Below are 101,552 nucleotides of genomic sequence, written 5' to 3' on the forward strand. Positions count from 1 at the left end.
AACAGGATTAAGCGCCTTGCCCAGGGTAAGTGCTTTGGTCAGATTTGAACCTGGGAAGATGAGTCTTCCTAACACACTTGATGCTCTATCTACTATACCACCACTGGATCAGGTCTGCCTCATTCTCAGAAAACTTTCACTTGACTCTGCCATTCCTTTAAACTATAATCTTCTATCATTTCCCCATTTCATTGCCAAACTCTTAAAAAGAATCATTTACACTCAACTATCTCTACTTTTTTAAAATAGTATTTTATTTTCCCCCCAGTTAAATGTTAAGAAAATTTTTAGGAATCATTTTCACAAGATTTTGACTTCTAAATTTTCCTCCCTCTCTAGCTCTCCTCCTTTCTTCCAAAGATGGCAAGTAGTGTGACATGGTTTATGCATGTGTTCTCATATAAAACATATTTCTGTGAAAGAAGAAACAGATCAAAACCAAAAAATGAGAAAGAATAAAGTAAGTGAAAAAACACTTTGATCTGCACTCAGAATCCATCAGTTCTTTATCTGGTTATGGATAGCATTTTCCTCTGTGAGTTCTTTGTACTCGTCTTTGATTATTAGATTTGCTCTGAAAAGAGCAAAGTCATTTGTAACTAATCATTACACAATGTTGCTGATACTGTATCATTTCATTTCATGATTCTGCTTATTTCACTCTTCATCAGTTAGTACAAGTCTTTCTAGATTTTTCTGAAATTTGTCTGTTTTATCATTTCTTATTGCACAACAGTATTCCATTATATTCATATACCACAATTCCCCAATTGGTAGGCATCCTTTCGAATTCCAATATTTTGTCACAGAAAAAAGACTGCTATGTGTTTTTATACAAATAGATCCTTCTCCCTTTTTTGATGATCTTTTTGAGATACAGACCTAGGAGTAGTACTGCGGTGTAAGAGGGTATGCACAGTTTTGTTCCTTTCGGGCACAGTTCCAAATTATTCTCCAAAATAGTTGGATCAGTTCACAACTAATAGTGCATGAATGTCCCAATTTTCCCACATTCTCTCCAATATTTATAACTTGCTTTCCCCCTCCCCCCCAATTGGCCAATCTGATAGGTGTCAAGTGGTACTTTAGAATTGTTTTAATTTGCATTTCTCTAATCAAAAGTGATTTAGAGTACTTCTTCTTATGCCTATAGCCTTGATTTCTTTATCTGAAAACTATCTATTTATATTCTTTGACCATTTATCAATTGGGAAATGATTTATATTCTCCTAAATTTGACTCAATTTTCTGTATGTTTGAGAAATGGGGCCTTCAAAATGTTTGTGGCAGCCCTGTTTGTAGTGGCTAGAAAGTGGAAATTGAATGGATGCCCATCAATTGGAGAATGGCTGGGTAAATTGTGGTATATGAATGTTATGGAATATTATTGTTCTGTAAGGAATGACCAACAGGATGAAGACAGAGAGGCTTGGAGAGACCTACATGGACTGATGCTAAGTGAGATGAGCAGAACCAGGAGATCATTATACACTTCGACAACGATATTGTATGAGGATGTATTCTGATGGAAGTGGATTTCTTTGACAAAGAGACCTGAGTTTCAATGGATAAATGATGGACAGAAGCAGCTACACCCAAAGAAAGAACACTGGGAAATGAATGTGAACTATCTGCATTTTTGTTTTTCTTCCCGGGTTATTTTTACTTTCTGAATCCAATTCTCCCTGTGCAACAAGAGAACTGTTCGGTTCTGCAAACATATATTGTATCTAGGATATACTGCAACATATCTAACATATATAGGACTGCTTGCCATCTAGGGAGGGGGGGTGGTGGGGGGGAGGGGGGGTGGTGGGAGGGAGGGGAAAAATCGAAACAGAAGCGAGTGCAAGGGATAATGTTGTAAAAAATTACCCTGGCATGGATTCTGTCAATATAAAGTTATTATTAAATAAAATTAAATTTAAAAAAATTAAAAATGTTGAATAGCATGGGGACAAAAAAAAAGAGAGAAATGGGGCCTTTATCAAAGACACTTGCAGTAAAGATTGTTCCCCAGCTTTTTGCTTTCCTTCTAATCTTAATTGCATTGGTCTTTTTTGTTTAAAAGCCTTTTAATTTAACATCATCGAAATGATCTATTTTGTATTTTATAATGCTATGTCTTGTTTGAATTCTTCCCCTTTCTATAGATTTGACATACAGGCTATTCCTAGCTCTTCTAATTTGCTTATTGTGTCATCCTTTATGTCTAAATCATGCACTCATTTTGATCTTATCTTGGCATACAGTGTAGTACTTTTAATGGTACTTTTTATACTTTTTAAAATAAACCTTACCTCCATTCCAATCTGTTTTTTTTATCTTACCTCACTACTGAAAAGGACCTCTCCAAGATTATTAGTGATTTTTTAACTTTTAAATCTAGTGGCTTTTCCTCTGATCTCAACCTCTTTAACACCTTTCTGTACCTTTTCGCACTTTTGGCTGTTTTCTGATAGTGCCCTTCTCTTTCCTGCTTCTTTTCCATTCTATCAAACTATTCTATTTAGGCTCTATCCTGAATCCTTGTCTCTTCTTTCTCAATTCTTTTCCTTGCTGATTTTATCTGCTCCTATAGATTCAATTTTTATTTCTATGCAGATGACTCCCAACTCTACATATAATATTTAGATTAATCTCAGAGTTGAGTCCTAAATTTACCTTTAATCATGTTTTTTTCCAGATAATTATTGTATACCCTCAGTTGAATGTATATTTCATACCTTAATTCAATGCCTTACCTATAATACCTGCTTATTAGATGTTTAAATTTAACTGAAGGACTATTTAATTTTCAGATTTTGTATGTTTAGCATCTAAAATAAGGCTTTGTATATAGTAAGTACTTAACAAATATTTAATTGAAATAACTTAAATTTTAGCTCCCCAATGTCTCCTGCTTTCAAGTCCAGCATTCCTTCTACTCTATCACACTGGGTTAGATCAACAATAGGCACCTTATACTTAATTAGATAAAGGGTAATAGAATTTTAGAGTTGGAAAGATGTGTCTTTTGAGTGTGGAGAATTGATGATTTTATCCATCCATCAAATATTTTTGGAAAAGCCATTTTCATACAAGTATGAGAAACTTTTTTGGTTATTATCATCCAGTAATGTCTGACTTTGTGATCTCATATGGGGTTTTCTTGGCAAAAATACTGGAGGGGTTTGCCATTTCCTTCTCCAGCCATCTACCTCCCCCAGATGCTGAAAAGATAAGTATGTTCACCTGACAATGAATAAGCCAGAGGAGAGACCACTTGAGACTGTAGCTGTAGGAAGGTAGATTGCCCAATAAAAAAATAAGCTTTAACCATTAAAGGATATTCCTTTTCCTGATCCTCTCTCTCTATGAACACTATCATCCTTACTTGCTAGAATCTGAAGACAAGAGGAGGTCACTCTTTAGCACATCCATAGAGTTCAGGTCCAGGAGCCAGTCAGCGAACTTAATTCAGTCATACCTGGTTAGAAGCTAGTTCCCCACAATTCCTTGGCAGTCAATTTGAAAGGCAGATGGGAATGCTAGGGTGGGGGTGAGGAAGGCACCTGCAAGGACAACTGCTACACTATCATTGCAGAGGTGGAAAGACTGAGGATGTAGAAGTTTATATATACTGTTAGAAGAAACAGCTGGTGCGTTGGCCGGATTTTTTTTTGAAGGTTTTTTTTTTTTTTTTTTTTTATTGGTCTTTTTTCATTTTTGTTGCAAGGGAAGGCTTATTGGATGGAAAGAGAAGGACATATATGGAAACTAATATGATATAAAAATAAATCAATAAAAATGAGAATAGTTCAAAAATATGCTGCCTTGGTATTTAGTGAATTTTCTTTCAGTCAGCCAATAAATATTTTAAAAGCACCCATTATGGGTTAGGCACTATGCAAAATAATGAGTATACTAAACAAAAGCAAAAGATGACCCCTACCTTCAAAGAGATCATGGTGGAGACAACATGCAAACCATTATGTACAAACAAACTGTAGTGTAATGAAAAGAACATTGCATCTGGACAGAATAGCTGGTACACTTGAACAAGTCACTTCAATTCCCTGACTATGTACAAGATAAATAGGAAATAATCAAAAAAGGGAAATTACTAGAAATAAGAGGGATTAGAAAAGATTTCTTGTTGAAAGTGAATTTTTAGCTGAGACTTGAAGGAATCCAGGAGGTAGACATGAAGAAAGAGACTATTCCAGGCATGGAAGACACTGAAAATGCACAGAGCTGAGAGATGGAATGTCTTGTTCCAGGAATAGCAAGGTGGTCAGTGTCACTGAATCAAAGTAGGTCGTGGGCTGGATGAAAGGTGTAAGAAAACTGGAAAAGTTGGGGTGGAAATAGATTATTAAGGGCTTTGAATGTCAAAAGGAAGATTTTATCTTTGATACTGGATGCGATAAAGAGCCCCTAGGGCTTATTGAGTGAGACGGAGGGATAGTGGAACCTGTACTTTAGGAAAGTCACTTTAGTGGCTGAGTGGAGGATGTACTAGAGTAGTGAGAGAATTGTGGCAGGACCACCATAGAAAGTAATTGCACTGTCACTTGAAATCTTCGTGCAGAGGTTAGATGAGCACTCCTTAGGGGATAACTGCAGGAAGTATTCTTGTATCATAAAGGAGATTATAGACTAGATGAACACCGATGTCCCTTCCAACCTATTAATAGCCTGATTTTATGAATTTTAAGAGAAAATGCCACTCAGTTGAAAAAAATCACAGAGGATTTAGAGCTGAAAGCAACTTTAAAAGTTATTTAGTTCCAGTGAGAAAGTAAGGCCCAGAGAACTGAGGCGACTTGTTCAAGTGTACCAGCTACTCTGTCCAGATGCAATGTTCTTTTCATTACACTACAGGAAAGGGAAGGCTACGAATCTATCCAAATATATGATGTAGGCTCCTGATTACCTTTCCTATAGTTAATATGCTTGAGCTATTGGAATCTTCAACATGAATCACATAAAGAATACTAAGTTAAAGTTCACTATGGCCCTGGCAGAGTATTAGCACCAGCATTTCTATGTCCTAGAGTCTCAGTCAGGAGGAACCTCAAAAGACATCATTTCCAACCAACACCCAGACCTATACCCATACAACATCCTTCTGGAAGACTTGTAGGGAGCATCAAGGGAGCATCAAGAAACCTACTACTTCCTTAAGATAGCCCATTTTGTTTTTGGACAGTTCTCTTTCCCAGGAAGTTCATAGGATCATAGATTTAGTCATGACTTATAACCAGAAATAATCTGGTTAAACCACTACATTTTACAAATAAAAAACACCTGAAACCTTGAAAAGTTTTTTATTTTTATTTTTTGACTAAAAAGTTAAGGCGCTTTTCCAATGTCATATAAATAGTGCATGGGGGAGCTAGGCTGGAAGTTCAACTTCTCTGACTGCGGATGCAGTCCCTTTTCTATTAAAATTCCCTGGGTTTAACTTTGTACTAGTTGTCATTCAATCATTTCTGTCTCTTTATGACCCCATGAACCATAACACACAAAATCCTTCTATCTTCCTCTATCTTCTGAGGTCTGTCCAAGCTCATGTTCATTGCTTCTATAACACTATCCATCCATCCATTTCATGCTCTGCCATCCCTCTTTCTTTTTGTCTTCAATCTTTCCCAATATCAGGGTCTTGATTCCAGTGAGTCCTGTCTTCTCTCTATGTAGTCAGAGTATTTAAACTTCAGCTTCAGCATTTGACTTTCCAGTGAATAGCCTAAATTCATTTCTTCTTTTTGACTGATGTTCTCTTGCTGTCCAAGCTGTCTCCAGCACCACAATTTGAAAGTCTTAAGTCTGTGGTACTCAGCTTTCCTAATAATTCAACTTTCACAGCCATACACTAATACTGGAAAAACCATCGCTTTGACTCTTTGACTCTTTGTCAGCAAGATAATGTCTACTTTTCAGTACGTTGTCCAGACTGGCCATAACTTTCCTTCCAAGGAGCAATTTCATGGCTAAAATTGTCATCTGCAGTGATTTTTTGAGCCCAAGAATATAAACTCTGACATTGCTTCCATTTCTCCTCCCTCCACTTGCCTGCCAGGAAATGATGGGGCCCAGGCCAAGATTTTAATTTTTTTAAATTAAGCTGCAAGTCAGCTTTTATACTCTCCTCTTTCACCTCCATCAAGAGCTTTTTAAATTCCTCTTCACTTTCTGCCATCATTATATTTATTTAATTGGAAAGAATTTTGTGAAGTACTTTCCTTTTTTTTTTTTGAAGTACTTTCCAGAATTTTTCTTTATTCTCAGTAGTTCAGCATTAAGCTGTGATCAATGTAGCTGGACAAAGGAAGATGTTGTTCAGTCTGTATGACCCTATTTGGGGTTTCCTTGGCAAAAAGATACTGGAGTTGTTTGCCATTTCCTTCCCCAGCTCATTTTGCAGATGAAGAAACTGAGGCAAACTGAGTTAAGTGAATTGCCCAGGGCCACATAACCAGTAAGTGTCTGAAGCTACATAGCCAGTCACATATCCAGTAAATGTCTGAATCAAGATCTTTCTGATTCCAGAACACCATCCACTGTGCCGAGTAGCTGCCCCCATGGTTAGGAAGAGTTGAGTTCAAATCCAACTTTAGGCATTTACTCTAAAATGAGCTGGAGGAGAAAATAGTACTTCCCTGTCAGGGTTGTAAAGATCAAATGAGATACTTGTAAAGCACTCAGTAAAATGTCTGGCATAGAGCATTTACTTAATAAATAAGTTCCTTTCCTTTCTTCTTTCTCTATCACAGGTATTGATACTGTTGTTCTATTTGTGGTGATCTGCTTGCTCACAGTCTTGGTATGAGATGCAAGGAAAAGTGAAAATTCACAAGTTTGCAGAATTCAGTGTTGGAAGGGATTTCATGGGCCACTTGGCTTAATAAATACTTTAAGTATCCTTTCCACAATGTTTGTAGCAAGTGATTATCCAGACTTTAAATGAACTTTGAACTACCTTCCAAGGCTCTGCACTTTACTTTGGGATAGCTGTTATATATAGATGTTATACATCATTTTGAAGGCTGAAATTATTACTAAGATAAATCAGCAAACTAGTAGTTGCTTTGATTTCAGGAGAGGTAGGGAAAAAAAGAGAGACAGAAACAAAAAAGGAGTAAGGTGGGAGGGAGAACTAAGAGGGAGAGGGAAAGAGGAGGGTATGGGACAGATAGAGAGAAAAGGGGAGGGAGGGAGAAGAGAAAGGAAAGTATTCTTCAACAGGTGTTCAAATAATTGAAATCTCACATGACTACTATACAATTTCTGGGCCAAACTTGTCTCCTATTTCTCTTCTTTCTGACCAGGGGTTCTGTAATGTACTCTAATGAAAGCCTTGCTTCTGTTTATTTACTAAAATATTCATTTTGGTGTCTTTCCTCTGGTTCCTACATCTTATCACAGGAATATATCTTTTTAGGATATAATACTGCATACTTACTCACCCCCTCCCCTTTACCTATCATGTTTCTTTTGAATAAGGTATACCCCTCTTTATAATTACCTTAATCCAGTTATAAAGTTTGGGTCCAATTGAAACTAGCAAAATTAAAGGTTGAAGGAACAAAGACAGACAATTCAATGGAAAAGTAAAATCTTTTCAGATATAAACTGAACTATTCCACACCTTAGAAGTGGTTTTGAGGCTGTGAGTAATTCAACTGCATATGAATTACTTGGTGATCTCATAAGCTCCCATAGATTTAATTATCATCTCTATGCTAATGATTCTTAAATATATCTTGCCTTAATTGTATGTTCTTCTCAGTCACCTTTTGGACATCTCCAATTGGATGTCATAAATATCTTAACTTCACCATGTCCAAAGCATGTTTGTTCAACAATGGAACCGCTGAAGTTACCCACTGTGTATCTGGAGTTTGTAAGACAGAATTGTTTTTCCCCCTGGATACGATAGTAAATTCTTTTGATTGGTATTTTGTTTTGGGTTTAGATGTTCTGAGCTACTTTTTTTGTATTATTTCTTTCATAATAATATTCATGTTTTTGGATTTGACATGTTCTGGTAGACATATAATTCTTTAGTTGTCTCTATTATATTATTTTTGAGATTAATGTGTTTGGCTCATAAGGAGATCATGTTTTCTTTTTATGTTACTGCTTTTTGTTCTTTTTCATATGTACTTTCATTCAAAATGAGCTATTATTTCTCCTTTCATATAATAGACAAAGATTCAAGTTTTTCTATTCTATCAATTATTTCTCCAATGTGGGCCAAAAATTCTGCTTTCACAATTCTTATTTTTCTTTTAAACCATTCAAGAACTGTTCTCCCTTCATATTCACTTGGGAACCCACAAGATCTTCTACCTTATGAGGTGTGGACTTATTTTCCTTTGTCTTACAATATTTATTCAGGGATGGTAGTGTCTGGACTAGCTCTCTGGAGGATCTCTGGACCAGCCGCGGTTTTGGGGAGGAGTGAAGTAGGCAGGCGAGCCACCAGGATGATCAAAGATGGAGTGTCTTATTTCCAGTCCTCTCATCCTTAAATACATCAATAAGATTACATCATTACAGCACACTAAGCATGTGTGAACTAGAGAACCATTATCTCATCAATCACACTGAGTAAGTGCTAACTATAAGCACCCTGCTGTAAGTATCCCTTGCTTCAAGTAGAACACAGGTGATCATGCCCTCCTTGACTTCTCAGGAAAAGATGAGAACACCAAAGGGAGGTGATCTTGCCCTCCCTAACTTCTCAAGAAGGGACATGGACAACAAAAAGAAATGGGGAGCCAAACTAGATATTGTCAGCAGGTTTCCTCTGGACTAAAGGGTCTTTACCTTACCCAAAATTCCCCCACTTTCTGTGGCCCTCTATATCTTGTCTGCTCTATCTTAGGTGATCTGAAGACCCTTTTCTTTTTTATATAATTATTTTTCTTATAGGTTTATCTGCATATATATTCAAAGTCTTTAATTGAGCTTTCTTCTGAGATTTCTGGTTGGGATTTTTTCCCCCTCTTCTATATCCCTTATCACTTTTCTTATTTCTTTCTCTTTGATGGTTAATTACCTGAGGGCTGGACCTCAAAGCCATTTCAGCCCTTTCCCAAGCTGAGGATATCACTAAGATATGCTTAATTTGGTGTCTGTCCCATGTGACTTCTAAGAGAACAGAATTAGCCATAGATAGATACTGGATTCTTTCCTTATGGAGTGATATAGTTATTCATGTGTCCTAATTCCCTTGTTTCTTAATTCTCTTGCTGAGTTTTTTTTGTTCATTTCCCCATGTGACCAGCCCATCTTCTATTCCTATAATTCCTGATAAGTCTTTACTCCTGTTCTTCTTAGTAGTTCCTCTTTGTTTTTATGTTGTAGCCTACTTTGATCTCACCTAAAACCAAATTTGTTTTCCATTAGAATCTCTCATTCATCTTACTTGTCAGCTGTATTTGGGGAGGCAGCACTCATTCATGATGTAGTGGATTGTTAGTCAGGAAGACCTATGTTCAAATGCCACTTTTGACACTTATTGGCTTTGTGACCGTGGATCATAAACTTCAGTTTGTTCACCTGTAAAATAGGGATGATAATATCTACTTCTTAAAGTTCTTGTGAGACTCAAATAGAATGAATATAATGTGCTTTGTAAATTTTAAAGTGTTTTGTAAATGCCAGTTGTTATTAAACTATGCTACAAATGGATATCAGATGCTATAGGGTTTGTTCCTCTTCTTCTTGGAATTGTGTCCTGTTAATTTCTGGATATATCAATTGGTCTTTTTTCTTCCTATACTTCCTACAATATCTTTTGTATGTACATAGTCAATTTTTTTCCTCTCTTCAATTTAAAGTTCTTTTGATTTGCAAGACTTCAGACAAATATATTCCATCCTTGGCCAATAGCTTGTCATTACTATATTTTTAAGTTATAGTCCAGAAATCCAAATCCATTATCCAAAGTTTTAACCTGCTAGTGACTATTCCGTTCATCACACTGGATCTCCATCTTCCTTATTTGTAATTGTCCTATCATATTACCTTTTCTGGCTCAGAAAAGCAAGTTCACCAATGTTTTGTTCACATTTTTGAGAATTTTGTCTTTTCATATAGCTGCAACTTCTTTGTATTATCTCATTGCATTCATAGTAAGGATATCAATATGGGTACATTTTGCCAGTGATATTTCAGCTTGCCTGATGCCAGTGACAAAAAATTCACACTGAGAACACAAGCATTTATACATTGTAATAGTCTCCCAACAGATAGATAGTTGAAGAGCAGGATGATTCTTAATTCTTTGATATGCACTTATATCATTTATCCATGATCTCATATGTTTACATGGTCGCTCCATTGACATAGATGATAAACCATTGATGCCTTCTCATCATGAACAAAGCTTATACGTTCCCTTCAATAAATTCACTACATGGGAGTCACTCAAACAACTGATTTTCTTCTTCCACGAGGGTATCAGTGGAGAACTCAGGGTGTTGATATGTCATCTTTTATCTTCATCTTTTTTTTTTTGTTCATATTTTTCTGATGACATCTTTTACTCAAGTTCTTTGAAATTCCTCAATGATTATATGTCATGTAGGGTTTTATAACACTTCCATATCAACATAAAATCAGCATCTCTGAAAATTCTACCTATTAGTCAAACTATATAAATATGTTGTAAGATTGTGCCACATTTTAGGATTAATATTTGGTGATATACCTCCTCTATATTTTGAAAATTTTCTTTAAAAAAACTCTAGAGTTTCCTATGCCTTCTTACCCAGCTCTCCTTTTTTTCCTTCATCACAATAATTTGCAATTGTATCCTACAATTTCTGGGAAGAAACTTTTTTTTTTTTTCCCCATCTTGAGTCAATCTTCCCTTTGGAGTTCCAAGGCTTGCAATCACACCTATCTTTTCTGATTTTTTTTTTTTTTTTTCAGATCTGTTTTCCTGAGTCTTGCTGTACATTAGGTGATTTTTGGAATCAGAGTTCATTTATCATTAATTGCAAGGTGAGATGACCAATTTCTTCTAAAGTTCTCTTTATTTAGATTTGACTAACTAGTTATTACTTGTTCTTTAGTGCTTGGCACATAGAAAATAAACATTTATTGAAATGAATTGAATTGAATCATTCAGAACTATTTGCAGAATAGTCACTTCCCTAGCTCCCTCTCTACTTTTTGAAAGATTATATTATGGACAAGGAAAGGAAAGGATTTATAAAATAACCTGTTTTTAAGAGTAAGAGTAAGTAAGAGTAAGAGAGTAAGAGTAAGAGTAAGAGACATCCTTTAGATGTCTTGGATGATTGAAATTCTCATCACTAATATATCTTGTTTCATTGCTGGTTTTATACTCTACCATCAGGAACTCATTATCCATATACTCTTGCAATGTCACTTCTATATTTCCCTTGTGGATTCAAACATAAGTGCATATTTTTATACTATATAATGACACTCTGGTGTCCCTTCTACTTGATCTATTCTTTTGAATAAGGGTGTGTCTGTGTCTTGCCATACTCTCATGAGTCTCATTCTGGCTATTCTCAATTATATCTGTGAAGGCTGTTTACCTACTTAAAGATCGCTATCACTTTTTTCTGTATATTATCCATATTCTACACATTGCTGTGGATGCAGGCTTAAAACCAGATGGGCCATTTCCATCATTCTTCCAATATACATTCTCCAAATTAACGGATCCCACCTTTTTTCTCATGTCAAACATTTTGTTCCTTTCCATATCTTCTTTGGAAATTGTATAACTTCCTTGACAGTAGGGGTGTTTTTTTGTGCTATTCCCACTTAGCACAAGATGTGGTTTACAACAGGCACTTAATAAATGATAGTTGATTGAAATGTCTGGATAGATGTCTCCCTTCCATTCTTGAATTTTTCAGTTTTAATTTCTCCAAATTATGTTAGCAAATCTCCAAGCAAAAATAATACATGTATTCTATTAGACCAAATCCTGCTCTTCATTACCATCTTCTTAGATAAATATTAATTTCCGGCATCCTTCTTTTTTCCCCTAATAACCTTCCTTCCCCTGAAAGATGCTAACTTTGTGACTAGATCCTTATTTACTACTCAGATCTTCACAGTCCATTGAGATGTTTCCTTTCGGTGTTGCCATTCATTCCATGTTACAAGTGGGTAACAGTTAATAGATTTTATAAATTTATGTGGTCCCTTGAAGCTTCTTAGGCAGAGGAATGACATGGAATCTTAAAAGAAAAACTTGGCTGTCAGCATCCCTGAAACATGTCTCAGGAACATAGCACATCTTTCATTTTGCCATGCCAGCTCCCCATATGGACCAGGCAACCTCCAGTAATTCACAGCTGGGAGCTGCTGACCATTATAATGTGCTTTTCATCCCTATGTTCAGTAAGTCCTTCATATGTCCCTATGGATCATCCTCACAGATGGGGTTAAATCTTGAAGGGCTCCTACACAAATCTCTTTTTGGCTTATGCTTACCCATAATTTCCCTTGGGTACACAAGAATTTGGCTGATATCTAAGGTCCTCAACCCTTCTTACAAGCACTCAGGGTAACGGATCACTGGATGGACTTTATTTAATCTGACAAAAAAAAAAAAAAACTCACAAAGCACTTTGACACTGTGACAAAGTCACAATAAATCTCCTTCACTCTTTAGTAAAGAACTAAACAGCTCACCAAACTTAGATGACTAGTGGAGGTGCTTCTTCCCCTCCCCACTACCACTGAAAGCATTCAGAATTGTTGGGGATTCAATCTTTACTTCTCCACACCTTCACAGACTGTAGATAATGTTGCATGAAACACCTTCCTAACTAGATTGCAAACACTGGAAGGGTGATCCTGGTCCCTCGCCAAATATCTCAGGTTCAATAAATATTTTTTGAGAGACATGATTGTCCAATATAAGATATTCTTATAACAATTTATGAGGTAGAGGAGATTTTAAAGACCAGAAGAAACTGACTGCAGAAGTCAAATGACTTGCCTAATGTCACAGAGCTAGTTAGCTGTGGAGCTAGGATTAGAACCCAGGATTCTTGATTCAGTGGGACTTCTAACTCAGCTCAGGGCTTCATTGAGGATGGTACCATGTTTCTGCCTATATACAACAAGGCAAGGTGGTGTGGAAGGGAAAACTACAAGAAGTACAAGTCCTAGACTGTTCTCTGGCTCTGCTCCTAATTAGCTGTGTGATTGGTATTCCAGTTCCACAGTGTTCTGATTTTATGATTCTTTCCACTCAATTATTCATAAATTATTTCCTATCTTTCACTGCTGTTTAGAGAGGATACTATAACCAGTATTGAAAATACTGAGATTAGTAACATAAGCTAAAATTCCAAATCCTTAAGCAATATTTGCCACAAGGATCCCATTTCAGGCTATTCTTCCCAGAAATGCTCTGAGAACCCAGGAGAGGGCAGGTCTCTTGTCTGTAGGGATGCTTAGGACATTAGTTATTCCTGCACTGTACCCATATCATTTTCTGAAACATGTCTAAGAAGCTATTTTACTGGCTCATTGGGAATTTATTATTGGATTATGACTTATAATCATCTCATTTTCTGGGTTATGACACAATTTATCCAGATGGCCCCAAACAATCTGTAGGTCATATGTGACTCTGGGCTGTGCTAGCAGACATGAAGGAAAGAAACATTGCAAGCACTCCACTTTGGCAATTAGAAAAATGATGAGGCCATGATAGGCTAGGCAGGTTTACAATGAAACAGGCCAAAAATCTGTCTACTCCAGAGTTTCAGTAATTAAAAACGATGTGAAGAGTGCAAAGATGACATCTCAATTTAAGTCGATGATCTCCAAATACTTATAGTGAACGATTTCCTAACTTACCTGGCCACCTTGGAATAATTAAACATTTTGGGGAGTGTAGCAGCTGGTCCATGAACAAAGGAAACTAATTTCCTCTCCTCCCCACTCCCAATAGCTATGTACCCCTGTTGGTCTCAGAAGCCAGAGAAGCACTGATGGTTATCTTAAAAAAAGAAAATGATTTGCCAGGAATTGCACTTCTTCAAGAGTAAATCCAGCAAAGTGGGATGGAATGAAGAGGAATTTGTTTTTTTCATCATCTTTCTCAAACAATAATTGGATCACAGATTTTTGAGCACTAAGGGTCCACAGAAATTATATAGTCCAACCCTTTTTCCAACCCAAGCAGAGTTGGGATTTGAACCCAAGGTCTCTGAATCCAGATCCAGGGGTCTTGGTCCTACATCACAGCTGCCTCTGTGCTTTCCCATTCCCTCCAGGAGCAGGGCACCTCTGGTCCTTCTCCTGTTCCCACCTATCATCTAGCCAGACTTTCCACAAGGCATGTGAGTAGGGTTAAAGGATGGATGGATAATTTCATTTGTCCAGTGAAGACTTTTTTAGAAACCTGCCATTCCAAAAAATGTAATTAAAAAATAACATTATTGAGGTAAGCTTCTCGCATCATCTTTGCTGTACATGATTTAAAGGAGACTATACCTATTCTGTTGTGTAGACTTCAACAGCTACTAATTGAGGATGATGGTGACCTGATGGTTAAAGGTGAAATTCTTTCCAAAGCCCTCAGGGCCTCCCATTTAGGGCTGTTTTAATTCTCCTAAAGAGAAATAGTGGAAAGGGCTTGTTAGAATTCTCCAACTACCAAAAACAGAGACGAAACAGCAAGAGGCAAAAAAGGAAAGAAAAAAAATCCTTTTGTTATGTTTCCAGAGTGTTGTTTTGAATATGTTTTTTCCCCCCAAGGAGTTTTCTTTATATACCATTGCCTCTCTCAACCGGTACCTTGCACCCATGACTGCTAGCACGGTTTCCCTCCTCCTTCTAGCCCACCCAAGGCATGAAATCTGCAAGAGGGCAGTGTTTCCTAGCCTTTTATATTTATACTTGTAAATGTATTCATCTTCTGTGGGGTGAGGCTAAATCCCCTTTCTCCCCAATAACTAATTTGTGAGGACTGTGGTTAAGGGGGGTGGGGGTGAAGTCTCAGAAAAGCTTTCGTCTGATGAGCTTAACTTTGAGAAGAGGGAACCAGGAGACAGGAAAAAAAGAAGCCACTGCGTACTAGGAGACCCGAATGCAGGGAGAGGAGGATGAGGGAAAGACAAAGGGGAGAAATCAAAAGGAAGAGGCCTGGAGGAGGCTCCTGTTGGCACGTGTCCTATTTTCCGTGTTACCTGCTTCCAAGCTTGTCAGGCTCCAACCTTCCTTCTGGACCGCCCACTAACCTCCCGCGGAGCAGGCGTTCTGGGCCCTTCCTTGGGGAGTGCTTGGCAGCTCTGGGTCACCTCTGATCCTGCCTCTGTAGCTTTTGATAAGATCAGAGAATCGCCGGGCAGACACAGGTGTGGACAGCTCAGCTGCTTTCTTTCCCTAACTCTTGCAGCACCAACTCTGCAGACAGACGGAGATATGGGGCCTGGGTGAGCGGTGCTGGAGGCTCAGGCTGGATGGGGGAACATGTGTTCCAGTCATTCTGAGAGCAATTTGGAACGCTGCCTAAAGGGCTATTTGATCCAGCAGTATCTCTCCTGGGCCTGAATCCCAGAGAGATCTTAAAGGAGGGAAAGGGACCCACATGTGCAAAAATGTTTGTGGCAGCCCTCTTTGTAGTGGCAAGGAACTGGAAACTGAGCAGATGCCCATCAGTTGGAGAATGGTTGGGTAAACTGTGGTATATGAATGTTATGGAATATTATTGTTCTGTAAGAAAGGACCAGCAGGATGAATAGAGAGAGACTGGGAGAGACTCACATGAACTGATGCTGAGTGAAGGGAATAGAACTGTTAGGTGTGAGAAATGAAGGTTTTTTTTTTTTTTTATTATCTACTTGACAATTTATTTGAAGCAAATTTTAGTTCTTATAGGGGCTTCCAATGATAACTTACATGTCCCTGAATGACCTTCCATCTCTTCCTGGAATTACTGTGTTTTACAAAAATAGAAACTAATTTTAATGTGAGCCAAAAATCAAACCAAACTGGGATAGTAAAAGTGTTGAGGGGTGAGAAATGAGGGTTGAGATCCCCTGACAGCAATGGGATCCCCTGGCCAGTGTCACAGGCTTTGGAAAGACTTTGCAAACCTGAATGGCGAGGAGGTTTGTAGCAAAAATGGGTTTATTACACTGAGGAAAAAAAAAAAAAAAAAACTTTCTCAGCGGGAAAAATCCTGTTAGGACTTTTTGCAAAGGTTTGGACACACAGCCTTTGATTATAATGGGTTTTTTTGGGCATGGAGCTAGGGCCCAATCTCCGGATGAATTTGAGGGACTAATTTTCAGCTCAATAGAGGGTAGTGATTATGCCCCAAGCCAAAATCTCCAATTGAATTATAGGTGGAGATTGCTGTGGGAGTTTTCCCTATAAACAGGAGAATGAGGCCCAAGATTTTTAGGGCTTCTCTGGACACAGTTTACATCAGAACCAAGAGAAGATGGTACACAGAAGCAACAAGATTATACTGTGATCAATTCTGATGGATGTTGTGGTTTTCAACAATGAGGTGATTCAGGCCAATTCCAATAGACTTGTGGGATGTAAAGAGTCACCTGCATCCAGAAAGAGAATTGCTAGGACTGAGTGTGGATTACAACATAATATTTTCACCTTTTTTTTTTTTAAATTTGTTTGCTTTTTGTTTTACTTTTTCCCCTTTTTGATCTGATTTTTTTGGTATGTGTGCAGCATGATAAATGTGGAAATATGAACAGAAGAATTGTACATGTTTAACATATATTGCATTACTTGCTGTCTAGGGGGAGGGAGTAAAATTTGGAACACAAGGTTTTACAAGAGTGCATGTTGAATGTTGAAAACTATTTTTGCATGTATTTTGAAAATAAAAGGCTATTTTAACAAAATGTAACTGAGGAAAAATGTTAAATACACAAAGTTAAAAAATAAAAGATGGAGACATTTTCCCTCATCCTTATTATAGACTGCAGAGCTAGCAACTCCTGGCTCATCTGCTTTGTACTGGGGGAACTGAGGAGAATGGGATAGCAAGTGACTAATAATGGGAATTGAAGGAACCATACTTGACTATTTTGTGAACTCAATTCTGGAACTAGCTTGGTTTCTATTATTATAGGTCTAGTCCAATATCTGACTTATGAAAAAACTTTATTCTATTATGAGGATAGAAAACCTTACTGCACTGTTTGAACCTAGTCCTTCATGGCTAGGAAACTAAGAACCTAGGTTATGCTGACCTGAAACCCAGTGAGATCCAAAGACTGATGCCAGGAGTCTTCTCATCATTGCTTGCTTATCTTAGGGAACTCATGTTGCTTATCTGAAAACTGGCCCAAAATTGATCAATCATTGTTTCTATATTTGTTTGATTGTTTACAAACCCTTGGGAGGAGTGAGATATCTCTTCTGATTTCAAGGAATTGTACCTATTCTCTCTCCTCTTTCCAATTTGGAAAATCTCTTATCTTTCCTCTAACTAGAAACCAGATTACCTAATTTGTATTGTTCCCCTTAATTAACTGACCTTATTTGGTTGTTTTAAATATGTCTGATTTCGAGCAGAACCAGATCATTATACACTTTGACAACGATATTGTATGAGGATGTATTCTGATGGAAGTGGATTTCTTTGACAAAGAGACCTAACTGAGTTTCAATTGATAAATGATGACAAAAGCAGCTACACCCAAAGAAAGAACACTGGGAAACAAATGTGAACTATCTGCATTTTTGTTTTTCTTCCCGGGAAACGAATGTGAACTATCTGCATTTTTGTTTTTCTTCCCGGGTTATTTATACCTTCTGAATCCAATTCTCCCTATGCAACAAGAGAACTGTTCGGTTCTGCAAACATATATTGTATCTAGGATATACTGCAACATATCCAACATATAAAGGACTGCTTGCCATCTAGGGGAGGGGGTGGAGGGAGGGAGGGGGAAAAAAAATCGGAACAGAAATGAGTGCAAGGGATAATGTTGTAAAAAAAAAAAAAAATTACCCTGGCATGGATTCTGTCAATATAAAGTAATTATTAAATAAAAATTTAAAATAAATAAATAAATAAATAAATTTGTCTGATTTCCCATCCCTACTCAGGGTCCAGGGCCTAAGCTGAGGTTTTGCTTTGTCAGTCAATCAGTACTCACTGCTTAATAAATTGCCCTGCTTGGAAGATCAAATCTTTGCTCCCTTAGTCGTTCATCTTTCACTCACCACAGTACCTCTGACACAACTTCCCAGCCCAAAATTGCTGGATCATGCCAGAAAAGTGCAAGTCCTTTGGCTAAGAGCCAGAGAGTATGTCTGGTCCCAAAGGAGGCCCCTTAGTCCAATCAATACAGGGTTTCCTCCAATTCCTTTGCATGAGGTGTGAGCATTGGGACCCCCTGGTCAGTCTGCAGGTTTTGTGATAGAATTCGCAAATCCCAATGAATACAGGTTTGAGGTTTGTGGCAAGAATTAGTGGCAAACTCCAGATTAGGAATTAGCAGAGACAGACTGACAGGCCTTTGGTTTTATAGGGTTTGCTCAGGACCTGAGCTGGGACTAATCTTCAGTTTAACAGAGGAGACGACCATGCCCCCAGGCCGAGATTTCCAATTGAATGAGAATACTTATCTGGCAATTTCCCCTAGGAGGGTGAGCCCCTCCCAGAGGCCAGGAGGGTTTGAGAGTCAGGGGACACAGTTTACATCACTTTGCTACAAATGTGTGTTGAATGAAGTGGCACAGGGAGCCAGAATGGAAAACTACTTCTCTGATCCCTTTTTCACCTTAGGCAAGTGAATATTTTAAGACTTTAAGATACCTGCCAACCAGAAATTGGGTAACTCAAAAAGAATTTGGAGAGCCTGTAGTACAGGACTTCAAAAGCTAAAAATGCTTTAAAAGCTTTACAAATTCATTAAAAGGGCAAAAGGTAGCTAAAATATTAGTAAAACTAGAATCAGAGAATACCCAAACAGAAAGGAAGCTTTAAAATAAACCACTTAAACCCTTTTATTTTACAAATAAGGAAATTGGTGCTCAAAGATGTAAATGACTTAATTAGCTTGTTAATAGCAGATCAGAGACTGGCGCTCAGGCATCCCAATTCCCAGGGCAGAGCTTTTCCCACACTATTGATAAGCAAGGATGAAAAAGAGCACATTTCCAAAGGAAAGAAACACTTTTATTATCCCTATTTAGGTAATGACTTGCCAGGTGTCTTGCACATATTTAGTAAATGTCTGAGGTCAAATTGGAATTCAGGTCTTTCTAAATCCAGACTCAGGCCTCTATCTATCATTTAGCTGCCAGCTTCATGCCATCCTGTCCTTACTCATCTTCACTGCCCAAGTTTCTTGCTTCAGAAGGAATCTCTCTTCCTTTCCTCCCCCATTCACACACTCATCCACTACCCAGGTAGCTAGATGATGCAGTAAAAAGAAGTCCTCTCTCATGACATCTCCTTCCTGAGACAAAGAACAACCTGTGAGAGTAGTGGCAGCTGATCTATTGGAGACCCACCTGGCCAGTTTTAGTTGGGCAATGCAGGTCACGGCTCCTTCCTTCCTCCCTTCTTTCTCTCCTTCCCTCCACTTCCTTGGTCCACATAGGGAACCATACTCTTATCTGTGGGGGCTATGCCCAGAGTAACATAAATTTTGATCAGTTGAAACCGAGAAAGATATTTTGGCATTTAATGAAGGATTAGATATCTTTCTTATAGATCATGCCTTAAACCCAAATCACAATGGCTCTCATTGACTGGCCAAAAATAGGTCCCGGCTCAAACCTCCCTTGGTCAGTGTTTGGATCCTAAATGGCTCAGAGTAATAAAAAGCAATTGCTTCTCTTTTGCTCAAAATCCCTGAGGGTCTTCCCTGCCCCAGATTGATTTTATTTTGATTAAGCAAAAGAAGACATTCTTTGCCTCATTTTTACCTAGCCTTAATTACTGAATGAGCATTACCTCAGACAAACTGAGACCCGGGAAGATCTTGGCTGAAAAAGACCCAGTTTTCCCCAGGCTGCATCCAGATCCATCTCCGGTCCTTCTGCTCTCTGGCCACAGGACCCAAATGGTTCTGGAGGGGAAAGTGAGGCAGGTGACTATGCACAATCATTGTTTACTTCAATCCAATTCATTTGCAAGTCACTGACACCTCCTTCCTGAGGTCCCGACCTCTGCCAGAGTGAAGGACAAACAACAGTAACAAGAAGATGGTCCACAGGGTAAAGGCTGGAGAGAGGCCGAGAACAAGGCTTGAGAAGAGGCTACTGGATTTGGCAATTAGAAAATTACTGGGAACGAGAGAGCAATTTTGAAGGAATGAGAGCAGAAGCTGGCCTATGGAGGTTAGAAGAGCAAGAAGAAAGTAGAGGCACCTCTTAGGTACACTTTTGAAGGTTAGCCATAAAAGGCAAAAGTGATAAAGGAGAGATGTTGTCTAGATGATGATAAAATTAGGTAGGTTTGAAAGTGTTTGAAATAGGGGGCAGCTAGATGACACAGTGGATAGAGCACCAGCCCTGAAGTCAGGAGGACCTGAGTTCAAATGTGACCTCAGACACTTAACCCTTTTTAGCTGTGTGACCCCTGGGCAAATCACTTAACCCCAAGTGCCTCAGCAAAAAAAAAAGACTGAAATACTGTGCCCAAAGGGTAGTCATTCATGTCTGTTAATCTAGAAGGTGATTTCTGGTAAAATGACCTGGAAATCTATTCTTTGTCTAAGCTATTTGACATTTTTTATCAATGGTTTTGTAAGATCTTAATGCAATAAAAAACTTAGGTACATAATTAAGCTGTTGTTGGTATAGTTTAACATTCAGAGTCTCTTTTATCAATTTCGGAATATAGGATACAGAGTAAAAGCAGTAATTATTATATTGTATATGTATGTATTATGATTAATATTCAACCATGGGCTACTGTCCAACATTCCATGGCGTATTAGCTAATCATAATACCACCATCATAAACCAAAGCATTAAAAAAATCTTCCATTTCAAAGAATAGACTTTGAGGACTTTAACTTATCAACAACAGACTTCTTAGGAATGTGCTTATAAATTTCAATGTGCTATACATACTGATGAAACCACAGATCTATTAAAATATAATAATAATCATGAAAATTAGAGATATCTTAAAATTTAGGATAAGTTCACTTCTCAAGTGGTAGTGGAGTTTCATTTACATTGCATATTAGGCAGGTCCTCAGGCTAATATTCAACGGTAATGAGCTAACTCTAAACTGGGGAGGAATATTTAAGATGTACATAGTAATTATGTGACTAGTTAGCCCAATTGGTGGCTGGGGGGGTGGTAGTATAAAAGAATGCCATACCAATTTCACTTACGCTATTAAAGTCCAAAAAAAAATTGTGAAATATGGAAAAATCTGGGAACAGTTCTGATTTATTGGAAATATGTACACCCTCAAGTGGGATAGGATGATTTATCAGGTTCTAACAGGACCTTAATAGAAAGTTAACCACAAGCTTGATGAGCCAACAGTGTGATGTGGTTGCCAAAAACATTGATGCAATTCTATGCTATGTTAATAAAAGGAAAAGAATGATCCTACTGTAGTATGCACTGGGCAGACCATTTCTTTACTATTTTAGTTCTATGGATCACACTTGAAGTAAACCATTAAAGTATTTCAATATAATTGGTTTCCTTTGTAATTGATTTATTTATTTAATTTATTTGTAATTTAAAACATTCTCACACATATTTAATCTATATCAGATTGCTTGCTGTCTTGGAGAAGAGAGGAGGAGAAAAATCTGGAACACAAGGTTTTGCAAAGTATGTTGTACAAAGTATTTGAATGTTGAAAAGTATCTTTGCATGTATTTGGACTTAAGAGACAGCAATGTAGATATCATTGGTATATAGTTCTGTTCTTTCTGCCTAAGCGGGTGTGTTTGAATGTGAGGAAAGCACAGGAAATTGTTAACTATAATAGTTGGGGCACATAATGGGCATGTATGTAGCATTTCTGTGTCCCCAGATAAATGGCAAACATGTTTGTCATGGATGGACAAATTAGTCCATTAGAAAAATCTTTTATAGGCTCTATTGACTGTCAGTCAGAACAGCAAGCCCTATTGATCATAAAGATAAAAGGAGAAAGATGTAAGTAATCATGCCTCAGTGCCAGAATGGAGAACAAGTTATACAGTTTAATTTTATTAAAAATTTCAAATCATCTATAATCAAAATATACAACTACTACATTTTAAAATCAGTTTGTACACTCACAGTTAAAGTGCTAAAAACAAAACACTTACAAAAACTGACACTGGTCTACTGTAAACAGAGTGAATCTACAAGAGCAGAGTGCAAATACAACCAGCTAATGTTAAACACAATGCCATGCTCTAATCATGTGCACTTGCTTCATACAGATCTTATGAACACTAACTTTTCTTCTCATTTAGAAATGGATGATCAAACCTATAAGTATAATTTTAATGAACATATCAAAGGAAATACATAGGAATAATGCCATCAAATGAAGAATCTTTACATAAAAACCTGTTTCTAACTAGAAGTTTATCTTTTAAAAGTGGTTGAAAAACACTGTAGTTTGACCATTCTAGAATATTTGCAGAAACAATTCAATGTAGAATTTGAAAAATCGTATAAAATTCTCTGTAAAAGTACTTATTTCATAGAGTACCAACAAAGAAGTCTCCATTCTTATACCACATTCCTGAATGGAAAGAGCTGGTAATGCTCCTTGTAATTTTAGTGAAAGGCAGGGGGTAAGGGGTGAGGGTCAGATTATTTACTTGAGTAGCAGCAGCGCTGGCTTATACACGTCAAAGAAATTAACAGATGTGGAAAATGGCCTGAGCCATAGGGTACAAACAGAAAACTGTGTGACATTTAGAAGGAGAACAACAGGAACTGCATAAAATTTAGAATGATCTGAGTAGAAAGGTTCAGAGGTTAACATTCAAGTCCTGAACTGAGGACGAAAAATACTACACACCCGAAATACATGAGTGGGTCCTTCATAAAGTCCCTACACATTGTGAAAACCAATAATTTAGGTTTTCAGCATGAGAGGCAATCTGTAAATAGGAGTTAAAGGCAAATTTGTTAAAGTTTAAAACAACCACATCACACAAATGTAAACAATAGTCTTATTTAAAATGATTCTATGATTTAAATGGTACCTACTTTAGACATAATCATATCCTAAGGCTTGATGAACTGACATCCCTATCAGTTTTAAGAAGGAAATTCATTTTGCCTTTTATACAGTATTTTCTATTATGCCTACCACCTCAGTTATTCGAGTTTTTAAAACGGAAAGCTTAAAAACTATACATGGACTTTGTGAAGAACTTATGATTATAGAAATTAGAGGGTGGAAGAGCTCTTAAAGATCATCTATGCCAGTATTTCTTAAATTTTTTTTTTCCACTTGTGAACCCTTTTTGCCTGAGAAATTTTTACAACACCCTAGGGTCATAAATATTGAAAATAGGTATACAAATCAAACATTTATTGATAACATAATTTCATGACCCCACATTCAGTTATAAGACCCCATATGAGGTTGTTGAGATCTACTCAAACCTCCCATTTTCCTAATAAGGAAACTGAACCTCAGAGAGATGAAATCACTTGATCAACGGCACACCAGGAATAATAAGAGTCTGGACTATTTCCTGATCCCTAGTGTTTCTTTCCCCTGTTTTGTGTAGCCAGCTTTTTTTTTTTTTTAATCATTATCTACTGTTATTTTAAATATGTTTGTTAGAAGTTCTGCCAGTGTGGATAATTGAATGATTTTTAAAACTATCTTATCAATAAAGAAGGGAGCGTCTTTGCCTTCCTGGAGGGTATTGTGGAGACCTACAGCTCCTGTGCCAGAGCACAACCTCTGGAAGAGCTTTGAAGAACTGTGAGTGGAGAGGAATGAGCATAAATAAATGTTGATACATTTTAGGACTTTGGAAATTAAAGTGAAGGCAACTGAAGGGACTTTCCCAAGCCAATATGCATGATATATAGCAGATCCCTAGATTATAAATCCAGAGTAGCTTTTAATGCTACACCAAGAAGCTTCTTGATTCATTTGTTTCTGTAAGAGGTGTGTGTGTGTGTGTGTGTGCGCGTGCGCGTGTGTGTATGTGCGCACATGCACAAGCATGTGTATTTTTCTGTGTGTATGTGTTTTAAACTAAGGGTTTCTTTTCTATTGTTGATTTCTTTCTCACTACATGTATAAAACCTGGTCCAGAAAATAATCCATTATTTAGAGAAAAAAAAGAATCAGAACAATAGAACAGTGGAAGCCTTGGGTTTTAGGAATGCTGAATTTCTAGTAGCCATTAATAATTATATGTACACATATTAATACAAAATTTCTCCCAAAGCCACTGATTACAACTCTTATCTTCAAAATCCAAGGGTAAGGCAATCTGACAACTTTAGAATGCCACGGGGTCATTTTCTTTGAAGGGCAATTGCAAACAGCAAACTCTAAAGTTCCAAAGTAAATTTCTAAAACTTAAGACATTCTTTTACATATGCAAAGCTATTTAAGAAATAAATTTTAAAGTTTGAAGACAAAAACAAACATATGTTGTTTCCCATAATTTAAATGAAAACTTTCTGGAAATGATTTTATATGAAAATAAATTATTGGACTGTCAAAAAGAATATAAAGGCAGTGAAAGAGTAAAAGTGTTTTTCTTATATTTTCTAGCTCAGGTGAATAGCACCTAGCAAAAAGAGAAATTTCATAATAATACTTTCAAATCAATTTCTTACAGAATTTTTGAAAATTATTTTCATTCTTATAGAAAAAAAGGAAAAAAATTATTTTCAAGTATTTGTTTCAGCACATAAGCATACTAAAATGGCTACTATTATGGTCTGGTCTCAAAATACAGAAGTTATTTCAAACCAATTATCTGCTCATACTGATAATTATAGTCTAATGGAAAGGAGTATGTGAAGCAAAAACATTTACTCCCTTTCAAAATTGGCATGCATGGAAGGAAAATCTACTACATATTATAAGAACAAATCAGGAAACAGTGAATTTCATGTAATTTCCTTTTTCTTTGTCAATATGACAATAGTGATTTTTGTGAAGAGTATCTTAAATTTTTAATTATAATTATAATAATAATTATAACAGAGACCAACTACACAGACTTAAACTTGCTATCCTTTCCTTTGTATTCAATGTTGATGAAAAATTTTTAATTAGCCATATGGACAACCTGGCATCAAGTATATACACTAATTCAGGCCAATTGACAAACATATGACAATTCTGACTCTTGAGACTGATGAATTTAATTCTGTGAAACAGAATAGGGCTATTGATTACTGACTGATTACTTTGACATTTGTTATTGTGGCAATCTTGACATCTTTCAATTTTCAATTAAATGGCTGAAAATATTTAGGAAGTTAAATTCATTTCTGTTTTCTAGGGTTATCCAATTTATTTTTTATTATTTTATATGATTTATAAAATTTATAAAAATTTTGCACCTGTATTTAAAACAATATTTCAAACAAAAAAAAAGTAAATCTTAAGAAAAATGCATTCTTTTAAAAAATCAATTTGGCTACAAAGGCAAAAATAGTATTTTTACATTAGAGAAAGGAATCTTTTACTCCAAAAGATAATCTAAAGTTTTTTTAAACTTTTCTAATATTTTCATCTTTTAAAAATTATTTTTAAAAAACTATTTTGAAGGGAGAAGAGAGGTATATAACATAATGTAATCCTGAAAAAAACAAATAGAAATTCAAAATTGATTTCAGAATTACAGAATTTTGGAATTGGAAGGGAGTTTAGAGATTATCTAGTCCAAGTCTTACATTTATTAAGTGAAAAGTAGAACTTCTATGATCTTTTAACTTGCTGTCCATTGCCTTTCCTACTGAACATACTTCTAGCACTAGGAAGGTTAAAATAAAAATGTTTCATTTTATTAAGCGGGAGCAATTGTGAAGCAATAAAGTTTGATAACACAGGAAAACATCAGTGAAGCAAATATTTGGAAAATTAATATACACAAATTAACTGGATCATAGGATATAAGAAGAAATGGTGATATGCTTAATTCTAAAAATAAAATGGTGAACTACAAAATGAAAAGAATGAATACAATTTTTAAAGTATTTTTTTACTAACTGTAATTTGTAAAAAAAAAGAAGTAGAAAACTGATGTTTCATAATAAAAGACAAATTTGACTGGTATCACATGAAATAAAGAATAAAAATGGAGAGATTCATATATGAAATAAGATTATCATGCAAAACAAATATATGTATTTTGAAAAATGAATGTCTCAAGGAAGATATAATTCCATTTACTGGATTTGGCATACTATTATTAAAAAAAATTCTCGGGGTATTAGATATAACATTGGAGATGTTATACATTTAAATAAATGTCATACAGAATTTTGGCCAGATGCTTTATAAGCAATGTCTAATGAGAAAAGCATAGACTAAAGGAAACTTTTCCATCTGTATTCTCTGTAGGACAATGAAATAAGAAAATTAGCATGTTCATAACAAATTGCTTAATTAAATGTAATTATTCATTTTACTCAGATATTTTAAAGAATTATTGGATGGAAGCTTTAATGTAGATAATTGCCTTTTAATAGGTGTTCAATAATTTCCTTCCTAGAGGACAATATATTTTTTTTCTTGAAAGAAAAATCATAATAATGTTTCTTTAATTAAAGTTATGAGGATTAGAATTAAAATTAGAAAGATCATGAGTTCTGAAATTTGAATCACAGCCAGATGAATAGAAAAACCCTGTATGCTTATTTTTTATACTTCTTTCCCAAATCTAAAGTTCACCTGACTGATATAAGATGGTGAGAAATGTTAAATTAGGTTTTTGTCATAAAAATAGATTAAAACGTAATGCATAAATTATGTATAAAAACTTTAAAGCTACCAATAAATGTAGCCAAGTTAAATGTAAACACTTCCTTTTTTCAATCAGCTGTAAAAATGCATTAGAGAAATCATGATTCTTTTTGTAAATCTATATTGTACAAAATGCTATCCTTTGTTTTGTTGGGATGAAGGGAAAAGGGGAATAAAATCCTTATTTTACATAATTTTTAAAAAAAAATGTACACACATATATATACATATACATACACACAAACATTTTCTACAGAATGAAAACCTGAAATGCAAGTCTGCCATGATGAAAGCCACAAAAGCTTTTAGTAAATACTTTTCCAAAAATTAGGAAGAGACTAATCTTTGAATACATCAGTCCACAGAAATTATAGGGTCTACTCTCCCCTTTATATCATAAATTCACTTGTACTGTCATTATACAATGACACAGTGAATGAATAATGTAGTAAAGATCCCAAAATTAATGTTCAAAGTTATTTCACTTAATTGCTTTTTTTCTGGAGAGGAAAATCTAGCTTGGCACATGAACATAATCTAAAGACTAAATCAATTTTAAGAATACAATGGTTCCTGAAGGAATTTTTAATTTGAAAAGTGAAAGTATTGGTTTATAGGTCATACTACAGAAATATTGGTCAAATTATTGTTTTTGTTTTTTTTTTTTTAAATAAGTGGAGTGAGGGGAAAGCTTTTGAAATTAACATCTTTGTTCCCTAGACCCTTAAGATTCTGTCATCTCAACATGACTAGGTGCAAGCAGTACTCTGTCATCACATTATATAGGTCAAATCCCATTATAATTACATATCTGAATACCTCCTTCTCATCCCCCAAATAGTTCCAAAATTTCAGCAAATTATATATATTTTTTAAAAATCAAGACAGCTCCTTGGATTACACTATAATGGAATTTGACCCGTATTCAAAAGATGATTCAAACTGTTTGCTTTCCAGCTATGCTGCAAAGCAAATAATGAGGTAGGTACAAATGTAATTAGCTTTTCTATTTCTGAGTGACAACTGGAATTTTTATAAAACAATTCTAGTTTTTTAAAGAGGAAAATAAAATCATATTACCAGTGAAAATTTGACAGTATTCATCTAAATGATCTATATTATCATATGTCACTCAAGAGACCAAATAAAAAACAAATCATTCACTTTAGAGAACTATTCTGATTTGTTTTCTGAATTCATTATAAGAATTTGGAACACATTATTAAAACTGGTAATACAGCAAATGCCTTGTACATAGTAAGTGCTTAGTAAATCTGCTGAATTTCAGTGATCCAAGAAAGAGACTTCATTCAAGTCAATTTACATATTTTTCATTATTTTATAGATGTAATATAAAACAGTTCCTATACTTTAAAATTTTAAATCCTTCAAAATTTTTGAAATAAGACCCTGAATGGTCAGGATGAAAGTCTGAATTCGTAAGTGTTCATTAATGCCATCATTGTGTATATTTCTAAAATAATAATTTTAATGATTTTTAGACTTACAATTAGTCTTGAATCTCTTGCATTAATTTCTGAATATCTTACTGAAATAACTATGTTAGGGATTCACATTAAAACTATTCATAACTGATTTTAAAGCATTAGTTTCTATATATACTTTAAAAAGAAATATTTAGTTGTTCACTTGTCAGATAAAAACAACAGAACAAATGGAGTTGTTATTTTGCAGCACACAATATATAGTATTAAGCACATTATCTTATAAAGAATTACTTTCTGTTTTAAAAAAGAGGCAGCAAGAAGCAGTAAAATAAACATTTTAGTCAGTAAGCCATCATGGCACTTTTGCATGCCTTAAAAGTTCTTAATGGTACATGTTTTAAAGAGGCAAATAATACTATAAAATGTACATAAATATACCTTGAAATTTAGCTCTTGTTTTTGGTTGTACTAGGTGCTATCATATCAGATCACCAATAGGAACAAGAAAATTTGAATGTTCCTACTATGTAGATGCAATCTAATTTTTTTTATTAATTCCAGACCAATTTTCCATGCCTAAAAAAGATCACAGTCTAATGCTGAAATGACTTATAAAACAAAGAATCACTAACATTTTTGAATTAATATTCTGAGGAGGAAGAGATATTTTATTACAAGCACAGCTGTATTTCATTTAGCTTCTATTTATATTCCACACACCTAAAACTAAATATACCTTTGGACTCCAGCAATTTCCGAAATATTTTAGATGGAAATGAGAATTACTAATGAATGGAAATTTGAGTAGATGGGTGATTTCATTTTTGTCCTTGTAGGTCCAGTACCTAACACACTGCCTGGAATGAAAATAATAGGCACTTCACAAATGTTTGTTGAATTAACTTGATACAAAAGGGTGTCAGTGAAGGCTCTAGAGTCTCTTCATGCAAGTCAAATAAGTGTAGGTGGTCTGCAGAAGACAAACAGAGGGGTCTAGATGCTAAAGTCAGGTCTGGTGCTTTGTAGGCATCCTATCTTTTCTTCAACACTTTAACTTCTTTATTGACCAGAAAACAGGGCAGAAGCAAAGTCTCATCAGAGAAAAGTGTTTCACCATTGAAAAAAGGAATGTATTTTGAGATTATGGCCATCATAAACTCTATCACCTTATCCTGTTACACACCTCAATGGAAATGATTTGAGTATGTATATTCTTTAGAAATCTTTAAGTGATCAGCTGCATACAAACTGAAGTTTCTCTGCTATACAAATAAGCTAGAACTACAAAATTAGTACAAGTTATAATTGATACCAATAAGAATGACAAAATTGTGTGTGTGTGTGGTAGTGGTGGGGAATCCCTTACTTTCTTTCCCTCCATAGCTAATCCTGGTGTGAAATTTCTGGAGTTATTATTTTTTAAACAGAATTTATAAATGTGCTCTAATATACTAGTCAGGTTCTTCTATTGTATTTCCACAGGATAGTTTCTGAAATTCTAGGTATAGCTCTTAATATGAAAGCCTTCTTTACTTAGTGGAAACAAAGTTATTTATCTGATGCAAAATTCTTTCAACATACAGAATGCTTTTTTCCCCCCTTGGATACTTTAATATTATATCAACTCTGGTTACTAAATGGTAATTATTACTCATTCAGATTTTCCTAAATGTAAAATAAGATGTTTCATAGTGTGTCTTTGGAGAAAAAAGATCAAATAATTGGTTATCGATAAACTTGACTAGAACTTATTTGTAGTGTGTTGAACTACCCAATATTTCAATTCTGATACAATGTAAAAACATGACTTTAAAAAGCAAGAGACACTTTTGCTTTCCCAACATACACAATCAGCACCTGATTGGAAGCATGATAATACTGAGTTACTCTAATCAGTCATGCAATGGCAAAGAAATGGAATCCAAGTTTCACAACAGCCCAAGTTCACCCTACAGAACAAACCAAATCAAGCGCTGGTTCCATCCTCTTCAATAACTCGATTCATGCTGGTCCCATGGGTGATGTGAGTCATGGGGTTATTAGTGAGATCTCTGACACTGCTATGCCGTGACTGCTCATTGAGCCGGTGAGAACTGCTGTGTCTGGAGTGATCAGTTAGGCGGGACATGCTGCCATGAGGGAGTCTCTCTTCCATCCCTCTGTAGCTGCAAGGAGTATACCTAACACAGGAAAGTGCAGTTTGAGGAAAGTAACAGAATACCAGTGGGAAATAACATTACTATTGTACATGAGATGACAAAGATGAGGAATAATAACTTGATCATTAACTCTTATGACAAAAATAACAAATTCCTTGATAATTCCCTGAGCTGGTTCAGGTCCTTTGCTCATTGTTCTGCCTCTAGTAGTGTAGTAGGGCATTCAGTCAGGGAATTCCTGGAGCTCTCTACTCTTCCTCCTCCTGTCCAACTCTTGCCTTCCTTTCAAGTCTCAAGCTAGAGTCCCACTTTCTACAAGAAGCCTTTCACAGACATTCCCTCTGAGACCACCCCCAATTTATCCTGAATAAATACATACTTAATGTATGTTGTTTTCCTCCCATCCCCACTCCAATGCATACTGTGAGTTGCTTGGGAATAGTTTGTTTTCTTTCACAATGCTTGGTACATAGTAGGTACTTAATAAATGTTAAATTGACTGACTGACAGGGATACTCTTTCAAGACCATATATAAAAATTTTCGAGTACTAGAAAAGAAAGCCTTCTATAGAGAGAGAAAATTTGCAAAAGAATGAGGAAACTTCTGTACAAACAGCATCTTTTTTTCCAGGTACCCTACTTAATAGCTGGACTTACATCACTTAAAAGAAAAACGACCAAAAGTTCCAATTATCTTAGTAGGACTTGAAGCTAAGAAAATGCTATTTCCACAGAATAGGCTTCTATACTTAGTCTCATAAAATACAAAATTCAGCCTTTCTGTGCTTGTAATTTCTGCCAGCTTGAACCTATTTTTCCAGTTTCCATTATCTCTTACTCTACATGCAAAAACTCACAATCCTCTTCTCTTCCCAAGACCCAGCAACTATACTGCTACACAGTGATAGTCAACATATTTCTTTCCCCTCCTATTGTGGGTAAAATTTTTTCCCTCTGTTACTGTCCTAGTCTCTGCAAGCCAGATTGAGTTAAGGATGGTTTTCTATTTCCATGTTTCTCTGCCACAGGGAAAAAAATCCCAAATCCCCAAACTAGCTCCAAGCTAGTCAGGAAATACAACAGCTGGTTTAACTATAATAACTACTCTAAAAACTATAGATAAGATTAATGAAAATCACTTTTAAAAACAAATTAAGAAAAAAAGGTTAAAGCAAAAAAAAGTACAAAGCCTGTGTTAAGGTATTTTAGTATTACTATAATATTAAAAAGGTCTCATAGATTAAAGATTATAACCATAAATTATGTAATATTTTATAAAAAGGTCAAAGAAGGCCACACATTGTTCCAATTCATATTGATTTTGTTTAAATCTTCTCAGGATTTGACATAAAGGTTAATCCTCAATTATTAAAGAAAGTTGGTTATGTTATAGATATTCAGCAATCACTACTCTATAATACTAATACATACGTGTGTATATATATGCAAATATAAATTTCATTGCTAAAGGTGAGCCATTCAAGAAATGATTACTTAATCATAATAATGAAACTGATAGTCATCATTAAATACATAGATTAAATTCAACAAATATTTATTGAATAACTTACTAGTGCCAAGTAACATTAGGTACCTGATTAGATACATTAGGGTTTCATACTCCCCAGATCAGTACTTCTGAGTCATTTCAATATATTTCAGTTCCTAAAATGTTCTATTGGCAAGTTTTAGAAATGTTGAGTTACATAATAATCCAAAGTTTTAAGTTTATTATTTTGACCTGGGTGAAAAACAATTTATTTTTTATTTTAAAAAACTATTTCCTATACATAATTAGCACACTTAAAAGATAAATATTAATTTTAAAATATGCCTGTTTTAAGAAAATTAGAGCATTTTTATTGGGGGAGGAATCTAGGACACATAAGCTTACTGGTATAGTTAAATAAAAAAAATTTTTAAGTATTTCCTTGTTAATCTGAAAATTGTTTTCACACTAGAAAATGAAAAAAACTCTCTCAAATATTCATGATTTACTTGAATTGAGGATATTTTACTTCTTAAAGTTTTTCCAAGAAACCAAATTATTTGGTTTCCTTATATAACTGGAAAATTTACTTTTGAAAAATGAAAGCAAATCACTACTTTAAAATATGTAGTATGTATTTTCTTAAAGTGGAACTTCAACTAGTTCTGCAAATCGGGTTATCTAAAATTATCTATGTATATATACACATATATAATGTAAATACATTTTCTAGAAACAGATGTATATTTGTTCAGAAAGATGTATAATGCATTTTTACAAAAAATTATTACACTGATTTTTTTCTTACTAATAATTTCCATGAATCAAAGCATGGTTGAAATCAAAACAAATCTTTCCACACTGCAAAATCTACAACATAGCTATTCTACCTGAAATTAACTAGGAATTAACTGCTTAGAAAAATCAAGTTTAATTTAATACAAACTTAATAACCTTTGTGTGAATTAGGGAATTAAAATATTAATTTTCTAAGCAGAATGGATGTTTTTGGAGAACAGGGACTATGTCTTTTTTGTCTATTCACTAGTATATAACACAGTAATACAGTAGGTTCTCTATAATTACTCACTTGTGAGTTAATGAAAGTAAGTGATGGTATTATTTTGGAAATGATCAACAATGTTAATAGTATAAAAAAAGTCAAGGAGAATTAGGACTGAGATCTGGTATGAAAAAAAGTTAGTGGTGACTTTTAATATAGTCAATGAGAGCAACAGGAACAGAAACTAGATTAGGAGAGATTAAGGAACTGAATAGGTAACATTGGATATAGAGGAGATCATAAAATTTTATATGAGATATATAAAGTGCTTGAAAGGGTTTACATACTTCTATGTAAAGGCTAAAGAAGTTATTTAAAAAATTAATTATTATTGAGAAACATGCCAATGAGAGGAAAGAAGGAATATGATTATTGTTAGAAGTGATCAATTGAAATCTTATTTATTTTGAATCCATATGGAAGAATTGAGCATGTCTAAAAAGCAGGAAGAAAACTACCTATTGAGAGTTAAAGATGCTAGAAAAGAAAAGGTTGTTTGAGAACAAAGTCCCTGAAGAAAAGGGATAGGATGAGAAGAGCTATGAAGTAGCTATGAAGAGGAGAAAGGATACCACTTCTGAGACTGACAAAAACAGATAGTGGAGTGAAGTCAACAACACATATCAGTATTTTAAGATGAGGAAGCCCTCATTGGAGAGCAGAAAGTTTTCTTGTTTTAGTCAATGTTTCAGCCTCAAAGACTTAGAAATCTTGAAATAATTTTTGACTCTTTCCTCTTTTTCAGTCCCTTTCCTCCAATATAACATCAAATCAAATCTTAGTTTCCTTAAAAATGGTTTTCTGATCTGCTACTTATTCTCCATTGCCATTGATACTACTGTGATCCAGGCCCTTACCACTTCATATGCAGACTGTTACAAAGACTTCTAGCTCTTCTCTCTGCTTCCTCTAATCAAGTCGGTCATTAAATCCATAGTCAATTTTAGGCTCCATCCTACTGATTTAGACATATTTCTACTATTAATCAATAATTACTTTTTGTTCTAGATAGTCTATTTCCTCACTGTTATCCTTATGTGGAATACTCAAATCTTGATTTTCTTTGGTCCCGATCTCTCCACTCATTTCTTTCTGCTTATGCAAAGGCCTTTGCCAACCATTCTAGCTTACAATGATTTCTCCCTTCTTTGGACACACAGTCAGCAACAAACAGTTTAATGGTGAATTGTTTCATAATAATTTTAAAATAAATAGACAAAAACATTATAAACTCCTTGAGAATTTTTCTTATCCAACCTCCCAGTATTTAAAAGTGCTAGGGAAAAAAAAAAAAGAAAAAAAAAGTGCCAGGGGCAGCTAGATGGTGCAGTGAATATAATACTGGCCCCAGAGTCAGGAGGACCTGAGTACAAATCTGACTTCAGACACTTAACTAGCTGTGTGACTTTGGGCAAGTCACTTCATCTTGTTTGCTTCAGTTTCCTTATTCGTAAAATGAGCTACAGAAGGAAATGGCAAACTATTCCAGGATCTTTGTCAAGAAAAACCCAAATGGGTCATCAAGAGCTGTTCACAATTGAAAATGATTGAATAACAATGAAACATGAGGCACAAAGTCAATAAATACTTGATTAATTTGGTGCTCCAGTGGCAGTCAGTAGAAGATACTACTAAATGATCTGATTTTGTATTTCAGTGTAACACACACACACACACACACATATGTACATTACATCACTTGCATTACAGACGCATATCTGCTTACATATGCATTATGTATGAACATGTCCATTCTTGTCCTTCAGCATGTATCTTTCTGTATCAATGCACAAACTTACGATTCTTAGCTGCAGATAGGCACACAAAATCAATGCCTTGAACTTGCCTAAGTAATAGCCAACACCTCCTTTAAATCTTGACAATAGAGGATCTGGCTAGGATGTAGTCTTTTTTATTCTGTGCCTTAAAATAAGGAAATATATAGAATCACTTAAATCACTTACCTGCCATCACGAGACCTGTGGAGACTGCCATGGTAGCTGCTTACTTTGCTGTGGACACTCCCTGCTTTGCTCCTCTGATCATCCACCATAGCCAGCTGGGTGGAAGAGGCGTGTGTGGATGTTCCCTGGGTGGAGGTTCCTCTTGATTTTCGAATAATAGGAGTATTGGGATCCCTCAAAAGAGACTGGGCAAAATCAGGTTCCTGGAGTACCTGGCGACTCTCATTTACCATCCTAGAGGTGGGGAAAGGGAACAATTATTTATTATATACCTACTATGGGACGGGCACTAGCCTAAGCACTTTGCTCTTCATGGCAACCCTGTGAGGCAGGTGCTTCTATAAACCCCAACTTCATAATTAAGGAAACTAAGACAGACAGAGATAAAGTGCCTAAAACTGAATTTGAACTTAAGTCTTCCTGATATCATATCTGGCACTCCATCCACTGCACCATCTTGCCACGATTATGCATACATGTTAAATAGATGAACAAGCCAGGTTTATGTACTGTGAAGTCTGTGAGGTTAATTATTAGCTTTTAAGAATGAATTTAAAAAGAAAAAGACAGACATTTTAGAATGAAATAACCAAGACCCAAATCAATTTGGTTTCACCCAAAGGGTGTGCTAGAAAGACAAATGGTTTGGGAATCAGGAAACCCACAGTTCTGCTTCCAGTTCTGTCACTAATTGGCTATGTGATCTTAACAAAACCAATGTTTTTTAAAGCAAAGTTTGCTTCATATATAAAACAAATGACATCTAAAGTCCCTCCTACCTTTGTCACTGTACTTTGGATAAGGGATTTAATATTTTCATACCTTAATTTCTTTACTTGAAAAATTAAATACTAAATGTCCTCATATGACTTAGAAAGTATTCAAGATAAAATAACAGATTTTATTTTCATTTAAAAAGCATAAAGGGCTTATATAAATTCACTCAGATTTTTTTTTCAGTATAACTGGCCTTCCTTTCAATATTTTAAGTGAAATTTCACTATATAAGTTGTTCTAAATGTCTTAATGCCATTTAAAATTTTCATAAGCTTAAGTATCAAATTCAATTAAGGTTTTTTTATTCTATATTTTAGAACATGACTTTCTACTTTTTTATTTAGTTCCATTTATGAGGATTTCTTTGATGAGAAGTTCGGACCTATGATTTTATTTGAGGAAGAACTTCCCATAGGGGAGACTCCTCCCACCAATATTGACTGGTAACTCATCTATAACAGGACTTCTAAAATTTTTTCCACTCACAACTCCTTTTTGCCCAAGAAATTTTTATATGGCCTTTGGGTATATAGGTATATAAAATAGGTATACAAATCAAACATTTACTGATAAGACATAATTTTGCAGTCCCCATATTCAATAATGACACCTCATATATGGTCTTAAATCAGAGTTGCATATGGCAAATGAGAAGTCAAGTCAAAGGCAACACTCTCCCTCAGGTTTTCCTGACTCCAAAGCTGTCTCTCTCTTAACTATGCCTCTTTGCCTCTCTTGAGTTAAGTAGAATGATAAATTGACAGCAGTCAGAGTAAAGAATTTTGTCGAACTGCTGGGATTTCTGTTATCTGTAAACTGTAAGTATTCAATTTTTTTTAAAAATGAAAACACTGTTGTGTTGATCACAATTAGTGATTTCTAGCAAAGCTATATCTTGTTTCCCTGATTCTTCAAAATAAAAATACAATTAAAATAAGCAACAAAGTAGAAGTGCTGAAAATATGATTTTTAAAAAAAAATACTAGTTTTAAAAACTCACTCCTTTTTTCTGCGTCCATGAAAAAAGCTGGCCCATTCAAAGCATGTCTTTTTGCTTCCAACCCAAAAAATGGAGGGAATACCAACTATGAGAGCCATTAAATATTTCATCAGAAAGAGAATTAGGTCTGGTCGGCTCATTTGAGTTACCTACAAATAATGAAAGAAAAAAAATGTAATTTACACATCAATGTTCAGTCATTTAAACTACTTGTATATTCTAGATGTACCTTACTTTATGCAATAGAAAACTGTGTAAATCAAATAATAGTATGAGAATAAAACAAATTTATTTTATAGTAATAATATAGGTATTTTATAAAATGATAATATTTTTATAATTTTCTTTAAAAAGAAATATACCTATATAAACATTTCTTGATTCCATACTTTAAATTCCACTGTCAGACTTTCATATAAAATGAACTATATCCCTCTACAAGAATGTTTGAACTATATAGCCTTTATTTCAAATACAATCAATATCCAGAGAAGTGAGATCATAGGTTCAGGGGTCCTCAAACTACAGCCCGGGGCCAGATGCAGTAGCTGAGGATGTTTATCCCCCTCACCCAGGGCTATGAAGTTTCTTTATTTAAAGGCACCCAAAACAAAATTTTTGTTTTTACTATAGTCTGGCCCTCCAACAGTCTGAGGGACAGTGAACTGGCCCCCCTATTAAAAAAGTTTGAGGACCCCTGCCATAAGATCTTAGATCTACAGCTAGAAAAGACCTCAGAAGCCATCTAGGTTTAACCCCCTAATTTTGTACATGTCATGTGGACAGCAGTAATTGTAAAGTCTTCTTGGTGGATGTAGGATTTGAGCACAATTCTTAACACATTTTCTTCTAGGATTATGCTTATATAATCTGTTCCAGTGATCTTTTTTCTCTGTGTTATTTAATCACAAAAATTCCAATTATTAACTTTCAAATTGCCAAAATGCTTGATAACTTAAACCATCTCTCCCAAACCATCCCATAATAAGGAAAGTTCTAGAAATGTTTGTGGGTTGTTTTTTTTTAAGTTATCTGAAATAAAATGTTTTTAGCAAAACTAGAAAGGATTTTATTGGAGCATATCAAACGTCTTTCAACTATGTTATACAAGTACATTTTGTATATAAATTCTATTTCTGTATAATTTCCAATCATATTTTCCTGGATGAGACAAACATACAAAAATTACAATAAATCATTTGCAAATGTGGACGACTATAGCATTTTCTTGGGAAAATGCCAAAGAAAAGGATTTTTTTTTTTTTTGTTAACCAATAATGGATTTGGAGCTCTCTCCCCAAAGACTTTCTTAATGTTAAAATCTGCATTTTTTTTCCTTGTGTGATAGAAATATTTAATATATAACAAATATTATCTGGAATCTAGATTGATCTTTCTCCCTTAACAAGGACAACATTGATGCTTTACACAAATGCAAATTCAACAATTCCAAGCCTACAGTAGTTTTTGAGAATGTCCATATGTAAACTACACAAAAAAGTGAATAATTTGCAGAACCAGCTCCAGTCCAATAATATTTAATGCAATAAAGTGTTTATTTACTTTATCATTGTAATTTTACCTTAGCCTCTTATTTTTTATTGTGTATATTCTGTGTTTCTAATATATGCTTCTTAAAAGCAATAGGTTGTAGTTTTATTTTTTTATCCAAGATCATACTTTGTTTTACTATAATTCATTCATTTTCCTCTAATGTTGGTTTGCTTTTTGTCCCTCAAATAGAATTATTTTTCTTCTTCTTCTGTAAACAGAGTACTTTGTATCTTTGGTCATGTTAGCCCAATCTATTTTAAGGCAACCTTATTTCCTTCTAGTAGCTCTTTTCCTCTTACCCTCAAGTAAAAATCTTACCTCTTTTTCTAATTTTGGAGTTTTGCTTAACTTTTTAGTTCTTTTTTCTTTCCTTCTTGTATCTACTTACTTAGTTCTTCCTCTTTACAGATAATGGTCAAGTAAAATACCCTTCTCTTTCCCTTCATTTTATTTTCTGTATTATTCCCTAAAAGGAAATTTTTAAATGTGTTCTCTCCATTAGTTATCTTCTCTATCTTAAGATTTTTATTCTTTGGCTCATGGCCCTTGTATTTGTTTTTACTTCATTATTTTCTATATTCTTCCTGGAAATAAAAGTTTCTAAGATACTTATTTTGAGTTCCCTCTTCTTAATATTTTCCACATATATAGCTTTGTAGATATTGCCCTTAGTCACTAAAGTTCCTGCAGGTGAAAGAGAAAATATTTCTCTGGGAATTTTCCTTTGTCCCTGATCATGCAGTTCATTAATAACCTTTGTCTTTCTCATGGTCACTTCCCCCTCCCCCATTTGCCATGAAATCTCCCTACTTCCTTACCCTCTCACTGTTCTGGGTACCTTGTACCACCTAGATCTCTGATTCCCATTCTCCTGGGATAAGATGAATGGTCTCACTAAATCCCTACAGATTAAACCCATTGTTAGGTCTCCCATCATTCTATATAAACTATCTTTCTTATCCCAAGGGATCAATTATCAGTGGTATCCCTCTCCTCATTCTAGTCCCTTCTTCCTCTTTGTCCATTTTCCTATGGCTTCTCTTCTTCCTAAAAGAATAGAGGAGTTATTTCCCCTTCATTGTTAATCTTTCACTTAATTAAAGATCAATATCCTCCACTCTTTTTTTTACTTCTCTCTCTTTTATGTATGCTCCCCTTCTATAACGGTCTCACAAAAAAAGTGATTTACCTATAGGTGGGCTATTTGTAAAGTGTAGTCCATAATGTATGAGTCATGTTTCTCTACCATCACTTCTACTTGCCATCTGCTGTCATCTTTATTTATGTATTTTTAGAAAGAAATATTTTAACTTCTCTATTATTTTTGTTGTTTCTGAATTTGTTTACTTTTCTTGTATTTCTGTTGTTTGGAGTATTTGAGAAAACCATTTGTTCACATCTAGTTTTCTTTCTAGAAATGTTTCAAAGCACTTTTTTTGTTGCAATCCATCTTTTTTTTTTCCATTTATAATAGGATCAAGTTTGTAGGGCATGTCACTCCTTTCCTCTTTAGACCACATTATTCTATTTCCTCCTACAGTTTTTGTTACGTGAAGAATAGCATTGGTTTATTTTAATTTCCTTCCCATCATATCTGAAGGCCTTTCTCCTGATCACTTGTGGAATGTATTGTTTATAAATGGAATTGTTAAATTTGTCATTGCATGTCTTAGAATATGTATTATTAGTTTTTTCTAAATGAAAACTCAGAACTCCTGGATAATTTTCTTGCATGATTTCTTTTATAATTGTTTTGAAGGTTTTTTTTTTTTTTTTGCTTAATATGTTCTTTTGGGGAATCTATAATCTGTAAGTAGGCTTTCTGTATTTTATCTTTGAGATAAATGTTTTGTTTATAAGAAATATTTTATTTTCATGCTATTGCTTTTTGTTACTATTCTTTCAGATTGTCTTTCACTTACATGTACTTCTGTTTCCAATCTGTTATTTCCTTTTGTTTCATTGGTGATACTTGACTATAGATTCAATTTCTGGTCATTATTTCTGCTAGTCATGCCATAAATTCTTATTCACAATTTTTATTTCTATTTTATCTTGTTCTGGTCTCATTCTCTCTTAGAAATTCAGTCTTTTGCTTCTTCAGGTGTTGATTTATTTTCCTTTGTCTTTCAAAATTAGTTCACAGATGTCTGGACTTTTTTTTAGCTTATCTGAAGGCCATATTCCCTGCAATTATTAATATCTTCCCTGGTTTTCCTATCTGCTTTGTTTTAGGTAGAGTTTATTTTGCAGTCGTGTAGTCACACTGCTTTCTCAACCAGTTTTGTTTCAATCAAAGTTTCTACTTTTTGATTTTGCACAGCCCTAGAAGAAAAGTATGGTAGTAGAACTGAGTTCTATTGCAAGCCTGTGGATCAACTTGTACAGCTCTCTCTGCATGGGAGAGAAGAACTGAATAAGCAAATTAGGAGTTAGATGTTAACTTTATTTGCTGTTATTTCATAAAGTTTTTTTTAAAACCTCATTAAAGTTCTGATTGTTTTAGGCTGTAGAAATAGCTAAAACTGCTTTAATTCTTGTGGATAATTCCTATTTTGGAGAAGTTTGAGAAGTTATGAAAATTAGAGAAAACGTCTCATTTTGTTGGTCACAATTGCCCAATTACTTTAAATTTCCCCTTTTCTGAACCCACATAAGACTTTGTATTCCTTGAATAGCATTAGAAACTTAATCTCAAACACATATCTGTTTACTTTAACTTATAAGTGGCATAATTTCTTTGTTGTATCCTTACTTTTCCCTTTTACTCCCTCAATCTTTTGTTGTCAGAAAAAAACTCACCTAAATATATGTTAATGTTTGTAACTTCACTTTCTAATATGGCTACTGATCATGTGCAGCATTCATCATCCCTCTGAAGTGCTAGATATGGCAGTAATCTGACAAAATAAATTTCAGCTATTTGGCTCTTTAGTGTACGGAGCTGTCCTTGGTGTTTATGAAAATGGACTTTTTTAGGGCATTTTAGTTAATAGTTAATAAACATTTATTAAGTGCCTACTGTTAAGCATTGGAGATACAAATAAGAAAATAAGACAGTCCCTGCCCTCAAGGAATTCACAATCTAATGGGGGCAGACTACATTAAAAAAAAAAAGTTGAAAAGCATGGGTGGGAAGGTGGAGATACTTAGCAAGTACCCTTGGAGTAAGATGATATCCTGTAGTTAAGATGGGAAATTATTTGAGTAGATGAGTTACAGAATTGATTTCATCTTACAGAATGACATCCAGAGTTTCTGAAGATCAAACAATTCAGGAGAGTAGTTGGATGGAAAATGATGAGCCAAATGTCCTAGACATCTTCCTTAAATGGTGGAGGATTTGGAAAGAGTTCTTTACCCTCTCCAATGGGAGAAAGAAAGGACCTAAGCATTTTGTTAATGGTGACACCTGTTCAGAGATGGTACTTCACCTGAAGACTAAGGAATCTTAAATGTACAAGTGATTTTTTGCTGCCTCAAACCTTTTTTAATTTTGACAGTGGAACAGGAAGGAAAATCTATCCTGAGTTTAAAAAAAAAAATACACACACAAAACAACAAAGGCTATAGAAGGAAGCAACCAGGAATACCTGAAAGACTCCCCTTCACACCCAGTATATGGATTTTACAAAAAACAAAGAAACAACTGATTTACAAAATCCACTCAACTAAGGGTGGTAGAAGGGGGAGAGAAAGGAATAGCATAGGAAAACAAAGGAAATTTTCAAATCAGCATAGCACTATCAAAAGCTAAAAATCATTTGCAGGAAAAGCTGTGATTTTAGATTTGCAATAGTATTAAAAACCTAGATGTAAATGTCAAAAAGATTCTGCCCTACTCTTTCAATTAAAAAACAAAAAAACAAATCTTCACGAAGAACATTGGAAAAGTGCAGAAAGCTCTTGGCAGAATGAGTCCTGCTTTCCTTGGGTGAAACCAACCACCAATGCTTGTCCCCAAAGTCAACCACTTTGGTGGTAGTTTCGTGGGAGCTTTCAGTATGGCAGAAAATGAGTATGTTGAAGGGAGCTTCTCTGTAGGAGGTGAACTACCAAGGGCAGACTGCAGGTAAATCATCTTGTGAATATATATTGCTAGAAGATCACCAAAAAGAGACACAGTACACTCTCCCAGAGGTTTTCATTTTGATGAACAGGAGAAAGAGGACAGAGAAAGAGCAGCTCATGATAATGTAATAAGATTATAGGTCAAATTCAAAGTAATAGGACCAATTCCTTTCAATGCTGTATAATCAAAGATACATTTCAAGTTCTTTGCTGAGTGTTATAAGAATGAGTTGAGAAGCAAAATGTGCAAGAGAATGACTAAACTGGCCAACAAGATGGACTGAGAAGAAAGGCTTAAAAGCATGTCAGTTATGATCTTTCCAATATTTAGAAACAGTTGAGGTTTCCTCCCCAACATTTCAAATACCAGGTATTATCCTGGAAACAGATGGCATTAATAGCTTTTCTGAGCATAAACAGAGTACATAGAGAGCGCTGAAGAAGAGGTAAGAGACTAGCCTTGGCAGATATGCAGAAAGATCTCCAATAATTTGAATTGTTACTGATGAAGCAGAATGAGTGTGGCGGTCACTTTTCTGCTTATGTTCTTCACACTGAGCTCTCCTCTGTCTCAGAATAGTGCTTTCCTTTCTTTAATACTATTCTTCCCTCTTCTGATGGCTCCTACCAGCCAGAATAGACATGATGTAAATGACTCAGATGTAATCCTTCATTTTCCTGCAAGGTTATGAGAAACATTTTGACATTCTCAGTCAACTCTACTTCTACTATCCAAACTCTAGGGAGAAAGGGGGAAGAACCCACAAATCTCTCATTGTGAAGATCCTGAATACACATAGCCTATCTGCAAGCTCACTTAGCTACCCTGGTCCAGACCTCCCTCCCATGCTCTATCTTTGTCACCTCTATCTTTGCTCACCAAGCTATACTTCCCATATTTGGCAAGTCAGGGGAGGAAGTAAGCAGACTTGTAATTTGTACAGGAAAAGCAATAGTTTTTTTTTTTTTTATTATTCTAACTATTGGTCAATCAATCAATAAAGACTTATTATACACCTACAGTGTCAGACATTGAAAACAAGGGAATACTTGGGATACAAAAAAAAAAAAAAAAAAAAAGGCAAAAGAGAGTTCCTTTCCTTAAGAAGTTCACAGTCTAATGGAAGAAACGATGTGCAAACAACTATGTACAAATAAGCTACATCAAGCTTGAGAAAATCAGAGAGGAAAGTCTTTTTTTGTTTTTGTTCCTTCTAGTGGTATCTTCTATTGGTGATTTTCCTAGAAAGACAGTTTTAGAGGAAAAGCACTACCACTGTGTTATATTACTACAAACATATTACCAAACAAATATATTGCCAACAAAACCTAAGAGGAAAAGAAATTCCACTCAAAATAATTATAGAACATAAAATACTTAGATATTTATCTACCAAGACATACATTAAAATCATATTAATATAACAGAATACTCTTCAAACTACCAAAGTTCTAGCTTTATAGAACTACGAAAAAAATAAAATTAATCTGGAGAAACAAAGACCAAAAATCTCAAAGAAATAGTGGAAAAAAAAAAGTGAGGAAGAAGAGGGTCTAGCAGTTCCAGATCTCAAACTATACTACAAAGAAGTAATCATCACAATTTTTTTTAGTAATGGTTAAAAAATACAGAGGTTGATCAGTGGAACAGAGTAGATACACAATATTATGAAAACAAATGATCAAGAATGTGACTCTTTGATAAACTCAAAGATCCTAGCTGGGATACTGGGCTGCCAACTCTATTCATTTTTTCTATTCTGTTTTTTTTTAACAGTTGGAAAGACTGGAAAGAAGTCTGTCAGAAATCAGATATAGACAAACACTTCAAATAATATACCAAAATAATCTCCAAATACATATGACAAACACAAAAGATGATATAATAAACCAATTGCAAAACAAGAAAAAATTAACTTTCAGATCTATGGATAGGGGAACATGACCAAGAAAGGGATAAAGAGGATTACTGAAGGTAAAATGGACAAGAAAACCTGTTCCATTAAAATGAAAAGGGAAATAGTTAATTGGGGAAAAAATCCTTTGCATTGTTTTTTTGATTAAAGTTCCCATTTCTAAGGCCTAAGAAACAGATTTAAATTTATAAGAAAAAAGCCATTCCCAAAATAGATATGAAGAAATCTAAACTGTCAATAATCATGTAAACCAAAAATGCTCTAAATCACTAATGATATGATATAACACAGCTTCCATCTAAAACTGGGGCATTTGCATTACATATTTAGTAAAAATATTTAATTTTGTCCTTTTAAAGTTAGATGATTGTAAAATTCTAAGGTCATCAATGCTTAAAAGCATGACTTTTAATTATAGATTTAAAATGATTTAATAATTAAATCATTGCACCAATCCTTATATTCTCAGTACTATAAATACTGAAATATATAATGTGTTTCCTTACCTGATAGGGACATGGAATATGATATTCTCTGCAGCGTTCTTGTATCCATGTTGTTTCCCATATGCCACGGTACGCTTGCTCATAAAAATAGCATCCGATTACAACCAGGAGTGGTACAAGATACAGAATACTGAACACACCAATCCGGATCATGAACTTCACCAACTTGTCTTGATTTTCCTTTTCTAATGGAATCTCAATGCGAACTCTGTTTAAGGATATGATACCAGCCAATAGAAGAGAAACTCCAACTACCACATACAGGCAGAGGGGAGCCAGAACAAAATACCTCAATGCATCAACATCGTACAGGCCAACAAAACATACGCCACTGATATTGTCACCTTCAATTTTATTCATAGCTAAAAGGATGATAGTGAGAGTTCCAGGAATGCCCCATGCACTGGCATGAAAAAGTAAAGCTTTCTTCTCAATAGCTTCACTCCCCCATTTTGGCACGGCTGCCAAAAACCATGTGATGGTAAGTATTACCCACCAGACACTGCCAGCCATGGTAAAGAAGTAGAGCACCATGAAAAGCATAGTGCAGGCTTTATTATGAGACCCTTGTGTCACCGTGGAAGCCTTGTACTGGGCAGGGATAGATGCATTGCAGGCTACTCGGTCCTCAAGCAAAAACCCAATGAAGAAAATCAATGACACCATCATGTAGCAGACAGCATAAAATATAATAGGCCTTTCGGGATAGCGGAATCTTGTAACATCAATTAAAAAAGTTAAAAAAGTAAACAATGTGGCAGAAAGGCAAATGATGGAAATCAGTCCTATAAAATATCGAGCAAATGAAAGTTCTTCTCGTCTAAAGTACATATTTGGACAAGGAGGTGAACAATCACGCACATGAAGAAAAGTATAACCCAGGTCAGGATCAATTTTCAATTCTCGGGGACACCAGAAACCATAGTCTCTTTGAACTGCCACTGGGGCTCCTTCAGTTGGTTCTCCAGCTAAATTCAGATCTACTAGGCGAGGATAGGGTTCATCACAGTCTGGGAACCTAAGAGGTTAAAAAAAGTACCTTTACTATCATAAGTCATGCTATAGATCTAGACTTATAAAAGACTATGCATTTCTTCATTAGGTATATTGTTTACAATTAAATCAAATATGCTTTCCCCCAAAACAGCCAGATTTCCCATAGGTGTGATTAACTAAATCACTTTTTAATCAATATGTTTTCCCTATAAAAGAAAATTTCATTATCAAAATGGCTAAGATAAAATCATTAATTGGTTTAAAAACACTTAGAAAAGACAAAATATAGGAGCAAAGAAAGTAATATAAAAACACTTTGAAAACTGTCAAGTACTTTACAGACAAATAAGGTATTATTACTGTTATTATTTAGAATAACACTTAAAGAAGTACAAATACCCATACACAATTAAGTACTTCATTTACTAACTATTCATAATCACTACTTAATTTAACCTTGGTTTTTCCTTGAGGAATGATTTATTCCCCAGACTAAGTCATCCTGAATTTTTCAAAATTTTCACAACATATGCACTCATGCTTCAAGAAAGTTTTTCATCTAAAGTCCTTTCCAGTGGCTTTTCTATAGTTTTTGACAGCCTTATTCTGGTTTGTTAATTAATCAAAGGGAAAGTCTTCTCTAGCCTTCCTGATCACCAAGAAGGTTCCTCTAATTCCCTTAACTTCTTTATATCCTTCCTTTTCCCATGGCAAAGTAGAAAAAGAGAAAAAAAAGTATATGCTAGTATGATCTGGGTGATTCAACAATTGATTTTTCCCTTCAGTTTACAGATTGTCTGTCATTGTGTCCTTACCAAATTGTCTGCCTGTGTTTCTTCATGGCTTTGTCTTGTTTTTTGCTCTGTGCCCCTCTTTTTGATTATGCCACCCCTCTCTTCACCCAAGCCTTTCCTTTAATTAACTAATATTAATCAATGTAAATTTTATAATTTGTTATATTTATTGTATAGCATTCCAATTCTTAATACTGGAATTCTTACTCCATTCTTTTTTTTTTAATTAAAGCTTTTGATTTTTTAAAAGATATGCATGGATAATTTTTCAACATTAACCCTTACAAAACCTTGTGTTCCAATTTTTTCCTATCTTCCCTCCATTCCATGCCCTCCCCTAGATGGCAAGTGATCCAATATATGTTAAACATGATAAAAATACATGTTAAATCCAATATATGCATACATATTTATACAATTATCTTACTGCCCAAGAAAAATCAAATCAAAAAGAAAAAAAAATGAGAAAAATAAAATGCAAGCAAACAACAACAAAAAAAGTGAAAATACTATATTGTCATCCATACTCAGTTCCCACAATCCTCTCTCTGGATGTTTTGCTCTTCTCTTAATAGCAGAAACAGATGAGCGGAATATTTCCTGTTTCTTTTTTTTTTATATCTGTTTAAATTGGGTTTTACTTTGGCAAATGCTTTTGTTTTTTTTTAATGTAATTTTGCTTAGGTTCTTTCTTTCAGTGGGTTCTTAATTCAAAGAAAGTTGTACTTCCAAGCTTGAATCCATTTAGTGCTTTTAAAACCCATAGAAATAAATTAGATATCTAAAATTAGAATTATTGCTCTAAATCAGGAGTGGGGAACCTTTCTGTCATGGGCCACTTCAAAATTTATAATACAATTATCAACTTATAGAACTCAAGCAGTGGGAGGTGGTTGTACCTAGCTTTCCGCTCATCACCTGTGGTTTTCTTAACAAATGATTTAGCTCTAGTACAACCTGCAGGCCAAATATTCCCCTTCCCTTACTCCCTCCAATCCTGCTCCAAAATAAACACTAATTTTAATTATTTAGGTCTTTGTTCTCAAATTGCTCTAAATTAATAAAACATTAATTTTTTTCTATTCTCATGATAAAAACAACCAATACAAATTTAAATGATTTTCTTACCTACTACATTCCATATCTTCTGGCCAAGGAACACCAAACATTTCCATGAGCTTGGAACACTCACTATATGCTCGCTGACATAGCCTACGACAGGGTAGTGTAACACGTCCATATTCCATGCATATTGGTGCATACAGTGCACAAAGAAATGGACGGAAATCTCGGGAACAATCCAGATTCACCATAGGGTGGAATGGCTAGACAAAAGTTAGAAATTGAATAATTAGGTTAAAGTATCACATGCTAAAAACTGCTGTAAAGTTATACTATGTTTTCCATTATTAAAAAAAAAAAAAAACAACCTTCCACTCTCTGTAAGCAAATTTAATAGATTCATATCTAGAGCTTGTAGGGAGCTTGTAAATAACTTAGTCTAACACCCTCATTTTATCGATGAGGAAATAGAAGTCCAGGAAGGATACTTGTTAAAAATGTCAACTAGTGGCAGAGCTAGGATAGGATGCATTCATATCTTCCATTTTCACATCTGGTATTTTCTGCACTGCCCACATTCTCTTGCTTTTTGTTTTTAATTTTGTATATACCTGGTTCTCAGCCTCTTAAAATTTACAAGAAGTAAATAAAGCCAACATTTTAAACTTGATATTCAGGAAACTTAGAGGAAGAAAAATACAATGGCTGAAAAATTTAAAACCACACCAGAACAATCATTATAACCACCAGTACAAGCTCATATTACATAAGAGATCTGCACTTTAAATTCTGACTGTAAACCAAATCCTATTTTCCCTCCTATCTTATATTACAACACAGAAGGTACTCTGTCAATCAGTGACTGATTTTTAATTGGCAATGACTATTCCAATTCTTCCATTCCTATGTGATCTGTCAAGTAAAAATCTTTAAAACATCAAGCGTCAACATTTATTCTTCTATATTATTTTCTAATTGTCATAAATGCAAAATTATTTTTCCAAATAGATTATAAACTATGATTTTAAAGGCTGTTTTTTTTTTTTGGTCTAACTCACAAAACTAATAAAATATGCATAGGATCAAGAAATCTGTGTTCTAATTCTCATTCTAACACCTAACTCTGACAAGTCATTTGACACAACTTCAAGCTTCAGTTATATCTTAACTTCACTACATCATAAAGTTGTTACATGGAAAATTCTTTGTAAATTCTAAAGAACTCAGTGTATTATTACTATTATTATTTTGTATGCTCTGAATAAAAGCTTAAATGATTGACTAGAGGTGTACTATAATTAAAGAAACCTTTTATTTCATACTAAAAAATTAAGCTTTTTGTAATGCAAATAATCTGATTTGCAAATCAGAAATATTGTGATTCCTAAAACAGAAGAAATAATTGTACATTTTAACTTTAATTTCTTTCTACAATAAAACAAAGTCATTATATATTTCTGGCTTTGTTTTGAAAACCAAACTAAGATGATATTCAATATTCATTAAGGATTCAGGTACCAAATTTTGCTTTTCATACCAAACTAATGACAAACTTGCAGACCCTTAAATCTGTATTTCAATGAAATACAAAGTTAACACTACAGCTAAAACAAAAAACTGAGAAGAAACTTAATCAAAATGCCTCTAGTCAACTGTTCAATCTCCCCTCTGACAATAAAGACATTCTTAATTCTTTTTTTAATTGTGTGTGTGTGTGTGTGTGTGTGTGCGTGCGCACGCATGTGTGTGTGATTGGTTGTCCCACAGAAAAAGTATGAAAAATAGAAAGGGAATATTAGCACAAACAGAAAGCTAGAGATGTTAAATGAATATAAGAAAACTGTACTTAGAGAAGTGAGCAAATGAATATGAAATATTTGCTGAAATTTAAAAAAAAAAGGAAAAAATTTAGCTGAGAAGGAAAGGAAAATAAAGGAAAGGAAGTAAGAGGGAGGTAAACGAGAAAAGTGGAAAAATAAAACAATAAACATTCCTTCATTAAGCATTTATTATGCGCCTGGGGAGTTAAGAAGCAAAAGGAAAAAGAAAGCAATGTTTTGAAAAACTCTAGGGATTCTAAGAGGTAAAGGTAAGGAGAAGTAAATTCCCGATAAAAGGAACAGAAAAAGATTAGGAAAAGTGGGAAAGGAAAGAAGAATTTTAGAGTTGGAAAGGGCTTTAAAGATTATGTAGTCTAACTGTCTCATTTGTAAAATAAGGATAAACTTAGAGGAGAAATGATTTGCCCAAGATCATACCAGTAGTTAGTGGATGAGTTAGGAAATGAACCCAGGCCTTCAGACCTCACCACTCCAGTATCTTTTTCAATATATAACAGGGCAGATAAATATCAGATGTGGCTAGTGAGGAAAAAAAATAACACTCACAAATATATTGTTTCCCATTTGCCCTTTCCAAATACCTCACAACACTGCTTTTAAAGTTCAAATAAGATGCTATATTCTATCCTGAGTTTGAGACACTCGAAGACTGCATTTTTGAGAAAGAAAGGCAAGGGACAGGAAAGAAGATGTAGAATTCTTTCACTAAGAGACTGAGGAAGCCAACCCTCTACTGCTTTCCAACTTTTTTCAATTTCTGGGTCTTCACCTGAAAAATAAGAGCACTGCAACCAAATGACAACTGTAAAAAGTAGCAAATGTAGAATTAGAGTTGATAAATAACTTTGCAGAGACATCAATTTAATTGTTTAGGTAGTCATGAGTAAGATGTTAACATAAAAAAAGGAAAATGGGGAAAATGGTGTGAAAGCAATAAAAGTGTATAGCTACAGTCAACAGCTTGGAGGAAAGTCAAAGACAGAGCTCTAAAACACAGTTGTGTGAGTTTCCTTCCAGAATGACATGAAGTCATATTGATTTTTTTTTAATACCCATTTCTTTATTATTCACACTGGGAGAGAAAAATCAGAACAAAAGAAAAAAAAAAACAGAAGAAAAAGAAAAAAAAAAGTGAACACAGCATGTGTAAATTTACTTCATTCTCCATCTCTCTCTGGATGCAGATGGTATTTCCTATCCAAAATTTATTGGGATTGCCTTGGATCAAGAGAATGGTTATAAAAAACATTTATAAATAAAGTGAGATTTTCAATGATTCGATTTAAATTTGTCTTAATTTTTTGTCTCTTTTTAAAAGTGAAATAATATCCCTCTGTCACTATTAAATACACATAATGGGTTTGAAGAAAAAATTTACAGGAGAAGCTGAAGCAAGTATGAACAAAGACAAAGAATAATTTAATGGGAATAGACAAGCACAAACAAGATCTACTATATTTATCACTGGTATTCACAAATATTGTTATTGTTGGAGGAAAGGACTACAATTTACTTTATATAAATGCTTAACTAGCAAAGATTATAAAACTTAAGAAATTCTCTCCTTGGAAATATATATGTAGAATACATAAGGCAGGAAATTTTTTGCAAAAAGTATTTATTTTAATAAATATAAACTGTTTCAAAAATAATATGATACGGCAACAAGAAGATTACGTGATGATCAGCTAAGCTCTTTTCAACAATGAAGTGATTCAGACCAATTCCAATAGACTTATGATAGAGAGAAACATCAGTACGGGGACTGAATGTATATCATAAGATAGTATTTTCACCTTTCAAAAAAAGATGACAAATTGCTTGCTTTTTTTTTCCTTTCTCTTTTTTCTTTTTGATGTAATTTTTCTTTTGCAGCATAATAAATGTGGAAATATATGTTTAGAAGAACTGCACATATTTAACCTATACCAGATTACTTGCTGTCTAGGGGAAAGTGAGGGGAAGGGAAGGAGAAAAATTTAAACACAAGGTTTTGCAAGAGTGAATACTGAAAACTATCTTTGTATGTATTTTGAAAATAAAAAGCTATTATTAAATTTTTTTAATCTCCAAAAAAAACAATGTGATATCAAAAGAATTACTTATGTAAGGTTGCTAATATGATTGAAAAATATTTTTAAAAACCTCCATTCAATAGGAAACATTGGCCTTAACTATTGCCTTATCGATGCAAATAAAACAATGCTTGGTGAATCATATGTAAAGAAACTTTGAATAGTTCTACTTGTAGAGGATATGGTTGGAAGAGAAATACTCATATGTCTGGAAACTTTTGGAATTAAGGCACTAAAATCTTCCTCTTTTACACAAGTAGATGATACAACAGATGAAGTTAAAGATGTTCATTTGATTACATATATAAGACATGTTGTTCAAAATAATGCCAAACAAAATTTGTTATTATTTTGCAAACTTACAGATGGCAATGACAAGTCCAGAGAAAATTTCAGAGTAATTGATGGCTATTATATGTAAGATTTATATTGGACTTTCTATTGACAACTTCACTAATATCAGGACAAAAGGTAACATGGGTAGAACACTGAACTTGGAATCAGGAAAACATGAGTTTGAATCCTGTTTTTTTTTTTTTTTTAATTAAAGCTTTTTAATTTCAAAACATATGCATAGATAATTTTTCAACATCAACCCTTGCAAAACCTTGTGTTCCAATCCCCACCCTGTTTCCCCACCCCCTCCCCAGAGGATAAGTAATCCAATATATGTCAAACATGTTAAAAATATATGTTACATTCAATATATGCATACATATTTATACAGTTATTTGGCTACACAAGAAAAACCAATCAAAAAGGGAAAAAAAATGAGAAAGGAAGTAAAATGCAAGCAAACAACAACAAAAAGAGTGAAAATGTACACTCAGTTTCCACAATCCTCTGAGTGAAGACGGCTCTCTTCATCACAAGATCATTAGAACTGGCCTGAATTATCTCACTGTTGAAAAGAGTCATGTCCATCAGAACAGAGTCATGTCCGATCATCATATAATCGTCTTGTTGCTGTGTACAAAGCTCTCCTGATTCTGCTCAAGAAATTTGATTATTGTGACTGTAATTGTGTTTTTTGGCCTCGGTTTACCATCTGTAAAATGAAATTAGATATGATGGACAGATCTTAAGGTTCATTCCAGCTCTAAACCTATGCTCATACAAAAAGACAGATCTATGTATCATCAAAGATAGAGTTTTCTCATTTCTCTTCTTTGGAATTATGCTCGTTCTTTGCAGTTTTGAAACATTTACTATTGCTTTTTTGGGTGCTTGCATTTCCATTTATATCAATGAAGTCTGTGTAAATTGCTTTGTTGGCTCTGCTTCACTCTGCATCAAACTGTATAAATCTCTCTATATTTCTTTGTATTTATCATCAATATTCACAGTAATATTCCATTACATTCACGTATCATAATTTAATCATTCACCAATCCTTAGGCATCTGCTCCCCTCACTAACCCTAATTTTTTGCTTTCACAAAAAGTGCTGCTATAAATATTTTGGTATAACAGGACTTCCTTATCAATAACTTCTATAACATTTGCTATAAACCTAATTTTGTCTCACCACTGGGTTTCAATGATTCTGGAAGAGAGAATGCGATTGACAATTTTGCTCAACTTTGCCTCACTTAAATCCAATACATATGTAAGTCAGATATCACCCTGTGCTGTCACTAACTCTCTTAAAAAATGAAGGACAAACAACAAACCTAGTAGTGGAAACTCTTTTTCAAAGGATATGGACATTTTAGCAACTTTACAAATTGCTTTCCAGAATAGTTGTACCAATTCATAGCTCCAATAATAACGTATCAATGCTCCTTTTAGTCAATAGCATAAATTCAAACTATTTTTCCAAAACTGATTGACAGTTCCATTAATGTAAGGCACTAATGTGTCTATCTTTCTACAGCTTTTTCAATATTAATAGTTCTTATTTTCTGTCATTTTTGCCAATTTACTAGGTGTGAGCTGAAACGTTACAAATTTTGATTAGTTTATCTTGTTATTAGTGATTTGAAGCATTCTTTCACATGATTGTTATAAGCTTGCAATTAATTCTTTTGAAAAATGTTTTTATTCTAATATGTTTCCACATCCCTAATCTATAAGGGAGTAGTTTTTGGTCATACATATTCATCCTGATAGTTGTCTATACATCATGAATACCAAACAGAAGGAAATGTGTTCTCTAAGAGATCTAAGTAAATTTAAACATTTCTGAATACAGTTCAAAAAAGAAGGAAATTGAACCTGATAGGGCAGAAGACCCCATAGATTACTAAAAAAGCAGGGAACTATAATAGTTGTCTGTTTCTGAATTGTTCAAGAGTGAAATAAGCAAAAAAATACATAAAATATAAAAAAATGTAAAGAAAAAGCAAATTACAGGAAAAAAATTAACTAATCTTATCATAGGAAAAGAAATCAAACAAGTCTTAAGTAAATACTCAAAGGAAAAAGAAACAAGGGTATATAGATTTACAAGCAAACACTATTGAGCATTTAAAGACCAATTAATTCCTATGCTATATAAACTGTTAGTTAAAAAAAAAAATAAGTAAAAACAGGGGGAAAGAGGGATCCTGCCAAATTTTTTCTATGATAGAAATATAATCTTGATACCTGAACTGGGGAAAGTCAAAACTGGAAAAAAAATTATAGATCAATTTCCTTAATAAATGCTGGTATAAAAATTTTAAGTAAAACACTAGCAAAGAAATTATAGGAATATATTACAAACATCATATATTATAGCAACACCAGATTTATATCAGGAATTCAGGACTGGTTCACTATTAGGAAAACTACAACTATAAGTGACCATATTAATATCAAAACCAAGAATCATATGGTTATTTCAATAAAAGCAGAAAAAGCTTTAAACAAGACACATAACCCATTTCTGGTAATACTAGAAAAGTACAGGAACAAATGGATCTTTCCGTAAAATGATAAGTAAGATCTATCTAAAACCAAGAGTCAGAATTATCTGTAATGGGGACAAACTAGAGGCCTTTCCAAAAAGATAAAGAATAAAGCAAGGGTGTCCACTCTTACCATTATTATTCAGTGTTTAAGATGGAAATCCTAGCTATAGCACTAAAACAAGAAAAAGAAATTAAATGAAAAAATATGGACAAATGAAAAAAAGTGTGATCACTTCTACAAATGATAGAATAGTTTATTTAGAGAACCCTAGAGTGAACTAAAAAAAAAAAAAAAAAAAAAGTGAAACAGTGAACAATATTAGCAAAGATATAGGATATGAATTAAATGTACATCAATCATTGGCATTTTCTATATTGCCAACAAAATTTAGTAAGAAGAGAGAGAAATTCCATTTAAAATATACTTGGGAATCTACCTGCCAAAGCAAACAGAGAAACAATATGAACAAAATTAAAAAACAAATGAATACAGCCACAAAAAAAAAAAAAAAGAAAAGAAAAGAAAAAGTGGATCTAAATAATTGGAGAAATATTAATTACACACTGGTAAGCTAAGCAAATATAATAAAAATGATTATTCTACCTGTTAATTTACTTATTGCTAACCAAACAACAAAGATTAACTGCATTGAGCTAGAAAAAATAACAAAATTAATATAGGAATAAAAAAATCAAGAATATCAAAGGAATACATGAAAAAAAGTAGGAAGGGAGGAGATCAATTCAAGATCTCAAACTATATTACAACTTAAAAAACAATTTGATATTGACTAAAACATATAAAAATTAATCAGTGAAATAGATTAGGTATATCAACATATAGAAGAAAACTAATTTAGTAACCTAGTGCTTAATAAAGACAATGATTACCACTTAAGGATTAAATATTTGATTTAAATTTTTTTTTTAGAAAATTGGATAGCAGTATGGAAGGGATTAAGTTTAGACTAACACTTTATACTGTATACCAAGATAAGCTCTAAAAGAATATAACCTAAATACAAAAGGTCACATTATAACCAAATTAGAGAAATTTAGGGGGGAAAACATCTATGAGGTCTATGGAAAACAAAAATGTTCATGATGAAAAAGGGATAGAGAAGATCACAGACTATAAAATGGATAATTTTGATTATATAAAATTAAAATGGGTTTGCACAAACAAATCCAATAAAATCAAGATGAAATAAATTGGGGGAAAATCTTTGTAGAAGTTTCTCTGAAAAAAGACTAATTTCCAACTTATAGAAACCAAGGTCAACTGGATACATATGAAAAAAAAAATCCAAATCTTTACTAATTAGAAAACTTCAAATTAAAGCAATTCTGAGGTTCTATCTTATATTTATCAGATTGGCAAAGGAGACAATAACAAAAAAAGGCAATTGTGGGAGGGACTGTGGGAAAACAAGTATACTGATGCAGCACTGTTATACTGAAGAAGAGTACAACCATTCAAGAAAACAATCTGGAATTATACTTTAAAAGTTATTAAACAGTGTATTGTTTTTAGATCTAAGTTACCACTAAGTCTGAACTCAAAAGGGATCAAAAAAAGAGGAAATGGTTGATGTGTACAAAAATACTTATAGCAACTTTTTTTGTGGTTGCAAAAGACTGGGAACTAAGGAGAATCCCTATCAATTGGGGAATGACAGAATAAATGATAGTATATGAATATGATGGAAAGAAATGAAGAAATAGATAATTTCAAAAAGCCATGAAAAGACTTGGATGAACAATTGAATGAACAATTTTTAAGACTTTAAAAACTGATGAAGAATTAAATGAGCAGAACGGGAAGAACAATTTCTACAATAATAACAATGTAAAAAACAACTGCAAAAGTTTTATGATAAACATAATGACCATCTAACATCATAAAGCAGTGATGATGAAGTATGCTGTCTAACTCCTAAGAGATAGGTGACTGATTGGGAATGCAAAATGAGACAATTTTTAAAAACAGGAACTTGACTGCATTTGTGCTGCAGGAAAAAAAAATTTTTTTTCAATGAATGGGGTTGGGAGTGGGGAAGAAAACAGATTTCTATTAACTAAAAAGAACTCATAAAAAAAAAAAAGACAACATGAAATACCAACAAAACTCAAGTTAAACATGACAACATAAGGATACTACTTTATTAAAATTAAAGAGCAATATTCTTTTCTTTTAACAGTTTCTTTACTATCAATTGTAATTGCTTTTTAGTACTATTTTGCCTAATTGCTTTGCTTTGTAAATTTGCCTATCTGCTGTGTTAAATAAAAATTTATCAATAAAAACAAGATAAACCTAAAAAAAAATCTAACTAGATCAGACTGCAAGATATTGCCCCTACTTTTCATCGCATTTTCAACCAAACTCTTTAAAAAAAAAAAAAAAAAAAAAAAAGCTAACTACACTTGTTGCTTCCATTTTCCTAGGTCCTAGGAATAAAGAGACAATGTCAAAACAGTCATTGCCCTCAAGATAGTTACTTTCTACTTTGGGATAAAATATCCATGTGTTAAGTATAATAAAAGATAATGAGTAAACGATGATATGAGCTCTAAGAGTAAAGTTCATAGAAAGAATTCTAAGAATAACCAAAGTGGTATAAAATATAATGAAGGTTGACACAGTGGATAAAGTATTAGATTTGAGAGTGAGAAATACCTAAATTTGAATCCTGCCTCAGATATTTCCTAGCTAAGTGTCACTAGATGGGTTAATTTATTTGTAAAATGGGGATGATAATAGCATCTCTTCAGCTATCTGATAGGGTTGTTCAGAATACCAAATAAATTCAATATATGTAAACTGCTTTGCAAATCTTAAAGTGATATAGAAATGCTAGCTATTATAAGTTGAGGCTGTTAAAAGAAAAGATGAAAATCAAAAGAGAAACAGATCATATAATTTTTACAGTTTGGGGAAGATAAAGTCTTAAAAATGAAAAAAGCAATTACAAAAAAACAAAATAAATTTATTTCTGATTAATTTTAAAGTTTTTGTGCAAACAAAATTAATTCATCTAGGATGAAAAGAGATGCAAATGAAAGTTTTACATACGACATCTCTGATATGGTATTCAAGATACATTACACAAAATTTATATACTACAAATATATAGAAATGTGCATGTATACACACACATGACAGCTTAGAGGTATCCAGTAGTATAGGGTGCTAGACTTTGACTTAGGTAAAGAACTATAATGAACTAAGTTCAAACCTTGTTTCAGACTCACTTTTTTTTTAACCTTTTTGATTTGATTTTTCTTGTGCAGCATGATAAATGTAGAAATATGTACAGAAGAATTATACATGTTTAACACATATTGGTTTATTTACTGTCTAGAGGAGGGGAAAGGGGGAAAGAAGGGAGAAAACTTTGGAACTCAAGGTTTTGCAATGTTGAATTGCAGGTTAAATGTTGAAATGTTGAAAACTATCTTTGCATATATTTTGAAAATAAAAAGCTATTATTTTTAAAGAAAGAAAAAAAAAGAACTATGGTTACTATTAAGAAAAATGAAAATCAAAATAACTCTGAGGAACTATCTCATATCTATCAAATTGGCAAAGATGACAAAAATTGGAAATACCCAGTGTAAAAAATTATGAACATGATATAGAAATATATATACAATGACTGAAATAATGTAAATGGAAAGAACAAGAAACACAAAATAATACAAAAGTCGAGATTCAAGAAGACACACCTTCTGACTCTTTAATAGAAGTGGGTATATAATGATGTACAAGGTGTTAGGTTTTTGTATATAATAATCAGTTTTGTGGAATTTTTTTTCATTTCTTTTTCTTTTTAAAAAATCCTTCATTTTAAGTGACAGATCTCTGGAAGAAGGGTGAAGATAAAAGAGGAAAACGAGGCAATTTAAAAATAAGAAAAATACCATTAAAATGTAATTTTTAAAAAGATATCTATGTTTTAGGAAGGTGGAAAAAAGTGGACAGATAGGACAAAGGCTGAGAAAAATTTTTGAAAGGGAGAATTTTCATAGGCAAACTTTGAAAGGAAATGGGAGTATGATTCAAGGGTATAAATAGGGGACTAATCTTAGTAAGGATACGAACTACCCTATTCTAGACTGGAGTAATATTGGAGGCTAGTAAAATAAAAGAAAAATCTGAGATTTTAAATAGGGAAGGAAAAATGGAACTACTTTAAACTGACAAAGCTTTTTAGAAATACATTAAATGTATAGGAAAAAGACAAACTTTTATGTCAACAGAACACTTATTATTTATGAAAGTATCTTCAAACAGGGGCACCATTAAGTGGAATGAGTAAGTCTTCCATTTAGAGGGGTATATGGTTTATGAAAGCACAAGTAAATTTTGCTCAGAACATAATATTTTTCTATGGTCACTACTGTCCTATGGAATTAGCTTTTTTTTAAATTGACAACTAGGAAAAAAAATCTAAATAATGTCAGTATTTCTTTAAATAAGCAATTACTTAAATATAATTGAGAGAAAACTCACAGAAGTGGAGGCCAGGAGACATGGGTGACATTGGACAAACTTTTATTTTTCTCAACCTTAACTTCTTTATCCATTAAATAAGGGGGTTAGTATAGATTTCTAAAGTTCTTTTTAGCTCTAACTTCCATGAACCAAAGATCAATTAAATCACTTTTAAGCCTTTTCAAACTATAGAAAAGTATAAATACGAGTGAACAGTTTCAATATAAAAGCTATAGTATTAAAGATTTTTAAAACCTTTGTTTTACCTCTGTTAAGTGGATGAAACTTAGGTTGTGTATTTTGAATTATGCAGATCTCTGAAAAAATCCTAACTTTTTGCTTAAACAAATTAATAAGAATAAAACAGATTTACAAAATGAAAAATAACTTGCTAAAATTAAATTTTTGGGTTTTTTTGCAATCAATCAGAAGGTAAGGCATTCTTTGTTTAAATCCAAATCAAGCAAGCTTTTTTGTTTCTTCTTTCAAATATCCATTGCTGTTACCATAGGAACCTTTTTGCTGACTGTTCTTCAAGCATAGCAACAGGCCAAGCTTAGTTAGGGGTGTGAAAAGGGGAAAGAGTCAAAGGCCAGAATTTGACTCAAGAGAATCAGAATGCCAACCTTTGTCACTCCACAAAGGGTCTGGTAACCATAGAAACTATAGGCTGTACAATACTGAAAAGGGGTTTGAAATATTATCTCTACATCTACAAAATGTAAAATCAAATGTGAAATGTCTTTAAAAATACACAAATGCTAACCAGTTTTCCTGATGATCTAGTTAGGATAAGTCATAGTTAATTAAAATTATTTTTAAAAACATCCTTTATTTATTATCTTTCAGTGATAAGGATGTGATCCCCAACTTTGCTTATGCTTTCATTATATCATTTCTAGTTTGCCTAACAAAAGTGACTTCTGAAACTTCATTTTCTGTCTAGTCAATTAAAAAAAAATTTCTTTCCAGTTTATGATAAAATATTCATTTATACTCATTTACAGAAATGTTCAGCTACAAGTTACTGGTAGTTATAACATTTATTTCTGAAAGTTAAAAGAAGCTCCTCCTTTCTGTTTATACAGATTATAAAGATTCTTCTTTAGGAAGACCTTCCAAAATGCTGATCACATGAGCTACTTCTGAATTATAAATATCTTAGAATATAAAATCCACACAAACTGTTTAAAAAAAAAAAAAGATGCTTGGAAGATCTATCTAGTTGTTAAAAAAAAAATTATTAAAAAAATTAAACTAAAACATGTGAAAAGTACAAATTATATGTGCAAAGCACTTTGTGAACTTCAAAGTACAATGCAAATGTGAACCATTACTATTATAAGTTAATGAAAATAGTGCCAAGCTAACTCAGCAAAGTAATAATTGTACATATTCATTATTTTTAAAGAAAAAATCAAAAAGAAGCAAATATAGTAATTTGTTACTGTTGTTTTCTTAGCTTAATTATTAATACATATATTTGCATATATAATTTATTACATATACATATATTTACAATCTAGGGATAAGTGACTCAAATTTCAGTGATTTGATTGGAAATACATTGGTTCACTGGTGTCAGATATAAATGAATTTCTAGTAATGACAATAAAATTTAAAAGTATTTGTAGAAATCTTACATCCATTTTACAAGTTTTTTAAAGGGCAGTTTTGTTGATATGTAATTTTTCAATGAAAACAGCTATATATTTAAAACAGTTTTTGCTTAAAAGGAAGAAATAAATGTGGTTGATTCTAAGTATTAAAACTTTTCACTTTAGAAATTTCTAAATCCATAGAACCACTTTACTCCTGTCTTACAGCATTTAGCAAAATAAATGCATTATTACCCTTAGAAAAATAAAATGATAAAAAGAAATTTGTACCAACATAAATAGATGTGCATTTGTAGAAATGTAGAACTACAAAACGATTTTGCATTATCAGTTATTTTAGAATATCTTTTTTGTAGATTATTTTGAATTGATGCATCAATCCCTCTAAGAATTGCTAAAAAATCACAGAATGACAGAATTGGAGTGTATAGAAGCCATCTGGTCTAATTCATGCCTGAACAAGATTTAATTCTACTATAACATATGGGACAAATAGTCATTTAGCCTTTGTTAAAGTAAAATGGATACTGCTACTTCCTGAGATAATTCATTTTACTTTTGGATAGCTCTGATAGTGAGAAAATTTTTTCTTATCAAATTTAAATTTACCTTTTTGCAACTTCTGCCCATTGCTATTTGTTCTTTTCAGACCAAATATAATAAACCAAATTCTTACATATGACAATCCTTCAAATATAACAAATATATACCTTCTAACCTTACCCCCTCAATCTTCTCCATGATATACATCAAATTCATTCAACTAATCTTCCTAAGATATAAACTCAAAGCCCTTGACCATTCTGGTTGCCCTCCTCTGTTCTTTAGCTTATCAAATGTCCTTTGTCAACTGTGCTCAGAGATGAATATGTACTTCAAATATGGTGAGACCAGCACTGATTACAGTGAACCTATTACCAAATTATTTTTGTACACTAAGCAAGCTAAGACTGACTTAATTGGTGGCTGCTATACTGCACTATTGATTCATTCATTCAGTTTATAATGAAGTCCTCAGATAACTTTTTAAGATAAAATTGTCCTATCTTGTATATATGGAGTTGATTCTTCAAATTTAAGTGCAATATTATTTTTAATGCCAGTAGTATCATATTATTATGATATCAGTACAAAATATAGACTTTCATCCATGTTCAAAAAATATCTGATCATATATGCCTCCATCATGCAACTGTAAGGCAATGAGTAATTCCCTCTATCATGTTCCTCTCAGCTGTGTTTCTCTGGACTTCACTGCCATGATTCAAATATCTTCCCATCCCAGAACTTTCCTAAACACATTTGACTTTCTCCATAATTTCTCTGTCCTATGTCGGTCCCTTTATCCCATTAATGAGTTCCTTCTTGTGTCACCATTCTGGGGATGGACCCATGTTCAGTTCAGCCATGCTTCTGGATGCCTGTTGCACTGCTTTGCCTGTAAAGAACTGAATATAATGACAAACATCCTTGAAAAAAAATTTTAATGAGTTAAAAAGATATGTAAAGATGAAAGCAAATAAGTAAAATAAAGTAACTGTCACTTCCAGACCCTGTTCTAACATTATTTCTTAATATCTTTTTTCTAGGTGCTCTAAATCACTATTGATCAGAGAAATGCAAATTAAGATAACTGAGGTACCACTACATACCTCTCAGATTAGCTAAAATGACAGGAAAAAATAATGCTGAATGTTGGAGGGGATGTGGGAAAATTGGAACACTAATGCATTGTTGGTGTTCTTGTGAACTGATTCAACCATTCTGGAGAACAATTTGGAACCATGCCCAAAGAGCTAACTGTGCATACCCTTTGATCCAGCAGTTTCTATTGGGCTTATATCCCAAATATTTCTATTTATCTAAAAACAACACCCAAATAAAACAGAGGAGCCAAGTATCTCATTTTTTAGATAAATGTTAAGTAGCTCCAGAAGGGCAGTGCTAGTTTTAGCTTTGGACACAACTGCTCATTTCAAACAGCTCTCCAGCTATTTTTTCAGACCAAAAAGAAACTAGTAGAATTTGGTTAAGGGAGCCCAGCTCCAATGCCACCCAAGAAGCATTAGAGTTTACCTAATATCAATGATAATGATGCCATACTATAAAATCTATCAGATTCTTCCCGTCTGGGAAAGGTTTCAAGTATGGGTCCAACAACAAACTCATGTTATTTAAGTACCATCTTAGCTAAATTTAAAGAAGCTTTTCTCCAGACTGATTGCAGGGAGATACAGCCCTAAAAGATATCCAAGACTAAATTATAGTAAGATTGGAATTTACATCAGTTAAAAATTACTGGTATAACAAAATCACATATCCTTGAATTAAATTCGCTCTTAATTTCTCTTTAATTTTTTCCCTTTTTTTTTCATGCTTTTCCTATCTTTCCTATTCTTTAAAAGTCTGCTTCCTTATTAGGTCAAAGATTAAACTGCAGTGAAGTAGGAAGTATTAGTGGCTGAGTCTCCTTAAAGGGGGGGAGGAGGGAAGAAGAGAAGAGATAAGTATCCACAACTTTTTCCAAGAGTTGATTCTAGCCTTAAGGATTGGACAGAACTGTGAGGGGCTAGGATCATGCCCTTGAGCAGCCCATTATTCCAGTTACTTGATAAAGCAAAGTGATTATAACCATTATCTATTCCTTCCACACACAAAAAAATGGGGGTGGTGGTGGAGGAATATATAACTCCTTGCACCTAAAACTGGTGAAATCTAATGGAAAATGTCTTTAACTCTGATAAGAATCATGAGAAGCAGTATATCCTGTATAGTTCAAGCTTCAAATATACTTTTTCACCACCAATTAAAACATGGCACATATTTGTAATCTAGGTAAGGTCATTTAACCTCAAAGCTTTTTTTAGTTTCCTCTGTTAAAATGGGATTAATAGCAACACACTACTAGGTAGATATATCAAAAGAGCTTAATATATGTAAAGGTTTCAAATGAAATATGAAACCTTAAAGAACTATTTAAACATTAGATATTTTTAGTATCTCTATTTTCATACTGTTCTATGAAACAAAGCTGGCAAAGTAAGTAAGGCCAGCTTACCAAAATAATAGTTGAATACATGATTTTCTAGAATTGCTGAAGTGAAGGGGAGTATTGGCATAGATTTCATAATCAAAACTAATCTAATCTACAAATTTGTGTGCTACCCAATAGGAGAAAATGACAGGCTCATGACAATGCCATTGTCACTTGTAGGAAAGTGCCATTCTACCACTATCAGTGCTTATTTTCCCACCATGATGAACTATATTCTATGAAACAAGGAAGGTAGATACATATAAATAGGAGAAACTTAAAGAACAGAGAAATTAAGTGATTCACCCAAAGTCACATCACAAGTTAATAGAATAATTAGAATTAGAACATACATTTTCTGAATCTTGCCCCAGTATTCTTCCATTACACAATATTTCTTTCCCCTTTAACCCTGTGATAAAACAGACAACTTGGGGAGGGAGTTTTCATACAATATTGATGATACTGTGTACCATGTTTTCCTGGATTTGTTTGCTTCACTTTGTACTAGTTCATGTAAATCTTTCCAGATTCTTTCTGAAAGCATCATGATCTTCATTCTTTATCACACAATAGTATCCCATCACAATCATAAATCACAATTATTCAATCATTACCCAAATGAAGAACATCTCAATTTTCATTTTTTTGCCACCACAGGAAGAGCTACTATAAATATGTTTATACATATAAATCTTTTAAAATGTATTTATTTACTCTACATGTGTATACCTTTTTCCTTTTTCTTTGATCTCTTTGAGAGAAGGTATGTACCATTTTATAGCTCTTTGAACATAATTCCAAAATGTTCTCCAGAATGGTTGAAATCAAAACTCTGCTATTTATTGTCTCAATTTTTCCACATCCCCTCCAACATATTTTTCTATTTCTGTCATATTAGATAATCTAATAGGTATGAAGTGGTACCTCAGAGTTGTTTTAATTTTTATTTCTCTAGTCAATAGTGATTTAGAATATCTTAAAATGATGATTCTAGGTAGTTCTGATTTCTTCTTCTGCAGACTATCATTTTGACTATTTGTTAATTGGAGGATGACTTGTATTCTTATAAATCTGACTCAGTTCTCTAGATATTTGAGAAATGAGGCCTTTATCAGAGAACTTAGTTAAAAAAAAATCCCTTCCTACTTTCTGATTTTCCTTATAATCTTAGCTGTAGTGGTTTTGTTTGTGCAAACCCTTTTCAATTCAATGTAACCAAAGTTTTCCATTTTACATCCCATCTATTTCTTGTTTAAGCATAAATTCTCCCCTCATCCAGAAGTTTAACTAGTTAAATTTTCCATTCTAATTTGCTTATGATGTCACTCTTTATGTCTAAACTACATACCCATTTTGACCTTATCTTGGTACATAGTATGAGATGCTAGTCTATACTTAGTTTCTGCCAAATTGCTTTCCAGTTTTCCCAGTAATTTTTGTTAAATAGTGAGTTCTTGTCACTAAAACTTGGATTTTGGGGTTTACCAAACACTTGATATAGTCACTTGCTATTGCAAATGTGCAACTAATTATTGTACCTTATAATCTACTGCTCTATTTCTAAGTATTAGTACAAATTTGTTTTAATGATTACTTTGCAATACAGTTTAAGATCTGATACTTCTAGGCTACCTTCCTTCACACTCATTTTCCCTTGTCCCTTGATATTCTTGACATTTTGTTCTTCCAGATCAATTCTGTTATTGGTAATGCATTTTTTTTTTTAAAGAAAACCAATTCAGTGAGACCTAATCTAAATGTACATGTACTTTAATATTCAATTACTTCAGTGCAAAGATAGATATAGAGGACAATGGGAGAAATAAAGAGAAGCCAAAAGGCTCGTAGTAAAATCACACACAAATCTCACACCTCACTAAGAAGAATAAAGAGGCACTGGACATAGCAAGCACTAAATAACACAACAAAAATAAAATTGATTATATTTTATTATATTTTAATAGTCATGAAATGACTAGTTAAACAATTGGATTCAACTGATATTCCAGAATCAAATGTCTCTGTAGAATCAAACTGGTTAGAGCAAAGATATAAAATATTAAGAGTATATAAAGTATATAAAGATATAAAGAACAAAGATATAAATACCAAACTAGAAAAAAAATGAAAACATGGACTATAAATGAGACTATATATAACTTAAATAGAATTCAGATTTATTTCCATTTAACATTAAAACAAAAATATAAATTATGACCATTTCCTCTGGAAGTTTAGTTGATATAAACCAATTACCATCATAAGGAAACTAACGAATCATTAAGTCAACCCGTGGTCAATAAAGATATGATAGCCAAGGACAATAGAGTCTTACATGTAGTAAGTGGTTAATAAACATTCATTGACAGTTTAGAGCATGAATTCATTTATAAAATTTTACTAAAAAGAATGGAAGAAAATTATCACTCATAAGGCTTCAGGAAACTATTGTGACAAAATTAAAGAAAGCTTGGCAAGAAATCAAAATAAGCAAAATTATACTGAAAGAATTTAAGTATAAAACCAAAAGGTCAAAAAATAGATGGGGAAAAAAAGGAAAAGAAGTTAGGATCTATTACAAAAATAAGAAATTTTCAATATAAGTCCAACCATAACATTAAGCCTTAAATAATTTATCTACAGACTGTAACGTACTCTGGATTTTCTCTACTCTGCCTTAGCTCTTTATACTGAAGACACTTACTCATACTAAGAATTCATACACTGGAAATATGAATTCTACCCTTGTAGCCTCTCCCTTTGATTGGTTGGTTCCTTCTTAAACTTCCATTTAAGATGAATATTCAGGCCAGCCATATCTTATTCCTTTCTAAGCTGTATCCCAGACTTTATCTACTATGTACCTTGCCCCTCAATTCTTTTTCAGCTTCTTTTATGTGTTGAATTCTCCATTAAAATATATGTTTCTTGAGGGAGCTTGATTCTTTTCTTTCTACTTGTATTTGTGTTCCCAGAGTTTAGTACAGCTCAATAAATGATTAATAAAGGCTTACTGAGTAATATTGTAGTTCTAGATGTGTTTCTTGAGAATACGGCAGTGAAGAAAAGATGGGAGGATAGTGAAACCAGACCAAAAATACACAGAGATCTATTATGAAGGTGGCAATAAAAGGCAAAATTCCTAAGAAGGACTGTCTTACTTTTACATTTGGGCTCCCAGTATCTAATAGAGAGCCTAGAACAGAATAGGCACTTGATAAATGCTTGATGGCTGATGATATAATTTTGAGGACATTGAGAAACTGATTCTTAAAATATCAAAGAGGATAGAATAGGAATAAATCTCAAGCTTAATTAGTCCGTCTGCTTTCCCCAACAGCAACCATGACAATTACAGTTACAGATATAATTATCAAATCATGTCTTCACACAATTTTTATTAGAATACACTCACATTTAGGATATCCTTAATGAAGATGAAATAGCAACAAGCAGGTTTTGAAAATGATGTTCTATACTCTATAATCATAATTCTACAGATTGTAAAGACATTGATGGTTTTATATCACAACTTTCCACATAATGGTTTCAATATATTGCAATTTTGATATACTACAAGTCAGCATAAAAAATTAAGGGGGAATATTTTGAGAGTTTTGGAGAAGCTACATATGACATATGAAGGTCAATAGAAGACAGAAAATATTTAGAAACTCAGAAATGTACAAAATTTATGTATAGCATTGTACAATATAGCCTATGACCAAATACTTAACCCAGTTTTATAATAATGTACTGTAAACATCCCATAAAAGAAAATAAAACCATAGACTTCTCAGGTACAAAAAGTCTCAAAAAATTTTATGCCAATTTCCCAGATCACAGGAGCACCATACCCACAATGTAGAAGGTCTGACTGTATAAATAATAGTAATAATAATGATAGTTAGCATGTATATAATGCCCATTATGTAGTAGGCACTGTATTAAGTATCTTTAGAAATACTAACTTGATCCTTCCTCACAGCAATCCTGGGAGGTAGATACTATTATTGTCTCAGTTTTGAAGTGGAGGAAACAGAAGGTAAATGACTTGCTCATGGTACACAGCTACTTAGTATTTCAGGTTGGATTTGAACTTAGAATTTTCTGAGTCCAGATTCAGTGCTCTACCTATTACTGTGCCACCTATCTGCAAAAAAAGGTATACAGCTCTCCATATATCTTCATTGTCACAGCAGTCTGTAATCTTCTCTTCTCTAAAATATAATGTTCTCTGGGAGCAGATTTTTGGGGGGCTTCTGGAGGCAGCCTTCCTTTCAGTTCAGTGTAATCACCCCGCATTGCAGCCAGGAGTTAAAAGTCCAAATCCTTTATTGTCTCTTTACAAGTCTTGTCCTTCCTTGGGCCTGGTTAGCTTCTTAGAGGCCTATTTCTCTCCTTGGTTCCGAGAGCTCCTGCCGCTAATCCTTTGACTCTACCAGCTTCTGCTCATTCTCCCCAATGTCTCCAGCCAGCACAAAGGTGGAAAATGGAATGAATCTGACTCTCCTCTGAGAGTGAGCTTGTGGGCTTCTGTCTTGTGAATCTCCTGGACTCCATTCTGGTTGGGGTGCTTAGCTTATTTATATATGCTCTCTTAAAGGTGTGAACTCTGATAAGTTCATTAGTGAACTAGAGAACTGTTAAGTACCATGCTAAATTAGATAATTATTATCTCTGTCAATGCCAGTGACCTAGCACCTTGTAAGAATCCTAACATCTCCTGCTTTCTTTTGATTTAGAACATAGGTGATCATGACCTACCTGACTTTTCAAGGAGGTGAGAATCCCCCAAAATAAGGTGATCACGCTTTCTCTGACTGTTCAAAAAAGGAGTGAAAACACCATAAAAAGGAGGTGATCACATCCACTCTGACATCTCAGAAAGGAAGATGAAAACACCAAAAGAAATGGGAAATCAAATCATATTAGAAGATTTCTAAAGGGGCTCACTTGAAACAGGTATACATAAATCCATCAATATAAGAGGTACTCACATAATTACCTAAATTACATAAGCACATAGCAATATAACACAGGCTAGTAATGATGTAACAAATATCATGAATCAACATGAGGAATTATACATGTCCTTAAGTCCTAGAAACAGTCCAAAAGGAATCTATTGTCCATTAGTTCACGTGCCAGGTATCCAATATTTCCTGCAAGCTTTAAAGTCCTGCAATAGTCATCTTGTATTAGGGAATCCAATGATTCCTGCAGGTTTTGTTCTTATGTCTTCTCCTTTGTTTCCAGATTTTTCTCTTTTTCTGTCTCTCTCCGATGGACAAGGTATATACAGGACAAGAGTATATAAGGATCAATGACATCCATCTGATTCCTTCTCCATCTGTAGAGATACAACCAAGCCCTCTCCCCCAAGCAGTTAGCCTATCTGGTCCCTTCCATTCACCACTTTCTGGGTCTTTCCACATTACCAGGTGATTATCTAAAGATAGTAGAGCTGCTCGCACTGGACACTGCCCTTCCCGTGGGTTATAAAATCTGTCTGCCGGAGCCAGTGCATCTTTGTCAAAAATTAAAAATTAATGGTATAGAGAACTAAACTGGGAAGTTCTCTAAGGGTACCCATGGCTCCCCCTTTCTTTTTTTATTTGGAGGAGCGTCTTAATGTCTCTTTCTCCTCTTTACTATTGCCTGTCCTTGAGGATTGAAAGGTATGCCAGTGGTGTCTAAAATCTGATACTGTGCACAAAAGTGTGCAAAATGTTTAGAAGTATATGGAGATCCATTATCTGGTTTTATTGCTTGTGGCACACCCATAATGGCAAATGCTTGCATGAGGAATTCAGTGACCACTCGGGCTGTCTCTTTTGCTGCTGGTATTGCGAAAGTGAATCCTGAAAAGGTATCTACCATAACATGGACAAAAGACAGATGACCAAAAGATTTATAATGGGTCACATCCATTTGCCAGATTTCATTGGGTCTCAAACCATGAGGGTTCTTCCTTGGAGGGAGCATGGAAAGGAAGGCAAGCCGTACAGCTTTTTACTATGCTCCTAGCTTCCTCTTTTGTTATCCCAAATTGTAAATATAAAGCTTGAGCAGCCTGATGGTATTTAGAATGAGATTCCTGGGCTTCTTGAAATAAAGGAGTATTGACCAACATAGTTAGAAGGCTATCTGCCTTTGAATTACCATCAAAAATGGGACCTGGAAGTCCACTATGTGAGTGGACATGTAAGATATAAATCTTACCTGGATGCTTTCTCATTTGTTCTTGAAGTCCTTAAAGAGCTGATAAATATTAGAAGCTACAAATTTTACTTGGGCTGTGGCAATTCTTTGTACCACACCTACTGAATAGACTGAATCAGATATATTTATATCTCCTGGAAAACAAGTAAGAGCTAGCATGGTTGCATATAATTCATTTTGCTGAATGGACTGAAAAGGAGTTCTGACTACACTCTTTAGGGTTAAATCATGAGAGTATACAGCACAAATATTTTGTTTGGATGCATCTGTAAAGATAGTTGGTTCTTTAAGAGGAACTTTAGAAAACCTTTTCTTCAAGAATCCATCGCCAATTATGTAATAGCCGGGTTATCTTTAATGGAGACCCGTGTGTAAAATTTGGGGCTGTGGCCAATAAAATTTGCCTCTCTGGGATGATCTCGCAGCATACATTAATTTGTGCATTAGTATAAAATGTGTATATATTGTCAGGTCTTATCCCAGATAATTGTGTTGCTCGCTTAATAGCCTTTAATAAAATTCTAGCCACAAGCACTGGGTAAGGAATAAGGCTTTGTTCTGGTTGTGCTGGGAGGTATACCCACTCTAACACACTGTTTCCTTGATGGAAAGACTGCTGTGGGTGTCTCTTGTGTAGCAAAAACTGATATTTCCAAGGGTTTTTGAGTTACTCTTTCAACTACATTGGATAAAGCTAGTTCAACTTCTCTTGAAACCTCTTGAGCTTCTTTTGTAAGCTGGCGTGGTGAATTTAAAGCAGTGTCTCCCCTTAAAATGTCATATAATGGTTGTAATTGATAGTCAAGCCTAACACTGGATGCATCCACTGGATATCTCCTATCAATTTTTGGAAATCATTTAAGGTGTTTAGCTTCTCTGTTCTTAAGGACAATTTTTGTACTGGCCTTAGGATATACTTTATATCCTGAATATTGAAAAGGAGCATGTCTTTGAATTTTTTCTTGTAGTTTCTTAGTGTTTCTATGGTCTTTTGTAGACATGCTTCTAACATTTGTTCCTCAGGTGCACACCCCAAAATATCATTCATATAATGTAACAATATTACTTTTGAAACGGTTTTTTTTTTACTGGAGTAAGAGCAGCAGCAACACACATTTGGCATATAGTAGAGCTATTTTTAATTCCCTGTGGGAAAACTGTCCATTCATATCTTTTAGAAGGCTCAGCTAAATTAACACTGGGCACTGAAAAGGCAAATCTTTTCATATCCTCCTTATCTAGAGGGATAGAATAGAAATAATCCTTAATGTCTATAACTCAAAGAGGCCATTCTCTAGGCAACTGAGTAGGAGATGGAAGTCCAGGTTGAAGAATTCCCATAGTTTCTATTTGTTCATTTACTCTTCTTAAATCAGTCAACATCCTCTATTTTCCAGATTTCTTTTTTTACAACAAAATACTGGAGAATTCCAAGGACTTAAGAGAAGGTTGTAAATGTCCTTGGTCAAGTTGCTCTTGCACTATATCTACTAAGGCCTGAATTTTATCGCTTGTTAAGGAAGGTCTACTGTTCTACAATAGGAACCAGTGAGAGTGTAGGCAGGCCTTCAACAGCAGCCCTGCCTAAAGAGCTGAAGTATTTAACTGTAATCCTCATTGCTGTACAATGTCTCTTCCCCACAGGTTGATAGGGATTTTTTCAACCACAAAAGGAGTAAAAACTCCAGTTTCACTTTCAAATGTCCATCTCATCGGGGCAGCACTAACTTAAGTTGCTATTGATCCCCCATGCCAGACATGTAGGTGTCTGCCTTAATTTTTGGCCAGTGACTGGACCAGCTGCCACCTCTAATGACTGTACGATCTGCATCTATGTCTACCAATCCTTCTAATGATATTCCATTTATAAAGATTGTGAGCATAGGTCAGTCAGCTATCACAGCTGCTGTCCAGTATATTCCTGGACTCTGCTGCTTGGAGTCAGAATCTGGGCGACTATCACCAGATTGCTTATTAGGAGTCTGTATCAGTAAACCTGATGCTACTTCTTCTCCTGGTTGATAAGTCACACATTGTCTACCTGGGTTAGTGACTGGGATATTAACTACACATTCTCCAGTTTCCCATAGCAGTGTATGGATGGACACTGTTTTGTAAGCACTCTCAGGAGGTGAAATGATCAAGCCTACTGTGCCTGGAAGCAAGGGATCCATAGACCGGACAGGAACAGATTTCATCTCTCCAGGAGATATCTGAGTAGTCCCTACTTCATATAACTCTATTTTTCCTAATTAAAATAGTTTTTTTCCCCTCTGATTGCTTCTTGGCTGATAGATCTTATAATCCCTTTCTGCTATCTGATTGCCTTTTGGCTAATTGATCATGTCTTAATATTGAATTTCTGAAGACTCTCTGGGTGTAACCTCGGCTGCCATCATGCCCCACCTGGGGCCCTGAAGCTAGGCCCCGCCTCTCATTTCCCTGGGTCAATCTACATTCTGAGGCCCAGTGGAAACCTTGGTTGCATTTTGGACATGGGATTTTGGGTTTTATTCTCTCATTTTGTCTTCTCACTCTATCTTCATACATACATTGAGCTCTAAGATTTCCTATTTTTCCATATTGAAAACAATGATGAGTTTCTCTAGAAGTCCCTTGCCAAGAGGGACCCTGTCTTCCCATGTTCATCATAGTCTGGGTATAAGCATTTGTGCCACTGTGGCACAGCGTCTTATGATCTCCTCTAAAGGAGCATCTTAGTGTAGTCCCCAAATAATTCTTTTGCAAACCTCATTGGCATTTTCCTTAGCCAAATGTCTTACCATTATTTCTGTAGCTGAATTTTCTCAAATGGTTTTTGTGACAACTGTTTGCAAATGTCCCACAAAATCAGCAAAGGATTCATTGGGACCTTGCTCTATTTTTGTGAAGGCTTTACCTCCATCTTTCTCTGGGAGAGAATCTCAAGCTTTTGTTGCAGCAATAGCGATCTGTTCATAAACTGTTATGGGGTAATTAATCTGTTCTGAATTCTCTCCATACTGACCTTCACTGGCTAGTTGGTTAAAAGTGATTTATACATTAACTCCTATTTGTCTATTGCATCTGCTTGAATCCTACATAATTCATGATCCTCCAAAAGCCACAACAAATTATGTCCAGGTTCTAACATGTCCTTGCTATGGATTTCCAATCACTGGGGGTTAGGATTTCATAAGTCAAACTCTCTAGTAACATCTTAACATAAGACAATGTAGCCCCATAAAGAGTGCAACCATTTTTTTCAAATCCTTAATTTTTTCCAAATCAAAAGGAGTTGTATCTTCTCCTTTTTCGACCTGAAGAGTAAAGCTCTTCAATCATAGGGTATGCATATATTGAATCAGATACATCCTATCCTTCATTTTTTTGCCTTAACCAGTGCTCTTTGTAATCTTATCATAGGCTGCTTAATAGGTGGTTCTGTTTGTGTCACTGCCTCTCCCCCTCCTCCTCCCTCCACCCATGAAGGATTAATTGCGGGAAATAGGCCAGGGGTTGGGGAATGCTCCTGTTGTGAAGGGCTACACTCAGAATTGTACTTAACTCTATTCTTATCTGATTCTTCATCCTTTTCACCTAGTTTAGTTAGATCCTCCCCCTCCTGCTCTTTTGTCTTTTTCCTTATTCTATAACTTATATAATTTCCTAAAGCCAGTTTTATTAAATTATATGTATTAAGTGTGTCTTTGGAAATAGAGTTTGGATTGGAATTGTAGTATTCACCTAATTGCTCTCCTACTAATTTCCACTCATCTAGATTCAATTCTTTTTCCTTTGAGAACCAAGGAGATGTGTACTGTACAGTTTCTAAAAGTTCAGTGATCTGCTCTCAAATTATAATCGCACCTTGGCTTTTCATAACTCTGACAATGCTCTCTACACATTTTCCTTGAAGAGAAACTGAAGGCTGTTTTCTAAAGATCTGTCCCATTTTAGCTGAAATACTATTTAGCCCTTAAACAAAGTTTCCTTGTCTGTTTTTGTACTCACCCTAATTTCTGGATCGAGGAGACTTTTCCACTGAAATCAGGATCGTGTCTTTCCCACATTCGGGTGCCAAAATGTAATATTCTTCTCTAAAATATGATATTCTCTCAGAGCAGATTTTTTTGGGGGGCTTCTGGAGGCACTCTTCCTTTTAGTTCAGTGCAATCATACTGAATGCAGCCAGGACAAAGTAAAATCTTTTATTGTCTCTTTCCAAGTATTGTCTCCTTCCTTGGCCCCGGTTAGCTTTCTTAGAGGCCTATCTCTCTCCTTGATTCTGAGAGCTCTTGTGGCTAGTCCTTTGCCTCTGCCAGCTTCAGCCTTTTGTCCTCCCAATGTCTCCAGGCAGCACAAAGGTGGAAGTTGGAATGAATCTGACTCCACCTCCAACAGTGGGCTTGTAGGCTTCTGTCTTGTGAATCTCCTAGACTCCATCCTGGTTGAGGCTCCTAGCTTATATATGCTCTCTTAAAGGTGTGGATTTTAAAGGTGTGAATAAGTACTAAGTTCATCAGTGAACTAGAAAATTGTTAAGTACCATGCTAAATTAGATAATTATTGTCTCTAGTAATTTCAGTGACTTAGCATCTTGAAAGAATTCTAACAGAAGTCCATCAAAAAGAATTGATTAAATATCTACTATTTTCTAGGAGCTATAATAGCACAGGAGATACTAAGACTTTTTTTGTCTTAGTAACAGTAATTGCCCTCAAGAATCTTACCATCATCGGGAGAGATATTTAGCTACATAGATGCATGTATAAATATATATAGAATATATATATAAAATCAATGCAACCTTGTTTAGGGATTGATAGACCAGAGGATCAGAAAAGGCTTCATGTAAAAGATAGTGCTTAAACTGAATCCTGAAGGAAACAAAGACTTCTAAGAAGCAGAGATAAAGGAGGAGGGAGAGCACTGCAGCAAATGGGATGGCTGGTACAAAGACACAGAAATAGGATATGGAGTGTCATATGTGAAGAATAGCAAAGAAGTTTGTTTGACTGGCTTGTAGCATAAAAGAAGGGAAATAATGTATAATAAGGCTAGAAAAGTAGTTTGGGGCTAGACTGTTTAAAAGCTAAACAGAGGAATTTCATTTTAACAGACATTTTATTATGCAGGAGAGTAACATAACCAAGTTTGTTCTGAGTAAAATAATTCTGTCAGCAATGAAGTAAACAGACTGCAAAAAAGAGAGCCTTGAGGAAAAGGGCAATGATGGTGGCTTTGTGAGCAGTGAAAAGGGGAAGGATGGGAGCAAGATTGTGAATGTAGCATGATTTAGCAAATGATTCAAAGGGCTAAAGAAAACAAAATTCTACTCTGCTTGTTTGCTGACTAAAAAAAGTATTTTTCTTGATAGGTCAAAAGGCATCCTTAAAGGCTGAGTAAACACTTTTTAAGTTTTTTCTTACATACATAAATCACAATGTACAATATTCACAGGAGCAGTATGGCTTCTTAGACCATGAATCACGTTATCTATAAAAAATCTGGAAAATTAGAAAGTATTCTCTGAGAGAAGTTATATTAGATCAACACCTCACATCATATACCAAGAAAAGTTCAAATGCATACATGACTTGGATAAAAGTCATATTATAAACAGATTAGAGGAACATAAAAGAAATTACCTTTCAGATCTATAGAGAGAATAAGAGTTCATGATCAAACAAAGAGTAGAGAGAACAGGAGATTTTTAAAAGACAATGTTTATTACAGAAAATTAAATAGTTTTTGTAAACTATTTAATTACATTAATTATTGTATATTATTAAATATATTATTAATATTACTTATATTAATATTATTTAACTATATTTGTAAGTGATTGCAATTAAAATTAGAAGTTAAACAACTAGGTTAAAAAAATCTTTATACCAAATTTATCTGACAAAGAACTTATTTCTAAAACACAAATATATATAAAACTGATTCATATTTGTAAGAATATAAGCCATTCTTATATTAGTAAATGACAAAAGAACATAATTAGGTGTTTTTTTAAAGGAGAAACAAAAGCAATCAGTGGCCACATGACAAAATGCTCCAATCATTAATAATTAAAGAAATGAAAATTAAACCACTCTCAGGTTCTAACTGATACTCATCAGACTGACAAAATTGACCCCAAAAAGGATAGGGACAAATGATGGTAAGGTAAATTAATGCACTGTTAGGGGAGTTGTAGACTGCTCAAGCTACTCTAGAAAGCAATTTGGAATTTTGATACAAAAGTTACTACATCATGCATTTCCATTTACATAATGTTACAGCAGATAGTTCAAGAAAAAGCTGGGAGAATTTGTATAAACTAATACAGAATGAAATAAACAAAACCAGGACACTAATTTAAATAACAACAACATTGTAAAAATAAACAATTCTGAAAAACTGAAGAACTCTGATCATGATTCTACAGGAGTGATGATGAAGAATGCTACTTATATCCTGAGAGAGGATTTAATATGCTAAATGAGACATAACATTTTTGGACATGACTAATGTATGAATTTGTTATGCTCGACTATGTATATTTGGGTTTTCTTCTCATTAAGGAGAAAAGTAAAATGAGAAAGAGAAAAAATTGCTTGTCAATTTTTAAAAAATAAGATTTAGTTTGAAAAAAAGAGAAAAGATACTTAATGTCTTTGCATGGTCTTCTGGACCCAGTAAATCAATTATTTGTAAAAATCCATAATTACTTTCATTTCCAAACTGAAAGGCTACAAGAGGCTATGTTCAATCCCAAACAAGAACTACAGGAAACATGTCACTTAGTCAAGGTGAGGTAGAAGAAAAGCAAAAAATCACTTTCAACACATGGAATATATACTTCAAACATTTGGTAATAAAATTGCCTCTATTACATTCTGATACTTTGTAAATGAAATCCTTTAAAACTTCCTGAACAGATTTGTGAGAACTAGAATGATATTCTGATTTTTACTTTAAATCTAACATAGTTTACTTACCATGCTTGTGCTGTACCTCTGGGAGTATCCCATCTATGCCCTATCAAAAGTAGATTGAGTTTCTTGGCTACATTATTTTCCTTAATAGATTATAAAAGACCACATAAAATAGCCATTATCAAAGATTTCCTCCAAAAATCTTGGGATTCTTGGTATTTTAGAGCTCTAGAAATTTTATTTTGGCACTTTACCACTTTTGTTGTTAAGATGGAAAAACTATCACAAAAGTTCAAATGACACTTGGTAACCTATTAGACAATCACCTTAATTGCCTTTACTTTCTTCTTACTCTAGTAGTCTCTTTTAATGTAAACAGGACACTACATTTCAAGACACAGAAGATATGTTATTTGTATGTCAATAACTTTGAATGTAAATAGCACTCATTTCTGCTTTGACCCAAAATCCTGAGGGTCTTCCCCTCCAAGATTTATTTGGATTTTTGGGTGGGAAGAAGAGGAGGGATCAGGTGAAAAAGGATATTCTTTGCCACAATTGCTGAATGGATGCAGCCTCAGTCAAATTGAAATCTGTAGAAAACCTTAGCTTAGAAAGGCCAAGATCTCCCACTGCATCCAGGGCCATCTCCAGTCATCTTGATCTACATCTGGCCACTGGACCCAGATGGCCCTGGAGGGGAAAGTGAGACAGATGACCTTGCATAACCTTCCCTCACTTAAATCCAATTCACTTGAAAGTCATGGCATTGCCTCCCTGATGTCATGGTCCTCTTGACAAACAAAACCAACTATCCCTTCCATTTCTGTCAGTTAAATTCCACAAAGAATATAGTTATGATATATGAGACACAGAATAGACAATTATTAAAGTGACATGGAAATTATAGTATTTCCTATAAGGCGGTCGGTGCACAATGTTTCCATGGGTAGATCAGTCATTAAAATGTAGAGCAGTTCAAAGCCATGAAATGACAAGACACTTAGAATTGACTCTATTCATTTCCTAATTTTAATTCCTAAAAACCATACTGCACATTTTAAACCCCTCAAAACAAAGTAATTGGCAAAGTTAGCATGGCACTAATGTAAATGAATCTACATGATATCTGCTCTGACTTATTATTGCATATTAAGAAAAATATGAGAAATCTTGGTTCTTTTGTTAATAATCTGCTATTCCTCTTATACTTCTTTCTTTCACTCACATCTTCCACTCATAGAAATTTTGCTCTCTCAAGAAGACACTGCATCTGCATTCTACAATAGTGAATGCACCTTAACTCAGGTCAAATCCTTCTAAGTACTGATGCACCTTCACTCAAGTCTATTTACATATTGGCTCATGATAAGTAGGTATATCTTTTGCTTATCATTGTCACTTCCAGACCTTCCCTCTCCGTCTACTAATACTAAGAAAACTTTCCTTTAAGGTTCACTCCATTTATCTCTTATCACCCCATTCAGATCTTATTCTCTCCTGATTCCTTCTTCTTAATTATCTGCCTGCTCTTTCTCTGTCTTATTTTCCAAGACAATATCCTAGTTCCTTTACTTCTGCCTCTAAACTCTCTTTTAGTAACCTTATCTATGAAGATAACTCACATAACCCATATATATCCAGCTCCATTTTTTCCCCATAACTTTTGTCTTACTGTATCACCAATGTGTTAATTACTTTAATCTGGATTTCTCTGAGACATCTCAAATTCAACATGGCCAAAAACGAACTCATACTTTTCTTAAAATTTCTCTCCTCTTTCAAACTTCACTATTTCTGTTGAAAGCATCATCATTCTTTTCATTTTCAGTCTCCAGGTTTGTCACTATAGCATTATTCTCAACTTTTCACCCCTAAATAATCAAATGCCAAATATTACCATTTCTACCTCCACACATCTTATATGACTTCTCTCTATCCACACAGTTATTATCTCCTGCCTAGATTATTCTAATAACCTCTTATTCTCTCAATCTCAAATCTCTCCCAACTTCAGTCTGTTACTAACATTATTTTTCTGCCATGATATGGTAGGTTAAAGATCCTTTACTCAATTATCTGCTGTTTTCCCCTATTGCTTCTAGGATCAAATATAAACTTTGTTTAACTTTTAAAGCCTTTACAATATTGCCTTACCTATCTTTTTAAATTTTCATCTCGTTTTCAAAAAAAGAATAGACTCTTCTCCCTCTGTCCTTCTATTTTAAGTATTATTTATTTAAGATAACATTATTGGCAAAGTTCAGTGACCAGACTAAAGTCAAGATGACTGTCGATAATGACCCAGGATGCAATAGATGGCCTTGGTACCTCTAATGTCTGACCAAACTCTAAGAATTTCAAAGTGACTACTTCAGTTACCTTCATGGCCACTGGAACAAACTGTTCTTATTTGCCCATTCCACCACGGAAAATCTTTCATGTATGAGGTAGACATAATTCTAACCCATAGATAGCTTTTAAGGTATTACCCTTAATCTGGTTTAGCTCATCTGCTGAGACAGTTTCTCAATTACTGTGCATGCAAGGAATTTCCCCTCACTGGCAGTCTTCAAGCAAAGATGATCTAGATATGGTGTAGAAGAATCTATTATAGGTATTGTTCAGACTGGTTGGCTTCTAAGATAATAAACTCAAAGAATTAGCATAGAAAGGAAATATATTAAGATTTAGCATAGGAAGGAAATATATTAAGATTTCATTTATCCAACTCCCTCATTTTACAGATATACAAACTGAAAACCATAAAGGTTAAATGACTTGCTGAAGGTCAATTATAAATAGGCTTGCCCAGGATTTGACCAGGTGCTTTAGTCCCAAATCCAGTTCTTTTCCTACTACTTTCTTGCAACCATATGATTCTATAGAGTTTTAAGATTTGTGTAAGGTAGGTTGTTAATGCAGGTTATGGAAATTAAAATTACTTATGTATTTGCCTTTATCCACTGGAGAAAGAAAAGGCCAATCTATGCCTTTTCTTATATATCTATGTATCAATTGTCAAGAAAATCCCATGGACAATATGATCCACATGGTCATGAAGAGTTGGGCATGAAAGTAGCTAGATACAAAATAAATCCCCATAAATCCTCCGCATTTTAATACATCACCAACAAAATCCAACAGCAAGAGATACAAAGAGAAATTCCATTCAAAATAACTGTTGATAGCATAAAATATTTGGGAATCTATCTACCAAAGGAAAGTCAAGAATTATATGAGCAAAATTACAAAAAACTTTGCACACAAATAAAGTCAGACTTAAATAACTGGAAAAATATGAAGTGCTCTTGGATAGGCCGAGCGAATATAATAAAAATGACAATACTCCCTAAACTAATCTATTTAGTTAGTGCTATACCAATCAGACTTCCAAGAAAATATTTTAATGATCTAGAAAAAAATAACAACAAAATTCATATGGAACAATAAAAAGTCAAGAATCTCAAGGGAATTAATGAAAAAAAAAATCAAATGAAGGTGGCCTAGCTGTACCTGATCTAAAATTATATTATGAAGAAGCAGTCACCAAAACCATTTGGTATTGGCTAAGAAATAGATTAGTTGATCAGTGGAAAAGGATAGGTTCATAAGACAGAATAGTCAACTATAGCAATCTAGTGTTTGACAAACCCAAAGATCCTAACTTTTGGGATAAGAATTCATTATTTGATAAAAACTGCTGGGATAATTGGAAATTAGTATGGCAGAAATTAGGCATGGACCCACACTTAACACCATATACCAAGATTAGATCAAAATGGGTCCATGACCTAGGCATGAAGAACGAGATTATAAATAAATTAGAGGAACATAGGATAGTTTATCTCTCAGACTTGTGGAGGAGAAAGAAATTTGTGACCAAAGATGAACTAGAGATCATTACTGATCACAAAATAGAAAATTTTGATTATATCAAATTAAAAAGCCTTTGTACAAACAAAACTAATGCAAACAAGATTAGAAGGGAAGCAACAAACTGGAAAACATCTTTACAGTTAAAGGTTCTGATAAAGGCCTCATTTCCAAAATATATAGAGAACTGACTCTAATTTATAAGAAATCAAGCCATTCTCCAATTGATAAATGGTCAAAGGATATGAACAGACAATTTTCAGAAGATGAAACTGAAACTATTACCACTCATATGAAAGTGTTCCAAATCATTATTGATCAGAGAAATGCAAATTAAGACAACTCTGAGATACTACTACACACCTGTCAGATTGGCTAAGATGACAGGAAAAAATAATGATGAATGTTGGAGGGGATGTGGGAAAACTGGAACACGGATGCATTGTTAGTGGAGTTGTGAACGAATCCAACCATTCTGGAGAGCAATCTGGAATTATGCCCAAAAAGTTATCAAACTGTGCATACCCTTTGATCCAGCAGTGTTACTTCTGGGCTTATATCCCAAAGAGATACTAAAGAAGGGAAAGGGACCTGTATGTGCCAAAATGTTTGTGGCAGCCCTGTTTGTAGTGGCTAGAAACTGGAAATTGAATGGATGCCCATCAATTGAAGAATGGCTGGGTAAATTGTGGTATATGAATGTTATGGAATATTATTGTTCTGTAAAAAATGACCAGCAGGATGAATACAGAGAGGACTGGCGAGACTTACATGAACTGATGCTAAGTGAAATGAGCAGAACCAGGAGATCATTATACATTTCGACAACGATATTGCATGAGGATGTATTCTGAGGGAAGTGGATTTCTTTGACAAAGAGACCTAACTCAGTTTCAATTGATAAATGATGGACAGAAGCAGCTACACCCAAAGAAAGAACACTGGGAAACGAATGTGAACTATTTGCATTTTTGTTTTTCTTCCCGGGTTATTTTTACCTTCTAAATCCAATTCTCCTTGTGCAACAAGAGAACTATTCGGTTCTGCAAAAATATACTGTATCTAGGATATACTGCAACATATCTAACATATATAGAACTGCTTGCCATCTAGGGGAGGGGGTGGAGGGAGGAAGGGGAAAAATTGGAACAGAAATGAGTCCAAGGGATAATGTTGTAAAAAAATTACCCTGGCATGGATTCTGTCAATATAAAGTTATTATTAAATAAAATAAAATAAAATATTAAAAAAAACTATTTCAGATGTTTAGAATTAGACCTTCTTGGGTTCTGTCAAAATAGTTATGGACTAGAAATTAATGAATTTTTAAAAATTCAAATCTGAAAAAAAAATTCAAATCTGTTAAACCACCTACTTGATAACTAAAACAAGATAATTCTTTTATCAGAATCAATAAACTTACTGGAAATCGATATCATGAATGACAGAAGCTTTTTCCATCTCTACTTACCTGAACAGCTTTTCTAACATTAAAAGACAAAAATAATATAATTTAACATGAAGGGATAGTAGTATTTTTATAACTACATTCAAACTTCTAAATGGTTATAGAATCTCTGCTCTATACAAGAAATTTAAATCATTTAAAAGTACAACATAGGGAATCAACAAATATTTCTCTTATATATTCTCCAGTCTATTATGTATTTAAGTCAAATATGAATTTTAAAAAATAATGAAACAATCATGCAGAATATTCAATGTCAAAAGTGATGTTTTTCTTATTAAGATATTATTTATATGCATATATACAATGTATTTTATATGTATTATGTGTTAAAAGTTATTAATGTATAAGTATGACTATATATAAATAACAGCAATATAATTCTTACCTCCATTGCTAAAGCTGCTGTCTGTTGATCATAATGATTCAGAAGATTAGGCATGAAGGTAGTATTATAAGGCAGGTCTTGGCACATCCTCAAGGTGATAGGCTCACAAGAAAATAAACTGTGCCCACTTATATACCCCACAAACATAGTCATGGACCAAAGATAGGAGAATATCCAACTTATAGCCATTCTTCTTGGAATTGAATAATATTCAGATAAATAGGCCTATTAAAATATAATTTTAGATATCATGCACCTGTAGGTCTCTGCTTGAAAAAAACTTCCTTATTTCTTGCTGTTAAGCTTTGCAAACAGTTAAATATTCTTTGCATTGACAGAGCTTTGTTAACCTCATCTGACAAAAGGCATTTGTTTTTGGTTTCACAATACAGGTAAATGACATCATCTTGTCTTTTCTTTTCATTTTATTATATGGATTGCACTTGACTAACAAAGTCAAGTTGATTAACCACACTCCCAAACAATAGATCCCATCTTGATAGATCAGCTATTTCTTCCTCTAATTGACAGATCTGAAAAACATAAAAGAGGAGAAAAAAATCAGGTACTTCTTCTAAGAATACTGTTATATATTTATATATTTAAATTCTTTGGTGAGAGGCAGTAATTATATACATTATAAAATACATACAGCATCATCATAAAATATTCCTGCATAGTTTTTAAATGTTATTTGAGTTGAGTCACAATAGAAACCATCTATAAGCTACACTTTTAGATAAATTAAATGTTTTTATCAGAGATGATATGGACTTGAATTATGTGACTCTGATAATCATAGTTCTTTGTATGGTAGGTTTTTTTTTCATTTGTCACAGAATCTAAAATGAGACTACTTTTTGAGGGACTATAACATGCCTGACAAATGTCATTAAGTCTTCCTTAAAACTTCTAAGGAGGAAGAATTTACCTCCTCTTAAAATAGTCTATTCCGCTTTTGGTTTGTTGCAATCATTAGGAAATTTTTCCTGACAATAAGCCTAAATTGGCCTCTCTGTAACTTTCACCCATTGCTCCTTATTTCATCTTCTGGAGCCAAAGAAAACAAATCTAATCCTTCCACCATATGACAGTATTTCAAATACTTTCTGAATTTCATCTTTTCCATTCTAAAGAAACTTAGTTCTTTCAATTAATTAACTTATTCAATGAGCAGAAATTTTAGAGAGACTTTAAAGGTTATTTAGTCCATGGCTTCTTAAACTTTTTTCCATTTGTGACCCTTTTTCACCCAAGAAATTCTTATAAGAGCCTGGTTATATAGGTATGTATAAATAGGTATACATATCACATATTTATTGCTAATAATCTTAATTTCACAAAACCCCCATTCAGTTATGTGACCCCATGGGGATTGCAATCCAATTAAAGTCCACTCCTTCTTTATTACAGAACAAGAAAATGAAATAGAACTCTTAAGTGAGTTGCCCAAGGTCAAACAGCTAGTCAATTAGCAACATATTTCAAGTACATGAATTACAGGCTTTTGTGTGCTAACCTATGAATCCAACCACCACTGAGAACTTTGTTCTAGTGGAAAATTGTTCCAAAGCTGAAATACTTAAATTACAGAATTCTGTTTAAAAATTTAATTCATAAGCCAAGGATTGTTTTTACACCTCTGACATGTAGCTGAAAGATTTTATTCTTTGAAACTTAATCTAAAACTATGTGAAAATATAAAGCTACCAGAAAATGTTTGTCCTAATTAAGCAAAAGTCAAGAAAGAGACTACTAGCTTGTATTTCCTCTTAGCTCCAAAGGAACCCAGGTTGCCAATTCTTCCTTGTTTCTTTGACTCTCATGGCTGCGGTCCAGAAGCCCTTGGCTGACAGGTGCAGCTACTTCCAATATTGTAAAGCAGTCAAACAGAGATTTCCTGTGCAGGTCTGCTGGCTTAAGGAGGGTCGCATCCCTCCTCCCTGTTATGGATGTCATACCCCTTTGTTATCTGCCAGAAATTAAGCTAAGGAATTGAGACCTCTGTTTCCAGGCAAAAAGCAGCACATTCCGCTCTATGCAAGGGAAGGGGCTTAAGAGTAGTTTGGGGAAAAGGAAAAACCTAAAGGAGTCTTTGGAGCTCAGGATTTTAGCACCCCCTGCTGGAGAAGTAGAGAAGTTCAATGACCTGTAGCTCCCCAAATTGTAAATCTTGTTAAAAGAGTAGCTTTCTCTGTACTCTTCTCCATGATTTCCAGTTTACTACAAATTGTCTTTTGGCTACAGGATAGTAATATTAGATATCCATTTGTATGTGGATAGAGCACCAGCCCTGAAGTCAGGAGGACCAGAGTTCAAATTTGACTCAGTCACTTAACACTTCCTAGCTGTGTGACCCTGGGCAAGTCCGTAATCCCAACTGCCTCAGGGGAAAAAAAATCCATTTATACGAACAATTTATTATGTATGCTTAATTATCATACATCACAAAAGAACTATGTATATCATTAAACATACTAAATAAACCTAAATTTTGATAACATTAAGCTGTTCATATATGTATGGCAGTTCCTTGCTCATACAACATAAACCATTCACAACTTTTAAAACAGTATCAACAATATAGATAAATCAAACAATATTGACACTAATTTGTAAAGGTTAAAAATGAATAAACTACAAAATGGAAAGTGATACCTATTATCAGTCACAATCACTTGAGAGTGTTTGGATTAATTGACCAGGAATGTGGGAGAAGGACTTTTCTTGGAGGAATGTTTAGGTAACTTATTGGAAAGAATCTGTTGGGTTGTCACAAAATACATCAACAAAATTAAAAGCAAAACCACTGAATACATATTTAACATAAACACTTCCATTAAGGTAGTCTATTTCTCAAAAAACTGTTACAAACAATTCCTGTACCAAAAAAAAAAAAAAAAAAATCAATGATATTCTGAGAAGAAATTAAGTAAAATCAGATAAGATTTTTGAAAATGTAATATTACCCACTTATAATTCTGTTTACTCTTCCAACATAAGATAAGCTCTGTGAGAACTAGGATTTTTTTTATCTTGGCATCAATATATTTAGCAGGATGTCAATCACACAGTAGACAGTTAATAAATAGCTGTTGAATTTAATTGACTCCATTCATTTCCTCCATGTTTTGCTTCTAACAACTCCCCTTTTCTCATATCCAAATAGCTATCCACTTTCTTTAAATGTTGTTTCCTTGGAATAGAATGCTATCATATCTATAAAATCTATTCAGTTATAGGCCAATACTGTAAATTATATTTTATTTTTATAATAAAGTAGATGAAATAATAGCAATAAGGTGAAGGGATCAAAAATAAAGAACTTCAATTCTTTACTCAAATGTGAATAATGATGATACTGGTGTACTTCATTTTATACAATTACTATATAATTTAAAAAGTTTTTAAACTCAAATGACAATGTTTAAATCCTAGAACAGTACAAGAAGGATTCCTATGATGAATTTCTTTTGGAAAGTGAAAAATCTATCTGAAAAAGGGAAGAATCCCTCCTTCAGTCTCTTTTTAACACCTAGTGCAAATCTGTATTTCTAGATTTTCTAAGATTCATGAAATCATAGGAAGGGAACTTAGAAGTTCTAATACAACTTTTCATTTTATAGTCGAGGAAACTAAGGGCCAGAGAAATTAAGTAACTTTCCTAAAGTCACACATTAAATAACAAAGCTGGAACTTGAAGCCAGGTCCTCTAACTCAAAATCCATCATTCTATATCATAATATACTTAAAATGAAACCAAAAAGATGAAGTGATTTCCAATGGTCAGATTGTTGGGGTTTGTCCTTCCTTTGGAAGAGGACCATGACATTAGGATTCCAGAAAGAAGGACAAGCAAGAAGAAGACATCAGGATGGTGAAGCCATGAACAAACAAGTAAACTGGATTTAAATGAAGAAGGGCGGGGCAAAGTCACCTGTCTCACTTTCCCCTCCAAACACAGATCAAGACTAAAGTGTTGGCCTCCAGACACAGATCAAGACTAAAATGTTGGCCCTGGATGCAATGGAAGACCTTCTAATGGGTCAGATAACAAATTTGTAGTAAAGCTGGGATTTGAACCCACCTCTTCTGCCTCCAAATTCAAGTTTTTCCATTTTGCTATGCTAATTATTCTATTTTATTTAAAAAGTCATTAAATATTAAAAAATAAGATCTTTGCTTTTTAGGCAAATATCCAGGTAGGAAACTTCCAAGATAGATGTCTGGCTTTTAGGGACTGGCATCCTGTGAGTTTTTCCCAAAATCCAGATCTTAATTGTGCCAACTAAATAGTAAACTCCTCCAGGTGATCAGGAACCTCAGATTTCTGCTTCTTTGTATTTATTTTTGGCAAGGAGTTGGAAAAGGGGCTTTTGTTTTCTAAGGGAGACAGCATTAAAAAATTCCCTGGAGGCAATCTAAATAGGTGTGATATTCCAATCTGATTTGACTGGTATAGTACTCTGATTTCTAGAGTCTTCCCAAAGGATACTGAGAGTTTTGTTTTTGTTTTTCAGAAGGCAGCCGAAAAGTAGCTGTGTACTCCTGTTCTTAAACATACTAGAAATACTAGGGAAGGACATCCTCAGAAAAGGCCATCTAACAATAGGTATCTTCCACTTCCTCTCCTTAATTCTCTGCAATCTGGCTTCCACTCTCAACCACTCAACTGAAACTGCTTTCTTCAAATGTAATTAATTGACAAATTTAAGGCCTTTTCTCAATCCTCATCCTTTATTTTTCTGCAGGCTTTGACACTGCTGGTTATCCTTTTTTTCCTTGAAACTCTCTTCTCTCTAGGTTTTTGGAACACTATTCTCTCCTGTTTCCCCAATCCTCTTTCCCCCCCATCACTCCTCTCTCCCCCATATCTGACTGCTTCTTCCCAGATCCTTTGTAAGATTCCAGGTCAGACTGGCTAAACAGAATGTCCCAAAGGACTTGGTCTTGGGCTATACTATTTCAAAAGGTGTTTTCATTAGCTCCCATGATTTCGATGATCTATGCTGATGATTCTCAAATCATCCTCTTTCCTGATCTCTTGCCTTGTGTACTGAATAACTCGAACATCCAGTTTGACACATTTAACATGTCCCTTAAACACTTCCAAATTATTAGTACTGAAGGTACCACCATCTTTCCAGTCATTCAGGCCTGGAACCTCAGTGCCATCTTCTACTCCTCATTCTTATCCCTCATATCCAATCTGTTGCCAAGGCCAGTCAATGTTGCCTCTATGATCTATCTGTCTTTCACAAGATCCTTTTCTCTCTTTTACTGCAACCATCCTAGTACAGGTCCTTATCCCACCCCTAAGTCGGACTATTGCAACAATGAGCACACTGCTGTAGTAAGCTGGTAAAGCTACCATAGCTTTTCCCCCACTCCAGTCCAACCTCCACTCAGCTGTCAAAGTAATATTCCTAAAGCACTATACAATCATGTTCCTCCACTCCACCAGCAAATCAATAAACTTCAGTTGCTCCCTCTCACCTCCAGGATGAAATATAAAATCTTCTGTTTGATTTTTCAAAGCTATATATAATCTTTCTCCCCTCCCTTTCCAGACTTCACATATCCCCAAAATCCTATGTCCTAGTGAATACAGGGAATAGCCTCTCCTAATAACAAGGTATTTCTAGGAGTACCTAGGAACAAGATACTCCTAACTCCTGGAATTTTCACTGGCTGTTTCTTCATGTACAGAATGTTCTCTCATCTCTACCATTTAATTTCAATTAAAATCTCACTTTCTACAGGAAAACTTCCCCAGCTTCTCTTAATTCTAGTGCTTTCCCACCTGTTGATTATTTATTTATCCTATATATAACTTTTTTTTGTACATAGTTGTTTGCATATTGTCTCCCTGCGTGGAATTGTGAGGTCCCCCAGTGTGGAATTGTGAGGTCCCCCAGTATAGAACATCTTTTGCCTTTCTTTGTATTCTTAGCACTTAGTATAGTGTCTGGTACATAGGGAAGCATTTAATAACTATTTACTTATTGATAAACATCCAAGGAAATAGTAAGCCTAAAGGTATTTGCAGTTTAAAATCATATTCACGTACTAGTAGTCGAACCTAGAATAAATAATCGAACCTAGAATAAATCACTTCACCTCTTCTCAGTAAAATTTTGACAAATGGCTATTTAAACTCCAGGGGAAAATCTCCAATGATCAGAAACTGACTACTTCTTTACAAAGCCTGATTGACTTTTGATTTAAAGATTTCATAATATCAAGGCAAAAATCTGTCTCTTTGTTACTTCTACCCATTTGTTCTTTGAAGTCAAGCAAAACAAGCAGAATTCCCTTTGCTACCCAAGGCAGACCTTCATATATCTAAAGACATTCATAATGTTCCATTATGTCTTCTTAGAGCTTCTTCAAGTTAAAAATATCCATTTTCTTTACTGGATCCTCTTATGGTAATATTTCAATACATTTTCACTATCCTTTCCTTGCCACACCCCTTCAAAATAATGTAAGTTGCATCATTTAGGTTTCTTCTAGTATTTTTGTTAATATCTTCCCTAAAATGTGTTCCCCAAATCTGAACACAGCTATAATTAGGGCACAGTAACACAAAAGTATAATTGCACATTTTTCTTTTAAAATGGACTAAGACATGATGAATGTGGAAATACATTTAGAAAAATTGCACATGTTTAATCTATATCAAATTGCTTATTGTCTCAGGGAGGGGTAGGAAGGGAAGGAGGAAGAGAAATTTGGACACAAGGTTTTGCAAAGGTAAATGTTGAAACCTCTTTGATTTCTAACATATATAAAGAACTGTGTCAAATTTATAAAAATACAAGTCATTCCCCAATTAATAAATAGTCAAGGGATTTAAACAAACAATTTTCACATGATGAAATTAAAGCCATCTATAGTTATATGAAAAAAAAAATGCTCTAAATCACTATTGATTAGAGAAATGCAAATGAAAACAACTCCGAACTCCCATCTCACATCTCTCAGATTGGCAGGAAAAAGATAATGACATCTTGATGACAGGAGAGATGACAAGAAAAGATAACGATAAATATTGGAGGGAATGCAGGAAAACTGGGACACAAAAAATGCATTGTTGGTGGAGTTGTGAAATGAGCCAACTATTTTGGAGAGCCATTTGGCATTATGCCCAAAGTGTGCATACCCTTTGTCCCAGCAGTGTGCCATTACTGGATCTGTATCCCAAGAAAATCATAAAGGAGAGAAAAGGACCCTCATGTGCAAAAATGTTTGTGGCAGCAAAGAAATGGAAAATGAATAGATGCCCATCAGTTAGGGAATGGCTGAACAAGTTACAGTACATGAAGATTATAGTATGTTATTTTTCTATTAAAAAATGATAAACAAGCTGATTATAGAAAGGCATGAACTAATGCTGAGTGAAACAAGCAAAACCAGGAATATATTGTACACAATAATAGCAAGACTGTACAATGTTCAATGATCCAAAGCAATCCCAATGGACTTTTCCCAGAAAATGACATCTGCATCCAGAAGAAGAACCATGGAGACTGAATGGAAATCAACATATGCTACGTTCACTTCTTTTTTTCTGTTGTTGTTTTTTTTAAATCTCTCCCATGTTTTTTTCTTTTACTCTGATTTTTCTCTACCAATATGATTCATAAAGCAATGTGAATTAAAAAGAAAAAGAAAGAAAACTATTTTTGCTAAATTAAGAAAAATAACTAATGGAAAAAATTTAAATGGGCTAAGATTGTATATTAGCATTTCGGAGGGAAGGCTTGACTTGGTTTGGCTTGGCTTCTAGGATCCAAAGAAGGAAGTCTGATAATCTGGCTTACTTAAAAGACCTGAATCTTAGATGCTGAATTTAAATCCTTGCACTCTCCTACAACTTTCAGAGGGACAGAGATAAAGTAGAGCTATTTATGTACTTGATGGAACTGAGAAAAAATATTTCAAATTAAAGAGGTGGGAACTCTTGCTAGCCATATGTCCCAAGGAAGTCAATAGCAAAAATAAAGGTCCTATATTAAAACTCCTATATTAAGATATAACATTGATGTGTATACTTTCTTCTCCTGGAGCAAATTGTAACCTATATAAAGTCTCTAATTTTGTGGGTCTCTTGTCAATGAAATAAACTTAGGACTTTCCTTTAGTTTTTTAAATTTTACATGCATATAAGACATTCACAGAAGAATTTTTGTAGTGGTTTAAAAAAAAAAGAAAGAAAAAGAAAATTCAAACCCAGCAGACTAGAACAAAGTAGTAGTCCACTGATTGGGGAAGTAGATGAACAAAGAGGAATATTTGAATATAATAAAACATCACTAAATCATAAAAATTAATGACTATGAAGGATCTAGAAATATGGGAAAGTAGAGTCTAAATGATGAAAGGCAAGCAAAGCAAAATGAAGGAAACAAAAATGAAAGCAATAATAAAAAACCCCATTAGATTCTAGATTAAATTCAATGTTCAATTTTCATCTTAGAGAAAGTGATGATATATAATTATAAGGGAAGGTTTAATGGGAAAGAAAATATTTAGGTTCAGAAGTACTTTTGGTAATTTGGATAAATACTTTTGTATTAGTGAAAAAAAAGTTTTAAAGAAGGTATAGGGAAGGAAGAGTGTTAGGGAGAAAAAGTTAGGGAAATATCTATTTGAAACCAAGATCTAATGTATATGCAAAAAAAAAAAAAATTAGAGTAATTTACACTAAAAACATGTAAAAAATTAAATAAAGGCAATCCACTCTCAACAATACTTTTTGGCATAGTTTATAAAATGTTAAGTTATAATAAGAAGCAGTCAAGAGATAAAGGACTGGCAGTTAAGAAATTACTGTAATGGCAATTAATTTAGAATAAAAATGAACAAATGGTCCCATTCCACCTCATCTTCTCCAGAAAAATAACTCCTTCTAACATTCTTACTTTCTTGCAAATCTTCACAAAATTTCTCACTTTTGCCTTCTTCCCTACTGTCTACAAAACATACCCATTCCTCTTCCATCTTTAAAAGAATTCTTACTTGATCCAACCATCTTTGATAGCTACCACCATATGGCTCTCCTTCCTTTTGCAGCTAAAATGCTTGAGAAGACTTCCACTTCCTTTCCTCTCGCTTTCTCCTTAACTCTCTTAAATCTGAGGTCCATCTTCATTGATCTATAACTGCTCTCTCCAAAGTCACTAATGGTCTCCTAATTACTATATTAACTACTTGTTCTCAATCTTTATCCTTTTGACTGCAGCCTTTGACACTGTCAAAGCCTCTTTTCTTGATAGTCTCTTCTCTTAAGATTTTGTGACAATTTTCTGTATCTGTTTTCTTTTTTATCTATTTGATTACTCCTTCTCAGCTCCTTTGCTGGATCATCAATTAGGTCTCTTACACTAATAGTAGATATACCCTCAAGCTTCTGTCTAGGGTCCTCTTCTCTTCTTCATCTATACTATTTCACTTGGTGATCTCATCAGCTCCCATGGTTTCAATTATCATCTCAATGCTAATGATTTTCAAATCTATTTATCTATATGTAACCTTTCTCTGGACCCCTAGTCTTATATTTCCAAATGCCTTTGGAACATCTCAAATAGATGTTAGGAAGATATCTCAAGTGTAACAGCAACAAATACAATATGGCCCCAAACAAACCTTTTCTCTTTCTCCTGAAAACTCATCCCTCTTCCTAAATTCTCTATTATAGTCAAAGACTCCACCATCATCCTAGTCTTCTAGACTGCAACTCCATATCATCATCAACTCCTCACTCACTCCCACTACTTCTCCCTCATATCCCAATCAGTAGTCAAGCCCAGTCGATTCTACTTCCTTCTTCACAACTTTTTTACATATTTTTATCACTTCACTGCTATTGAAACAGCATTCTGGTTTATCTGCTTGCCTCTCAAGTGTCTCCACAATCCAGACCATTCTCCTCTCCAATTGTCAAGCTGAACTTTCTAAGGTGCAGGTTTGACTATTTACAATGCCCTTCTCTCTCCTTCAATAAACTTTAGAGGCTCCTTATTGCCTAGAGATTAAAATATAAAATCCTGCATTAAGCTTTTAAAATCCTTTATAACTGACCCCTTCTTACCTTTCCAGTCTTTTTACAGTTTACTCCCTTTCATGTACTCTACAATCCAAAAACCATTGGCCTCTTTGCTGTTCCTAGACCAAGACACTTCAATCTCCCTTCTTAACACATTTTCACTGGCTATCCCCCTGTGGGGGGAATTTTCTCTCCTCAACTTTTTTCCTTCCCTTCCCTACTTCAAGTATCAGCTAAAATCCAACCTTCTGCAAAAAGTCTTCCACAATTCCCCTAAATTCTAGTGATTTCCCTCTGAGATTATCTTCAATTTACCTTGTGTGTATTTTGTTTGTAGATAGGTGTTCACACATGTCACCCCTATTAGGGAGTAAGCTTCTTGAAAGCAAAGTCTTTTTGCCTTTCTTTTGCTAACTTAGCACAGTATTGGGCATGTAATTGACACTTAAAAATACTTATTGACTTGACTTGAAAAGCAGTAATTAAGAGGCTAAATTAAAGAAAAATAAAAATGGAGGTAAAACATTGGCAAGTATAGATTAAATATTGAATTATGGATAACATGATTGCGTATGTAGAATAAAATCTAAGCAAATCAATCAAACATTGAGATAATAAATGACTAGTGAAGTGGTAAGATACCAGATGATGTCATAAAATATCACCTACATTTTTATATCATTAAAGCAAAAATATGGAGAAACTAAAAAGAGAAAAATCCTATTTATAACATCAAGATGTAACAAATACTTAACCTTCAGAAACATAAGATTTACATAAAATTAGTTCTAGCCAACAGAGTGAAAGTCAATATCTTCTAAATTAATTTATAGTTTTGACATATGACCAACATTTCACTGAATTAGAAAAAACCAACAAAACTTAAACAGAAAGCAAACAGGCGATAATATTAAAGAAAACCATTTTAAAATGATGAAAGTGAATTTGTTCTGCCAGAATTCAAAAAAAAACTAGAAAGCAAAAATTATCAAAACTACTAGATATTAGTTTTTAAAAAGTAAACTAGAGCAATGGAACAGAATAGACAATCAGAATCGGAACTAAAATGATGTATAATAGGTCAGTGCTTAATAAACTCAAAATTATAAAACATTAGGGTATGCATGGCTATCACATCATCCATAAATGTAATATACCACACACATACAAGCTTCCCTATACCACCTACTATTCAACAATTTAAATTCTACAATTTCAGGATGAGCTGGAATCTCTGACAGCAATGGGACTATGTCTTGGTTAAGCATTTATATAGCATCCATTTGTAAATATAAGTCATTCCTAAATTGTGTTTTAAAAAAAAAGGGGTGGAGGGAAAAACCTGTTTATTAAATAAGGATTAATTAGATGCCTTCTATGGACAAAGCAATTTGCTAGATTCTGGGGATAAAATGACAGAATAAAAAATATTCCTATTCTTATGGCATTTAAGATTGTGTGTGTGTGTGTGTGTGTGTGTGTGTTCTGGTAAACAGAGTTGAAGAGTAGGAAAAGGTAGAAGAGAGTGGAATATAACAATAAGTGGAGGAAAATTCGAAGAGAGGCAGCACTGACAAGTTAACAACTGACAACTTTAAGAAAGGCAGCCCTCTTTGTAGTGGCCAGAAACTGGAAATTGAAGGGATGCCCATCAATTGGAGAATGGCTGAATAAATTGTGGTATATAAATGTTATGGAATATTATTGTACTGTAAGAAATGACTAGCAGGATGATTTCTGGAGAGACTTACATGAACTGATGCTGAGTGAAATAAGCAGGGCCAGGAGATCATTATATACTTCAACAACAATACTATATTGATGATCAATTCTGATGGACGTGGCCCTCTTCAACAATGAGATGAACCAAATCAGTTCCAATAGAGCAGTAATGAATTGAACCAGCTACACTCAGCGAAAGAACTCTGGGAATGACTACATAGAATTCCCAATCCCTCTAATTTTGTCTGCTGTATTTTTTATTTCCTTCACAGGTTAATTATACATTATTTCAAAATTCTTTTTGTACAGCAAAATAACTATATGGATATATATACACACACATATACATATATATCGTATTTAACATATACTTTAACTATTTAACATGTATTGGTCAACTGCCATCTGGGGGAGGAGGTGGGAGGAAGAAGGGGAAAAACTGGAACAAAAGGTTTTACAATTGTCAATGCTGAAAAATTACCCATGCATATCTTGTAAATAAAAAGCTATAATTAAAAAGAAAGAAAGAAAGAAAGAAAGGCAGGCTTCCTAGAATAGGTGGCACCTGATCCGTGCCTTTCCAGGAGAAAGAAAATACAATGTTGAACTCAAAAAACAAGTACTCCAGGTTGGCTAGAATAAAGTGCCTGTGAGGGGCACTAGACAGTTTAGACTAAACTGAAGGATTACATTTTATAATTGTACACAGGACACTATTCTCTTATTTTTTTTCAACACTTTCTTAAATTATCTCATCAGCACTGCTACCATTGTATCTCATCTCACTTTATTAAATACAATTATCATTTCTAATCAGACTTCTACATTTTTCTTCCAGCTAATTTTTCTTTTTGAAATCAAGGCCCATTGGCCAATGCCTGCTTGACTTCTCAACCAAAATACCCTGTAGATTTCTCAAGTTTAATACATAAACAAAATTCAATAACTTTTCCCAAAAACCCATCTTCCCTCCAAATATTCTTATTTCCTCTGAAAACATATTTCTAGTCACCAAAGTTTGTAACTTTGGAATCATCTTTGACTCTTCCTCATTTCCTTTATGCAATCAATTGACAAGTTTTATGATTTCTTACCTCTACAACATGTCCTATTTGTTCCCTTATTTCCAGTCACATAGTCTCTGCATTAATTTTGACCCTCACCAACTTCTCTCATTTTAACAGCCTAATTTCCTTCTACCTGTCTCCTCCTCTGATCCATTCTCCACAAATATGACAAATTAAACATCTGATCATGTCACTCAATCCTTCTCAAAAATCTTCCTATTACCTATAGGAAAAAATATAAGTTCCTGAGCTTGGTATGAAGAACCCTCCAAAATATGGCTCCTGCCTTCCTTCACAACATAATTCATATACTTTCTCTTCCCACATTCTTGTCTCTAGTCAAAATGACTTAATATCATACTACTCTTAACATTTCATCTCTTACCTTTGCACAAATGATCCCTTACATCTAAAATGAATTTCTTCCTCACTTGATCTTACAGACTTGTTTCTTTCAATGAATAGCTTAGGTATTTCCAGCTAAAGACTTTTACTGATCTCCCCATTTAGCATTCTCCTTAAAATTACTTAGTATATGCTTGTATTTTCCTCTTGAAGACTGAAATTATCCATTTGTCTTTGTTTTCCCATCATAGTGGCTTGAATGTGGTATATACAATAAAACTGTTTGACTGAAGTAAATAAATTTAAAACCTAGAGACAAGAAGATAGTTTGCTGATTTGTAAAGTAACACCTCCCCTAGTAATGTAAAACTCAATTTGATACCTCAATTTTAAAAAGCAAAAATAAATGCTATTATACTTAACATTATAAATTCCTCCTCTCTTTTCCTACAAAAATCATAACCTCTGACCAACTCATCCTCATAAGTTAACAAAGAAGAAAAAATCTGCTTAAAGTGAAGCAAGTTAAACTGATGGATCCATAACATCCAACTTCTTCTAATCTCAAATAACACTCGCCTTAATTATGCTCATATTCTATTCTACTTTACAATCATGATATAGTATTTATATGTTTGTGTATGTGCTGAATTCCCCCAGCTAGGTTCCTATGAAGGGTTAGGACAATGTCTTAATTAACTTTGGATTTAGCTGCAACTTGTACATAATAGATAAGTGAACCATGAGCAATGCTTGCAATGAAGGTTGCATTTCAAATAAAATATTATATATTCGATAGGATTTTGCACGTTAGTAGGATGTTTTATTTTAGCACAAATTCAAGAAAAAATTAGGAGATCCTTCACTTTTTTAATTGATGAAACTTTTTCTGCTCATCTCTGCCTCCTGGTTTCCTTTAAGTCTTAGTTAAAGACCCACCTTCTACAAAAAGCTTTTCCTTATTTCCCTTAATGGTAATGCCTTGCTTCTTCAATTCATCCTGTATATAATATAGTTTGTTTGCTTATTGTCTTCCCCATCAGATAGGCAAGTTTTGCCTTGTTTTGTCTTTCTTTATATCGTCAGACCTCAGCCCATTACCTTGCACATAGTAGAAGGTACTTAACAAATGCTAAGTGGGTGATGAGATATCAAATTGTTTATATGGACAGAAAAGGATGGATAGCAATTTGCATTTTAGGAGGGAGTACCCAGTAGATAAGATCATAAACCCATGTAGATCCTAAGAGAAAACTGAAGAATTGTTTGAACTGCAGATTTTAAGGGGCTCGAGGGAAGTTCAGGGTGGAATTAATTACAGCAGGTCCCTTCAAGTAGATGCAAGTCACTTTAAAAAACGTATCCCTTTACTGGAGACTGGGTAAAGAAGAGATCACCTACAAGTCCTTTCTTTCAAGTGATTTGGGGGCAGGATTATGTGATTTTTACTCTGACATCTCCAGATTTTCCTCAGAATCTACATATTTTTTCTTTTGGGGTTTGAGAATAGAGATTCTCTGGAGGGGAAAATTCATGTTTAAGGTCGAGAAGAATGATTAGAAAATGATAGGCAATTACTATTTAGTGGTAGAACTAATGATTTCCCCTCCCCCTCCTTACTTTTCCAGCCTATAGTTACCAATCCCCCAGTGAAGAAAGGGAAGAAGGTTGTAACAAAGCTAAAATCATGCCTATTTCCCAATCAGCCTAGCTTTGCACCCGAGATTCTACCAAAACTAGTCTGCATAAAATTAGATTTTACATGACTATCTTTACAGAGTACTCATTTTGAGCTCACTCATGTTGCTGTGCCTGATGCACCTGTCTCACTTTGAGTAACTGCAATTCCAAATTTACACTCTTCCCGATGCCGGACTCCCCCTTCAGAGAAGGTTGCTTTCGAACTTAAAAGGTCTCCTAAGTCTAAAGCTATAGTGTTTACTGATGCCCACAAAGGGAGTTCCCCCTGGGCTTAACGCTCTTCTCCATCCGAGCACAACACAAAAAAACTCAAAGAGGCCTAAAAAGAAAAGAAGTCTGGAGGGGGAGATCCGGAGTTTTCCGAGAGGAGCCAGTGTCTTAAACAGCCCACTAGGGATGCTTGGCCATTATTCCACTAGCCATTTATTAACCGCAACCTTTTATTCCGGCGCTACCTGCTAAGTTATTGGTCACAAACAACATTCCACCCCCCCAGGAAGGGGAGACCAGTTAATTCTAAGAGGAGGCACCCATGGCATGGGGGAAATTGCAGCCAGATGGGTCCAAATATTCCATCAGGCAAGCAAAGCTGGGCACGTTTCTGCAGCCACCAGAAATCTAATCCCTAGAGCCAGCTGGGGTCCTCAGGTCATTGTCCTCTTAGCCTCCTTCCTCCCCCTCCCCGCCCCCCCAGAGGGATCCGGGAGGGGAAAAGGGGGAGGGTCTGGAACAGCCTTTCTCTTCAGAAAGGATAAGGGCGGGGACACTCGCACAGGTTGCCCCCCCACCCCCACCCCCGGCCGAAGGAGGAGGAGGTGGAGGAGAGCGGAGCGAGCGCCCAGCGAGGGCACGGGTACCCCTGGAACCCGCTCAGCGCCCCCAGCCCGCATCTCCAGTTCCCCACGGGAGGGGAGCACCAACAGCCGCACGCCTCCCGATGAGCCTCGGAGCGCTTTTGTTTTGGCCGCGACGAGACCAGTGATCCCGGAGGAGCAGGAGGAGGGGGCTGGCGAGGACGGCGGCTGCGGCCCCTCAGCCCCCTCAACCCCGCGCCGGGCTCGCCTCGGCACCGTCTTGGTCCCCTTCCTTTCTCCCTCCTCTTTCCCAGCAAGCTGGGCTGGAGAGAGCTCTTCGATGCTCACCTCAGACCCTCGTAGTCCTCGTCGTCTTCGTCCTCGTCGTTGTTGTCTCCGGCAGCCCGAGCGGCGGAGGCGGCGGAGGCTGCTCCTCCTTCAGGTAAACGGATCAGCGGAGAGACCGCCCGCCCGCCCACCGGCCCGCCCGCGCGCGCTCCCGAGTGCCCCCCTCTTCGTTCTCCGGAGCGCGCTCCTCTCCCCGCACCAATCCCGACCCTGCGCGAGCTCCCGGACCTCGGAGCGCCGAGTGCGAGCGACAACGAGGGCGCGCACGCAGGCAGGGAGGGTGGGCACGCACACTCCGCCCGCGAGCTAAGGAGCTGGGCTGACTCGTTTGGAGCTTGCTGATGTTACCCGGGCTTGTGTCCCCTTTGCCTAGCTTCTGGCCCCTGGGCTTGTATTTTCATAGCCTTGCAAAAATTATCCTTCCTGCTGCTCTTTTCTGAGATCCTGCACTTTCTCATCACTCCTTTCTCCCTCATCCAAAACGTAGCGCCCCCACTGCCCTTTTAAAAAATTAAGCTTTTAGGTTCCCAAGTTTAGGACTGAAAGGAAGCCTGTGGCCAATCTAGTCCATTCCTGTCTTTTTACAAAAGACAAAAACTGAGGCCCAGGGAGGTTAAATGTCAAGCGACACAAGTGTTAAAGATCCGAAGGGAACCTTTGTTCCCTTTTACCACTTATACTTTGGGCCTGCCGGTGCTGCCCTTATACAATAGCCCTAAACACTGGTAAGTTCCCACTATATGCCTAGCACTGTGCTAAGCGTTAGGGATATAGAGACAAAAGATAGGCCCTGTCTTCGAAGAACTAACAATCTATCTGGAAAAGATTTTAGGGATTATCTAATTCAAACCTCCCCTCTCGTTTTTTAGATTAGGAGACACAATATACTTAAGTGACAAAGCTCGGATTTATGCTGGGATACTCACCCATCTAATCTAAAGAGAAGAGAAAAAGAACTTACTTCTTATTTGAACACTAGATGTGGAATTAGAAGAGTTGGGTTTAAATATCAACTTTGGTTTAAAGTCATATGGTGGATAGAATGAGGGGAAAACAGGATTCAATAAAAGGTTAGGAGATGTGACATATTCAAGGAAACAGGTATCTGTTTGTTGAATGAATTGAGTTCCACCAGACACAGTGAAATACTTGTTGTTATTACACCACCAGCATAATACCCTTTTATAAAAGGAAATTTGTGGTTTTAAAAGCCTGGGCGGGGAGCATCAGAGTGAGCTTTGTACAAGTTGGAAGCTGTTAATAGACTAACAGAATTTTAGATCTGGAAAAGTCTCAAAGACCATCTAATCCATTCGCCTCCTTTTACAGATGAGCAAACAAGGCCAGATTAAGTTTTGTCCAAGGTCACATGGCTAGTTCTTTATAAAGCAGGGACCTTATTTTCCAGATGAATATTATAGTATAGTAACTGCAAGCTCAACATGTGTAATGTGTAATATAACAAACAACAAAATTATTTGGAGGGTTATTGTGTGAAAGAGGGATTAGTTTGAGAGGGACAAAACTAAGCAATCGATTTAAGTTACAGAGCAGCAGATTTAGGCATGTGTAAAGAAAAAAATCCAAAAAGTAGCATGAGTCACTTTATTTAAAAAATGAGTTTTTCAGTATCAATATATTGATCATCAAGCATTTATTAAGTACCTACTAAAACTGTCCACTTAGCTACAGCCTAGATGTAAATGCCATCCAAAATGTTTTCCAATTTTTAGATTCTGTGTGGTAGAAAGAACATTAGATTTGAAGTCCAAAGACCCAGATAGAAATGCTGGCTATATGACTGTGGACAAGTTAAGTTACTCTTTGATCTTCATTTTCCTCGCCTATAAAAATAAGGGAGTGTGTGGAACTAAATATTGGTACCATCTAAGATACATTTTAGAATCCTATAATTCTCATCCTATTGCTCAATCTGTTCCCCCTACTTCTTGAACCGTTTATGGTCCCTAACTACTCTGTTAAAGCCCTTTTGGGGGGTATCTCTTCACTCTAGACTATGTCCATCTATCTTCTTTTCCTTTCTCCTTTTTCATGTGCCTTTCCCATCAAATCACTGGAAATAAGTCATCTTTAAACCAGCAAGCACCAAATACCAATAACAGTGGCTGGATGAATGATTCTGTAGCATTTATCATAAGCCTAGAATACACCACAATTTTGAGTTGCATCTTCATACCACCCCTACTACCTTGTTCATATTTGTGTGCATATGTACAAATTCCAGAACAGTACATTATTAATTTCTCTGAAACCTAATTTTACCATCTATAACATGGAGCTACACTATTTACCTCAGGTTGTTGTGAGGACAATAGTCTGTAAATCTTAAAGCACTGTATAAACGTGAACTATTATTTTAGAGCATATAGAAAAGGAACAAGAAAAACTAGTCTCCTTCCCTCTTCCCTTTCTCCCTTCATCCATTTTATAATCATCTCTTAACAAGAGGAGGAAACCCTACTAAGCTAAGTCCGCACCTTCTCTGAAATGTATACATAGTTTCAGAGGATTCCTTATAACAATGAAATCATAAATCCAGTCCCTATCCCTTTGGGAAATGTCTTTTGTGTCGTTCTGAACTCCAATACATTGGAACCAGATTTTTAAGAAGCTCATCTTTTGAAACCATTCTTGTAAAGGCATGCCATCTGCTGGTTTCCTGAGGTACCTGTCAGTCAGTTTGACTCCTAAAACCTAGGAAACCTGAGCTAAAAAGCTTTTGTGTGTGACAGTTCTCCTCAAATCTTTCTTAAGTCTTAAAACCATCTACTTCCTGTTACAGGTGCAGTACTTGTTTTGAATTAGAAGCTTGTTCTTTTTCCTTCTGCCCACCTTCTCCCAATTGGCCACTCTCAAAGCATGGAAAAGTGGAATTTTCATTTGGGAACTCGTGTGACTAGATCGGGCATGCTCGGCGGGTAGGGCTGTTTGGTTAGCAAGAGCCGGAGAAA

At 34.5% G+C, this 101,552-nt stretch overlaps 1 protein-coding gene across 1 annotated transcript; it reads right to left on the reverse strand.

Annotated features, from left to right (window-relative positions):
• Window positions 1-22,156: 22,156 nt before the first annotated feature.
• On the reverse strand, window positions 22,157-98,842 carry FZD3 (frizzled class receptor 3). Its single transcript, XM_051975745.1, has 7 exons — window positions 98,581-98,842; window positions 82,553-83,085; window positions 47,791-47,987; window positions 44,873-45,890; window positions 36,826-36,974; window positions 35,049-35,282; window positions 22,157-30,552 (listed from the first exon to the last, which is right to left on the reverse strand). Exons 2-7 carry the CDS (start codon window positions 82,739-82,741, stop codon window positions 30,339-30,341), a joined length of 2,001 nt encoding a protein of 666 aa, XP_051831705.1. The 5' UTR covers window positions 82,742-83,085; window positions 98,581-98,842; the 3' UTR covers window positions 22,157-30,338.
• Between the last annotated feature and the right edge of the window lie 2,710 nt (window positions 98,843-101,552).

Source organism: Antechinus flavipes, chromosome 2 (genome assembly GCF_016432865.1).
Source record: "Antechinus flavipes isolate AdamAnt ecotype Samford, QLD, Australia chromosome 2, AdamAnt_v2, whole genome shotgun sequence".
Classification (NCBI taxonomy): domain Eukaryota; kingdom Metazoa; phylum Chordata; class Mammalia; order Dasyuromorphia; family Dasyuridae; genus Antechinus; species Antechinus flavipes.

Excerpts from the sequence above, each read along its gene's own strand:
- FZD3 (XM_051975745.1), bottom strand. The coding sequence starts at position 82,741 with ATGGCTATAAGTTGGATATTCTCCTATCTTTGGTCCATGACTATGTTT. Across the intron at positions 36,975-44,872 it reads ATATTCCATGTCCCTATCAG|GTAACTCAAATGAGCCGACC; the intron begins GTAAGGAAACAC and ends CATTATTTGTAG. Across the intron at positions 35,283-36,825 it reads CATGGACGCAGAAAAAAGGA|GATGGTAAATGAGAGTCGCC; the intron begins GTGAGTTTTTAA and ends CCCCACCTCTAG.